The following is a 144,179-nucleotide window of genomic DNA, read 5'->3' as shown; positions in this document are numbered from 1 at the left end:
CCTCACCACCCTACCCCCTCCTTCGCCTCTAGCCCCTGGAGCTACTACTGATTTGCTTTCTGTCACTATAGTTTTGTCTTCTATAGAATTTCATGTAAATGCAACTACATAGTATATTACCTTTTGAACCTGGGTGCTTTCACTCAGCATAATGCCTTCAAGAGTCATCCAAGTTCTGTGTATTAATAGTTCTCTCCTTTTTATCTCTGAGTTGTATTTCACTGTATGGGCGGACCACGTTTGCTCATCCATCCCTCCCCATCCCCCAGCTGACTGACATTTGAGTTGTTTCCAGTTTCTGGCTACCATGAATCGAGTTACTAGCAACATTCGTGGACATATCTCAGTCAGAGTTCCTGCCAGTTTATGTTCAACAACCAGCTCTCTGGGGTGGGAGCAAGCCCTGATTCACAGCATTTGCTGGTTTCTGAGGTATAAATACTCCCCCCAGGGCAAATTGAAGCTTTCAATGTGCTACTACTGATTTTCATTTCCCTTGTCTAGTGAGAGATATGAGAGATCCGGTTCTCCACATCCCTGTCCACACTGGACATGCCAGTCTTTTCAATGTTAGCCTTCTCCACAGGGCGTGCAGCTCTATCTGCCTGTGGCCTCAGTTGGCATCCCCTTGGTGACTTACGGTGCTGCTCATCTTTTAATGTGCTTGTGAGCCTGGCCGGGGAAGTTTTTTTTTTTCTAAAGTTGGCTCCACACGTAGCATGGGATTTGAATACATGCCCCTCAGATCAAGAGTCATGCGCTCTACGTGCTGAGCCAGCCAGTCTTCCCTGGATGGATAAATTTTGAGGGGGGTGGGAGAAGGGCCTGTCTCTGGAGTGTTCTGGCGAAATGTCGTGGCGTGAAGGGCCACTGTAGTTTGCAAAAAGCTTTCCCATAGTTCACCTCATGGGGTTCTCAGCACAACCCCATTCCACCAGAGAGGGAAACTGAGGCTCTGGGGACTGAGTGACTTATTCAAGCCCTACTGTCTCTGAGTGGCTGAGCCCAGATTTGAACCTTGGTTTCTTTGCCCTCTGACTTCACTCTTTGTCCCTGTGAGTGTCATCTGCCCTCACCTTGTGTTGGGATCCAAGGAATCCCCCTACCCTGCATAATTCTGTGCAGGGTGTTGGGGGGCACAGTAGGAGCTAACCCAGGGGAACTGTCTTTGTCCTTAGCCTGTCCCAGCTAATTGGAGCTCAGCAACCTTCAAAGAACTGTTTTCTCAGTCTATGAATCATGCAGTTCTTGATTTCTGGGCTGTGAGTTCAAGCCCCACATGGGGTATAGAGATGACTTTGAAAAAAACAAAACAAAACAAAACAAAACTATTTTCTTGTAGCAGCCGGTTGCATGAGTCAGTAGAGCCTGCTGCTCTTGATCTTGGGGTCATGAACTCAAGCCCCAAACTGAGTTTAAAAGAAAAAAAAAAGTGTTGAAAAAGAAAAAGAGAACTATTTTCTTACCATGGTGGCTTTGACTTTGCCTAAAGACCCCCAGATACCTTGCTTCCGGTTGCCTTCAGTCATGTAATTAAAAAACCAGGATATTCTTCCTGAACACTCTGCTCACATTTGCTGCACCTTCTGTTTTCATCATGAAAATCCAGACAGAAATGGCTTATGTCCCTGTGGATGGTCACCTGCAGACTCAGATCCCCACCTTTGCTTGTCCAAGAGCTCTGATGGGAACAGTAGCTCTCTGCACATAGGAGGCACGCTTAAAGTACATTCCATAAATGAGTGGCATTTGTTAATGAACATGGGTTCTTTTCCTGAACTGTAATGAATTTAAAAGCCCAGGCAGAGGGGAGGGAGATTACATTTATCGAGTGGGTGTTTTACACTCCTTACCACAACTGTGTGAGACTGTGGTGATCACGCCCCCTTGTATGGAGGAAAAAAATGAGGCCTTCCAGGTTTAATAATTTGGCTAGGATGGGGTGCAACCAGGACTCGGACTGACTCCCAGTGCCGTGCTGACTGACTTCTGTTTGTTCCATGTGAGGAGAGGGAGTGCTGACATCCCCGGATGGGCTCTTTGGCCTCCAGTGGGCAGTGGGCAGCCTGAGAGCCTGAGCTCAGACAGTCCCTGATCCTGTCCTGCCGAATTCGCCAGTGAAGGGAGCAAAGACGCCAGTCACAAAACTGAATTTCAAACTGTCCTCTAGAGCTACGTCTCTAAATCCGGCGTCCGCCACACCCTCAGAGATCGTCACTCTGCTCCAGAGAATCAAGGCCCAGAGACCAAGACACAGACATTTCAGTCTATGCTGGCCTCAGGCCACACTCGGCAGCCATTTGCTGCCTCTGGCTTTGACAGGCCGAGGCCAACAGAGGCCTGAGTGTCAGTGTCCTAGTTCCCGGCCACACCTCTTGGGAGGGGGAGATGGTGGGCATCGTGGGGATGGTAGTGTTCCTCCATTAATGTCCAACTTCCTGAAAACCATTGAGACCCGTTTCATGTATGGACTCTTTTATTTGAGGCCTGGCTCAGGAGGAGCAGACAAGGGGAAACCAGCTACAGAAGAGCTTTTCACAGAAAAAAACCAGCAAAACTCCCACAGAGGAGGAGTCTAACAAGCCATAGAACCACCAGCTTCTGCCACAGGTGGACTAGGCCCTTACGGGGTGCTGACCTCAGAGGCCCAGGGAGCCCTTACTGCTTGTATCCCAAGAAACAGGCTAAGGTGGCATTTCGTGGTGTGGTGGTTTCTCCTGCCACACCTCGCACCTTTCCTCCTCCTGACCATCCAGGGGACCTGAGGGGTCCAGCTCTTGGCCAGAGGACAGATCTGAACTTGTGGCAGATGGGATTCTCTCATGAGAGAAACAGGTTCCAGCAAAGGTCTCCCCCCTCACCGCTGGTATGAGTCTGGTCTGGGGTGGGGTGCTGAAGCCGGATGGGTGGGCACCTGAGCAGCTCCACAGAGATCAGTTCCTGGCCTGGAAGGAATGGGGCTGAACTGGACCCAGCCCACATGGCCAGTCCCCACCAGGCCTTCCTGGGAGCCCTCAGCAAGAGTGAGCGGCAACAGCGGAACTTCAGGGCGCCAGGAGGAACCTATCATCTTTCTCTCTTGCCTCCACAGCCCATTCTGTGGGGGCTGGAGAAGAGGGCCAGGGAGACTGGCAGAAAGCCACCTGAGGCCGCTTTTCAACGAAACCATCCATGTATAAGATCGAGTTACTTGTATCAGCTATACAAGACTTTCAATCCACTTTGTAATCAAACAGGGCATCACTCTGGGCTGCTAGGAGCCTGACGTGACAGCCTATTTCCACCCACTTCACAGGTGGGGAAACTGAGGTACTGCGGAGCCGGAGAAGTCATCCACTTGAGCCAGCCCACACCACTGCAGAGGCCGGCGTGGGGCGAGACTCAGCCCGGGGCTGGGGTTGCTTCGGTGCCTGTGTGATCTTTCCAGCTCCCAGAGGCCCTTTTTACCTCAGTTGGGTCTACCAAGACTGGGGGAGGGGAGGGGCTGTATGCAAATACAAATATTTCATCATCCAAGCATGCCCATGGACTTGAGTTTGTGTCTGCCGAAGCTCAGTACCTTCTCTGGATCCCAGCCTAGACTGGCTGAAGAATTAGCTACGCACCACCCTCATTCTGCCTCCCGCCAAGTGGGCTTCCATTCTGGTAGGGGGCCCCCACCCTCCCTTGCTGCAGAACTCTGGGCCGGTCTCCTTCCTACACAGGCCTCAGATTCTGCATCTGTGAACACTGGGGCCATGCTGGTGCCTGGAGCCACTGTGCACTCCAGATAAGACAAAGGAAGGCAGCGAACTTTGCTAAATAGAAAATGCTAGCTCCCCCACCCCCCACCCCCAGAGGCAGTGGCCTGTCTTGGCCAGAGGCTAAAACTGTGAGATGGGAGCTTGTTGCCTCACTGGGAGGAGCCCCTTCCTGGTGGTGTGAAGAGGCCCTAGGAGGCCCCATGAAACAAAGGACGCTACTCAGATTGGAATTTGAGGTACCAATGGATCATCTGAGGGTATAAGTGTGTCCCAAATATTGCACAGGACATCCTCATAAAAAAAGTATTTTTACAGCACCCTACCCCTAGCCCCCTGCTGCCCACAGTGTCTGACAAGCTGTTTGGCCCCGGAGCTGTCAGCCTGGGTCCTCCAGGAGGCTCTGACTCTTTCAAGCCATCAGGTCTTGCTGCCTATGATGGCAACTCTCACTCTTGTCTCCATCTGCTCGACTCTGGCGCTCCTGCCCTTGGCTGTCCTGGGCGGTCCCTCCTTGGCCTCCATCCCACACACCCCACCACCCCGCAGGATGGCACGTGGCAACAGGACTAAGAATGCCGGGTGCTGAGAACTCAGGCCCACCCCCACGGGACCCGCCTGCACGGCATGAAGGCAAGACCCCTGAGGGTGAGGGGAGAGTGGGGGTTAGGCCCTCCCTGTGCCCCGTGATGTGAGGAACACAAGCCTGGGGCTCCAGGCCACAGCCCTTTCCACCCCTGCCCACCCAAAGGGCAGTTGGGAAATGAACCTGATTTGTGTTAAACACTGTCCCTCTGTACCAGGGAAGGGGAAGCAGGAACAGCCTGTCTGTGGCTGGGCTCCCAGGCTCCACCCACGTATGGCAGGAGAGCGAAGGGCTTCACCAGACCTATGTCACCCCGGGCCCAGCTGAGCAGCAGCACAGCGCAAGGGACCTCCCTCCACTGCCTTCCTGCTCCACAGAAGGAGCTGAGACCTGGCCAGGTGGGAACAAGTGTGGGGAATAAGGAGCCCTTGGCAGACAGGACAGCCATGAAGCCCCAGAGGGTCCCACAGGCCCCTTCCCACTCCTGGAAGCACTGAGTGTGGGAACAGAGAGGATTTTCCTCTCAGCCACGGAAAGCCAAGCTTCTGGGCTTGAGCCGAGCGCCCAGGAAACACAGCTGCCTTAGGGACAGGAGAGCAGGAGATGGAGACCCTCCTCCCCAGGAGGGTCATATTACCTGAGTGACAGAGAAGCCCTGGAAAGACGGGAAGGAATGGTGGCCATGGAGGTGCCAGGCCTACTCACGTCTGTGCTCCCCTGGAGGTGCCATCGGGCAAAATTTGTTTGGGGGCTTTGGATTTTGATTTTTTCCTTTCTCTCTCATTTTCTTTTCAAACTCATGTTGGTGCTTCCCTCATTACAGAAATAATCTTGAGAGTGCAGAGAGAGAGAAGACCAAGCAGACAACACAAACCTCCCCAAAAACCACTGACCACCACCCACTGTAGGCTTTCCCAGGCTTTTTGCCCATGCGCGTTTTGTTTTAATAAAATAAGCGCATTTTGTATATACTGTTTTGTATCTTTTCTCACTGAACTATCTTTGCTCATTTGGGAATATTGTATCCTCTGATAATGAATAACTGCAGTATTTCATCCCAGGCTTATTCCTTAATTTGTCAAGCCCGTCTTAAGGACATTTGTGCAATTCCCGATTCCCGGCTATAATACAAATTTAGATTTTTTGGGGGGGAGGGACGTATTTTGAGAAGTGGTATCTCTAGGTCAAAGAGTATACAAATGTTGGGGCGCCTGGGTGGCTCAGTGGGTTAAGCCGCTGCCTTCGGCTCAGGTCATGATCTCAGGGTGCTGGTATCGAGTCCCGCATCGGGCTCTCTGCTCAGCAGGGAGCCTGCTTCCCTGTCTCTCTCTCTCTCTCTGCCTACTTGTGATCTCTCTCTGTCAAATAAATAAATAAAATCTTAAAAAAAAAAAGAGTATACAAATGTAAAACATTAATTTTTAAAGTATTTTTATTTATTTATTATGATTATTATTTTTTAAAAGATATTTTCCTTATTTGGGAGAGACAGAGAGAGAGAGCATGGGCAGAGAGAGGGAGATGCAAACTCCCTGCTGAGGAGGGAGCCTGACATGAAACACTTTCCCAGGACCCTGAGATCACTACCTGAGCTGAAGGCAGATGCTTAACCCACTAAGCCACCCAGGCACCCTTACTGTGATTATTTGTTAAGTAAACTCCACTGCCAATGTGGGGTCCACTCCCCAGGAGTGGAGTGCTCCACCGACTGAGCCAGCCACATGCCCCAAATTTAAAACATTATTGGTTTATATTACAGACTCCACACGCAGGCATACGTGTCCTGTCGTAAATTGCAACAAGCAGGTGGTGTATGCAGTTGGCACTGGTCCTGGGCCCTCGGTGATCTGGACAGCAATCCCTGGACCCCTCAACATCCCTCCACACCCGCAACAGCACCCCACAGGCTATGACAAGGGGCAGGACTGAGGGGCTTGTTCCCTTGTCCTCAGTCCCCAGGACCATCGTCCTCCTTGCTCGGGGTCCTGGGACCCTGGGAGCGTAGCAGTTCAGACAATTCAGTATTGATGTTTGGGGATTCAGGATTGTGTGGCCACCATCTGGGCTAAGCTCCTCCTCCTTTTCCAGGGTTGGGATTCGGGGTATTTGGCCTCCCCGCCCCAGGGCAGCAACAGCCAAGGAGGGGCCAGCATGAAGGCAGGGGATGGGTGGTAAGGGTCTGGGCATTATCATGGTGTGGGGTCAGGACCTCGGAGTCACTGTCAAGACGGATCCCAAACCTCATGATTGTCAGTCTTCCTGCAGACACAAGAGGGGAGGCTGTTCGGCCTCTGGGCTCCATCCTTCCCTCCATCTGTTTGCATGGCTCCATTTTCAACCATAATCCTTAGGACTTCCAAGAATGATCTCCTTGAAGGAAAAGCTTCCAGGCTCTGATGCTAAGAAGAAACTTGGGAAAACTTGATGTGTACCCTCCCCTCACCCCCATTTACAGATGAGGACATTGGGACTGGGTGTTACGAGTGACTTGGCCGAGGTAACACCAGGTTAGTGACATGCTGTGATAGAAATAGATTCCAGATGCTGTCCCTCTACAGGTGTTTTGAAACCCCCACCTGCAGGAAGGTGTTAGCTCCAGAGCCCTTCAAATGGCCCCCTACTTCCCATCTGCCATGCCATGCCAGGCCTTCCAGGCTCCTCCTGAAGGTTTTGGGACTTGGTGGTGCCTATTCCTGTGCTCTGAGGGGCAGCTCTAACTGATGGACTCTCCTCCCGGGCAGCAGCCCCGAGAGACCCAGCCTTCGGCTTCAGCTTTGCCCATGCTAACTCACCTGCCCCAATGCCTCCTGACCCACCCCAGCTCCCCCATCCTTCAGGACCCACCTCAAAAAGCTGCCTCCTCCAGGAAGCCTTCCCTGACCCCCAGCTGGAAGTGCTGTCTCCCTCCTGCTGCCCTGGGGGGCCAGAGCACTCTCCTGAGGCTGGAAGAGGCCCCTCCTTCCAGGAGAAGTCTGGGTCTGGGGCCTGAAGCCTGTTCGGTGGGAGCCTTACTTGTCCGGGTGGGAAGAAGAGAAAGCCATGGTGGGTCGTGGAGGTTGGGAATTTTCCATGTGATTCTGTCAGCACTGAAGGGCCTTGGCATAAAGAGAGCAACTGCTGTGGCAGAAGGTGGGGGACGGACTGGAGTGGAGAGAGCAGGAGGGGAGGAACCAGCTGGAAATCTCTGGAAGGCCCCAGAGGATGCTGGCTGTGGGCAGGGGCGGAGGAAGCACCCAGGGCTTTGTGGAAGGAGGCCTTCCAGGACTGACCATACGGGTTCGGTGTCCGTGTGTCCCAGGCTGGACACAGTGTGGCTCTTCTGTGACTGGCAGTGGGTCCGAGGGCCAGGCAGCAGGACACTATAGGACAAGGGCCAGCGGTGGCTTAGACTACTCCAGTTCCAACCAGCCTGTGTCCTTGCCAGCTGGCCTCCTGCATGGCGCCCTATTTCCTGACCTACACTTGGGGGAGGACACGAGTTTAAGAGGCCGGATGGAGCAAAGGGGAAGAAGTGCAAGGGACCCCTTGGTGCCTGTAAGCTCATCCCAGTTCTCCTACAACCCTGTTTCCTTACCCGAGGTACCAGGGGACAGTAGGTGCACACCTTGCCGGACTGTGGCTAAGATAGTGACACCAGCCCCGGTATGTGGGGCATCAGCGCACACATAGTAGGGCTTCAAAAGCACAGTAACTGGCCCTCTGACTTCCAGGCACCAGTAGGGCCGGCTCTGGGACCTCTGTGTGGTCAACCTTGGGTGCTGCAGGGCACCCCAGGAAGGGCCTGCTGAATGATGACAGTGACCTGTCCCCAGGGACAGGAGGCCTTACACAGCCAGCATGCGGCCCCTCAGGGCCTAGCAGGAGGCAGGAGCAGCCTGCCCAGTGGTGGGGGTGGGGGAGCCGGAGCTGGGGTACCCAGGTCCCAGGTGTCGCAGTCCTGGCCTGGAGGTCTCAGTGTAACGAGGAGTCCTCACAGCAACTGCAATACTGCAGGACGTCCTGTGCAGGGGAGGGTGGTGAGAGCCAGGAGCAGGGGAGGGGCTGGGAGAACAGCAGGGAGGAACCCCACCCCTCACTGGAGTTGTCCTAGGGAAGTCCTGATCGGATCCCTGTGGGACGCCCTGCCTCTCAGCAGAGTCAAGGAAAGGCCCTGGGGTGTTTGGAAGCAGCAGTCCCCTCGGTCACCGAGTCACCTGATGAATGAGAGGAGCTGGGGGGCCGGGACACGCGGGCAGCAGCGGGGGCTGACTGTTTAGAGTTCAAGTTTATCTCTCTTTTCCACCGAGAGGACACAACCGCTGGTGTTAACTGCCCACCTGCTTCCAACGTTAGTTTGCTCCTCCAGGGTTCCATGAATGGCCCCTGGTGCCGGCAATAACCGAAATGGCTTTCGGCGTTGACAGAGGCTGAGAACGGAGCTCTGAGCTGGGCCCTGTCTTCGCCAGGTGGCTGCGGGGTCCCTCCCCGGCCGCCTGCCTCCCAAAATCAAGGGCTTGTGGTTGTCACCATGGAGCCAGGCAGGGACCTCCAACCTCAATGTGTTTTCCCCGCACAATTGTCCTTGAGGTGGGCACTCTTATCATTTCCTTTTAGTAGGGAGCTGCAATTCTGGGGGTCATTCTGGAAGGGCTCTCTGTCCAGGTTCTCCAAATACCAGCTTTTCCCTGCCTGCAGCCTCCAGCTGAAGAGAGCCTTGGCTCAGCTCAATCTGCCCCTGGGCCTCTCCTCCCTGAGCACCATCTTGGACCAGTTCTTTCTCTCTGTCTTCCTCTTCCTTCCTTCCTTTAAATTTTAAGTAGGCTCCACACCCAACATGGGGCTTGAACTCACAACCCTGAGACTAAGAGTCACATGCTCTACCAACTGAGCCCGCCAGGTGCCCCTGGACTCATTCTTTCACTGCACCAGCACGCATCTGTCTGTTGCCCCATGAGCCCCCAGGGATGAGGAGGTGGGCGGAGGGGAGGACTCCTTCCAACGTTCAGGAGCTCAGGGTCTAGAAGGCAAAAGGGGCACCCAGAAATTGCAGGATCTGGACTCCATCTCTCTGCCCTGCCCACCCCACCCCACCCCTGCCCCACTGCCGTTTCCCCTCTGCCTTCTCCATGTCTGCGCCAGCACCACCAGCTTTCAGAGGCGGATCAGGTTCTCTGAAGCACAACCAAGGCCGTCTAGAACTTTCAGAACAGGCTTTGTTAAACCACAGAGGAAGAAAACCTGAGGAGTTGAAGTAGCAACCAAACAAAGTAGAAATATCCGCTCCCACCTTCTCTCCTCCCTGAGCTGGTCTGTCTGCAGTCCCTTGGCATCAGTCGCCCAGCCCCACAGGGTGCCTAACTCCTATTATCAGGGTTCTTTCTTGCCTCTTCTTTGTAAAGGCTGGGGGAGTGGTTTGAATGGTGCCCCCCCTCCAGAAGATATGTGCTCGTCCTGATCCCCAGAACCTGTGAATGTTACCTTATTTGGAAAAGGGGTCTTTGCAGATGCAATCAAGTTAAGGATTTTGAGACAAGAAGATCATCCTGGATTATCCGGGTGGGTCCTAAATACAGTGACAAGTGTCCTTACAAGAGACACACAGAGGAGACAGACCCAGCCGAGGACGAGGCAGTGTAACAGGGCAGACAGGGATTGGAGCGACTTTGTACAAGCCGAGGAGCACCAAGGGTGGCTGGCAGCCACCGAGAGCCAGGAGAGAAGCATGGAAGAGTGTCTCCCCAGAACTCAGGAGTGAGCACTCAGCCCACAGCCTGATTAGGGGCTTCTTGCCCCACAGCTGACAGGATGGTTTTACATATATTTTTAAGATTTATTTATTTGAGAGAGAGAGTGGATGTGAGCTGGGGGGACCCAGTAGGGACCGAGGGAGAGGGAGAGAATCAGACTCCACACTGAGTGTGGAGCCTGACGTGGGGCTCGATCCCATGACCCTGAGATCAGGACCTAAGTTAAAATCAAGAGTCAGACGCTCAACCGACTGAGCCACCCAGTGTCCTCTGAGAGAATTGTTTTAAATGGTCCGCTTCTGGTCATCCGTTATGGCAACCTTGGGAAACAAATAGAGTTGGTGTTTTGAGGTGTTGCCTACAGACCTGACTTCTGCTAACACCACAGACTGTGGAGTTAACTGTTGCTCCAGGCAGACCCCCACCCGGAGGTTCAGATCCCTGGCCCCCCATGGCCTCGTGGAGACCTCCACTTGCCTGTCCCACCGGCGCCCTAAAGCCCCCATGCTAAAAAAAGCCCTAAGCTGCTCCTTCTCCCATCGTCCCCCTCTTCCGGAATGAGACACCTCACCCTCACCTGGGAGGCCTCCTTGTTCCCTGCTCAGTCAGTCGAGACCTCCCCCAACCCCACCTGCCTGTCTGGGACTGCACCCTTGTGCAGGGCGCTCTTGGTTCTCTTGGGAAAAACCACCCAGTGGCCTCCCCCTTTACACCAGCCCTTTCCAGTGAGCCCAGTGATACTGAAGGTTTGTGAAAACGTTGCCGCCCAGACACTTCTTTCTCACGCAAGTTACTGTGTCCAGTGGGAAGATGCCAGACGATTTCTGCTGGAGAGATAGGGCTCCTCCAGGGCCCCTCCCTGGCTCTGGGGGAACATGTTCCCATTGGGGGCCACAGTGGTCAGCCCATCCCAAATGAGGTTCTACAGGGGATCCGTCAAGTCTCTAGTCCCCTCATGTGTCACTCTAGCATCTTTATTTAATATCATTCTGAAAACGTCTCGTCACTTGTCCTGAAGGTTGGGATCCTCAGCACAATTGTCAGCATGCTCCCAGAAACTCTTTCCATGCTGTCTGAAGGTTCTGTGAGAATGGCCAGATGTCCCATGCGACATGAGACAGTGACCTGCTATGGACCAGACTCTCATCATCCCCTGTACAACTGACCTTAGTGGGATGGAGCATAGCAGGCAGGAGTCAGCAGATGAAACACCTCTATATGTAGAACTACATTAATTAATTAATTAATTAATTAATTAATAATTATTATTATTTTAAGTAGGCTCCACCCCTAACCTGGAGTCCATCACAGGACTTGAACTCATGACTCTGAGATCATGACCTGAGCTGAAAACAGAAGCAAGGTACGTGGGTCTCCTAAGTGGCTCAGTGGGTTAAGCATTTGCTTTTGGCTCAGGTCATGAGCCCAGGGTCCTGGGATTGAGCCCTGCATGGGGACTCTTGGCTCAGCGGGGAGTCTGCTTCTTCCTCTGCCTGCTGCTCTCCCTGCTTGTGTGCACGCGCGGGCAAAAAAAAAAGAGTTAAATGCTTAACTGACCGAGCCACCCAGGTGCCCTGAACCACATTTATTTCTGTATTTATGTATACATACAGAAACCCACAAGCTTTCCGACTTCACAGAGTTTTTTCTAGTTTCCCTCTTTACATGTTTGTACCTCCCTCACCAACAGTGAGAAGTCCAGCCCCTGTTAGTCTGAAAATATTGACTTATTTGATGAATCCCTATTATATATTACCAATCTCACATGGCAGCCCCTCCTCCCCCAAGGGCTGCCTCAATGGCACAAAAGTTCTCTCCCCTTTCCTGGGCTCCCACACTCCATTTGAGTCCACCCTCTCATGTGAGTGCCCTCCTACCATGCCTGGCCTCCGACACACCATAATAGGCGGGCCTCCCTTGGCGATGCCCACCTCACCCCTTTTGGGCTCTGACACCCAAGTGGGTGAAAGGACCCATTCCGTGGATGCCCTCCTTCCCCATTTCCTGCTCTGACACCCCAGGCCACGCCCCTCCTGCCCTGGTGCCCTCCTTACCTGACGCAGGCTCCCCACCTCGCCACAGCCTGCACGCCTACCTTGCTCGGCCCACTTCGGGGCCATTCTGGGAGGGGAAGGGAAAAGAAAGAGAGAGATCTCCACCTTACAATTCTTTGTTTTAAATTGTATTTAATATATCTGGAAGGTCATTCCACAGAAGGAGGTAGAGAAAGTCTTCATTTCTTTTATTGTTTTTAACAGCTGCAGAGGATCGCGTGCTGTAAATATATCACAGTTTATTCAGGGGCCATCTGGTTGCTTCTAATGTTTTGCTATTTCCAATAGTTGTCAGGCATATTTCTGAAGCACTTGGAAACGACCTAGTCTGGCATTTTAGAGACTGTGTACCCACAGCCCTGTCCTATATAAGCCACCAGATGCTCCTTTCAGGACATGCCCTGGATTTCAGAAAATCCTGGCCGTCAGTCTGTCAGCAGCCAACCGCACCAAGGACTGAAGCTTGAGCCGGACACTGCACCACAGACTGAAGCTGTGGCGTGTGAGGCCAGTGGCGTGTGAGGAGGTTTGGCGACAAACCTCGGGCTGGGGCTCTTCCTGTAGGAAGGAGACAGAGGATCCGATTGGAACCTCTGTTTTAGGAGTTATGATTTCCTTTAGCATAAAGGGAGGCAGGCCCCAAGGGCTCTGACTGTACCCAAATGGCTCTGAGATCAGTTCCCTCAGAGGAGTCTGGGGACCTGGAGTTCAGCTGATGGGGAGGCAACTGTCCCTCGTCAGGTCTCCCTGACATAAGGTCTGAAAGCAACCTTGAATGTGACTTTTGTAGCATATAAATTAAGGTTTCTTTTCTCAGTCATGTATTTATTTACTTACGTCACAAGTGTCAAATTCTAAATTAAAGATGTTTTATCACTGGGGCTCGTGCAAAGTGAATGAGTGTGCGTTTGTGCGTGTGTGTGTGTGTGTGAACGCCTCATGTTTACGTCCTGGCCAGACCCAAATGAATGACTATTTGAATGTGACTCTGAGCAGGGTGACAAGAGGCAGCGTGAGGAGGAGGAGACGCCCACCTGACAAGGACAGGGACATTCTCTGGTTGTCTTCCTTCCAGGAGGGGAACGAACTGACCGAGGATTTTGAACACACGGGTCCTCCAGCTTGCCAGAGCGGGCGGAGAAGCTGGCGTTGATGTTCCAGAACAGTGAGAAGAGGGATGTGGTCAGGGACTGCCTTGCCAGGCCGGTGCAAATTATTCATGGACAATAGAGGAGTCCGGTGGAAAGAACCCTGGGCCGGAGATAAGGGGGTTGGCGTGTGACCATGGATGAGGTCTGTTCAGCTTGAACTAGTGACTTAAACCCTGGGACGGTGCTGTACCCTGCCCTCTGCCCCTCACAGGAGTGGGTTACAAGGGGCAAACCTAGAGTGCCCGAAACTCTTCCTGCCCCAGGGCAGGGTACAAACAGAGAGACAGATGAACCTATTGCACCAAAGGCCTCAGGGTCCTGGTGAGGACACCTTCGTGTCCAGCCCAGCCCAGGAAAGGCACATGCTTGGGATCCAGGCAGCATCCTGGCCCTGGCCCTAGAGGGACCCCTCTGGGTGAGCGAGCAGCCAGGCCAGGGTGGGGGCCCCCCCCCGGCAGGAGCACAGGTCATTTTCCTTGCAAACACGAAATTCAAATGTGAGAAGGTATCAGTGCTCGGCCCGGCAGCTGGGCACAGAGGCTCTGAGGGGCAGGGTGCGGCATGACGCCAGAGCCCTAGACCCTAGTTCCTGCCGGTCGGAGCTCTCAGACCAGTGGGGGCTGGTGGTCCTCTCAGGCCAGTCTTGGCCTCTCCCCAGGGAGGTTGCTGAAACCAGGCCGGTTGCTGGGGCCTGGGCCAGGGTGAATGCGGGGCCCCAGCACCCTCCCCCGCCCTGCCCGGCCCCACTGGGACCCAGCTGGGGAGGCTGACATGGCCACAGCCAGCACATGCATTAGTAATGGCCACTGATCCCGCTGGCCCTGCGCCCTGTTTCCAGAGTGGGGCCGTAACCCGAGCCTGGGGGAGGGGGGCGCTACCCTGGAGACTCCCCCATGGGGTGCAGCCGTTGGACACCTCCCCTCTTCCTGGTCCTTAGTCTCTGCCTCAAATTGAAGAGAAATGCAAACACGTTCTCTCCTGACATCCCCGCATTCGGTTGTTCAGGTTGTGTCTTCTGTCAGAGGATCCCCCAGCAGGGGAGTGGTAGGGAGCTTCTAAGGACAGTTCACTTGGGGACACGGTCTTCCTGGGCTGGGCCTGTTTCCTCATCTGCAGGGAGCAGGTCTGTTCTGAGGCTCCCTCTGGCCCTGGCTTTCTGGGGCCCCAGGGCTTGGCCTCTGCCCTGATGGGACCTGTGGGGGGTGAGGGGGGACACGGCAGGGCCACAGTCAGAGGCTCAGGGTGTCGAAGAGCACCGGTGACCCAGCTTGTAGCCTCCTGAGTGCATGTTCTGGACCAAGCAGGCCCGAATGACTGTCATATTTGGGAAGAACAGGGCAGAGGACAGTGGGGGAGGGAGGCAGGGAGCACTGTTCACACCCCAACTATTCTCCTCAGGCCCAGGTGCTGGGAGAGAGGCCACAGGCAGCTCACCTCACCCTGGGACTCGAGGCAGCCAGAGGCTCTTCCATTTTCAAGGGCAGAAGTTCAGGCCCTGCCTCCCTCCTGGGCCGCCCCAGTCCCTTCACTCCCAAGGCAGCTCTGGGATGTCCCCGAGGAACTCAGGCTATGTCCTGGGGCCTGTGACCTATTTCCTGCGGCTGCCCTTGAATGGGAAGGTCCTGGCTGTCCTCAGTTGCCTCTCCTAGGAACCTTGTCATTCTCCCTGTGAGAGGGAAGGCATTGTTACCTCAACACACCTCACCCGGGAGAAAAAAGCCCTCCAGCGATCAGACCGTCAGCAGGAGAAGGACTGGCCTTTGTGGGTGAGCACCCCTCAGGTAGGGCACATTGGAGTTGGAGGAGCTCGAAGATACTGAGGAAGCGTGGGACTAAAGGGAAGAGGGGTCAGGCCATGCTCTGTAGGTGACCAGCCCTGTGACCACAAAGAAACGACGACCTTCAGGAAGGAGGATAGCTCAGGCCACTTCCTGCCCCCCCTCACCTCCATGGCCCTGAGCATGTCCCCAGATTGCTCTGAACAGACTCTGACACCTGGGCTCACGATGGATTTAGGCTACGATGCGAGCAGAGATGGGGTCTCAGGGGCTCGATGACCAGAGCCGTCTTCCCGGGCTGAGGTTTTCACTGGGGTGTAGAGTTTCCACCAGGTGCCCAAATTCTGGGCCCCGGGGGTCAGGGCCAGAGGCTCCTGCACCTGGCTGGCCTGTCCCCCACTGCTCACCTTGTCCCAGGCCTGCCCAGCACCACCACCCTGGGTCTGGTGAGGGAACTGGTATCCAGGGTGACAAGCACCCGATGGTGGGACTGAGACTCTGGACTGGGGCCAGGGCACAAGCTGCCTCTGAAGCTGCGGTCTCATCAGCCCCTCCCAGAGGGCCAGGCCCCCCAAGCAGAGCTGCTGGCCAGGCCTCAGGCCTCCTGGAAGCCAGCAGGACAGAGGATGTCAGGGAGAGCCTGACTCCACCCAGCCCAGCCTGGAGGCCAGTGAAGGAGGGCTCTCTCCCTGGAGGCTCAGGGCTCCCCAGCCCCTTGTCCCCAGGCAGTCAGTGTTTCCAGCATTGCTAACGCAGTCGCAGTCTCAGCTGAGAGGCAGTGGCTGAATAATTCAGCAGAGCTGGCATCTTGACTCCTACTGGGCGGCCAACTGCTGGCCCCGGAGCCCTCCACCTGGGCAGGCAGGCCGATTCCCTAGGACCCCCAGGCTTCTTCACACCCCAGAGCTTCTCACAATGGGCCCCCAACTCTTGCTTTCCCTCCAGCTGTGCCCCTGCCAGAGCCAGCCCCCCGACTTCCCCCGTCACCAAGGCTATCCCATTCCACCTGGTACAGAGACTCCTTGAATCCATCTGCCCCCCCTCTGACCTGGTCCAAGCCAAACCCCCTCTCCCAGATGACGGGGCAGCCCCTGGCCAGCTCCCTGCTTGCATGGTAACACCATTGGCTCTGCACAGGGCATATCGTCCCCGGCTTCAGGCCCACTTGTGGTCACCATGTCTCAGGATCGAGTCCCTGACCCCAGCCTCCCCTCACCCTGCAGGATGGGGAACGACACGCTTCCTCCTCCTCCTCCTCCTCCTCCTCCTCCTTCTTCCTCCTCCTCCTTCTTCCTCCTCCTCCTTCTTCTTTTTTTATTATGCATTTATCAGGTGTTCCATAGACATATATAGACATAGTAGATATGAAAAAGACTGGAACTTCTAGAACTTTGATACAATAAAGAATTGGTTAAATATAGCTCAGTACTATGCAATATGATGGAGCTCTTCAAAAGAACAAAGCAGCTCTCTATACACTGATGAGAATTATTACTAGGAAAAACAAAGCAAGATGTAGAGCAGCGTGTATAATTTGTTTCTATTTGTGTATAAAGAATATGCTACTTTATGCTTATATACACAGACCCATCTCTAGGAGGACACTCATGAGGTTATAAATAATGGCTGACCTCTGGGAAAGGAAACTGAGAAGGGAAAAGTAGGAAGCACAAAAGGATTTACCTTAAAATTTTAAATTACATTAATTTAAAAAATTATGACTATTTTTAATTTCAATTTTTATTTTTATCTTTTTAAAGATTTTATTTATTTATTTGACAGGCAGAGATCAAAAGTAGGCAGAGAGGTAGGCAGAGAGAGAGAGAGAGAGAGGAGGAAGCAGGTTCCCTGCTGAGCAGAGAGCCCGATGCGGGGCTCTATCCTAGGACCCTGGGATCATGACCTTAGCTGAAGGCAGAGGCTTTAACCCACTGAGCCACCCAGGCGCCCCTATGACTATTTTTTTTAATTTATGAATTATTTTAGAACAGTTTTAGGTTCATAGCAAAACTTAGGAGTTTGGGGGTGCCTGGGTGGCTCAGTCATTAAGCGTCTGCCTTCAGCTCAGGTCATGATCCCGGGGTCCTGAGATTGAGCCCCGCATTGGGCTCCCTGCTCCGTGGGAAGCCTGCTTCTCCCTCTCCCACTCCCCCTACTTGTGTTTCCTCTCTAGCTGTGTCTCTCTGTGTCAAATAAACAAAATCTTTAAATAAAACCCCAAAGCTGAGGGGTTGGTACAGAGATTTCCCATAAGGCCTCTGCCCCACATGCACAGCCCGCCTTGTAACCAACAACCCCAATGCAGAGTCAGACGCTTCACTGACTGAGTCACCCAGGCAGCCCTCCTTAGAGGGTTGCATTTGTTACAATGGTTGAACCTACATTGTCTGTCATGATCGCCCAAATGCATAGTTTATATTAGGGTTCACACTTGGTGGCGTGCATCCTATGGGTCTGAGCAAATATTTATTTGTCAGGGCATTCATCATACAGCAGCATACACAGTGTTTTCTTTGCCACAATCCTGGCACCACCTATTCACCCCTCCCCTCCACCACCTAGTTCAACCTCCGGCGAGCGCTGGTCTTTGTACTGTCTTCATAGTTTTCCTTTCCCAGAATGTCATATAGTTGGAATCAGACACTGTAGAGACGTTCACATTGGCTCTTTTCACTTAGCAATAATGCATTTAAGGGCATCTTTCTACGGCTTGATAGCTTGTTTCTTTTCAGGGCTGAACCATATCCCACTGCCTGGATATACCACAATGCGTTTACCCATCCCCCTCCTGAAGGACCTCTTGGTGGCTTCCGGGATTTGGCAGTTACAAAGAAAACTGCTATAAATATCAAAGTGCAGGGTTTTTTGTGAACTGAAGTTTTCAGCTCCTTTGTGTAAATAGCAAGGAGCACAACTGTTGGTAATTATATTAATTTTATATGATCTTTAAAAAAAAAGATTGTATTTATTTATTTGAGACAGAGCATAAGCAGGGGGAGAGGGAGAGAAACAGACTTCCTGCTGGGAGTGGAGCCTGACCTGGGCTCAATCCTAGAACCCTGGGATCATGAACTGAGCTGAAAGCAGAGGCTTTTTCTGTTGTTAGAAAGAGAGAAGGAGGGACAGAGAGAGAGACAGAGCAGAAGCAGGAGGAGCAGGGGGCAGAGGGAGAAGCAGGCTCCCCACTGAGCAGGGAGACCGATGCAGAACTCGATCCCAGGACCCTGAGATCATGACCTGAGCAAAAGGCAGAGGCTTAACCCACTGAGCCACCAAGCGCCCCAGATAAAGGCATTTTATAAAAGATTGTGTTAATAAAATCATTAAAATGTTTTTACGTTCCCAAACCTCCTGAATATGATCAGTTAAGCAGTTCCTAAAAATGAAAAAGTAACAGTTGTAATTGACATATTTGCTAAGTCTTTAATATATTTGATAACTTATATTCACTGAGTCTTGGGGCGCCTGGGTGGCTCAGTGGGTTAAACCTCTGCCTTTGGCTCAGGTCATGATCTCAGGGTCCTGGGATCAAGCCTCACATCTAGCTCTCTGCTCGGCAGGGAGTCTGCTTCCCCCTCTCTCTCTCTGCCTGCCTCTTTGCCTACTTGAGATCTATCAAATAAATAAATAAAATCTTTTTTTAAAGAAGTTGAAAAACAGGATTAAAATTATTCCTGACTTCTGTCCTAACAGCATAGCTATAAAAAATAATTGTAAAAAACCAGCCCACTCATCTCATCACGAGAGCTATTTTTGCTTATATTTTGTAACAACTTTTTTTTGACAATATAATTCCCATCCTAAAAACTTCACTCACTTTTGTAAAAAAAAAGAAAAGAAAAGTTTTATTGAGTTAAAATTAACATGTAAAATTGTGTAAGGTATCATTTTCTTTTCTTGTGATATCTTTGTCTGGTTTTGGTATCGTGATAATATTGGCTTCGCTGAATGAGTTGAGAAATGTTCCCTTCTTTACTAGTTTTTGGCAGGAATTTTAAAAATTGGTATTAACTTCCCTTTAAATGCTTCATATAATTCACCAGTGAAGCTGGTTGGACCTGAGCTTTACTTTGTGGGTGGTTTTAAAATTACCAGTTGAGGGGCACCTGGGAGGCTCAGTGGGTTGAGCCTCTGCCTTCAGCTTGGGTCCTGGTCTCAGGGTCCTGGGATCAAGCCCCACATCAGGTTCTCTGCTGGGCGGGGGGCCTGCTTCCCCCTCTCTCTCTGCCTACTTGTGATCTCTCTGTCAAATAAATAAATAAAATCTTTAAAAAAAAATTACCAGTTGAAGCACTTTGTTACAGGTCTATCCAGATGTTATATTTCTTCCTGGGCCAATGGTCCATGTCTTTCCAGGAATTTCTCTGCTTTATCCAGTTATTTAATTAGTGTTCGCAGTTTTCCCTTTGCATCATTTTTCTCTCAAGTCAATAGTAATGCCCCTCTTTCATTCCTGATTTTAGTAATTTGATTCTTCTCTCACTTTTGCTTAATCTAGCTAAAAGTGTGTCAAGTTTGTTGATCTTTTCAAAGAACCAACTTTTGGTGTGGGTGATTTTCTCCACTATTTATCTTTTTTTTTTTTTTTTAAGATTTTATTTATTTATTTGACAGAGAGAGAGAGCACAAGCAGGGGGAGGGGCAGAGGGAGAGGGAGAAGCAGGCTCCCAGTAGAGCAAGGGAAGTTGGATATGGGACTCCATCCCAGGACTCCCAGATCATGACCTGAGCCGAAGGCAGTGGCTTAACCAACTGAGTCACCCAGGCGCCCTCTAGTATTTTTCTATACTCTATGTCATTTATTCCTGCTTGAATCTTTATGATTTCCTTCCTTCTGTTTCCTTAGAGTTTAGCTTGTTTTCCCTTTTTCAGTGTCTTATGGTGGAAGCTTAGAATACTGGTTTGAGATCCTTCTTCCTTTTAAATATAGATATTTATAGCTATAATTTTTCCTCTGAGTACTGCTTTACAGCAGTCCATGAGTTCTGGCATGTTATACCTTCATGTTCAAATTCTTTCTTAAAGAATTTATGAATTTCCTTTGTGATATACTCTTTGATCCTTGGGTTATTTAACACAGACTTGCTTAATTTTCACATATTTGTCAATTTCCCGTTTCTGTCATTGATTTTAAAATTCACTATATTGTGATCGGAGGGCATACTTTGTACAATGTCAATCCTTTTAAGTTTATTAAGGCTGCTTTACGGCCTTGTCTGTGGGCTATCCTTAATAATGTTCCCGGTACATTTGAGTAGAGTATGTATTCCGCTGTTGTCGGCTGAGGGCTCTGCTGACGCCTGATGGCTCTAGTTTGTTTATAGGGTTGTTCTAGTCTTCTGCTTCCTTGTGGATTTTCTGCCTAGTGGTTCTATCCACTATTGGAAGCGGGGTCTTGAAGTCACCAACTGTCACTGTTGAATCATCTATTCTCTGCCTTCGATTCTGTCTTTTTTTCCCCTTCGTGTCTTCTGAAGGCTTAACCCTTTTATCATTACAAAATGTCCCCCATTATCTCTAGCAACATATTTTGTTTTAAAGTGTATTTTGTTTAAAAATAAGCAGGGGGCATCTGGGTGGCTCAGTTGGTTAAGCTGCTGCCTTCGGCTCAGGTCATGATACCAGGGTCCTGGGATCAAGTCCCACATAGGGCTCTCTGCTCAGCAGGGAGCCTGTTTCTTCCCCTCTCTCTCTCTGCCTGCCTCGCTGCCTGCTTGTGATCTTTGTCTGTCAAATAAATAAATAAAATCTTAAAAAAAAAAAAAAGCAGGCCCCCTGGGTGGCTCAGAGGTTAAGAATCAGCCTTCGGCTCAAGTCATCATCCCAGGGTCCTGGGATCGAGTCCCGCATCAGGCTCCCTGCTATTTGCCCCTGCTCTTTGTCCCTGCTCTTTGTGGAGCCTGCTTCTCCTTCTGCCTCTGCCTCTCTCTCTGTCTCTCATGAATAAATAACAAAATCTTAAAAAAAAAAAAAAGCAAAGGGAAAAAAAAAGAGAGAGAGAAACAAAGCAAGAATCAGACTCTTAACTACAGAGAACAAACTGATGGTTGGAGGCGGGGTGGAACAGGTGCTGTTGATCAAGGAGGGCACCTGTGAGGAGCACTGGGTGACACATGGGTTGGCGAGTCACTCCATTGTACACCTGACACTCATTTAACACTGTATGTTAACTAACTGGAATTTCTTTTTTTATTTTATTTTATTTTTATTTATTTGAGAGACAGAGACAGTGAGAGAGAGCATGAGAGGGGAGAAGGTCAGAGGGAGAAGCAGACTCCCTGTGGAGCCAAGAGCCCAATGTGGGATTCGATCCCAGAACTCCAGGATCATGACCTGAGCTAAAGGCAGTGGCTTAACCAACTGAGTCACCCAGGCACCCAACTAACTGAAATTTCAAAAAGAACTTAAAAACTGAAGTCTCTTCTGTTTGATGTTGATATAGCCACTCTAGTTTTCTTATAGTTGCTGTTTGCCTGAGCTATCTGTTGCCTTTATTTTCAACCTATTTGTATCTTTGAATCGTAAGTGTGTCTCCTGTGGCTAGCATATAGCTAGACTTTGTTCAGTTTATGTTTAAAAAAGAGACATTGAAGCTGCTCAGAAGCTCCGTGGGCGTGGGCGAGCTTGACAACCCGTGGCCTTCCCCACTTGTGATCTAACTGGGCTTTCACTGGGAAGCTCCCAGTGTTAGTGTCTTTCTTTAGGCCCTTCTTCTTGAGTTGGTTTGAGTGCTCATGGAGGAATGCTTGGATCCAATAAGCCTGGCTGCTGGATTTCTGGGAAGAGAAGAAGGAGTTGAGGTCACCACGTTCAGGTAGGTCTGTTAACTTTCATTTCGGCCCTGGTTTTCCCTGAGCTGTGCTTGTGACCCCCTGGCTTGCTCTTTCCCTTCACGCACTCTTCTGATCTGTCCAGTTGAAAGGGCCAGAGCCCTGGAGGGGACATGGGTGACAGAACTGGGGACGAGATCTCGGTGTCCAACACTTCCTAAACTTGCAACCCCTCCTCCTTTACAGCCTTGAATCACCCCCAGGATCAAAGGAACCTGGGGCCACCAGCCATGGTGGGGGTATGGTTCTGTAGTCGAAATTGGGTCGCTTTTTCATTTCCCTCCCTTCTGGCTTAGGAATGGGGTTTTGCTGAGAAGAGTTTCATTTTGTTGTTTTGTTTTGCGTTTAATCTATCACATCAGGTACTGCACCTGTTTCCCAGTCTCCAGCAATGCTATGTGTTCTTGTTTGTTGTTGTCTACTCTTCTTTCCCTTTGTTCTGGTGGTTATGGCTCCTGCCTCTTCTGTGACCATTTACTTCATTTTAGAGGTTTGGGTAGGAAGTAGGGTTCATGTGTAGAGCCACTTGGTCACCTTCATTGGAGGCCATCATCTTCTATATAAGGGTTTGGCTTAAACCTATTCTTTTTTTTCTGCATTTTTGGAATTCTGTCTTCTAAGGCTCAGGGTATGGCTATTACAGATTCTCAGCAGATCTGATAACCTCAGGCTGTAACTACCCCTTCTAGTTTCCTCTCCTGAATAATGGAGGTGCGTATTAGCTGGGACCCCTTATTTTAAATTTATTTTATTTTTTAAAAGACTTTATTTGCTTGTTATTTGAGGAGAGAGGGGGAGAGAGAGAGGGAGAGAAAGAGACACACTGAGAGATTGAGAGAACAAGTGTGGGGAGGGGCAGAGGAAGACACAGACTTCCTGTGCAGCAGGGAGCCCAAGGCAGGACTCGATCCCAGGACCATAGGATCCTGACCTGAGCTGAAGGCAGATGCTTGACTAACTGAGCCACCCATGTGCCCAGGGATTCTTGATTGCCAGTGACCGAAAGCCAGCATGATTTGGCTTTAGCAATAAAGGGGTATCATGTTCTCATCTGAAGGAAAAGTCCAGGGAGGAGGGTCTCAGGCAGGCTGTCCAGCCTAGCTCAGGCTCCCCTCCAGCAGCTCGGGAACCCCAGAGAGAAAAGGATCTCTTTATCAGTGGTCTCAGCAGAAGCTCTGAACTCAGAGCAGGACACCTGATGGGCCGGCAGGGTTGAAGGGGCCCACATTGCCGGGAGGGGGAAGAGGGAGTTAGCCTCCAAAACCCGCATGGAGGAGAGTGAGCGAGGAGGGATTGGTTCCCCCAAACAGCATGGCGGGACTGATCCCAGAAGAAGAAGGAACAGATGCTGGGCAGGCACCAGGAACAGGTGAGCGTGGCAGGGAGATCGCACCAGCCGCCCAGCCTTGCCATAAATGATGCCTGCAGCTCGAGTCCCGGAACCCTAAAACATTAGCTGTTGCTGCTGCTGTTATCATCGTCGTTATCAGCAGGGAAACCCTGTGGCTTGCCTTTTTATCCTGAAAAATGAATTCCTTGGCCAGGACCAGAAACAGGCTCAGAGCTGTAGATTCGCCCCGCCCCTGAGACACGCCCCTCGGTACAGCTGCCCAATCCTGCTCCCCTCGCCAGACAGGCGCCTAGTTTCCATACCAGGTCAAGTTCAGGTCCTGTTCATCTTTGTCTCCTGCAAGCCGGCTTCCTGAACATCTTGGCCTCACCCTTCATGTTGAAGGAACACACCTGAAACAATCTGCCACCTGTTTGTCTACACTTTTGGCATCACTGCGTGCAGGAGTGTGGGTGTCCTTGAATTCACACTGTGCTCAAAGAAACCATAAACTGCTTGGCACCTGGGCCTGGGTCTCAATGCCTTCATTTATTACCCCCCCCCCTTTTCCCCCCCAGGCTTATGATGCCAATCTGGACACACAGCAGGATCCAGTAAGTGTCAGGCCACTGAGAAATCTAGCTGGTACCATGCCCAGGAGGACAGGGCCCAGGCCCGTTGGAGGACAATCTCTGGCCCTTAGGAATTGAGCTCAGCTGTTAGCGACTAGCAGAGACTGCTCTGGGCTTCCCCAAAGCCAGTCACCACTGTCCCTTAACCATAGAACTCCAGTGTTAAAAATTCTAAAAAATTCTAAAGAACACCAATTTTTAAAATATAAATATCAGTGCTTTTACTTAATAGCAGGACTTTGAAGAAAGTTTTATAACCTATTCAAAAGTAGAGACAATGGCATCATGAACTCCCACGCACCCAACACTCGGCTTCAGCATGGACACACGGCTAACCTCGTTTCACTGATCACCACTCCTCCCACACTTGGGTTATTTTTTCCCCCTTGGATTAATTTGAAACAAGCACAGACTTCGTGTAATTTCATCCATAAATTCAGTATGTTAAGGTAGTCTTTGAACATGTGCACACATGCACACACACACATTACAAAATAAAACACAACAACCTTTATAACCCATAAAAAGCAATAATTCATGATAATTTCTTAATATCATCATATATCCATTCATTGTTCAAATTTCTCCCGTTGTCCCCTAATTTCTTAAGAGCTGACTTATTCCAACACCTTCTAAAAATATAAGATTCACATATTGCACGGGTAGAACCCCAATTTTATTCAAGGGGGCAATGCCTTCAGTACATTTCATTTCCCTACTTTTTGAACCAATGTGTAGCCACGACTCAGTTTGGCCAAGGAGCTGGAAGTCTAGAGGACTTCAAGAAGACTCCCGAAAAGGAGCTGTCACCTGGGAGAGGAACACCTTTTATTTTCCCCTCCTCTGTTCTTCTGGCTGCCTAGAACTCAGGATATGATTTCCAGAGCTCTAGCAGCTGTCTTGGACCATGAGGTGACCTTGCAAGGGGAAGCTCAAGCTAGGATGGCGGAGAGTAGGAACTGAATTTCCCACCCCACTGTTATTTCCAGCCTTTATTATTGAATCACTTAAGATTAGGTCCTTGTAATAAATAGAAGACAAAACAAAACATTTATTTATTTATTTATTTATTTATTTATTTATTGAGAGAGAAAGCGCACACACACATGTTGGGGGGAGCAGAGAGAGATCTCGGGGGAGCGGGAGAACCTCAAGCAGACTCCCCACTGAGCCCAGAGTCCAACGTGGTGCTGGATCTTATGACTCAAGATCATGACCAGCACCAAATTTAAGAGTCAGATGCTTAAGGACTGAGCCACTCAGGTGCCCCCAAAACCAACGTTTTAAAGCAGTGGCTTAAACATGATAGAAATTATTTTTCTCTCCTATAGAAGTCTGGTGATAAGCAGTCCAGGAGTGACGTAGAAGTTCCACAAAATCACAGACTATTAGACAGTTACACCTTGTCACTAATTACACCCCAAACTTAGAAGCTTAATACAATTGATTATCTGTTTTCATTTCTGAGGATCAGGAATCTGGGATTCCGGAGGCCAGAGCTGCAGTCATTGCTAGCTTGACTGGGGTCTGGAGGAGACGCTTGTTTAGTGGGAATCTGCAAGCTCCAAACAAACCAGCTGGCTCCCCCTAGAGAGAGGGGTCTGAGACCGCGGAGGGAGCAAGAAAGCGCACACACACGAAGCGGGAGCTACAGGCTTCCATCAGTGTCAGAACTGCACCCCCTTTTCCTTCCGTTTTCTGCCCCTGTGCTCCAGCACCCTCCCTCATTCCCTCTTGCCCGCCTGCTCTGGGGGCTGCCCCCGCAGGCTGTCCCATTGTCCCTCCTTGCCCAGCTCTCGTGATTCTAGAGAATGTCAAGTTCATGTCCACTTGTCTGCCTCGCTCTCCTTCTCCGAACCCGGGCTCCATACCTCTGACGCTTCACTTGGCCCCAAGCCACCATTCAACCTCCCTTCTCATTAGGGCCTCCAGGCCAGCCTGAACTCTACAGCTTCCCTGTAGAGGGGCTCCTCCGTCCCCTCTTCCCCGGCCCGGCGCACCCCCGCCACTTCTCTACCTGGGTTGCCCTCCTCCCTTCTGCCTTGATCCAATTCCTTCCCACCCAGCCGGGCCCTGGTGAAGCCCCCTCTTGCAGGAAGTCCCTCCTTGAGGTCTGTGATGCTTTCGTGACACGTAGTGCTCCTTGTCTGAAAGGTGGGTTGGGAAGCAGGGGGAAGCGGGATGAGCTGCTCTTGGGACTTTGCGGTGGGCTCGGAAGGGCGGCCGGCACCGAGCGAGTGAGAGCGTAGGCTCTGGCACCTCGGGGCTTAACTCCCTTCCCGCTCCGGGGGCTCTTCCCCTGCGTGATCCCACGGAAGAGGTCTACCGCCCTCTTCTCTGGTTCCCCAGCCCCTGCAGGGGGGCCCTGGCTCCCGCTGGGGTAATACCGAGAGGAAGGGAAGGTGAGACGTTCGCGGGGTGACCTTGCTCTGTCCGGGTTGCTCCCGATGCCGGGTCTCCGGAGTCTCTCAGCATCTCACGTTCCCCAAATCTTGTCGTACAGCCTCCCCGGAATTCTGGGGCCCCGCCCTGACCTTCCAACCCGCCCTTGCTGGCTTAAGCAACCACACGTGTCGCTGGCCACCAGGAGCCCGGCCCAAGAAGCAAGTCAGGCCGAGAGGCCGTGGCTCGTGGAGAGATGGGCGCGGAGGGTCAAGGCCGGGTGACTGCGGGCGGGGTCGCTTCCCCGGGCTCGGGGTTCGGTGGCCTTGCTGTTTTCTTTCCGGCGGCTGCCGGGCTCCGCGGGCGGGGCGGAGGGTCTCGGGCGGGAGGGACACCCCCACCCCCCAACCCGGGCCCTCGGGTCCAGCCCCACCGGGCTCCCAGGGCTCAGGGGCCGAGGGGCGGGGAGGGCAGGGACGGGAGCCCGCGGGCCGCGGCGCGAGGCCCGGGCGCCCCCTGGTGTCCGCGGCAGGGCGGGACCCGGGCCGCTCCGCCGCGCAAGATGGCCGGGGTGGGCCGCGCCTGTCCGCGCCGGCCTCTGCGCGCGTCCTCCGCCCAGCCCGCTCGGGGACGAGCCGCTCCGGCTCGTGGGTGGGCCACTTCCGTTTCCGCCCCCGACGGCCGGGATCCCGGGAGTGCGGGCGGCTGGGGCTGGGGGACGGTGGCCCCCCCAGCCCCGCAGCCGCGATGCATCCGACGCCCCGCGCCCCGCACGGGCCCGAGTGCGAGCTTCTGGGTTCTGTCCACATTCCCAGTAACTGTCGCTCTGGTGGTTTCTTTGCTTCTCCAAGATTCCTGCTGTACCTGGGGTCCTCCTGCGGGTAGCCAAGAGCCACCACCCATGGCCATCGAGCCCTTGAATGGTGGCAACCGAGGAACCGAATATTTTTATTTAATTGTAATTAAATTTAAAAACAAGCAGTGAATAATTTTTCTGTAACACACCTTTTGTCCTGTTAGGATGGCATGCCACTTTTAACGTTGAAAATGTAGTATCCAAATTGAGATGTGTTGGATAAAATCCATACTGGACTTCAGAGTTAGGACAGGAATAGAATGCTAAAGATTCATTTTTTAAATAGCAATCATACACTGAAATATTTTGGATCTGTTCAGGGAAAGAAAAACACATTTTACCTTGTTTTAAAAAAACATGGCTACTAGAAAGTTGTATAAATTACTTGTGTAGATGGCATTCTATTTCTGGGTTTGCTCTATGGTGTGGGGCAGGCTAAGTTGGAGTCTTATAGTTTGGCTCCACTGTAGGCCCCAGAAGTTGGTGACATGGTTTTATCAGTGAGCATGGGGATGTGTGTGGACAAAGACTGACCCTCAGGGACCAAGGCCATGGGAATGACCCCTTGACAGAAGTCAGAGAGTCAGGCTCACAGGTCAACCCAGAGGCATCTCTTAGGTGCCCCCAGATGTCAGGATAAGGCTCACACAACATGTGTTGGAGATGGGCATAAGGCTTGGCACAGCTGAACTCACAGAAAGAACCCTCACCCACAGCCTGAAGCCTTGGCCAGTGTTGGCTGTGCCACTTGCTACCTCTGCTCCTCTCTTGGTGCCTCACAAGGTAGTTAATGTGAAATGGGGTCAAGTCCAATTTTCCTTCCGGAGGAGCTCCCAGGACCAGTGGGAGTGAGGATCGTTAAGAGAAAGCCCTCTTCAGCCACTGCTGATGTCATCATTGTCTGAATTCTCTCCAGAGGAAGGCTTTCTGGAAGACTTTCACATGTGTTTGGAATGATTTGTTACCAGTACCTATTTCTTTTGAAATATTTAGAGCTGCATCTTTTAAAAGCTTCGTTCCACACATTTTAAATGCATATTAGTGGACTGGAGCAGGCCCCTGATTTACTGTTTATACAATGGCTGAAGCTTCTTGTTCTGCTCTTGGCGGGTAGGGGTCACAGGAAGTAAAGCTGAGACCCAAAGGTCAAACCCCACCGCTCAGCGCCTTCCCTCTTCTGGTTAATCATCAATGACAGGACACCCAGGAGGGCCCTTTTCTCTCTTAGGAAGCCCAAGTCTGTCCCTGCCAACGCTGACTGCTGACACCAGATCCTAGGAGCCAAGTCTGAGGCCTAAAGAGTTCGGAAGGACCCAGGTCCACAGACGTGTCCAGCCTTTACCAAAAAAAAAAAAAAAAAAAAAATATATATATATATATATATATACACACACACTCCCATACATACATATACATACATACAGGCATACACACATACACTCACACCCCCTCCCCCCCCCCAGAGGTAGAAGGGAAATATCCCCGTATTTTTAACCAAATATTCACTCCCTTGTCAGGGTAACTCTCCTGTTCCAAGACGTTCTGGGTGCACAAACCCTGTAGCATGAGGTGCGGGGCAACGGGGCTGACCCAAGGTGGATTGTCCTGGGTTCATCTGGGGATCTGGGTCTCTGAGAAGCCTCTGGCTTTCTCATAAATGAGGCTGCTTGGTCTATCAGGCAGCTCCAGGGCCTCTGCAGCGCCAGGGATTGTGGGGAGCCGTAAATACCCTCTTTGCCCTGGTTCCAGGTGGGGAGCAGGAAACACCAGGGTCTAGTGTCACAGGTGCTCATCCCCCGGGATAGAGAGCAGGCTTTAGAGATGGCAAGAGAATTTAAGGTGATAAAAGTTCTGGTATCCTCAAGTCTTTTCCAGGACAATTTAGCTCAGAGCCCTGGAGTCCCTTCCTGGGAAAGGGGTACCCTCCTGCCTCAGGCAGGCAGTGGAAAGCCCTCTGCCACCTGGGAAGCAGCTGGACTGAGGCTGAAGCAAGAGCGACACTGGGTTAGATTTCGGGGATGGGGTGGGGAGGAGGTCGTTCAAGCTCCAACGTGTGCCCTGAGGCTCCTCATGGTTTTTGTTTTTTGTTTTAAGATTCATTTATTTGACAGGCAGAGATCACAAGTAGGCAGAGAGGGGGGCAGAGAGAGAGGAAGGGAAGCAGGCTCCCTGCTGAGCAGAGAGCCAGAAGCAGGTCTGGATCCCAGGACCCTGAGATCATGACCTGAGTGGAAGGCAGAGGCTTAACCCACCAAGCCACCCAGGCTTTTAAAAGCAGCTGCCTCATGCGAGATCAGTAGGTTAGACTCCTAGGACCCACACATCTCTTAGTTCTTTCAGCTGGAAAACAGATGCTCTTACGTCCCGAAGCTGTTTGGGCCCCAAAACTCTATCAACACCTGCTCTTGAAACCTCAGTTTCACAGGCTACTGGAATAACCTCTCGGGACACTGTATCTCGTGATGCGGTTACTGTTTCAGAGACTGGAGTTTGGAGTCACAGAGCCTCAGAGTGAGAACCTACCAGCTGAGGGACCACATTTCAAAGATGAATCCAAGGCCAAGGTCTGCACAGAATCTGATGCATGTTTTGCTCTTGAGCACTGAGGGCAGCCCGGAGAGCCGTGGCTTGCCTGCCCCAGGAGAGCCTAAGTTGCTCATTCCCAGCAGAGCGCCACTCCCTAGGTGGCCTTACTCTCCCTCCCCCTGGTAGACACACAGCTGGGCCTAACAGAGAATCCATTAGGAGGAAGTGCGGAATAAAGTAAGGTTGGGAAAGTGAGTAAGGAGAAGAAAACAGTGGAAGAGAGTTTGGGGGAATGAAAGCATGTGACCAAGTTTTCCCTTTGTCCGAAGGGCCTTCTGGCAAAACCCCACACGTCCAGTAGACGGGCAACATCGCCACCTGGTGGCCATCGAGGGCACATGCTTTGGAAAGGAATGGAAGTGCTGAGCTCATCAATCCGCGCTACAGCAAAACCCACCCTCACCCTCCGGGGTGAGGCTGGCATCTGGCGCAGGGGGGCACCTGTTTAGGCAGACTGCCCCCCGCCGCCTGTGAACTCCGGGCCAAGTGAGTATCCTTCGCTCGGCATTAGCCGACAGGGTCTAGATCATTTGGGCTGACATGCAACATGGAAGCTGAACCCGCTGCCCCACAGGAAGGCAGGTGGGGACCTTCAGGCTACAGGACTTCACAGGCCTTCAAGGTGTGGACAAGCCTCCCGGCCACCAGCCTCGTTTACAGTCGGCAGTCACACCTGCCACTCCAGGTGCAGAGACAGGACTCTGGAAGTGGCGCTTCTTAGTTACCACTGTCTCTGGGTGACACTCCCTTCCCACACCCACCCAGTCATCTTCCTCTGTAAGGGCTTCGTGAACACAGAAACAAGCCAGAGTCTGCTGCTGAGAGGAGTCAGATGAACGAGGAGGGTGTTTGTTGTTGCTTTTAAGAAAGGGCTGAGTAATCACTGAGTCTATCATCTTATTGATCAAGGTCCAGCCATTTGCCAAGGTATATACACATTTTATTTAAAAAAGTTTACAGTTTTCATTATACACAACTATTAAGAGGTTATAGTCAGAGGAGGCATTTGTCCTGTTGACAGAAGTGCCCGCTAGATCATCACAATGCGAGGAGGAAGGTAGGAGGGAGGAGAGGGCAAGGAACAAATAAGCGATAAAAAGCTTGGATTTCAATTAAGGGCTGGTAAGTCCCTTTTCTCTCTTCAAGTATCACACAATATGTACCAAATACAATCAGTAAATAATGGCCATTTCTTCCCAAGCCCACAGCCAAGACGAGTATTTGCTGAAGTGAGAGTCCTGGCCCTTCCTCAGGTGTGTGGAGACCCTGCCCGCCCGACCAGGGTGAGCTCCCCCTTTCCCCAGGGGCCTCCACCCCAGTCCTTGATGGAACTGCCAAGGTGTTCAGTGGCCAAAGAAATTATGAACATGGATTCAGAAGTCCAAAGAAAACACAGGTCTTTGTGCCCAATCAGAAATAACTTTAGTCAAGAAGGCCGTGAACCCGGTTAGAAGTTGGTAAAAGAACTCTTGCTACCTCTTGTTAATGGCTTCCACTTTTTCTGATGGAGTCCCTAGAATGTAGAAGGGCCACACGCCGTTTAAAAATCGAACACCAGTTCCCAGAAACTTGGTGTCTAGAAACTTCACCCATGAAGGCTAGCAGAGGATCTGTCTTTCATGATTCTAGCCGCAACAGGAGGCCTAATGAAAAGCAAGTGTCAGGCCAACCCTTATCAGCTTCAGAGAGCATTTTGAGGAGGAAAAAATTCCTTCGAGGGGAGACACTCCTCAGGAGCTTAGCTCAGCCAGCTGGCAAGGAGAACAGCTTCTGAAGTAGGACGACGAGGTTAGGTACCGGAGAGACACATGGCAACTTCTGAAAACTACTAGTATAAAATGCTGGTTGAAACTGCACAGCCACCTCAAGGAGGGTGACAAGATCAAAGACAAAAGAGCACAATGCCAGCATCCAGCTTGGCTACCACCAAATGCAACCTGCCAGGCCCCAGTCCCGGGGCTGCCCGAGAGCAGCGGGCTGTGGGCTGCGGCTGCAGCCACCTCGCTTGTCGGTTTTGGCGAGAGCTGGAGCTCGGTATTTGGACAGGGGCAAAGGATGGCTTGCGCTGGTCAACCACAAGGTAAAACTTGGAAACTATGGGTATGCTAAGAAAGGGAGGGAAACTGCCAGAAGCATCTCTGACCTACCACCACCACCTTTAAAAGCAGTCACGTTCAGCCCCACTGAGGGGCTCTGGATGCTTTTCTGAGTGTTATGACGGGAAATCTGGGAAAGTTTCCAGAGCTGTCATACCCCCTCTTCTAGCCTTACTGTATCATCAACCACTGCTGGCCAGAGTCCTCTGATTCCCAGCCAGGCTTTCTTCCAGCTCCCTCTGTACCTAGAAGCACGGTCGTCTTCTCCTGGCTACCTCTCCCAGGTATAGGAAGGGACAAAAAGTTAGCATAAGGAGGATTCTGTTCAACTCATCAAAAGCCAGTTTCTCAGACTAGAGGGAAAGCCCCACATGGAGCCAGAGCATGCATGGGACCAAGGTTAGTGCCCAGAAAGGACAGATCTGCACGGAACCAGCAGGTACAGCGTGATCCGGGTAGCCAAAGCCATTCCAGGAGCTTCCTGCACTAACAGGGAAGCCTCAGTACACCTTCATCAGACAGACTTGGATGGACAGACACACACGCACACATGCTGCAGCCGCACTTGGGATCTGCTTCTTAACCCCTGTGACCTCCCCCGCCATGTCTTCATTCAGAATTTCTGCACCACCAGACTCCCAGTGCCAGAGCGTTCAATCCGCCGCGAGCCAATGTCTTTTTTGAGAAAAAGGTATTTAGTCGGGGAGCAGAGCTGTGGCTCACATACATTCCCCCAAACTTGGCTCTACGTGTTTTGTTTGTTTTGTCTTGTTTTTGACAAGATTAAAAGCAATTATTATCTGGACATTATTTTTTTGAAAGGTAATTAGAACACTATTGTTTATACAATATTGAAAAAATACAATTTTTATTGTTTGAACTCAAATCACCCACCCAGCACTTTTAAAGCCTACCCTAAGTCGCACCTACAATTTAAACGGTTATAGCACAAGCAAACTGCTAATTCAGCAGGTAAGCAGGTTAGACAGTGCCAGCAGAGACCCTCCCTCCCCCAAAGTAAGAGAAGACAACGCGCTAGAGAAGTTAAAGCACACCATTCCATGTTAAATAGTTAACACTACCCCTCCAACAAGCCACAAATGCTAGATAGATAAACTTGGTACGGTTAACTAACCACAGCCCTACGTAACTGCACTTTAAATTTTTTTTTTTTTAAAGAAAACCTTTTGCTTCATGCCCGTAATTAACATAAATTAAGAAAATTCTTTGTCTTTTAGGAAAATAATCATGCTAAAAGCAAGTTGTACTTTATATAGATTTTCAAAGAAAAGTATTGATTGTGCTTTTTGAATAAAAAAAGATAGGGTATCTTCCAACCTCACTGACTCCAATCTTGTGGAACAGATAGCACTTCTAAACTAAAAACACACACCAGAAAGAAAAACTCAATTATCCCAGTGGGACATTAAAAAATGGTCTTTAGAATGTTTTAGGATTGGCTAATTCTGCTACTGTCCTATTGGTTGTGGCAAAAAAGGGATACAGACTTGCTGTCTAAGGTTCTCCAAACTCAGCAGGCAACACTCAGATTCGAAAGAAACTCTGCCGGCAACCTGGACATATGGTGAGCTGAGTAAACATTTGATTAGCAGGCATTTTAAACTGTCTGATTTCCTCTTAACACATACAGGAGAGAATATGTTCTTCCTTCAAAACCTGTTCTACTGCATCATATTTCCGAACGCTTTCCTCTTATTCAGTCACACTCTGAAAAAAAGCAGTTTGTTTTTCCCATGTAGAGTCACTTTGGGTACAAGGACCTTTATTTGTTCCAATTATTACTCATTTTCAATTTAGAATGTGTGTTGGGTCTAAAATACCCATTTCCCACTCCCACAAGCAGATGATGACCAGGCTGCTGCCAAGAGCGGCAGCAGAAGGGAAAACAAAACCAAAACATGAAGGGGAGGGGAGTACTCGGGAGTCACAGCCACCAGACGGGTCTTCTTGCCGAGTCTAATGGTCCACTGAGCGGCTGTCCAAGGAGGAGGCCATCTCTTGGTAGGTGAAGATTATAGGTGAAGATTAAATTTGCAACCTAAGCACAATTCACACACACACACCATTTTAAAAATAAAGGCGGGAGAGCTGGGGGGGAGGAAAGGAAAGGGAAGGAAAAAAAAAAGCTCCAACCCAAACAAAAACACCCACAACCACCCTCCAACTTAAAGCTCTCAGTCCAGGGCAGCAGTCTCAAAGTGGCCTAGAGGACAAGGCGGCGACTCTGCAGGTGCTGGATGAGACAAAGCACCTTCCCGGTCACTCTACTCCTCCTGTCCTGTCCCCTCAGAAAGCTATGGATTACAAGCGCTACCCCAAGAAAAAGAATCCGGTTCAGAAAACACTTCCGAGAGGTTCTCCAAAGCAAAAACACTTGTGGCCGCAGGGCCTGCTAGTGAGTCGGGCAGGAATCTGCATATAAAAATGTACTTAAAATCCAGAGTCAGAAATTGTTTTATGTTTCAATACTCCAATTAGCTCCCTGTTCTCTACTGTTACTCCACAGAAGCGGGGCCACCTGGGAGTCCCAGGAAGGAGCGGCTCCGGCTCTGATGCGGCCGGCTCCTCGTGCTCCCACAGCAGGCCTGGTCCTCCCCCAGTTCCTCCCGTCCATTTTGAAAAAGCACTATTCTATCTTCACGTCCAAGAGCTGGATGGTTTGGTTTGTTTCTTTGGAACCATCAATAAAAGAAGCAACTTTTTTCCTGTTATTCTTACTCTCGTCTATCTATCGGAGCGGCTGTTTCTTTTGACAGTTGAGCAGCACACAGGCTGACTTGGCCGAGTGGACTTGTGAACGCATGCATTCAGACCGCATATTGCTACCAAAATGGAATGTGGGAATATGCTATGCACCTCAGATTGAGAAATGACCAAGAAATCAAGATCTAAAGGGTGATATATAATATATATATATCAATGCTATTATTCATAAAAACCTTGTTTAGTAATAAAAAAAATTGCTTTGTTTAAATATGAATATTATAGTCTGCTTCTCATGGTTAGGAAGTAATAGTCTTTCTGAAAAGCAGGTGCTTTTTCTACTACAACTCCATATCCTGGGCCTCATCTTCCGAAAAGTCAGACATAGAACTCTCCGACGAGCTGTCACCGGTGCCCTCCTCCTGCTCTTTCAGTGCCTCCTCTGTTGCGTATTTCTGGATGTACTCTGCACAGGGGGTGGGGAGGAAGAAAACACAGGGGCGGTGAGCAGGCAGGTCTGTGGTTGGGTGACCCCCAAAGCTGGCGCGGGGCCAGGGAAGTTCAGGCCTTCCTTACCTGCTAGGCTCTGGTCACTACAGCTAAGGGGAAACCCCACGGAGTATGTCTTTGGCGTTCGTGCATTCTGCCCCCTTCGTAAGAGAGGCGAAGCAAAGCATCTGACGTGCAGGGAAGAGACACAGACTGCACCTCTAGCCCCAAACTGCCCAGCGCCATCCCCTCCCAGGTGCCTGTGTCCGAGGCAGCCCACCGCCCCAGGCCTCGGCTGCGAAGCAGGGGAGAGCCGGCAGGTGTCCAGGACGGTGTCTGGTGTGAACTGGCCTCCAGTTAGGCTGCCAGGCCGCCCTCGCTCTTGCCTTGTTGGCTTCTCCGTATGGCCGAGCTCCTCCAAACCTGCACGACTGGGGACATTAGGACCGACTTTCTCCTTATCTCTGTGTTAAAAAAACTATTCACCTCCCAGGCAGAGCAGGACTGGTTATGATTCCACAGTAATTTATAAGGAAATCCCCCATCATTTTCAGACTTGCACTTACATAATTACAGTCAGCCCAAATCCATTATTTTAGGAACAGATTTTAGTCTAAACAGATCCTGCCTGTCAGGTTTCTGAAGCAGCTGGTGAAAACGGTCTCTCCATCCGCTCAGGAACGAGCTGCTATCTGGAGACACAGCGAGCCTGAGTGACTCCATCATCTACTACTCACCTGAATATGAGGCTGAAACAAAGTTTTAAGAACTGCTGAACAAACAACTTCTTCCTAAAAACTCTAAGCGCACGCTGATTTTCAGTAAATGGCCTACACACAGTATGAAGAGACAAGACGGGACCTACTGAGAGAGTCAGCAGGAGAGAAACACGCCCTCATTCCTTACGCCATGTTTCTCTCCTACAGAGTCACAGGCACCAAGCACAAGAGTGAGAGAAGGAAAATGGCCAAAGGAGCTGGCCAAGTTTGAATAATGGAACACAGGGGCCTAGCTAAGAGTATTTCTGATATATTTAAAGCCAGATGCAGGGCTCGATCCCAGAACCCTAAGATCATGACCCGAGCTGAAGGCATATCCTCAAATGACTGAGTCACCCAAGGGCCCCTAAAAGGTTTTTTTTTTTGTTTGTTTGTTTTTTTTTAAAAAGGAAAGAATATGTGACAGAGACTACATGTGGTCACATCTGGTCCTTTACAGAAAAAGTTTGCAGTCTTTGGACTTAAAACCCTACAAATTCATTACATGAAGTTTTAGGCAGAGATGAGACTTCAAAAGCTCCTGCTTAGGTAAGAACTCGCCTGAATTTACCTCTTAGAAATGTTTATCATAGTCTCAGAAAGGTTATTTTTACCCTCTAATCGGTCAGCTACTTCGCTGCATTTGTAGAAGAAGTTGCTGCACTTTGACATTTCTCACTGACATTGTAAGGTGATATTATTAGTCTTCTTGAGTATATTCGAGGAAATAAGTATGTTTTAAGTGCTTAGCATACTAGGACACGGCCTTTCAGGAGACAGAAAAATGAAGAGTAAGGTCATTCACGAGCAGGAGGCCCAGATGCAGATGAAAGGAGTCAGCTGCCGGGTGCGATCGGAGGGAAGCATGAAGGCAGGGCCTCTGGCCTCTCAGAGCTAGGCAGGCCGGCACAGCGGCACTGACCCGTGAAGGAATTCTCAGCTGTAGCACAGGACATGCCATTCCAGGTGAAAGGCACAGCCTCACCAAAAGCAGAGGGAAGGGGGAACCTGGGTGGCTCAGTGGGTTAAGCACCTGCCTTCAGTTCAGGTCAGGATCCCAGGGTCCAGGGATGGGAGCCCTGCGTCCAGCTCCTTGCTCAGAGGGGAGCCTACTTCTCCCTCTCCCTCTGCCTGCTGCTTCCCCTGCTTATGCGCTCTCAAAAAATCTTAAAAATAAAATAAAAAAAAGCACAAGAGAGGAGGACATGGCCAGGATGTCAAACACAAGACCAAGAACTACATTTGTATCTGAAGCAAATAAGGCAAAATGTACAGCAGGTCCTACTGTAGTTGGATGGTGAGTATATGGTTAAGTTATCCTCTGGGTTTTTTTTTTAGGTTGACACTTCTCCTATGGAAGGGAATACAGCTGAGTATCTGAAACTCATCCAGTGTGATGGTCACATATTGCTTCATTTAGGAGTGAAGGTGAAGATGGAGATCACACCCAGTGAGAGCAAGCCGGGAATGGCAGGCTAAGATGCGGAAACGTGAGTTCTTCAGACAGTTCCCTTGTGCTCCTCCTATAGGCAGCTCCTATCTACATGATAAAAAACGTCAACTAAATGTGAATGCTGACAAAAATCCATGCATGGTAAAAGTTACACATGCTGACCTGTGAGGCTAGACAGAGAACTGTCTCCTGGTAGCAGCCTGGGAGAGAGGTCCCATCTAGACATGTTTTTGGAAATCACCTACCTGGAGGGAATCACCTCAAGCAGTGAGGGGCGAATCAGCTCCCCAGGTGGTGAGGGGGGTGAGGGAGGGCTGAATGACCCGAGAGGCTTAAAGACAATGACCATGTCTGGGAATGGAGTGAGAAAGGTTTTCCGGAAGGGAAAGGGCAGAACACAAAAGCTGCAGAGAAGTCAGAGGAACAGGTCTTGAGCAGGCTGCACATGATTAGGGAGGCATGGGAGTCATAGATTATCAGAAGAGGAGGGAAAACGAACTGGCAGGGGTTTAGGGCAAGGAAGTGAGAAGTTTGAAAATGACAGGAAATCAAGAGCAGGACTCCTAAAGAGGTCCACAGGAGCAGACAAAAGCTTCTGAGCGGGAGATGCCTCCAACAGGCTGGGTGCAGAGGAGAACCTGTGGCGGGAGGCAGGGGAGAACTGGGAGGACAAGCCCCCTGGCTGTGGGCGGGGGCGGGGGGGCACGTTTAAGCCGTCAGGATGGTTCTTACAGTCCTGATTTTCATTACTCAGGAAGACAAAAATGATAGCCAACACTGACATTTCAGAAAGCAAAAATTCCCTAAGCTAGAGCCTGCCATTCTAAAATAAAAATGTAGATTGGATTCCTTCTGTAGCTGGTACTATAGCAGATATGTACTAAAACAGGAATAGTGCTACACTGCTGAGGCATAATGAATGTAAGAACTATAGAAATATCTCCACAGCGAGATGTCTGTGGGCTGCAGACACTGCTAAGGGATTCCTGTGTCCCAAGCTTAATACAGTCTCATAACAGAATTTCATCTGGTGGAAACGGACTGCTTTCTTTCCTCTTGAAATACATGTTTGGCTATAAAGATATTCTGCTACATAAATTAGGTATTAATTTCCAAGGACACCTGAAACCCAAGTAAATTAACTGGAGTAGATTTATTTATCTCAACAGAAGTACCGAACAGTACCCTACAGGAATCAGAGAAGAGCGAGAAAACCAAAGGGAAGCCTCAGATGCGCCTATCTCATGCCTGCACAGTTAACAGTGAAGACATATATATTCCAGGCTCTTGTAAATTATTTCTACTGCCACCTCTTGCAAACGGACCTCAGAGGGCCACACAACCAGCAGAAGCTGACAATCTTCAGGCAAGTCATGCTAACAATTAGGTAACAATGACCGCAATCTGGTAAGGAGAGCAGGCCTACTTTCATGGACTTTGAATTCCTTTCCTTTCTGGTGGAACTTGAAACCACTTTTGGTGGAACCACTTTTCACTATGAAGGTTCTCAAGCACACGGAGAGGTAAAAATGAATACCAGTAAACTGGTGTGAGGTTCCAGATGTTCTTTCAAAACCACAAGTTCATTTTAATGAACTTCATGTCCCATTAGCAGGTAACTTTCAGAGTGAGAAAGGAGTTTTCCAGATCGTAAAGGATGAGCAAATGAACGCTCCTACCACGAGCACGTTTCTACCTAGCACAGCACATTTCAAGTTTTACTAGAAAACGGGGCCCTAGGGCCAGCTCTCTGCAGCAGACAAGAAATGTGCCCAGATGTAAACTTTCCAAAGTGAAAGTCAGTCAGTATGGGGCCAGGAAAACAGCTGGATATTCTTAATTCAACAGGTAAAATGATACAATAAAAAAGAAGTATAAGGATAAATGTGGCATTTCCCAACTTCTAAAGTTAACAGCTTTCCTGACGGGCCAGGATGATACGGTCTGTAAACAGATGGGAGATTATGTCTTTCTTTTATTACTTCATTCTTGAGTCCCAATTTTCTAATTCTACAAGGCAAGAGGAAGCAAATGAAGGCCGCGGTTCTTCTGGACAGGGGTCCGTGGGGATTTCCACCACACCCGCCAAGGGCCCTCCCCCACTTTCTCATCTTTCCTTTTGCTCTTTCTCACTCCCTCTCATCTTCCTTGCTGGGACCTTCAGCCTTCCCAAGGTGTGGATGACCCCTTGGAACTACAGGGGCTAGTGAGTTCTGCTCCAGCCCAGAGACAGCGGTCTCTTTTAAGGCCTGAGAAAAATTATTAACTAAGAAAGGCATTTAATGATCTTAAAAGGCATTTAAAGCCCAATACATGTTAAGTTTTTCTGTACTAGGTTAAACTATTTGCTCTTTTACCTTTAATTTTCTGCTTGTATTCTTCTGGTCGGTGGAGGTACATTGCTGCAGCATCACCGTTGAGAGGATCTATGGGGTTGGGATAGGCCAACAACTGGGGCAGGAAGGACTCAAATATATTGGTAAGATCTGAAAAAACAAACAGAAATAAGTCATGCATGGAATAAAATTCACTTGAGTTCAGTAGTCAACACTGCTTATCTTCCAAAATAATCAGCCACGTGGACGTTTTCCATAACAGTGTGCTCTGTTACATGTGAGCTCTAGCACACAGGCTTTTCAGTACCAATTTTAAAACTTAAAATTTAATTTTGCTTTGAAGAATCAGATGAAGGTGTCTGATATTCACTTCCAAAGGCAATTGTCCCAATTCTAACTCACTCCATGTTCTAAACCAAGAATTCAGAAATATTACAGACATTAATTAAAATGCATGCCCCAAAACTCTACAGCACTGTACAGTTTTACAAAATGAGTAGTTATCTCTTAATATCACCTTTTTCTACAGCTTTGAAAATTCCCACTCTGGAAAGTATTCAAGCGCCAGATCTCAAAAGAAGTTTTATAGGCCTTGATGTTTAATTCAATTCTCATCCCCTTTAATGGAGGTAAACAGAACCAGTTTTTTGATTCTTCCGGCTAATGAAGGTAGGAACCTACAGAGGCCACTTAAAATCATAGATAATCATGAGACAGAGAAATACCAATTTACTGAATTTATTAATAATCATTTTAATACACACATATTAGCTCCCTTCTTGCCAGATGCAGCACAAGGTGCTGGGTATACAGCGGTAACATTTCACACATGGCAAAGGCAACAAGAACTTTGCAGCCACATAGTGCTTTATATAGGAAATGGGCCTTGCAAACCTGTAAAATAAACTACACATTCTCATCACTTCAGAGATGGGGTAACATCCGTTCCGTTTGGCCCTCAGTAGTCAACTGGGGAATCTTAGTGCCTCCAGCTCTCTGCCCTCCTTCAGTTACTCTATCATGTTTTATGTGGAAAAATTTGTTTCTGGGGGGAATGCTAAAGCACAGCAGCGTAAGAACCACTCCTAACATTTATTCTGCTCTTTTACTGTATTTTTTCCCCCTTTACAGGAGCACTCTGATGCAGTCTTCTAAGTGAATGTCTGCTCACGTCACATCACCGTGGTTCTCAGGGAGGCATGGTTTTGCTCCCTGGCAGACACCTTGCGATGTCTGGAGAGATTTTTGGTTGTCACACCTGGAGGGCGGAGGGGGAACGGGTGGTGTTAGCAGCCCTCCCGCAGAGAAGCAGGGACGCGGCTGAACACCCCCCAATGCACAGGACAGCCCTTTACAACAGATAATTATCTGGGCCAAAATTCAACAGTGCTGAGGTTAAGAAATCCTGGTCTAGGTAAAAGGGGTTGATAAACTTTTTCATAGAGGGCCAGAATAAATACTTTAGACCTTGTGGGCCACGTTTGGACTCTCTTTTAACAACTCAACACCTAGCTTTGCCACCATAGTACAATGGCACTCACAGATAATGGGAAAACAAAACCAGTGTGACTGTGTTCCAATCAAACTTTATATACAAAACCAGGCAAACGTGTGCCACCCTCTGCTTTAGAAAACCCCATGAGTAACAGCTCTTCCTCGTCAGTGTAAGGCTTCCCTAACGGTCAGGGTGTGCAGCTGGAGAATAAGTTGGAGCTGCACCGTTTAATGGAACTTTTCCGCATGATGAGAATGTTCTGCATCGGCACCGACCAATATGGCAGCTGCTGGCCATATGTGGCTATGGACACGCTCTGGATGGTGTGACTGTGTGTCTAAAATTTTCATTTTATTTAATTCTAACTTACATTTAAGTTAGTACACACGGCTAATAGATCCCATATTGGACAGCACAGGTCTAGACAGTAACATCACCTGTTCCCATGCACCAGGTGCAGACATAGAGGTTTACCTTAGGCATCAAGTAACAAGAGACTTGGTATTATTATTACATGGACTGGAGCTATTTCACCTTCCTAAGGCTAACTTCCCAAAGAACCATGTCATAGTAAGATTCCCTCGTGCCAGGAAATAAATGGAGAGATTCCTAATCAAAAAAGTAAAACAAAAATAATCCTCCAAGATAACCCCATCACCTGTAGTAAGATTTTCACTGACATTATACTTAAAAAAATTTTTAAAAAAGGAAGCAACATATTCAACAAACCAGTAATTATTCATGGTATAAAACCAATGAAAACTACTCAAAAGGCTAAAGAGTCAGAAAAAAACATGCTCTGATGTTGGGGGATGAAGTCCATAAAATGGTATGTTCTCTAGACTTGTAACTATGTACAATACATGTGCATAAGGATATTTAAAAAGTTATCTCAAGGCAATATGCTTGCGACTTCTCCTTTTCACACATCAAGTGACACTTTGCTTTTTTTTACCCTTTAAAAATAGCATTTTCCTATGAATATGTCCTTTCTACTTTTGCATATATTTGAAATATTTCAGTAAAACCAAAGTCTAAAAAAAAATCAAGGTAAATACATTCAGAAGGAAAAAAACAAGGATGTGGAAGTTTTACAAACTCAATTATGATCTGGGAGCAGGGAAGAGTTAACAAGACTGACACCAGCACTAACAACACTAACAGGAACGGGAGCAGCAACAGCCTGAATTTACAAAGCCCTCACTCCAAGCCAGACCTCCTTGAGTACTTTACGTGCACACTCAGTTTCACTACAGCCAATGACCATTACTATCTCCATTTTGCATATGGTGGAAACTGAGGCACAGAGAGGTTAGGTAACTGCGTTTCAATCCTGGGCTTATCCCCCATGCTGCCTCTGTGAGTAGATGAAATGAGCAGTGTCGAAACTTTCATGAAGGCACAAGCTACCCGCATCTTGGCATTAAAACTGCATATCTGGGGCGCCTGGGTGGCTCAGTGGGTTAAAGCCTCTGCCTTCAGCTCAGGTCACAATCCCAGGGTTCTGAGATCGAGCCCTGCATCGGGCTCTCTGCTCGGCCGGGAGCCTGCTTCCCTTCCTCTTTCTCTGCGTGCCTCTCTGCCTACTTGTGATCTCTATCAAATAAATTTTTTAAAAAGTCTAAAAAAATTAAAAAGAAAATTAAAACTGCATATTCTCACAGATGGCCACCCCAACCCCCACCCCATGCACAGTCTTCCCTACTCTCAAGTTCAAGGCCCACAGAATGATCTCTAAGCAGAGAATGTTAAGGGATTTCTGTGGCTCTGTCTGATACTTTGCAGAGGTCACGTGCTTACTTTCAAGGAGCTAAACCACAGAAAGCAGCCCACGGCCTCACAGACACCCACACATGGTGACCTGGGCATTCTCCTGTCATATCAGGGGCTACTCAGAAACATTAGCTGATGAATATTCCTATCAAACAACAAAAACCTTTAAAATACACATACACACACACACACACACACACACACACACACACACAGTAGGTTTTTTCTCTTTAAGTAATGTTCAGAAGTGCTTGAGGACTTGAGAAATACAGCAGATGACATGCTTTATAACTAGGTGTTTTCTGTGTTCCAAGAAGGGACTTTTGTACCTTTTCCCCACTACTTTTAAGTTTTTTAAGCTACCAGAAGTGACCCTGCCTAGGTATTTGTTCCCCAAAGTAAAGAACCCTCAATTATTAGTTCTACCTTCCTATGTTTGTCTTCCTGCATTAACACACTTCTGATCCATTTTACAGATGTGCTGAGTCATGCCTGTAAAACAGAGGAGCAGAAAATGTACACAGCCAGGTTCTGGGTGAAGAGGACAGCATTTGAAGACAAGGGTGCTGTGGCTATGGCCATTTTGTTTTTTATTTTTAGATTTTATTTATTTATTTGAAAGAGAGACAGAATGGGAGTGGTCGGCAAAGGGAGAGACAGACTCCATGCTGAACAGGGAGCCCAACATGGGGCTCGATCCCAGGACCCTGAGAACATGACCTGAGCCAAAGGCAGACCCTTAACTAAGCCAGCCAGGCAGGTGCCCTGACATGGCCATTTTAAAAACAGGTAACACTTGGGACACCTGGGTGGCTCAGTTGGTTAAGCAGCTGCCTTCGGCTCAGGGCATGATCCCAGCGTCCTGGGATCGAGTCCCACATCGGGCTCCTTGCTCGGCAGGGAGCCTGCTTCTCCCTCTGCCTCTGCCTGCCATTCTGTCTGCCTGTGCTCGCTCTCTCTGACAAATAAATAAAAAAAATCTTAATAAAAATAAAATAAAAACAGGTAACACAGCCCTGGGAGTGGCTAACAGAGTGATTACTAGTGAGAGGGTCCTCTCCAAGGAAACATCTCTCCAAAGTTACAGATAAAAATCTTCTTTCAAGATAAGTGTTGACAGAAGAAATCTAAACTGGGGTGCCTGGGTGGCTCACTCAGTTAAGCATCTGCTTTTGGCTTAGGTCATGATCTTGGGATCCTGGGATCGAGTCCCAAGTTAGGCTCCCCAGCCTCAGTGGGGAGTCTGCTTCTCCCTCTCACTGTGCTCCTTCCCCTGCTTGTGCTCTCTCTAATAAATAAATAAAAATGTTAAAAACAAGAAGGAGAAGAAGAAACCTAAACTGTAAACTGAAAGTGAAATGAAGATACTTACCTTTGGAAAAATCCATTATAAAATGAGGGGTTTTCCCCCCTAGAATTATTAATAATGGTAATAAAATATCAGCATCTCTCACTTTGTCTTTTTAAAAAATATTAATTGTCCATTTTTTGAAAGGGAGAGAAACCAGACACACAGAACACCCCAATCTCAAGATTACAGTCAGCTGGTGCCATTACTGGCTGCCTTAATTTCTAAAGGAAGTCCAAAGATCCCTGAGAAGTATGCTTTATGACAAGCAAACAGCTCTTACTTTTGCTTTGGACTAAATCAGCAACTTACAAAAATGCAGTCCATTAAGACGCGATTCTTCAGCCTGATCTTACAGTCTTAATATTAACAATATTACAACACTCATTCCTCAGTTTAGGCACTTAAACTAATAATTTATATTCATATTTAATTTTTAAAAACACCAAATCATACTGATCTCTCATCAAAGGCAGCACCATTTACCCCCTTCAGCCCAGAGCAGTGGTTCCTAGTTAGTCTAGATCCTCAATGTTTGTCCATCAAAATTACCTGTGGAGTTTTGCCAAACACTGCACACTGAGGCCTCATTACCTACACCATGGCCTCTGGCTCAGGACAGACTTGCATACGTGTGTGTGCGCAGCTGCACAGCCAGGAAATGCTACCTACCCTGCACACCCCTACCCGGAACAAACTGGAAGACAGCTACTGGCCTGCGGGTTCTCTGAAAAGGTTCAGGGCTCTGAACGAAGCTGCTCAGGCAGCTGTAGGGGCGCCACGCCCTGAGCCTTTCAGCGCCTTCCTGCACTCTGCTGTCACCCTCACTTCCTCCACGTGGAGGTACTCGAAATGGAAGGTAGAAGAAAGTGGATTCATTTTCAAGGGGCTTTAACAGGCTGCTCTGGAGTGTAAGAGGCAGCGAGAGAGATCATCTAACACACTGCAGACTTCGGGCAGAGCAAATTCCATTAGACTGAACTGTTTCCAGCAAAAGTGGTAAACAACAGATGGGAAACCTGGAAGACTGCAAGTCTAATCTCAGGCCTTCCACTGACTTGCTCTTTGACCTTGGGCAGGTCTCTTCCTCTCTGCATCTCAATTTCTTCATCTGCAAAAAAGAGAAGTATAATACTGCAGTTCCTTACATGGGAGAATTAACACATTACTAAAAAGGACTGTAAAGTAGGCTTCATATGTCATCAAAGGACTAGGCTCAAATATTAAAAAAAAAAAAAAAATCCACTTTTTTTTTTTTTTAAGATTTTATTTATTTATTTGACAGAGAACACAAGTAGGCAGACAGGCAGGCAGAGAGAGAGAGAGAGAAGCAGGCTCTGCACTGAGCAGAGAGCCCGATGCGGGGCTCGATCCCAGGACCCTGGAATCATGATCTGGGCTGAAGGCAGAGGCTTTAACCCGCTGAGCCACCCAGGCGCCCCAAAAATCCACTTTCTTAGAGTAGGAATTTCAGCTACCTGCATCCCTCAAAGAATACATGTTAATTAAAATGAGTCACAATGGAAAAAAAAATGCACCAATTCTTAAAGTAAAGCCACCCTACTCCAGGTGACTCACAAAAAGATGGTATATGGCTTAAAGGAAAAAACACGGGAGGGGATGAATCACAAATCATGTTTTATTCTGGGCTGTTTATAAACCACTGACCATATTATTTCTTCTTCCTCAATTTCCTGGGAGTGTTAGAATGAGAATTTTGGTAGAGCATGCTGCCACCTTTCAGGTTAAAGGCCTATGGATGCCCCGAGCTTGATGTGGCCCACCCTACCAGGCCCTGTCATTACCGTGCCAGCATTCACCACCAGAGACTTTAACTTGCATAATATTCATTTGTTTTGCAGACTTAACACCCAAAATGCTGTAACTTAGAAACCACCACCATCACACAGTAGTCATGGCTAGAGGCCACCTATCCCACTCCCCCAAATCCCCCAATGCCCTGGGTTCCTGCCTTTAAAAGCCAAACAAAGAACACACACTTGCACAGCAGTGTGGATTCTGTGGTGTTGGTAATGCAAGCAGGAATTTCATATACTCTTACTCTGGGAAGCTCATCATCTTACAATTTTACAGAAGTCTATGCTGATAACTACCAAATCTTTCTAACTGGTCCTTTTTATTTCTGGTCTTGTCAAATTTGACACACTTTTCTCCTGATATCTAGGTAGACTCCAACACCCTTGTCGCAGGCTCCCAACCTCTGGAAAGACTTTGATTAGGCTTTCTCCTTTATTCCATTACTCAGCTGGTTTTCCAGACTCACTACCTGTCCTAACAAAATGCCTCTAGTTCCTCTTCTGTGTTCCCTGGCACGTAGAGGGCCCAATGTACCATTCCATCTCAGACAGGGTCTGGCCTTCCAGGCTCCACACTCTTGCCTCTGTCATCAGAGGAAGCTTCCTTAAAACAATCACTCAGGTCATTTCCCATCAAAAGCAAGTTCCTCTTGTTTTCCTTCAAAACTCTTCATGTTCCAGAAGCATGCTATCCAAACAAACTTATAGTTCACTGGTCCCCTCCTGTCTGACAGAGAACCCCTGGCTTCTCAAGTCGAGATTCACTGCGCCAGCCACAACTCAAGGTATTATGTGTTCCGTAATTCAACAGGAAGCAGGGCTGAGAGGAAGGAAATTAAAGTCCTACTCAGGGGTGCTTGGGTGACTCAGTCATTAAGCACCTGCCTTCCGCTTGGGTCACAATCCCGGGGATCCTGAGGTTCTCTGCTCAGCGAGAAGCCTGCTTCTCTCTTTCCCACTCCCCTTGCTTGTGTTCCCTCTGGGTCTCTCTGTCAAGTAAATAAAATCTTCAAATAAATAAATTCTTTTTAAAAAATAAAAGTCCTACTCATAATTAGGGAAAATCACAAATTGTAGTCCTGTGGTCTAGAGCTAATGATTCTCTAGGACTTACACAGATCATCTCTGTCCATGGACTTTGGGCCATTATGGTTAAAGCTACTAGCTAAATAGTTGAGATCACTTGAGAATTAACCATGTTATCCATTGAGAAAAATAGGCAGCTGAACTTTCAAAACTCCACTGACTTTTGCTCATCTTATAAGCAACTTAATTAATCCGTCATGAAATGCTAAGCAAGTCATAAATTTATAATATGTATTCAAAATAAAATGAACTGTAAAATTCCACTTCATTCATTCAGCTTTTTTTCTTTTTGAGAGGGGGAGGAGTTACCTATTAGATGTACAAAAAACCCCATATGAATATATATGTAGTCAAATTTTTATAAGACTGAAACAGCAAATGAAATTTCCAGATTTCTAGTTATTTAATATATATATTTAAACAGTTAAATCTGTTTATATATATTTATATATAATATATATATTTAATATATAAATATATTATACAATAATATATAATATACAATTAATATATACATATCGATAATTATATATTATATACATATTAATAATTATATATTATAATTATAAAATATATTATAGATCATATATTATATATAAAATATATATATTATATAAATATATATATATTTAAACAGATTAAACAGTTAAATCTGTTAAAATATATTTAACAGGTGTTTACTTTTCCACTCTTTTACTAGCTCCTAAGAAGGTGGAATATTAATGGCTTTTAAAATTTCTGTTTATAGTCTGTGAACACTAAAAAAAGTGAAATTCTACCGTCACAAACAAGGAGTCAGAAACCTGTATTTCTTCAACCTGAAGAATGGCATTTCGTGCGACCAAGAAGGACTTGGTAAGCAGGGGCTCTAAAAGGTGAGAGACATCTTGAGGAAATCTTCAAAACAGCTGGTCAGGAGGAATGCCCACAGATAGGTAGGTGGACTTGCAAAAAGAAATGGCTTTGAAAACAAAAATCACATTCTCTAAACTAACTAACTTGAACACACTGTTCAATGAGAATAGCCTAATCCTATAGCTGCTTTGAGGGCACACACATGGTGAGCAGAAGCAGACCACCACAAAGACTTCCTGTGGTCCTGTGGCACAGAACCAGCTGGCCACAAGGCTTGCCACGCCATATTTAGTTACTGAAGGCTGACATGCCGCTAATGGAATAATGTATCAAGCCACTAATCAGCTGGGAGATAAATTCAAGAATGTATCCCATTACTTAACTGAGAGGGTCTTCTGTGTTTCTGTGTGGATAAAATATATGAGGTCTGAATTCATCAAATTTGTAAGTGTTCTCAGGTTAGTCCAAGGGGATCTTTCATTTTTTATAAGGAGGCTCTGTGCCCATTGTGGAGCCCAATGTGGGGCCTGAACTCACAACCCTTAGATCAAGACCTGAGCCAAGATCAACAGTCAAATGCTTAATCAGCTGAGACACCCAAGCACCCTCCATGAGGAACTTTTAAAGACAGAGTAGATCTTATGAAGAGGGTAATGCAAGCAAAAAAACGAAACACACCTCCCTCCTTGCACCAAAAAAAGGGGGGGGGGGAGTGCAATTAGTAGGAATTAGTAAACAAAGAATTTTTGCAATATAATTGATAAGATTTAATCTCACTAGAGTTTTAAGAATTTCAAGATAAACACAGGCATTTTTGTTGTATGTTGGAAAGGGCAAGGTCAAAGACATAGGACACTAAAACCTGGAGGAATACCAGATCTGTTCCGCTAAGGGCCAGATCACCAGGCCACCAACCAGAGGTGGTGTTGTTACAGAACACGTAACATTTTCAAGCACTCCACCAGACTTAAATTATCTCCCATCCACTACAGCTCCCTCCCCTGAAGCATGTAACCTGTAGAGGTCCGCAGAGCAAAATGACTGCTGCACAGAGATGAGTATAAAGAACACAGCCTCCTGTTTCCCAAAGCCATTTTCTTTGCTGTCTTGTTGGTCTCACACACCCCCGCCCCCTCGGATGCTCTTTAAAGGCCGTTGTCCTAATTCAGACCTGGTATGACCCTGCTCACCTCAGAAGACTGCCAGCTGAAACACAGTAACGGGATTTGTTATTAACTTTTCAGAAATAAGGGCAGTTAATGTACAATGAGCCAGTTGTACTCTTACAGTCATACTAAAACTCCTATTAAAGTTTTTTACTTACTAGACAATAATTTAGTTTGTCTTTAACATCAAAAAAGATACTTAACACAATTACAAGGTAAGTGGCCACACATGGCAAAGACTTCACCTGTACACAGTGATCAAAAGCAAATGGCAAGAAAACAAATGCACACCCTCACAACTGAGCCCTCGACCCACGGCCCCCAAGAAGGTAGAACAGCGCTGTGGCTGTCTTTCAAGGCCACAGCCTGGCTCATCTACACCACCATCACGAAACCCAGACCGCTCCGTGAGCCTCATGCTGACCACCAGTGAATGTGAATGTAGCTGTTTAACCTAGGACGACCCTGTTTTTCTGCGTACAGCTAATTAAACTCTTAGGCCAAACACCACATCTGAGTATCTCCAAGCAAACTAACAGAGCTGGCAGACTATGGAACTAGCTAAGTACTGTGGAGGCCATCAAATCCCAGACTGAGCAAGTTACCTTTATTTCCTACAGCTGACATTTCCCCCATAGTGCTGAGGAGAATCTGCTCCACCTGGCCTCTGTCTAGGAGAGCTGCAAGGACATCCAGCTGCTCCGAAGGCAGGATGATGTTTAGGATTCCAACATGCACAGCTCAATACTGAGTTCTCCAGCCTGTTCTCAGACGGAAGTTGTGGAAGTTGTTGGCCAATCAACCACCCATGTAGACAAACCCATGTATCTCCTGTCTGTGTAACTGCACTAAAATGGCTAGGAACACAGTTAGCAATCCCTAGTGCAACATAAAACACTATATGAAGACACAGTTACCTTCAGCCAGAGTTTTAATTGTTTGGAAAGATTCACAGGCTACCTGACTGAAAAGAGGAATCAAGTAAATATTTCCAACATGAGAAAGCTTAAATTCACTTGGCCCACAGTATAGTACTATTAAATAAATTTATGGTTTAAAATTTTCTAAATGCCTAGTGAAAGAAATTTTTATTTCTCGTCTAATTTTAATCTCAAAGTCCCTGAACCATTCCCTTTGTTGTAGTCAACTTCATTTTGTCTGTGACTGACTCCCCAGATGACTCTAGGGGAAGTAATTTCCCAAATGTTGATTTTTCTCACCAGCAAAGTAAGAGGAGTATCCAGTCCATTGGCTAGCAACCCTAAAGGTGAGAAAGAATAAAACTGTAAACTGCCCAATTTTATAAGAAAATTGTTTTTGACCTTACTTGTCCACAACTTCATCCACAAAATAAGTCATCTACCAAGTCAGTTGAAAAATGAGTAAAATTAAACAGGAGAGAAACACAATTTACAGGGGTGAAGGATGCATGGCCCAGAATGGTGGGAGAGAAATGAAAGGTGTACTGCAGTGGAAGTGTGAGAGCTTCCAGGAGTGTAAGGAGAAAAGCCGACTATGGATAAAATATATTTGGAAGTAAAAAGGGAAACTGGAAAATAGTAGGGACGCTTAAAAAGCTACCTGTGGCTTAATGAACTTTCCTTCCATCAAGCTTTAAAATTACAGTTGTTTCTAAACCAACATCCAGATCCCCTTGGCTGCATTTTAAGTTTTCCAGAGCTTTTATCATTGCTGTCTGGAAGAGCGGGAAGAGATGCGAAAAAAAGGAAGAAAAAGATGCTATCATACAGGAAATGAAAATAAATCAACTTTGGGGTAGCATCTGCTGCTTTCCTTTTAAGGTCACAACAGTAACAATATTAACTTTTTATTTAATAATTTCATATGATGACAAGCATCTTTACAAAATTAACCATATTACCCACTATAATTAGCTCTCTTGCAAGGCTAAATAATATAAAATTGAAAATTACTGGGTGATTACACCACAATCATACCAATTCTAAGCTTCTGAATAACAAACTACATGGACAATTGGCAAAAGAAAACAAAATGAGAATAGAAGCAATGAGTTGGGGGACTACAGGACTTAAAGCTGCCACAAACAGGGACACTGATTAATAGCAGGTTATGATAAGTACACATCTGAAGTTTCAACTGGGAATTGCTGCTACCTGAAAACTATGTACATCCATTGCGGAGTACATGCCTTGGGGCAAAGTTAATTGCAGGAAATTTCACAAGTAATTCCCTGCTTCTTACCATATTATATAGTAGAGGTGTTGAAACAAGTTTTGGTTGCCAGGCTAAGCCTTTTGGTTTTCAGTTGAGTATTTGTGTTAACATGCCAACTTTCTCCTATTAGTTGTTTTATATTAAATTCATTTTTTTTGTCCTCGGAACTAAGATTCTCCGAAGAATCACAGCAGGAAACTGAATGACTCCAATAAATTCACCAATTGTAGATTAACTTTCAATGCCAGAGGCTTTAGCAGTTCGCAGTAAAAATTCAGCTTCTAACTCAGGATCAGGGAAGTCTAAAAGAAACTTCAAGGTCACCTGTACCAACCATTTCTGTGTACTTTTATATCAATTATAATTACCTGTTCTAAAATTTTCCATGAACAAAAATGAATTTTCTTGAGTAGTTTGGGTTTGAACAAAGTGTCAGAACAGTTCTCCCATGCTGAGTAATATAGGGCTTGATCTCAAGACCCAGGGGTCAAGAGTTAGTGATCCCAGGCGGCCCGTGAGTGTGTTTTTGACACACTCTAATAATACTCCTTCTTGGGTTCCTGTACTTACCTACATGTTAGTCTTGTCCATGTTTATGTATTATGGAACACTGAATGGTAACTCATACACATGTAATAGGGAAAAGAAGTTCACTTCGACCAATGTGATTTAATCCTTGTTACTAAGTGCTTCACAAAGGAAAGCTTAACATTCTACAGATGTGATGAAATCTTAAGTCATATTGGGCTTCTGCTTTCAAGTTCTGTTCTGAACCTCATACAGCCAATGGAAGTAAAGTAAAATGGTACAACCACTTTGGAAAATAGTCTGTCAGTTCCTCAAATGGCTGACCAGAGAGTTACCATGTCACCCAACAATTCTGACCCTAGGCAGACATCCAAGAGAAATAAAAACGTTATGTCCACATACAAACTATTCAAAAAAGCCAGAAGGTAGAAACGACCCAACTGTCCATCATCTGACAAATGGATAAAAATGTGATAGCTGTAAAATGCAATATTATCTGGTCATACAAGGTATAAAGTACTGATTCACACTACAATGTGATCAATCTTGAAAACATGACATGAACTGGAAAAAAAAAAACAGGCACAAGAGACCATGTATTATATATTCCACCATTAAAAATTCCAGAATAGGCAAATCTATAAGGACAAAAAGTAGATCAGTCATTGCCTAGGGTTGGGGGTTTCGGGGGTGACAACTAAGGGATTTTTTTTTTTAATTTTATTTATTTGAGAGAGAGAGAGAGCACAAGAGGGGAGAAGGTCAGAGGGAAAAAGCAGGCTCCCCATGGAGCTGGGAGCCCGATGCGGGACATGATCCCGGGATTCCGGGATCATGACCTGAGCTGCTTCACCAACAGACCTGAGCCACCCAGGCGCCCCTAAGGGAATTTTTTTTTTTTAAGGTGAAGAAAATCTATGATGAAAATGTGGTAATGCTTGTATACAACTGAGTTTGCTTAAAAACTATCAAATTACATGCTTTAAATGAGTGAGTTTCAGGTGTGTAAGCTATAATTCAATAAGCTGTTATTTTAAAATATCTGTTTCTGAGATGTGAAGTACTTGAGAATCAGCAAATCTCTTCCACAAAGCTTTTCTGGTTAACAGTAAAAGAATTAGTTGAGTCCAGTTTATTTTACTGTAATTGGAACCAGCTCACAGTATTGTTATGTACATTTCTAAAATGTGAATGTAGTTTAAGAAAATAAATCATTACATCAGCTATTCCAGGCAGCCTACCATGAGACATTTTTACAAAAAACAATACAAAACAAAACCAAAAAAACCCCAAAATTTAAAAGGAACCCATTTAACTAACCTCAAAGTGTATGTTCTTTCTTGTTGCCTCATCTCCTTATAAGCTGTCGTATCCCTAAAATTCTCATGTTTAACAATATGAGGCATGATTAATCCAGTCACTAGCTCAACAAATATCTGAACCCTTATGTACACCATGCACTGTTTGGGCACTTGTATACCAGTGTGTACACATATACACACACACACAGTCCCTGCTCTTGTGGAGCTTACAATCTAGTAAGACAAACAATAAATGCTGGTTTTAAAGACAGATTTTTAAAACAGAGTGCTATGCTATGGAGAAATGCTGTTTTACATGCAGTATCTAGGCAAGAAGGCTTCTCTGAGAGATGTCTGAGGGGAGAAAAGAAGGAGCCCAGCCATACAAAGACTAGGGACGACAACTCCAGGCAGAGGAAATAATTTTTGAATGGGAGAACAGGAGAAAAAAGCAAAATAAAGAAGAAAAAAAAGGATTAACCGTGTGCTGCCGGTGACCAACCTTCTGCCATGAGTCTGATGCACCTAGTTACAGGCATGTCTGGCAAGGTAGCTTGCAGATTACGGCTGGAGTAAGATGTCTCCCCACTGTTCGGTAAGAAAGGTCACCTCTGGTTAAGCCCTGCCTACAGTGATCTCCTTGGACCTCTGGACAGCTGTTCATTATGTGCACCTCCCATTCTTTTTTTTTTTTTTAAAGATTTTATTTATTTATTTGACAGAGAGAGATCACAAGTAGACGGAGAGGCAGGCAGAGAGAGAGAGAGAGAGAGAGGGAAGCAGGGTCCCCGCTGAGCAGAGAGCCTGATACGGAACTCGATCCCAGGACCCTAAGATCATGACCTGAGCCAAAGGCAGTGGCCCAACCCACTGAGCCACCCAGGCGCCCCTGCATCTCCCATTCTTTCACCACACATGGGTACAAGGTGCTGTATAAGGAAGTGCTGGGACATACTGACCAATCACACATGCGCCCCAGTGACCCATGTGGCAGGAAATCATCTAGTGGCACAAAAAGGCATGAACAACACACACAGGTACAAAGCAAAAGTGGGCCACGAAAAAAGGGATATAAAATGCAGGAATGTGCAGAGATTGCCTGCAGCTGGAGCATCAGGGGAAGCCTCATGGAGAGGGGCATGAGAGCGAAGAGTCTGTGACACCTGAGAACTTGGACATGTGGGGGTATACAGATCCGTTTGTTGTACCCCTAATTAAGTATATTTCAAAACATTCTTAACTCTCCAAGTTACAAACTCAGGAAGAGAAGGCATGATTCTCCTTGTTTCTCTCTGTGATACTTAGCATTGTATCGCGATGTATCATGATTCATTGTAAGAAGAGATGTTGATTTTAGGATTGAGGCAAGGTTAAATTATTCTTTGTTTCATAATGAGATTTTGAGCTTCAAAACAGAAGACTCCCAAACTTCTTAATATACCATCTCACTTCACAGGGATATTCCTAGGAGTTTTTCCAAAATTCAAAGGTATTACAAGTGAACAGGTAGACAGTATGCTTCTGCACACACACACACACACACACACAATGTTTACATGTGTGTATTTGTAGTCTGCATTCGTACATCACTACACCTTAAGTGCAGAATCCCACAAGATTATTTTAAACTTCCACTGCTAAATCGAAGTTCGTACTTCAGAGAAAATTTTTTTTCACTCATAAAACTTTCCCATCCAGGCCCTCATCATCCCTTCCCATTCCCAACAAAACATCCTAAACCAGAGAAGAAATGCCAAACAACATTTTTTAGGCAGTGTCTCAACATCTCTAAAAAATATTCCATGGCCAAACTCACCATAGAGAGCTGTCCAAGTTTGATTAATTACATCTAGACACACAGTTCCTGACCTGAAACAGATGGAAAGAATGGCATTTTTTTAAAAAATCAGAAAGCTAGTCACATGTATCTGGCAACTAATTTTACTTATCAAGAAAAGTACCTTTAATAGATCATCAAAAAACAACACAAGACAAAAAAAAAAAAAAAGAAAAGAAAAGAGAAAGAAAAAGAAAAAGAAAGAATCCCAATTAGGGAAAGTACAATGAGGAGCAGAATATATACGAAATCTTAAGTGTTTCCTTACAGACTGAAAGGGAAAACCTGCAACTGCACAATGGAGAAACCAGACAACACCTTAAGCAGGTGCTGAGGATTCGCAGGGAGGACCCGGCAGAGGGTGAAGCAGACAACCCTGTGCACCTGCCCAGGACGTGGCACTTCAGGCCTAACGTGCATCCTCTGGCTCTAATGAGGAGGAAACCCCACACCACCCCAAACTGGGGGGCATTCTTTAAAATAACTGATCTATATTCTTTTAAAACATCAACTTTAAAAAAGCTGAGGAACTATTCCAGATTAAGTAGTTTAAAGAAACATGACAAGTAAATGCAATACATGGTCCTGGGCTGATGATCCTTCACTGACCGGGGGGCGGGGGCGGGTAGTGCCAAAAAAATACGTGGGGCTGAATGTGGCAGTAGATTTAGTAGTACGGGGCTGTATTCAATTCCTGCATCTGACTGTGCCATGGTGACTAACAAAGCATCCTTGTGGATCATGCCCTGGTGACGGACACAGAATATGTGCGGACAACGGGGCATGATGTATGTGCATGACCCGCTCAGAGCTCAGAATACCTCCTGTGTTATGTGTGTAACAGCAGAATTTAGTGCTGTGGAACAAAAAAATCATGTACTGCCAACAGCATCAGAAGTACACAACAGGAGGCACATTTTAAAGCATCACTAATAAAATATTAGAAGGAAAGAAAGGTATGTAAGAGTCATTAACTGAAATGAAACTAGAGCCATTCACGTTTGCTTTACTCTCAAGAACCCAGAAACACTTAGGGGCTGGAAACAGTACATTTATATACAGAAAACTGATCTGTGAATTGTGTCCACCCAAAGAGAACAGAGCCGTGGAGCAGGGCAAATGCTAGCTAGGTCTCACAGGGAATGAAGGGCCCATGCACGACAATGGAAAAACTAAGCAGCCCAACAGCAGGACGTGCACTAAGTGGTTTCGAGTATCAGAACCCTGGACTCCAATAGTGTAAGTGGCCACACAGTCCTCTCCGCTGATAAAATCCAAAAAGATAATTGAGAAAAAGATAATTTTTAATAATGGAGAGAGAGAGATGAACGCTAAAAAGAGCAGTTGCTGCTAAGATTTAAACATTTTTAAACAGTTACTTACGCTTCATCAATGTTGGGATGGAAAATTTTATTCATGAATCCTGTAAAAAGAGATGTTAATTAGCAGCAAAAAAGTGTCCAGAGAACAATTCGTTTTTAAGTATTTCAGTACTGGAAACAATTTCAGTATTGGAAAAAGTTGATGATACCCATACTGATTACTTTTATATGCTTGGTTACTGATAAGACAAAATATTCTTCTGATAGTGTCAATTACTTAAAGCACATCAGAGTTCTATTAAAAAAAATGAGCAAACTTTGAGAGCAATGCAGCTTCTTAAATACAGAATAATCATTGAGAGACTTTTCTGAGCTATGAAGGGTACCTGCCAAGAAAACGCGTAGCCCTAAATAGGCTGTAACTGGTGCCGATTCGTTTTATCAGAAAGAAAGCTACTCTGACTTCCCTCCCAAAGGTTTTATTGTTCAATCTCTAAATTTAGAGGTTTTGCATTTGAACTTCTCCTTCTGCTGCTCAGTTACTGGTATACTGCTGGGCTACACTGTGTGCGGAACATGAATGAAGCTGCTGAAACACTAAAGAAGCACCGCTTCCAAACCACTAAGGATTTCATAAGAATGGTGACCAAAATATTTCCTTTAACTTTAGTCTACTCATTCCAGGAAACCCAGTTTTTTGATTAAAATTGGGGCAACCAAGAAATGAGGCAAGGAGTTAAAAAAAAAAAAAAAATCTGTCAGATGGCTGTATCTGTCAGGGATTCAAATTTTTGGTTTATTCTAGAAAAACAAGGAGAGAATTTAACAAATTATGTATTTGTAATTTTTAAAAAAGATTTTATTTTTAAGTAATCTCCACACCCAGTGCAGTACTTGAACTCACAACCCTGAGATCAAGGGTCACATGCTCTACTATCTACTAGACTTTAACAAATATATTGACATTTAAGTTCCAAGGAGAAACTTATTTTTTCTCTAATTAAGAATCAGTGATTTGGGGGCGCCTGGGTGGCTCAGTGGGTTAAGCCTCTGCCTTCGGCTCAGGTCATGATCTCAGAGTCCTGGGATCGAGTCCCGCATCGGGCTCTCTGCTCAGCAGAGAGCCTGCTTCCCTCTCTCTCTCTGCCTGCCTCTCCATCTACTTGTGATTTCTCTCTGTCAAATAAATAAATAAAATCTTAAAAAAAAGAAAATTGGGGCAACCAAGAAATGAGGCAAGGGGTTTAAAAAAAAAAATCTGTCAGATGGTTGTATCTGTCAGGGATTCAAATTTTTGGTTTATTCTAGAAAAACAAGGAGAGAATTTAACAAATTATGTATTTGTAATTTTTAAAAAAGATTTTATTTTTAAGTAATCTCCACACCCAGTGCAGTACTTGAACTCACAACCCTGAGATCAAGGGTCACATGCTCTACTATCTACTAGACTTTAACAAATATATTGACATTTAAGTTCCAAGGAGAAACTTATTTTTTCTCTAATTAAGAATCAGTGATTTGGGAGCGCCTGGGTGGCTCAGTGAGTTAAAGCCTCTGCCTTCGGCTCAGGTCATGATCTCAGAGTCCTGGGATCAAGCCCTGCAGTGGGCTCTCTGCTCAGCAGGAAGCCTGCTTCCTCCTCTCTCTCTGCCTGCCTCTCTGCCTCCTTGTGATCTCTGTCAAATAAATAAATAAAATCTTTAAAAAAAAAAAAAAAAAGAATCAGTGATTTGGGGTGCCTGGGTGGGTCAGTGGGTTCAAGTCTCTGCCTTTGTCTCAGGTCATGATCCCAGGGTCCTGGGACTGAGCCCCTCATTGGGCTCTCTCCTCTGTGGGGAGCATGCTTCCTTCTCTCTCTGCCTGCTTGTGATCTCTAATAAATAAATAAAATCTCTGAAAAAAAATACCTTAAAAAAATCAGTGATTTAATCAGTTTATATATATGCAAATGACAATATGCTAAAGAAGAGGTCCACTGTCAAAGCTGTCATTTTATCATCCTCATCTGAGACTTCTTTATGCCATTTCACACTTCCAATAAATTGAAGTTCCCTACTACAGTTTGTCACTATGTCCCTCCCAATCCCACCCTCTTTCACCCATCCCCCCACCCCACCTCCCATTTCTTTTTCTTTCATTCAAAATATACTTGGTTAACACCTGTTTGTCTAGCACTGTGCTGGTTCAGGGCATCAAGGTAGTCAGGCAGCATACTTTGCCCAGGAGGTCACCACAGGGGTGGGACGGGACACAAGTCAGTAAGGACAGAGCACACAAAGAACTGACAAGAGTTGAGGGTATGAGAGGGAAAGAGGAAGGTACCAGGGAATACTGAAAAGGGGCATTGGAGGAGGGTCCTCAAGGACGAGTTTCAACAAAGGTCATCTCGGAAAAGAACTTCTCTAGACTCAGGAAACAGATACACAAAATCCTGGTTATGTATTTCAGTCTTTGCTTGCTCTAGTCACTCCAATACTAACTATGCTTCTAAATTTTGTTTTTTACTCTTTCATATTGAAATAGCTTGTTTTCTCTAATTCTCTTGAGAGCCCATGCAATGTTTAGATTACTCCGATGTAAAAAGAAATGACTTATATCCAATTACTATTTCGTATTAATTTTTCATTAAGGAAATAAGTTGCTTCCAAGTCTAGATTTAAGTACGTGTTTATTGAAGAGATTAAACTAAGCCAATATAAATGTTCATGTCTTAATGTTAAGAGGATAATAATTCTATATGAGCTTGGAAAAACACTAATAAATGTATCCATGAAGAACCATGAGGGTATTTGTCCCAGCATTATTTTAAATGCCAAGAACCAAATGCAATCCTATCAAAGGGACTGGACAGACTGTAGTACATCCATATGCTGGGAGTCCTATGGTAATGAACTAGCTAAGTATCAATTTGGATAGAACCATAGCTGAGGGGAGGAAAAAAAAAGTTGCAGAATAGTATTTGTAGCATGATACCATTTAGATACACTCCAACAAGGCAAGGCTACCTATCTCTATGATAACAAAAGTACAGAAAACTGTACGGACCAACATAAAACGAACTTACCAAAGTAATCAACTATTTCAGTGAGGGTGCAGGGTCAAGATCATGTGGGAACAGGGAACAGAATGGGAATGGTGATTAAAGATGAATCTATCTACAACACTATTTCTTTTAAAAAGAGGTAATGGGCTTGTATATTATTTGCTCTTTTTTTTTTTAAGTGTGCACATAGGTGGGACACTAGAAGCAAACATATACAACTTAACAGTGGTTAATTCTTCATGGTGGGAATACTGTCTCCATTATAGTTTTCAAATCGCATCACCACCCTGCTCCCCAATCCCATACCCAAAGTAGGATCACAGCAACGTCAAAAAAGCTAGAAGGAAACAACCAAGTGTCAATAATAGTCAACTTAGAGAGACTCCCTCATTAGTATTACTCTCCAGACTTTCCAAAATTTCTATATTGTGTCATTTTAATAGTTGGGGGAAAAAAAACCCTTTCAAGTTAAAAAAAAAATTACAAGCAGTAGCAAACATACTAAAGCAGACCCAATTATACATAGGTTATCTAATGCTGAACCATTTTAAGGAAAATCAACTATTTTATTTGATCTCAGATCTTACACGTTCTTGTTTAAGTAAATTCATTACCCCCCCCCCTACCAAATCAAAAAAGATCTTCAGGTTATAAGGCATGTGATCCTCCAGATCAGTTACAAATGGGAATCTACTGCTATTACAACTGTCAAGAAACTTCCAGATGAGTGGGAAACACTGGTGTTTAGCCACTAGATGGTTTAATTCAAGAGACTCATTCTATTATATGAAAAGTACTTTGGCTTGAGGACACAATTAAAAACTTAGAATTCGTTCTTGATGCTTAAATCCTGCTTCTGCTACATGGTTCATGAGTAACACCTAGGAAAGCAACCCCCCCAGTGCTACAATCCAAGAAGCCCCTGGAGAGCTCTTTATGAACAGAAGTACTCTGCTAGAAGGTGCCAGACAGGAATGCTGGGGTGGGGGCTGCAGTTGTAAATGGGATGGTCAGGGAGGGCCTCAGGGAGGAGGTGTCAATTCGAAGGAGGTAAGGGAGGAATCATTCAGTATCTAGGGGAAGAGCATCTAATACAACACTAACAGCCAAGTGCAAAATGCATCAGGACTTTGCTTGCTGTGTCTGAAGACCAGCAGAGAGACTGGTGAGGCTGAAGCAGTGAGTAAGGAGAAGCCAAGAAGCGAGGTCAGAGAGGTGATGAGCATTTGTGGGCCCTTTTAAGGGTACGGATTTTAAATCATTCTGAGGTGGGAAGCCAGAGACTTAGCTAAAACAGTGATAAATAAATCCCTTTTTAAAATTTTTGTTTCTAACAGAAGTCTTATCTCTAAAAAAACAAAACAAAACAAAACAGGTGAATAAGGAAACAGCTCAATCAGGTCACAGCACCTTAGTGCTGGGGACAGAACAAAGGTCTCGAGCAAAATGGAGTGGGCTGTCTCTCCCACAGTAAAAATGAAGTTTAAACAATCTGATGGTGCAGGGAACCCCAAAGGTGTTAAGAAAACAGCTAGGGTCAAAAGAGCTTTAAATGTTTACCAAAACAGTCTCTGAAAGATTAAGGTGCCTCCCTCCTGGTACAAGGTCTGGAGATTACATTTGGAATCAATAGAGTTTCCACACTGTTTTCAATTAAGTCAAGATTCTGGCTTGGCTGAATCCAAGAATACATAATAGTGCCAAAAAGGACTTAGTAAACATACTCTTAGTAATAAATGGGTTGGAGCCTAATCCCCAGTGCCCCTGCTAAGTATAAAACATCATCTGCGCTCTGAGACAGAGGGCAAACTCAGATGGGAAATAGGAAAGGATTCACAGGGACTTGAGTTCTGGTCCCAACCCTGCTATTAACTGCAAGGCCCTGGCTAGATCACTTCACTTCTGTGGGTCTAGGTCTTCACATGAAATAGCCAGACTGTATGATCTCCAAAATCTCCACTCTTCATTCCGTTAATAAAGGGACTATCAACTCTTAACAATCTAGGATTTAGTAACAATGGCCAGAGCTCTGGCAACAGAGGAGTTTAGAGAAAATGTCAATAGTTAAGTCCATAAAGGAAATGAATTCTGCAAGGCACATTTTTAGGTACAGAAATATTCTGGAGCATGTAATACAAGGCTAACAACATGCTAAAATACCACAAAGAGATACAAAATCCATGGACTACTCCAAAGTAGGTAGAAACAGAGTTTATAACCTTGCCTTGGAGGAACAAATTCAGCCAGACCGATTCTACCCAAAAAACAATCTCCAGACCACAATGATCTCTTCCTATACCAGGCCTTTTCAACTGTTAGAAAAACACCCAAAGCAAATAAACAGGAGTGTATCTCCTTTACCTTTGCTCTCAGACAAGCTGTGGAGAGCGTTTCTGGCAAAGCCACTCACATTCTAGATAACAATGGCAACAATGGCACTTCTGGACGAGAAGGGGAGGAGACAGAGAAAGAACAGGCTAGGAATTCAGAATTCAGAGAAGGAACATTCTCAGGACTGAGCGTGTTTGCCCTGGCACGTTTTCCTTCCTTTTGGCAATGCTATCACCACACTAATGAATACGTCTGCAGTAAGAGAATTTTCCCAACACTTGTTTCCATTCAACCAGGAACTATTTTGAAGATATTTTAAGAAAACATATTTTGAAAACTGCTTTTATGAAAACACGGTAAGTGGAAGTAGCAAGTCATTTTTAATCTACAAGATTTAAGATTTTATTCACCAGACATTTTCTAATCATATATATATTTCAGTGATTCGACCAGATACAATTCAGAACGCCTTCTAATCTTTTAGACAATTATTCTCTGGCATGACTTCAGGCACTTGTAAAAGGGAGGATGTTAGGAATAAAGGTTTAGCGAAACAGCTCACCACCTCACCCTCGGTCTTTCAGCAGAAGGGAATCAGGTCATTTATAACTCTGGAGGAGGAATTCAAATCGTACTTAGTTGAGGTTAAAAAAAAAAAACCACCAAAAAGACTACGTATCTTAAAAAGTAAAAGAACAGACTATTAAAACAGAAAAATATGCCATGCTTTTGCTTGTTATACTCCAATCTCAACTGTTCTGGAATAACGAATCTTTTGACCCACAGGCTAATAGGCAGAGAAAGTAAATGACATCAACATCGAGTCATGCTGAAAACTGGTTTTTATTTTAGCCTGTTTCTGTTGTCTAATCCCAGGAGGGGATCTGTACAGAGTTGTACACACTTTTGAGTACTTCTGATACTGGGGTCAATACGTAAATAAAAGTGGGAAAAATTCATCACCTCTTACTTGTGAGGATATTTTTAATGATCAAATTTGTGGACAATGAAATACCTACGTCCAGTTATCAATACAGAAATTTCCTTCAGAATAATCTTGTGAAATGAGAAGTCAAACAAGTGTCTCATGAAACACGGTAAATCCACCCTAAGGTAAGTAGGCAAACAGCAGCACCAAGGGCAAAAATGGTAGCTCTATCCCGGGGTAAAATGCGCTTGTACTGCAGATGGTTGAGGCAGTTGTGGCTGATGCAATTTAATTTTAAGTTTACGAATTCCTGTGAGAAAACAGTAAGTGAATATATTCAATTATTCTGATATTCCATCTTCATGATAGATGCCCACATAAAGTAGAGAATTCAAAAGCAAACTGATTAATTCTATTTTATAAAGTATATATAACTGTTCAAAATATATTTATTAAAGATTGCATCTTATCATCCCTACAGCAGTGTCTCAGACTACACCTTTTTTAAGAGTAATAATTCTAGCATGCAGGAGGTGACCAGGGTTGGGATGTTCCAGTGGGTGGGGATGCCGCCAGCTTTGGCAGCGACAGCCATCCTGCCAGCTTTGCGCATGAGCACACGCTCAGGGAGAGTTTCATCTTACCTCAGCAGCCAGGCCCAGCCCGTGGCAGCCTGCACCCGGGCAGAAGTCTCTTCAGAGAGCTGAGCCTTTCCGACTCAGGAGAGATGGACCTGGGCCGGTCTCTTCTTAGGTGAGGAACAGACCAAGGAGCTCACTGTCAATGCCCTGTGTCATGGGAACTTCTGACTGATCCTGTGTGTGTTCAGGAGATCTAAACTCAACAAGGGGTCCTCTTTTCTGTTTCTTCCTTTCTCTCTGACAATATGGAATCTGAGGAATGGGCTGGACGGATAAGAAAAGTTCATTTATAACTAAGAAAAGGTGAAGTGTTATCCTTCCACAGCCAAACCCTGCTACCAACCTAGCAGATTAAGACCTGCAGCCTTAAATCTACTCTCCTGTAGTTTCATCCTTAGAAGATTATAATCTCTTTCCTTTCTCCACAATTTATCTTTCACTCTCCTGATCATTCTTATTACCACAGTGTCTGAAATCAGGCAGTATTCATTCTCATGGTCAGAGCAGTAGAGAAACACACGGCCACTCTGAGTAAACAAAGTCATGGTTAAAAGATGAGGCTCCAGTCAGGCTGCTTGGGTTGTACTCTGTGAACCTCGGCCAAGAATTACTGAATCTCTTTGCCTTTTTCTTTCTCTTCCTTACTTCCTGAATCTCTTTGCCTTTTTCTTTCCCTCCCTTCCTTCCTTCCTTCCTTCCTTCCTTCCTTCCTTCCTTCCTTCCTTTCTTCATAAAGCTAGGTTAAATATTGGTATCTACACATCATAGGGCTATTATGAAGAGTCAATGAATCTACGTATAGCACCTGACCAGCAACCAGCCCACAGTAAGCACTCAAGTTTACTATCAGCTTCATGAGCTCAGGCAAGTAACTTCATCTCACTTTCCTTGTCCTAAGAATGAAAATATCTGCCCCTACCTCCTCGTCTCTGAATCCTTTAGCAACTGTCCAGAGCATTAGAGGCTGTGTTGATGACTGGATTTTGGGTTTCCCATAACCCCATCATGCAGGAAATAGCAAATATAGTTACTCTAACATTTACTACTAAAAAGACCATTCTAATTGCATTTGGGATGGGGTGAAATACTGGACTGGAAACCAGAAGTCAGATTCTGCAACTAGTTAGTATTGATTTATCTCTATCTTCTTGAGCCTCGTTTTTACTATCCCTAAAATGAGGCAAATGGGTGATATATGTGACATTCCTTCTAGCAATAAGGTTTTCACAACACCAGAAATATGAAACAAATCTTAAATTACAGTGAACAAGTTTTTCAAAGGGAACTAAGACATTACTCTTGTTTTTAGAAGAATCACAGTTTAACTAAAGATAGAGGAAGCCAAGAAGGATACACGTTTTCATTATGGTAACAATCCAAAAAAGGAGGAACGGAGCTAATGCCAAGAAGATGTCAAAATTAATAACCAGCTTAAAAGCTAGAGGTCACCTACTATAAGTAGGAACTAATCTAAAGAGCAAGTTAGGCAGAATTTTTATATAGCAAATGGGAAGATTATATAATAACGAATCGCCAAAGGCAGAATTAAAACTGATATAAGCCAGCTTCAAGAAGGAAATGGACAAATCTGATAGAAGCAAGCTTGTACAGAGGCAAGGCCCTCCTGGAGCAGAGGGGGAGGGGAGGAAAAGCTCACTACTATTTTTATTCTGGTAAGAGCAGAATGAAGGTGAATGAATTTAGATATTACAGACTGTTAACAGGGGTTTTTCCATTAATAGGGCCAATCTGACCACTAGGTTCTTCTATCACTTAGAACTTTAGCATCTGGCCCCCAAATCTGTCTCTCTGTCTGTCTCTATCTCTCATCATTTATAGAGACATTAGCTATCACCCATACAGACCACACTCCTCACCCTCTGTTGTCTCAGTCCCTGAAGCTTCCCCTCAGTGTCCCCTTCCTCTATCACATCTCATTCACACTGCCAGAACATACCCAAACTTCGTCATCTTACAGACAGCTTCACCTCCAAGATCACAGACACCTCTGGCCACCACAGTCTCCTATGAATGCGAATCCACTGACCCTCCCTTTTCTTCCCCGCCTACTAGCCCTCCTATCTTCACCCATCCTTGCTCAGTTTAAGATTTAAGAGCCATCAACATGATCGCTTTGTAACAACACTCTGCAAATCCTGTGCCCTCGCCCCTCCAAAACACCCATCTATAACAAGGAAACCCATCATTCATATCCGCTGTAGTTGGACTTGAAGGTGCCATTAAACACTCATTCATTCGCTTGTTCACGCCCTCACCTCAATATAGAGCAGGCAGTGTCTCAAACCCCGAGGAGGGAAGAAAGAATGTTAGTACAACAGAACCAGGGCCTGCTTTCATGGAGTTTGTATCTACTGGGCTGGCAGGGAGGAGACACACAGCATCTGCACCAACTTTTAAAAGTATGCTCAGTAACCTTCTGTGGGTTCAACATCACCAGTAATCTTCCTTTCTCCTTTCACTGATGGCCTGTTCCCCGTTCTCCAATGACTCAGGCATTTTACCGTTATTTTGCAAATCTTCTGTTCCCTTTGCTCCTCCATTTTCACTCTGACTTAAAAGCCCTGCCCGTTTTCTTTGAGAAATTGTGGGCCAATGGGCAGGATTCTTCATTTTTCCCATCAAAATCCTCCCAGCACACATGCTCGTTTTTCCTGCCTCAACTGTTCACTCAAATATTTAAGGTCTTGCAAAACACAAGTCCTCCATTTGTGTTCTGATCTTGTCCCTTCTAACATCTCAGAGGCACTGTAACTTCAAGCCCCCTCCTGATCCCCAGCATCACCAAGATTTCCCTCATTTTCTGGACAACTCCCTAGAGTAAGCACACAGGCATCCTTCAGAATCTCCCATTTCAGTAGTAAAACACAAACCTTCCTTTTATCTCCCCCAATTTTTGTGTTTTCCTTCATACAGCCAAACTTCTTCAAGACAATGTATTATAGACATCAGAGTTTCTCCATCTTGGCACCCTGATCCAAATCACCAGTATTTCTACTCTTCTCCCACAATAAGAGAGTGATCATTAACACCTGCTTAGAACCTTTCAATGATTTTTCCACTGCATTAAAAATAAAACTCAAGCCTTTCACCTGGTCCACAAAGCCCTACAGGACCTCACCCTACTTGCCACTTGGACCCTCTCTTTTACTCCACTGTTCACCCACCCTTCCACCTTTCTCGGGCATGCTAAGCTCCCATCTGCCCCAGGGCCTTTTCCCTCACAATTTCTTCTGCTTGGAATGCTCTCCTCCCTGGTACTGGAGGATCAGGGCTGGCTTATTTTTCCCTTTTCATTTAAACCTCAAGCTTAAATTTACTTTGTCAGAGAAGCCCTTGCTCAACACCTAATCTAAGGTAGCTATTATGTCAATTTTATCACATCAATTCTCTATAAAGCTATCAGGCATTTTAAATTTTTGCTTTTTCTTTTTTCCCCTCAAAGAATATAAGGATCAAGAGAACAATTTGTGGGCGCCTGGGTGGCTCAGTGGGTTAAGCCGCTGCCTTCAGCTCAGGTCATGATCTCAGGGTCCTGGGATCGAGTCCCGCATCGGGCTCTCTGCTCAGCAGGGAGCCTGCTTCCTCCTCTCTCTCTCTGCCTGCCTCTCTGCCTACTTGTGGTCTCTCTCTGTCAAATAAATAAAATCTTAAAAAAAAAAAAAAAAAAAAAAAAGAGAACAATTTGTTCACCTCTGTATCTCCAGCACCTAGAGTAATCCCCTGTATACAGATGGTAGCTAATAAATTTGTGGAGCTGATTAGAATAGCGTAAAGTGTATCCATATTCTGAGAAAGTAGGCTCTGCTTCAGCTGCCATCTATACTCTAAAACAAACAAGTAACTGCAAAATTTCACTTTCAGAACAGCAGTAAAAAGGGAGCTTTTAACAATGGCTTACATTCTCATAGCATCATCTAAAAAAACTGAAAAAGCAAAACAAAAAAACTTTAACGAAACCTTCCCACTAGAACCTTGTTTCTTTCTCTACTGGAATTCCAAAGATATAGATCACTACAAAGTAGCAATTATATAACTGAGACAGAAACTAAATTCAAAACCAAGGTCATGAAAGTAGAGAAATATAGAGGTGATCTGAATGGAATTTTGCTTCCTCAGTCTAAGAACTCATTCTACTTGTGGAAATATAATGGTCCAAATAAGCCTCTGCTAAATGACTAAGCCCAAACCCTATCAGAAACTACATATCCCACTCCAAATCCTGGTCCACCCCTGACAACACACTGAGGAGGTAACTATACAATGTTTCCATCTAGGAAAACACAAAGTAAAATGGTAAACATTCTAAACTCTATAGTTTGGTCATACCATAAAATTCCATTCCAAAAATATTGTGAGGTAATTTCTGGCCACAGTGAAACAAAAACTTAGAATGCTAGAGGCATCTGCTATTCTGACAATGAAAAAGGTTCTATCACTTTCCTTAACTGCTGGCACAAATACAACTAATAAGGTGCACTGAATATCACAATATCTTAATCAGAATATCTTCTAATTAAGAACCTCTGGCAGACTGGGAGACTTACAAGGGACTGTGACAGGTTATCTAATCTAGTTTCCTTGAAACAGGGAGATCTAAACCGTTCTATTTAGAGAAGAGCTGACCTAACCATAAAGGCCACTGGGAGAGCTCAGCATCGTTTTCCAGCTATTGTCACTGCCCATGACCTTTCCAATTGGTCTCCATTTACTCATACGGTTTGGCTAGCTCTTGCTATATGCCATTGGCAACAAATTCCACTGCAGAATGAGCATGGTATCCCCCCCTCTACCATTTTATCAACCATTAAGCAAACCATTAAGCAGTCCCTCCAGCACCTTGTTCTCAACTAATCATTCCTCTTACTCTGCTCTGGTATCACCAGATTTCAATCCAGACACACAATGCCTGCAGTCTGTTCCTGGGAGAGAGTCCTCCTTACTGCTAATGCAGAGATGTACACAGGCAGTATTTCAAAAGTTTGTTTCCAGGCTTGTCACCTGGATCTTACAACATAGTTTTCTATTTTTAGGAAGTATAAATGAGGGGTGCCTGGGTGGCTCAGTGGGTTAAAGCCTCTGCCTTCAGCTCAGGTCATGATCTCAGGGTCCTGGGATCAAGCCCCGCATGACAGGAAGGGAAGGAGGCTCTCTGCTCAGCAGGGAGCCTGCTTCCCTTCCAGTCTCTCTGCCTGCCTCTCTCTGCCTACTTGTGATCTCTGTTAAATAAATAAATAAAATCTTAAAAAAAAAAAAGCTTAAATGAAAAAAATAAAAGTGTTAAGTGGTGACAGAGTTCCCACACTAAGGGAAGGTTATGGTTATTACAAAAGATTCTAAAATACTCTGTACTTCTGAAAGAGGACATAAAATGACAAATTCTTAATTTTCTCTTGAATGCTTCTGTTTAAGTAGCTGTGGTGTGACGGAGACCACTACAGATCCTGAAGGCAGACTTCAAGGTATTTTCAAGACCTTTAGATGCTGAAAGCCTTAAATCTAGTACCTTATGTCTGTATTTTATTGGAAGACATAATCCCCCCTCCGGTCTTAGGTTTATCAAAAATATTATTATTTATTAGCTATGAACAAGGGCCTTTTCTGGTTCATCTGAAGAGAAAAATGGAGCGGGGGGGAGTGGGGAGACACAAGTGGAAGAGTTAGACAGAAAAGAGGACTGCCCCCAGCAGCAACCGAAGAGAAGGGACAAGAGGACAAGAAAGAAAAAAAAATGAAGTTACGTGTAAAGGTTTAAAGACAGTGCCCAAGATACAATAAACGAAACTGCAAGCAGAAAAACAAAGGAAAGAGAACAGTCTGTACCCTTACACACACACATCATTAAAACTAAAAGGAAAAAGGAAACTGGTGGGGAAACATGAGGGCCAGCAGGCTCTTAGCAAGCTACCAGGTGAGAATTCTGGCCAAGGATAAGCTTAATGGCCTTCTAGAACAAAGGACAGGAAAAGTATAGACCCAGACAAAGATGGAGAGGGACATTCAGAAGTTACACATCTGCCATATGTTAAAAACTATATCCTTCTATAATATAAAGGACCTTATTGTATTTAGAAATTACACAAAAAATGTTTTTAATCTCTTTAACACCCATGGATAACAGTATCAATGTTTTGGCATTCATACTTGGAATTTCATGGAAAAATTACAGTTACACTAGAGAAGATTACCATTTTTCTGTGTATTCCTTTATTTATTTATTTTTAAAAGATTACATTTATTTGTCAGAGAGAGAGAGAGAGCTCGAGCACAAGCAGGGGGAGCAGCAGGCAGAGGGAGAGGCAGGCTCTCCGCTGAGCAAGGAGTCTAATGAGGGACTGGATCCCAGGACTCTGGGATGATGACCTGACCTGAAGGCAGAGGCTTAATGGACTAAGCCACCCAGGCATCCCTATGTGTTCCTTTAAAGATGGTGTTTAAAACATTAGGAATGACTATAAGGCATTTTGCCCATTAATATATGCCATAATTTAACTACTTTATTATCTATTGGGCCACTTAGGTTGCTTCAAAGTTTTAAAAACAAGTTTTAAGAACAACACTGCAAATTGCACACTCTGATACATTAATCTTAGTGCACATCTCTGAATCGTAAGATAATTTATGCAAAAATCACTAAAAGGATATAAAATCTTTGTCAATCAACATATACTGCAAAGTCAGCTACATGACACTTGCCAATCTGACAAGTTCTGTATCTCCCACTTTTTAAAATACGCATTCTTTGGAATAGACATAAAACCGTTTTGTATCCTATGCTCATTGGTTACTTTTCCATTTTTATTCAAAACTGCTCCATTCCTCCTCTTCGTAGATGGGATCACTCAATTTATTTCACCCCCACACCAACTGCGAGTCTGTGTTTTCTCTGGAAAAAGCATTCTCTTAATAGACGAGCACCTGCTGGAAGCCATCTGGGGAAGGATGGCATACGGCAGTCTCTGGAGCAGCTTCTCTGCATGAAACAAAATCTTCACTGATGGGGGATGATGGGGAGTTCTGAGAGAGTATTATTTCTGAAGTCCTTATGCGCACCTTCACAATTCTGAAGCTTTTTTCTAAAACTATATTCTCAAAACACACGAAACAAAATCTTTCTTGTAAAAGCCTATCTCCTTCCATACACTCTCTTCCCTGACTGAGGTACTAACTCACACCTCCCCTAAACAGCAATGAAATGTTGTCACTAAAGCCCATGCATTATTTTATTTATGTGGGTCTTCTCTCCTAACTAGTGAGAGCCTTCTGTGACCTTCCTAATTATTAGAAGACTGCGATCTATCCCAAGTGACTAATACATTGGTCACCATCAAACATGCAGAGTTCACTTAATTCTAGCATCTCATTTTCTAGAAAAGGACACAACGGTCCAGATGAGTATCATTCTCTTGGTCAAGGAAAACCAGGGCCAGAAGCACTCTTTCCTGATCACCAGTCTACGGATCAAATGCACTCTCCCAACTCTACGTAGCTGGGGATGCCAGCAGCACTGGCATGCTAGGAAACTTTCTGGATGAAAAAGATAAAAATCTGAACTTTTTTTTTTTTTTAAGATTTTATGTATTTATTTGTCAGAGAGAGAGAGAGAGAAAGAGGACAGAAGCAGGTAGAGTAGCAGGCATAAAGAGAGGGAAGCAGGCTCCCTGCCAAACAGAGCCTGATGCAACGCTCGATCCCAGGACCCTGAGATCCTGACCCAAACCAAAGGCAGAGGCTTTATCCACTAAGCCACCCAGGTGCCACGAAAGTCTGAACTTTCGAATAAATCAGAACTTAAAGATTCAGATATGATTTATTTCAAAGCGGTCTCTCTGGAAAGCCATGCAAATATCTCAATGATGTTACAACTGATCAGAGAAGCTTTGTAATTTCTCTTTTGAAAGCGCCTTTAGGGCCAGTTCATAAGAAAATCATAATTCTTAAACTAAGGAAATTTCAGAATTGTGTATCATTTTACACCCCAACTGATGTCACTCAGTTTTTCCATTTATCTTATTCTGTGAAATTAAATGAACTTTAGCCATTTCAAAAACTTATATCCAGCTTCAAAGCATCAAGATGACTTCATAAACATTATCACTAATGATACTCCAAGAGAATATAACATTCCAGAAGGTCAGCTTAAGATGTCAGAAATAACGATGGCATTGAGAAACTTCATAACCTCTTTATATTCCTTCTGTAAAGTCTGTTTATATTCCTTCTCTTCCCAAAGAGATAGCTTTATTGCCATTTTGAGGGGGAAAAAACCCCAACTTGTATAATGATATAAATTGTTTTTAAAGGGTATTTTTAGTTAGGCAATCATGACCTACTGAAAATTCTCCAAAACTTATATAGAGGATACCCCAAAAGGTGAGCATGTCAAATAACATTGAGTATATACTGAAAAATGCCTAGCAAATTGTTTTAAAGTAAATACATCAGAATGTAAATGATAATACCCATTGAGGGACAGAATTATGAGACATTTTTAATTTTTCTTTATTTCTGGTCACCTGGATCTGCTTACATTCCTACTAAGACTATGGGGCGATTATAAAATAAATAAGTAGCAATCAAACATATATATACACACACATATTAATATTCCAAGATCTAAGCAGTAAGGAAGCTTCATCTAAATTTGCACATCTTAATATTTAAGAGCTCAAAAACCTGGCTCAGGAAGAAGGGTATGCCTAGATACTATAGAGGCAGAATTTTAAAAGAATCTAAGGTTGGGATTATCTAATCTCCTTGCCCTTCTATATATTTCTACAACTACCTATACAACTCAAAAAGGAAACCTTCCCTATTCTAAATGAGCCACTAGCTTTCAAAATGTTTAAAGCAAATTCAACAGTTATTATATTGTTGATGACCTGAAAATAGGTCACCCCCCCCAACTGATTATAACTCTCTTATGCAATGTTCCTTTGAAGGAAACAAGCACAGCTTGTACAAATATTTCAACTACTTCTACTTCCCTAAAAGAAGATGGTACACATCTGTAGGTATTTCTAAGTTCTGAAAGCACATACAAAGGCAAAAGAAAAATTATGAAGAAGTTAAATCAGCCTAGTCATTTGTCTCAAGCAATTTCATATTACATCATTAATTTAAAAGTACATGGGCATCTGCTGTGTCACTGGTGAATAAACAAACAATGCCTGAAGTTTAGACATGTTTACTTTGAAAGTTATGATGAAATAATTATCTGGAAAAATATGTTAAGATAAGGTTTGAGAAATAACTACATTTCTGCAGGATATGTAACTGCTTTTCTGTATAGTTCACTGTTAAACAGTTATATTGATTTCTTTCTGACTAGGAATTTAGGGCTCAAAACTATCAGCATACCAATTTTTAGTCTAAGCAAATGGACATATATGAAATATATCTGAATTTATATGGTTTATACATTCCGTTTGTAAAGACTTAAAAATCATACTACTCAAAGTTCAAATGCCTGTACAGAAAGAATGGATCATCAGGGGACAGGCGACCACAACGTGACAGAAAAGCACCCCCTCTTCATCCCCGGCCCAACCCAAGCTGAGTAACACCATTCCATCACCCTAGAATGGACTGGGAATGACTGCTGTCCCATCCCTACAGGCATTAAGTCAGATATATTTGGGGATTATCTCAAGCTCCCCTTCCTATTTCATCATCTGATAACCCTTCACCTCAGAGACCCTTGCAGCAAGGGGGAATTTCTAATTTAATTATTCAGAAAGTATCTTCTCCATTCCTGAGCTTAGAAAAATCATCCAAGGGACCTTAAAAGGAAATCACCAATTTATTCTTAAAATGAATGCTAAGAGCTCCCAGTGTTAAGAAGGAATCACAGGCGCTCTGTATTACTTTTACAGCACAAAGCTTGAAAGCAGTAGGGTAGCTGGAGAGTGGAGAAGAAGCTACTACATTTTGACTAAGAATTAGTCTACGATGATCCTACCTTTTCCACGTTACTTATCTTAGATAGAAATGTGGAGGGCTAGAATCAAAATGTAAAGCTGAGGATGACTTTGGTCCACCTCCTTAAAAAACCAAACCAAAACCAAACCCAAACAAACAAAACAAAAAGTCTTTTTGTTGGAAGGTGAGTGGGCTGTGTGGTGTCTAAAGTCCAAGAGGCCTGGCATGAGTTCCAAAGATAAGCCCATGGCAGTAGCAAGACATACCAACCCTGGCAATTCAGAACATGAGGTCCAATGTGACTAAGAATGAATATATTCCAATTTTATTTTTTATTCTTTCTTAAAATTGGTCAGTATTTTATAGTATTTCAAACTCATCTTTAAGTGAAAATTTTAAAAGCTGACTTAAGTTTGCTGAGTTACTACCATTCCACAATCTCAAAACCTTTAAAAAAAAAAAAAAAAGGTGTCAGCCTTTCATCAGCTATACCTCTATAGCATCTGATGCTAACAGACCTACATTGTCACTAAGTGCCTTAATGGGGGGGGGGGGGGGGATGGGTTATAGTAGTATGGCCAATTAGGGCAGAGAGAAGATGAAGGAGGAAAAAAAGGTACCTCTTTATACAATCCCACTGAGGCTCCTACTCTACTCTCTTCGGCTGTTCAGGGGGCTAAAAAGATGAGGAGCAGAGAGAGCAGAAAAGGGGAATTTCACTCCTAGGTACCCACAGCTGCAGTGAACAAAAGCAGAGGTGGCTCCAGATAGGATTCTTAATGACAGAATTAGAATAAACACTATGTAACATTAATTCTAGAATAAACACTATGCAATTAAAATGAGATTTAAGGTATGTTTATTATTTTACTGCTTAGCCTGAATAGACACTGGGCCTTAAGACTGTTTCATCTGACCCTGACAGAAAAATTTAGTTATAATCATTACAATCAGGCAAAGGTATATTTAATCATCTATCACACTGTGAAGTCCCACAAAAAGTCCCTGATTAACTGAATTTTTCCTTTTTAGGCTTTGGTGAAGTAACCATTTTTGGAATTATCTCTCACAAAATGCCGGATTTTTTTTTCCTTTTCTCTGTGCTTTCAAAACTCTCTAATGAGAAAAACTGAGTAGTTACATACCTATAGATGGAGATTTGAAAGGGTATTTATCAGGAAGATCCACTCTAACTTTCCATACTCCGCCTTCATATGGTGCTGAAATAAAAGTAAAAATGTTGAACATTAGAGCTGTGTCTCCACATTAAAAAATAAACCCAAGTTTAAGTGAAACATTAAATCCTAGCATCTTTTGAAAATCTTGCAGATTAATTAATTCCACATTAATTCATCAGCAGGTAGTCTATGTTCAGATTAAAATAACTTTTCTTTAAAAGATGTAGAGTTAGAAAATAAGATTTGTGGGGCGCCTGGGTGGCTCAGTGGTTTGGGCTGCTGCCTTCGGCTCGGGTCATGATCTCAGGGTCCTGGGATCGAGCCCCGCATCGGGCTCCCTGCTCCGCGGGAAGCCTGCTTCCCTCTCTCTCTCTCTCTCTCTCTCTCTCTGCCTGCCTCTCTGCCTACTTGTGATCTCTGTCTGTCAAATAAATAAATAAAATCTTTAAAAAAAAATAAATAAAAATAAAAAAAAAAGAAAATAAGATTTGTTTCTCCCCTACATTTACCTGATTTTTAAAGTATTAAACACTTAGTTCATAAGTAACAGCTTCCTATTTCAATCTTCCCTGTTGACCCACCCCTCATCAAAAACAAAAAACAGAAAAGGGGGGGGGAAACTTACCCAAAACCATCCATGAAAAAAACTAAACAATAGTATTCACAATTTCTGTTTTAAACTGTCATATAAAGTAACTATGGTAAAAGCAAAATTTTCTGACTGGTTCTAGAGTTTCATTAAATTTACTGTTCAAATACTACACCTACCTCCACTGATATTCTCATTACCTACTAAGGAATAGAGAAAAAGAGAAACTGAAAAAGAAGAACACATATATGAACACGTGTACTTACTTCCTTGTGGTCCATAAAACTTCACTACAAATTCATTGAGTCCTCCCAGGATCGTAACCTCATGCTTACTCTCAATGCTAAGGTGAAAAGTAAAGGAAAGTACACAGGCTTTGTATTACCTGGAAGAACTAAAGATGATATCCCCAAGATATGCTATGTAAAGTGTTACCGACATTTGATTTGAAACTGATAAAATATGAAATATACGTAGTCGTTCTGGTCATTTAGAAGGCAATACATACTCTTATGAAAAGAATGCAAATAAACTTCAGATTCAGACACTGGTGTTCAAATCCCAGGAGAGCCACGTACTGGATCTGTGGCCTACACAACATAATGTAAGCTCACTCCCCAAGATTTTATTATCTTTGTCAATCAGGAAAAACCACTTCATAGGATTTCTGTGAGGATCAAATGGGTTAAGTATGTAAAACACGGAAACTGCATTTTGTAGATAATATAAAGGAAATAAAGGCACTTAGTTTAGTTTTTCTCCCCTCTGCAGTCTCTCCTCGCTAATCTACCCCTAGTGAACCTTTAACATAAACTCCATTATTCCCTTTAGTCAAATTCAAAAACTTAGCAAAATACCAATTCTCCTAAACTCAAAATGCTATGCTCTTAAAGCTAGGGATTTACTTAAGCAAAGTCTCCACCCATTTTCCCCCTGGCTTAGAAGAATAATCAAATAATTGTGATGTCACCTTCCTACAGGTACTATTAAATGCAAAACAGCAGCAGAATCAATCAATAAATCTTATCTCTAGTATTTATTTCACCTACCCTTTCCCTCCCCTTCCAAACCTCTCTCCAGCTTAGGTTGGCCTCTAGCTTCTGGCATGTTCTAGGGCTCCAATCACAGGAGTACTTATGTGTTGTTCTCTTCCTCAGAAACTTATCTGCCCCTGAGACTCTTAGATGTTTAAGGTATTAAGATTCAACTCTAAAAACCAAACCAACCCGCATCAGTAGACCTGTTGTTTTCTATTTCTTCTTTGTGGTCTAAACAAATAATAACTCGGGGATTTTATGGGTGCCTGGGTGGCTCAGTGGGTTAAAGCCTCTGCCTTCGGCTCAGGTCATGATCTCAGGGTCCTGGGATCGAGTCCCACATCGGGCTCTCTGCTCAGCGGGGAGCCTATTTCCTCCTCTCTCTCTGCCTGCCTCTCTACCTACTTGTGATCTCTGTCTGTCAAATAAATAAATAAAATATTAAAAAAAAAATAACTCGGGGATTTTAGGTAATGAACTTTGGGGGGCCCCTCACAATGAAATTAAACAAGAAAACCCCAAACAACCACATATGGAAAAGGGGATCTCGAATGTCACAATGTAACTGAACAACAACAAGAAAACCCCAAACAACCCAATAAAGATAAACTGGTCTCACCGTTCTCCACGGCAGTGCAAATCACATTTTAATTACAAAAACTATTATACCAAAGGCAAAGAAACCAAAGAAATTTTAAAATGTTCTCTTACACAGAGAAAAACAGTATTTTTAAAGATATGAAATTACATATTTGGCTCTCCTATCCTCTGTCCTACAGGCCAAAGAACGGAGGGGCTGGGTGTAATTTGGCAAAGCCCTTCCTCAAAAGCCTTGAACAATCCCCACTAGAGATATTTAATAGGACAATTTAGTCTATACTAATTTGATCTCATTCTTTTCTAAATGAAAACTGTTTTAACAGCATGCACACTGAAAGGACTCAAATAGTATCCGCCCTGGAAAATACACTTTATTTCTCACTTGGTCAAATGACACAAACATGCATGCATTGGTGTACAAAACTCTTCTGGACCAGTCACCCTCTGACATGGCAAAATATTCCAAAGTATTAACCGGTTAAAATTTGTTTTAAAACAAACAAAAAGCACCTCGAGTTACAAGTTAAATCTAGTTACAATAGACAAAATTAAATATAAACAATAAAACCCTTGAAGAAAACAGACTTTTTAGAAAATCATCTTGGGGTGAAAAGACTTCCCTAAGAGTAACACCAAAGTCAGAAACCAGAGAGGAAAAGATTAGCAGATATAAGCGCACACGAACATTTAAAACATTTATATTGTAAATGACAAGATTAAAACTAGAAGAAAAAAATTATAGCATATGACCAAAAAATGTAGATTACAATATAAAAGGTTATTACAAAGCAGTAAGCAAAATTAAAGGGGCACCTGGGTGGTTCAGTCAGTTAAGTGTCTGACTCCTGATCACAGCGCAGGTCATGATCTCAGAATTTTGAGATGGAGCCCACGGGCTCAGAGTCTGGGCACGGAGCCTGTTTAAGACCCCCCCCCCTTCCCCTTCTCCCCGGTTCTTGCATGGGTGGTTCAGTGGTAGAATTCTCGCCTGCCCTTCTCCCTGGTTCTCTTTCTCTCCCTGCTTTGCTCCTCCCCCTGCCCCCTTGGGGGAAGAAAAAGAAGGAAAAGAAAAAAAGAAAAATTAGAAACCCCTTGACAGAGAAAGACCAGGACAGCCAAGAAAACTGAATGAGCAAAATTAAGTTTTAAAAAAGTTCAACTCTTTAGTTTAAAAATTAGACATTTTTCACTATGAAAATGAAAGGGCTAAAAAAAAAAAAAAGAAAGAAAAAAAATGAAAGGGCTGATGAAAACCTAGTGTTCAGTGGAGTATAAATTCACATTCTTGAGGATAAATTTAGCACTGTGTTCCAAAACTCAAAATAAATTTATTCTTTTATTCAAATTTCACTTTTATGAAGTTTATTTTTTAAAAAATAACCAGACACTGCTGGTGGGAGCGTGATACAGTTTCAACCACTTTGGAAAACTGTGGGCGTGTTAAGTACACATACATACACCCTATGCCCAAGAGCATTTCTCCCACTAGAGAGCCATATAGCGATGACCACCAACACAGAGGTTTCAGAATGCTCACAGCACGATTTGGAATATCCAAAATTTAGGTTACAACCCAAAGGCTTGTCAATAAAAAAGATAAACTATGATTGTCACCCAGCAGAATACTGCACAGCAATAAAAAATGAATTCCAACATTTGAGTCTCCCAGATATTACAGTGAAAGAAACCAGGTACCAAAGAGCACATGCAATGTGATTCCTTCGCTACACATTTCGAACAAGCTAAATGAATCAATGGTGTGAGGAATTAGGATAGTAGTCACTCTAGTGGGGACAGCAATCATTTCAAGTGGTTCAAGGGGGACTTCTCCGGTGCTGATTAAACATTTGTTCCACTTATCACTGAGCTACAAAGATTTGTGGACTTTTCATGTATATGCTACTGTTTAACAAAATGTTCACTAAAAAGACAAAAGTGTATCTGAAATGTGCAAATATGTTTACTGGAATATGTGACATTTAAAAATGGAAATTAAATATTTATTAAAAGGAACTGATTTAATGGGTTATTAGCGATTTTATACAACAGGCTGCCACTATATCCACTAGTGTTTACTGGTGCCTGCTCCATACCCACAGCTCCTCTAATGTACGTTTCTGCTCAACTTGAGATATCCAGAAATAGGTAACTGAATAAAGTAATACAGGTAAAGATATCCCCGTCATTAAACAAAACCAAATAAATTCACAAGGAAAATGAAAAGAACAGAGTAAGGTAGAGGATTCAGAGAGTTTATCAAAAGAAGTCATAAACTAATTCTATAACCTAAAAATCTATAGAAGCAACATTCCTCATTAGAACCAATCTGCTATGAATAGCATTGGTGGACAGCAATTACTCTTAATTAATCATTTAAAGTTATAAGTTATCCACATGGATGTCTTTTCCAGAAAACTTAAGATATTTCTATCCTTGACAGGTATGCAATAAATCTGGGTTTCTTCCATTTTGTGATCCGAGAGTCAGTCTATGCTTTTATCTACTTTCCAAAGAAATTCTCCTTTCCCAACAGTCATGTTAAAATGAGATTAGAAGTAATGCTCCAAACCTCCCCTTTCCCACGATCCCTGGTACAACCCTCCTGTCAGATATACTGGGTCTGTCTTTAATTACACATTATACTGTAAATTGAAGAATTCTTATAGTCCATTTTTGTTTGAAAACTAAAACTGAACTGAATGAAACCTTTAAAACTCCTACCAAGTTGGTAAAATGAAGAAGCTGTGCTAAATTTATAGTGCCTTAGAATGGTACAGACCACTGAATCAAATGGAAACAAAGAATTTAAGTTTAGTTGAAAGAAAACTGCATTAAAAATAAGCCATTTCATCACCACGAATGAATGATTTGCCCACAAAAAATATGCAATTACTTGACTGCTGTAACCATGTGTATTTATGGTAGAGGCCACGGGTTTCTTTCTCCTCTGTTGCAAACTCAAGGGCAAGGAAGGCAAATGAGAAGGCAGGTTACAATGACAAAAATAATTATCTATTTCTGAGACGTGCTGGTCAGGCTAGTAGGCTGGCGGGAACGCACTAGAAGGTTTCTTGATTCGCCTCTCAGTTACAAAGCTCGAACACAGAAAATACCCCTCAGATACTGTTCCGGTAAACATATGTCAAATAAACCCATGAAGCCACGTTTTACTCAACTATGATCTAAGTTATTCGCAAAATACTGCTTTTTACTTACTAAGCATTTCACTCTTCAGGACTCTCAGCATTTTCAGTATAATAATGATTAACATTCACGGGAACCCAAGCTCGTTTCACTTTTAAAATGCCAGCCACCCACCACCTTATTTTCCCTCAATGGCATTATGATTACACAATCTAATATTTAAAGGTTAATGCCAAACTGTCAAGAGATAACTGACATTCTTGGCAAAACGTGTCTATCGGGATTTTAGAAATGGCTTTTATATAGTTCTGGAATTTTCCAGAAAGAGCGCCAAGGGCTAAAAGCCTGTGCCACAGGATTGACGTTAACAGGTCAAAGACCTACAAATCAGACAGCATTGTTTCCTAAGTTGACTGATAATGAGCTTATAAAATAAATGAGGGCGGCCTCTCTGAGCTGTGTCCATCGAAGTAAGGGAATGATGGGGTGAAGAATGCGCTTCTGTGCAGAAGGTAGAAGCAATCTCTGTGGCTTTCTGTTCAGACCAGTCTGTTTCCAACCCTCCTTGAGATGAATCATACTACAAACATTGAAGACACTTGCCAACCTTTACTCACTACCTAGTATTCTTGATAAGAACGTGGCATGTCTATAAACCCATGAATGTGCAAAGTATCACGAAAATAATACTTCTGGGGTTACACTGTTGTTGTTGTTTTTTCCTAAAGATTTTATCAAATCTTATCAAATCAAATCCTAAAGATCTGACAGAAAGAGATGCAGCAAGAGCAGGAACACAGCAAGGGGAGTAGGAGAGGGAGAAGCAGGCTTCCCGTCAAGCAGGGAGCCCCATATGTGGGGCTTGATCCCAGGACTCCGGGATCATGGCCTGAGCTGAAGGTGGATGATTAATGACTGAGCCACCCAGGGGCCCCTGGGGTTATGTTTACAAGGAATACTTCTCCTTTAAAGACATACACTGAAATATTTACTAATTAAACTATAGGATGTCTACAATTTGCCTCAAGAGTTAGAAGAAAGGTATTGAAGAAATGGTGTAAGCCCTGAGGTGGGAATTCCTGAATGTGAATGAAGCCTGGGGGTTTATCACACTGTTCTTTTATGTTTGAAATTTTCCATTAAAGTTCTAAAAAAAAAAAAAAAAATTAAGAATGTAGTCAGTTATTGGAACTTCAACATTTAACAAGCCTAACAGTGTAGAACTAAGACGATGTATCTCTTTTTTATAGATTTATTTAGAGAGAGAAAGTAGGCACACACGGGGGAAGCAGAGGGAGAGAATCTCAGGCACACTTCCACTGAGTGTGGAGGGAGCCCCACGAAAGGCTTGACCCACAACCCATGAGATCATGACCTGAGCCAAACCCAAGACTTGGGACACCCAACTGAGCCACCCAGGCACCCCAATAATTATAATTTAAACAAAAGTACATCTGTTAAAAAACAACAACAACACACAAAAAAGTCATGTACAGTAACAGAAGCTCCTGGGTGACATTAAAGCTTAAATTTAAAAAAAAAAAAAAAAAGGTTTTGAAAGGTTTGTATTCTTTACATTAGTTGAAGGGAAGACTTTTATACCAAAGACAAATAATGAAAGCAGCAGAAATAAAAGCCATCGAGAAAACAATCATGGGGAAAAGGATGCAAGACAATAAGAGGGAAGGAAAAATCCTTCTACCAGCGATGAAATAAAAAAAAGTAGCTATTTTTATCATTCATCTCACTCTGGGCAGCAGTAATACAGGGTTGAGAGCAATCAGCACAACAACATACAGGTGTCAGTATCTCCTAAAGTCAAGCAATTTTATTACCTAATCCTCGACAAAATATTTTAAGCTTTCCACATGAAGTGATAGAAATCTGTTAAACTGAGCTACAGAGAATACAGTGTTAGCATCTCTTAAATCCACAAAGGATCACAGTCTTTATTCTATTAAAAGTTGGTTTACTAAATATTCTATAAACACTCACACACAAGAGCCATAAGGCAAACAAAAACTACTCTTTTTAAAAAGATTTTTATTTATTTGAGAGAGACAGAGCAAGAGAGAGAGCATGAGAAGGGGGAAGATCAGAGGGAGCAGCAGAATCACCCCCAACCCCTGACCCAGCACAGAGCCTCATGTGGGACTCAATCCTGGGACTCCAGGCAGTTGCTTAACCAAATGGGCCACCCAGGCGCCCAAAGAAAAACTACTCTTAAATGAGCCAGCCTCCAAGAGGCTTAAAGTTTAGCAAGAGAACATGAGATCTGTACATTAAAGAGTAAATGCAAAAGCAGTTTGCTACTAGGGAATAGATTTCTTTCAGTTTGTGGGTATAGAGATTTACACAGGCCTCGAACAGCACAGGAGGGATGCCTGGGTGGCTTAGTGGGTTAAGTGTCTGCCTAGATACAGCACAGCTAGAAGAAAGCTCCAGTGTTGCTAGGGATGCCCGGGTGGCTCAGTCGGTTAAGCGTCTGCCTTTGGCTCAGGTCATGATCCCAAGGCCCCAGGATCAAGCCTGACATGAGGCTCCCTGCTCAGCAGAAAGCCTGCTTCTCCCTCTGTCGCTTCCTCTGCTGTACTCTCTTTTTTCATGCACCCTGACAAATTAAAAAAAAAAAAAAAATCTTAAAAAAAATTTTAAAAAGACATCTCCAGTGTTGCTAGAATATCTCATTTTCATGAGAAACCAAAGAACTAGATTTCTAAGCCAGTATCTTAATTTCTTTATTTTATTTTATTTTTTTAAAAGATTTTATTTTTTTATTTGTCAGAGAGAGAGCGAGAGCGAGCACAGGCAGACAGAGTGGAAGGCAGATTCGGAGGGAGAGGGAGAAGCAGGCTCCCTGCAGAGCAAGGAGCCCGATGTGGGACTCGATCCCAGGATGCTAGGATCATGACCTGAGCCGAAGGCAGCTGCTTAACCAACCGAGCCACCCAGGCATCCCAGTATCTTAATTTCTAAATGCAAACAGAGCAACATGCTCCAAGGTCTCTCTCAGCAAAGCTTTCTTCTGGGACCATCCTACTTACAACCACATACTGCTACATTGTTACCAACTAATATACAATGTATTTTACTTTATCACTTGTCTCCTACTACTACAATGCAAGCTTCTAAAGGCAAGGATTGTTCATTGCTACATTCCTGGAGCTTAGAAGAGTACCCAACACACAGTAGGCACTCAATTAACTACATTAAATGAACACATGAATGAAGTTGCCAGACAGGCACAGCCTGGAACTGCCAGTCTGAGATCTAAGTATAGTTTTAGCTTTGTCAGACAGGGAAGGTGATACTATTAACAGCGAAGTGAAGCACAGGACAGAAGGAACAAGTTTTTTATGGAAGATGCTCAGTTCGGTTCTGAACACAGAAGCCATTTGAAGTATAAATGGATAAGCCAAGTGGCCATATACTATAAGCAGCTGGAAAACTGGTGATTTAGAAGGAGTCACCTCACAAATCACTTAACTCTCAGCTTGTTTCCCAATCTCTAAACAAGGGGAGGGGGCTGGGGAGAGATTAACTACCTCATTCACAGGGATGCTGAAGCTGAAACACCTACAAAGAAAGGTACCTGGCCCAGCATCTGACACAAAAAAAAAATGCAAAAAATTTTTTTAAACGTAAAAAATACACAAAACTGACTAAAATTAGTTTCCACAGGACTAAAATTTACTTAAGCAACAATTCTTTTAATATCTCAAAAACTGTTTTCTTCTACGTATTTGAGACTCCCCTCCACCCCTGACACACACACACACACACACACACACACACACACCTTTCCTGATGTTATTATGAATAATGGTTACTGTACAGCATCACAAAATACAATGATGCCACGAAGAACTAAAAGGGCACATGTTTATTTTCTGAGATAGAAACTTCCCATACTGTACACTAAAGGCATTGGCAGTTTCTTTTCCTTTATTATTATTTTTTAAAATCATCTCTACACCTAACATGGGGCTCGAACTCATGATGCCAAGATTAAGAGTCCCATGCTCCATCGACTGAGCCAGCCAGGTGCCAGGTGCCCCTCGCACAGTTGTTGTTGTTGTTGTTTAGCTAGATTTAAGAACTGTCACTGGGCTACCAACCTTTAAAAAGTTATCTGTAGGGACACCCGGGGGGCTCACTTGGTTACACATCCAACTCTTGGTTTTGGCTCAGGTCATGATCTCACAGGTTGTGAGGTCGAGTCCTGCTCGGTCCACTCAGTCAGGAATCTGCCTGGGGAGTCTCTCCCTCTGCCCCTCCCCCTGCTTGTGTTCTGTCAAGTGTGTTCTGTCAAGTAAGTTAAGATCTTTAAAAAAAAAAATCTTGAGGAAAAACAAAAGCTTTTCATGATGTTATAGCTTGATTCAAAGATAAAAAAACCCTACGTTAAAAACAAGCCATCTACTCAAAGAACCCCTTATAATCCTAAGGATGATAATAACATTATGGTTATTTACATAACCATCATTATTTTTAAAAGAGGCCAACTATGTAGTTGTTAACTGAAAACATCTGGGATTTGCCCTAAAGTACTTCAGAGAAGAAAAGATGTGTGGCAAAGTCCTGATAACTACAAAGTTTTAAGTGACAAAGATTCATTAAACTATCTTTGCAGGGGTGCCTGGATGGCTCAGTGGGTTGAGCCTCTGCCTTCAGCTCAGATTCCGGGTCCTGGGATAGAGTCCCTCTGCTCAGCAGGGAGCCTGTTCCCCCGACCCCGCCTGCCTCTCTGCCTACTTGTGATCTCTGTCAAATAAATAAATAAAATCTTAAAAAAAAAAAACTATCTTTGTGTACAGTAATAAAATAAAAACATAATAAAATTCACTTTAATTTCTAAAACTACACTCTGCTTCTATGAAAGGTGATACTGTCAAGGAACTAGTTTAAAATCTAACAGATTTAAGATATAGCTTTGAACTGCAGAGAAAAAATACTTAAAAGATTCCCAAGACCAAAGACACCCCAGAGACATAAAGTTCACAATGAAAACCTAAACAAATGATCTAGAAAAACTGTTTAAAAAGTTGGTTTGGGTGGGTGCATGTGGGTGGCTCAGTAGGTTAAGTGTCCAACTTTTTTTTTAAGATTTTATTTATTTGACATAGAGAGATCACAAGTAGGCAGAGAGGCAGGCAGAGAGAGAGGAGGAAGCAGGCTCCCTGCCGAGTAGAGAGCCTGATGAGGGATTTGATCCCAGGACCCTGAGATCATGACCTGAGCCAAAGGCAGAGGCTTAACACACTGAGCCACCCAGACGCCCATTAAGCATTCAACTCTTGACTTCAGCTCAGGTCATGATCTCAGTCATGAGATCGAGTCCTGCACTAGGTAGGCTCCATGCTGGTTGTGAAGCCCACTTAAGAGTCTGCCTATTCCTTTCCCTCTGCTCCTCCCCCACTCTCTTAAAAAAACAAAAATTCTTTAAGGGAAAAATTTTTTAAAGTAGACATATTAAAAGACAGTGGTACCTAATTACAACTTCCAGGTCCCCTATTCTCAGTATGGAGGCAGATGAAGCCACTGTCCACATGTCAAGAGAAGTAAACAGAAAGAACCCTGTCATTCCAGAGGCAGACTACCTAATCATAGTAGGCTGGAGAAGAAAAACAAATGAATCACAACCTTAAGAATGACAACAGCACCTGAACTTGAGAACTTTGAAGTCAAAGGCAACATATAATTTCCCCATAAATGATACAGAAACATGCAAACAGTCTGGTGGCCCTCTGCAAAATCCTAATGGAAACAAAACTTAAAATACATCTTATCTCCCCTTCTGGGCTGTATGCTTCTTTACCGTGCCATCCACAGTTTCAGGACAAGGTGCATCAGGAAGCAGCTTCTCAGTAAGCTAAATTTAATACAGTTTCATGGAATATCTATGCAGTGTATCTGGTTATCCATGCTTCCAGTGTTCTTCTCTAATAATCTTTGAAAACTTTAGTTCCTTTTGTTTTAAACATAGTAGACCAGTTTTCACCCTAACACTTGAGATGTAGACTGCAATATCACTCAATGAAAACAGTTAAGTTAAAGTGTTTTATAATCCCTACCCACAGACATTCTAATCAAGGCATATGTGAATCATTTACAGTAAGCAGTGGATTTTTTTTTTTTTTTTAAAGTAAGCTGTATGCCCAACATGGGGCTTGAACTCATTACCCTGAGATCAGGAGTCTCATACTTGGCTGACTGAGCCAGCCAGGCACCCCAGCAGTAACATTTTTAAAGGAAGTATTTTCTTTGCCACTCTCCAAGTAATATATATTACAACTGCGAAGTGCTATGTAAAAATCAATAAATACAAGCAGTGATACCCACTCTACAGATGAAAATTATGGTAAAGTGAAAAGCAATGGATCACAGAAAATGAGCAAGAGGAGATCTTAGATATGTGGTTATCCGTTTCTTTTTATAGTCATCTCAAAAGTCATGGAGCTGCTTACAGAGAGATCCTGGTTCATAACCTGGAGGACTCTCTTTCCTTTCCTTGTCCATACTGTCTAATTATGAGTTTGTGTCCCCAGACACTAAGAATTCCCCACAGTAATTTTGTAACATCAATAAACTCAAGAATTTCTTAAAGCAAATTCTTTAAAATTCAAATATAAATGCCTGTTAACGCAGAGGAAAGGAGAAAGAGAACACACATGCACATGCAAACCGTTAGTGTGCCCTTACAAATCATTGCTCTAAAGCTCCAGTCCTAAGTACCTCCTCATTCCTTAGTTTTTTTCCAGAACATGAAGGACCAACACCTGCTGTTTCCTTTACTACTTCAAGTTCATTAAGCATAGCAGATGTCAAATATGAACACCTTAACCTTGATTTCAGAAAAATTAAGCAAGGGGAAGAGAGCAGCACAGACTCAGGCTTTTTAAAGCAATACATGTGCAAAGGACTAAGTAACTGGTTCAAGTTCACTGTCATGATTTTATAGTGAATAGAGCAGAACTACAGACAAATACAGGGGACAGAGTGCTAAGTTAAAGCACAGTCTACCAGTGCCGAGAATGTGGCATTCCAAAACGTGGATTATGTCTGTATTCAACTGAGCCTAGTTTCTATTAACCATTTGGAAGATTCATCAGAGGTAGCAGCAATAATTATGTGTTGGGAGTTTATTTTTTATTTACTGATTTTTTTTTTTTTTTAAATAAAGACACACACACACACACACACACAGAGCACACAAGCAGGGGAAGCTGCAGCGGGAGAGGGAGAAGCAGGCTCCCCTGCTGAGCAGGGAACCCAATGCAGCACTAGATCCCAGGACCCTGGGATCATGACCTGAGCCGAAGGCAGACACTTAACTGTCTAGGCCACCCAGGTGCCCTATTTTTTATTTTTATTTTTTCATTATTTTTTGAAAAAGATTTTATTTATTTATTTGTCAGGGACAGAGACAGAGAGAGCGCACATAAGCAAGCAGAGTAGCGGGCAGAGGCAGAGAGGTAGGCTACCCACTGAGCAAGGAGCCCAATGCAGGACTCCATCCCAGGACCCTGGGATCATGACCTGAGCTGAAGGCAGCTGCTTAACTGGCTGAGCCACCCAAGTGTCCCTTATTTTTTAAAGATCTTACTGATTTATTTGCGGGGGGGGGGGGGTGGGGGGAGAGAAGCAGGCCCTGGCGAGCAGGGAGCCCAATGAGGGACTTGATCCCAGGACCCTGGAATCATGACCTGAGCTGAAGGCAGATGCTTAACTGACTGAGCCACCCATGTGCCCATGTTGGAAGTTTAATAAAGGCCAAAAAAATAAGGGGGGGGGGCAGATTAAAATGTAACCTAATGTAATACGGAAAACAGCAGTGTCTTCTTGATTGAAATTCTGCTAACAACTTTATGAAAGGGTAGTTAGTAGGCAAATATCCCTTTTGATATGTTCAAGTAGCTATTACAAGCTATATTTACATCTTCATGAGTAATTAGTATGGACCTTGGATGAGAACTTTCAGAAGAAGCTGGAATGTTGTTTTGTTTTTTTCAGAAAAGTCCACAGTGAAAATAAGCAAAAGAAACGTTAAAATAGAGTGGGGGAAAAATACTTTTTTAAAGTACCCTTTAAACATCCTACCATAAGAAAATAACCCCAAAATGATTAAATAAGCAGAAAACCCTGGAAAGCCAACAGCTGAGGAGTGAAAAAGGGACGCACACTAGGTGTGCAGTGCGATACGGCGAGCATGGCTGGAGCTGTGCTAAGCCTCATACAAGTGACAGGTGACAGCACCGAAAGAGGACGCTTTCTCGCCATGCCAGCAAGACTGCTCGCTCAAGACCCTTAGAAACAATTAACACGCAGTAAGAAACAGGCTGTCAGGTACAATCAGGAAGTATGCAAGTGATACACAGTGATAGGGAAGCTAGCCTAATAATTTCAAGTAGAAAGTCTGAGGTTTAAATACACATAAGCTGTAAGAAATAAAGACTGTATTGTCATGAGGTACAGGAAGGAAATGAAAAATCACGTTTCTCACAAGGAGTACTTCCTGAATAATTAAACAATGTGAAAAAGAAAAAAGGTGTTTTTGTTTGTTTTTGTTTTTTTAGCAAAAACCTAGACACACAGAACAGTGGGTGTATATATAGTAAGAAAATTTGGTACTGAAAAGGTGACAAAACTACTAGGTTTCCTTCTCTCATGTTTGTACCACAGGGTCAAATAGGACTGACAGTTTCAGATGCCACCAAGTGAGACAAACAGTTGGCTGATGCCATGACCACAGGTCAGAGTGCTGTTTGGAGAACACCTTTTGATAAGACTTAATAACCTCCGCTGGTGAATACAGAGTTTTAGGTTTTCTTCCTCAATTGTCTTTTAAATGTTGAGTGGGGCCTAAAGCAGCCTTCCCACCCCCTCACTCTAGAGTCTCACCACCCAGATGCCACCAGCTTACTGCACACAGAAGTGCTTACACACACACGCATTCACATCACAATACACACAGACACACAAGCATAAAGCGTTCTGTAAACACCTTTCTCCACCTTTATCACTACATACAGACCTAAGAGGCCCTCCCTCCGCCCCTTAATCAAAGAGTCATAACTTAAGCAGCCATCAGTGAACTGATAGTTCACTGTCTGTTTTTTGGGGGGTTTGTTTTGAAAGATTTTATTTATTTATTTGACAGACAGAGATCACAAGTAGGCAGAGAGGCAAAGAGAGAGAGAGAGAGAGGAGGAGGAGGAGAAAGCAGGCTCCCCAATGAGCAGAAAGCCCATTGCAGGGCTTGAACCCAGGACCCTGAGATCAGGACCTGAGCCAAAGGCAGAGGCTTAACCCACTGAGCCACCCAGGCACCCGTTTGTTTGTTTGGTTTTTCACACTATTGCAACGTCACAACGACCATCCCGATACATGCCTATTGCTCTACTTTTTCAAGTTTCTGTTTGCAATTTCCAGAAGCGGAACTTCTAAGTCAAAGGGATATATACCTAATTCTGCTAAATGTCCTTCAAAAAGATTGCATTCAGTTACTTTCTAATCACCATCTTAAAAGCCAACCTGTTTTCCTCACACCCTCACCAATACTGGTATTTAAGCCTTCACACTGAAACAAAGTTCATCTTTAAACAGTACTATAATTGGCATCTACACCGCCAATTGCTGTTCACCAATTCAACTGCAGTCCTGACTGGGTGCCCCAAGGGAAAATGATCTACTCCACTGACCTTCCTCCTTGCCTCTCTAACACAGCACCTGCATGTGAAGGTGGCCCTTTAGGATTCATAAACAAAAATGCACTAAGAGATGAAGCACCTTTCATTAGCTATTTCAAAGACAAGACTAGCCAATAAATCTCACTTAACCTATAAGACAGGTTTACTCCAGAACCTGGGCAGAGAACGGTGAAAAAAATGGAAGAGTTTATAGTCTGACATGACATCATCTGATTGGACGACAGGCACTGTATTTCACCTACCTCTCTAAATACGTAAAGTATTTGCACTTTTATATCTACGCCCCAAAGAGGATGTGAAGTTAACTTCTTGTTTCTTGGGTAGACCTAATGTTTTAAATAGCTCCTTATACCAAACTACTTTTGCTATATGACAGGATACAAAATAATACTCATGAAGATTTATACAGATTTACAGAGAATATCTTAACAACAGCTATTTAACATTTTATGAAATAATTCTGGTCTCCAAATTTACTAAAAGCTGCAGTTTACTTGACTACCTAAAAACAAGAGATCCTGCAGGAAATAATTCAGACATAAAATGGTACTTACCTTCCATGTATTTATTTATTTATATACTACTTGATTTTCTCATTACAAATGCTACCAACTGACCTTCTCATTATGGAGTATCACAACTTCCACCGTCCCCCACATTCCCTCTCCCTGTCCACGGAACACAGGTGCAGCACCACTGCTGGTCAAAATCCTATGCAGAGATTACACTCCTAATGACCATGTTAAGTATTATTCACTGCTGAGACACAGGCATACAGTATATGACCAAGTTTTTTCTTTTCAGTACTTTTCCTCCGAGGAAATAAGCACTGCCTCAAACTAAGCAAACAAGAAACCAATGTATCTATCATTAAACTGTCCCTCAACTCAGAACTGTCTCAACATGTTTAAACACATCAAGACGAGTATTTGTATTTGAATGTTTTCCCTTACAAATTTACCTTTCTCCCTCTTTGGCTTGGGCAGGTAGCATGCACACCACTACCTAAGCACATGCTGGCTGGAAGGCAAAGGAAAGGGACTCACAAAACATGCTAGCTGAAGGAAGCTAGAAAGGGATTAACCCTGACCGCAATGTGCTCAGGAGTAATTAATTTCCCTGTTAAAAAGGAACCACTAACAGCACTTAACAAAAAATATTCAACATCTGCACTATTGAGATGACGAAATCTACGACTGTAGAGTCACGTGTTGGAGACTGACAGGAACACCAACAAAGTCCTAAGGCCCAGCCACCTCTCTGCCACTTGGTTTCAGGGTTTCCCTAGAAACTCTAAAGAAGAGGGCTTTTTTCCAAGAACACAGACTTTGTAAGAATACAAGTTCAGGATTCTAGTGGTTGGAGGCATGTACTCATTAAAGTGAATCTCAGTTTGATCATTTCCTTGCTATTTGGTCTTGAGCAGGTCACTTAAATCTCTATACACCTTGTTTATCTCAATGTAAAAAAAGTACAGTAAACAGAAGATTAAGGAAAGGCTCAGTATTTGCTATTAGTAATAACCCAAAAACCGTATCTGCAGCTTTAGCAGGGGCCAGCTATCATTTTAGTCTGCCTTGGTTACTAACATATGAAACAAATTACATCTCTCAAATATTAAAGAGTTATATACATGAGTGACTTTTAACTTTAATATGCTCAGTTGTTTTTTTTTTTAAGGGGGGTGTGCAAAGGAAGAGGGACAGAGAGACTCTCAAGCAGGCTCCACCCCCAGCATGGAGCACAATGCAGGGCTCGATCCCACAACCCTGAGATCATGACCCAAACGAAAATCGAGAGTTGGATGCTTAAACGACTGAGCTACCCAGGCACCTCTGCTTAGATCCTTATTATACTGATGTTAGCAATTACTAACAAGGGAATTATTAACCTATAAATTGTTCCCAAAATGGCCTTCTTACTAACCTCTAAGCCAGTGAAGTCCCTTTCCAATTTTTTAAATTGCTACTTACCCTTCTTAGTCACAAATACTAAAGCTATCCCTGTTAGCACTCAAATGAGCTGAGTACTGTTCTAAGCCTTTTGTACTAACTCTGAACCCCCACATCAGCCAGGGAGACAAGTTATTATTACAAAGACAGATTCGTACCACATTCTTCCTCTCAGCCTTTCCAGTCACAATGGTCGTCTTCTTTCATTTCCTGAAACTCAACAAGCTCTCCTCCTCCTCCTCAGGGCCCTTGCAATGGGCTGCTACTTCTGGCTAGCTGACTTCCCTGTTTCTACAGATAGCTGGCTTCCTCTTATCCTTTACGGTGTCTCTCAAATGCCACTTCCTCAGATACCTTTCTGATCACCTGAAGTACACAGCCCAACCCACCCCTAGTTATTCTCGATCTGCAGCCTTTTCTGCGTAGGTCTTACAAGAAGTACCATTTTGTCTGTTTATATCCTCCTTCACCTCCGACAAAATTCAAGTTCCAAGAGGGCAGGAGCTTTATCTGATTTGTTCTTTGCTTGGATTACAATGGGCGCTTAGACTCAGGTCACAGTGGGGTCCTGGGACTGAGCCCTGCGTCCTGCATCTAGCAACCTGCTCAGCAGAGAGTCTGCTTCTCCTTCTCCCTGCTGTCCACACTCTAATAAAAGGATAGGATCTTTAAAAAAAAAAAAAAAGTTGCCCAGTGGAACTAAGGAGGCTTAACGAAGGTGCTCCTAACCTCAGAGAGTGGGAAGGGAGAGGTGTTTTCAGGAGGGAGCGATGCCAGTGGAACGGAGATTAATCCTTTGTTCTTACACGCCAACTACAGAAGTCTGCCCCAAACACGCGAAGATGACCCCCAAAGCTCAACTCAATACCAGTGCTAATAACTGAGAAGAAAAGCGTGCAAGCCACCCTGAGCCAAACTGAATGTATTTATGTATGAGAAGAAAAAGGTATCAACAGAAAGGGTCAGCCCTGTAAGCACTGAAAGAAAATTAGAGAAAAAGGTTGTCAGGGGCCACTGAAGAAACTGAGCAGGGGAGGAGGAGGAGTTTTTGTTCAAAGACAGTTTTCTGGTCACAAGGGATTTCTCCATTACAAGATGATGGCATCATCAGATTATGACAAGCCATTAAACATTTGATTCATCTCATTGTTTTTGGTCTGATTCCTTCTCAGATAACCTTCTAGTTATGGTATGGGCTGCTAGTGATGTCTGCCTATAAGGAGACAGCACCATGCCAGCATGCTGTAAATAATGTACAGGTTTTCCAATTTTACCTTTCAGACTCATGAGCTTGGTTCACCTCGGGCCAGGGACAGGGCTCTGCCCTTATTTCACCAATTATATACTTGGAGGTTGGCAGTCTCTCTCCCAACAAAGAAAGAGGTTAGCCTCATTTCAAACAAAAGAAAGATGCTTAGGAATTAAGAAAAACATCTGAGGTGGATCTGAAGGAGGTGGTGAAGGAAGAGGGCCAAGCCAAGGATAATTCTAGTATTTTAGAACTGAATCATTTGGGAATGCCAATACCATTCAGCAAGAGAGCAAGAACAATGAGAGGGACACAAAGACTATTTAGGACATGTTGAATCTGCAGCCTCCTAAGGACAGCTTAGTGGAGAAGTCCAGTAGCCATCTGGCCATCCAAGACTGGAACTCAAAAGAGAAGGAATTTTTAAATTTTGGAGACACCTGTATTAGGGAAATAGATGAAATCACCCAAGGAAAGTACATCAGCTAACAAGGGATGAAGACCAACTGTGGAACCTGAGCAAACCCCAGGATTAAAAGGACAGAGAAGAGGAACCTGCAGGGTAGTCTTATGAAACAAAGACCGGTATCTAGAATGATTTTACACTTGTTAGGTGGTGATTCAATGTCAGATTTCAACAACTCCATCTGCAATTTTTTGACAGAGAAAGTACAAGTTTTAAAACAAAAAAAATTTAAAGTTACTGAAAAAGACGTAATTTCTTTCAAATACCGTAATATGGCTTCCTGGGACAGGAAGGAAATCAATGAGAGACACCCTCCTGACTTCTTACCAGTACACTTCAAGAAGTGAAATAAAGCTTGTTGATAGAACACAGAATGTTCTTTTGGGACCTACTTTACATGTTTAAATCTTGCCAAGAGTTCAAAGTCCATGATGCTAACTACCTACCTTTGGATGAATTTCCAAGGCAGAGATAAAAGTTCCAATGTGTGTTTTAATGACTAACAATGGTTTTGAGAGACATTAACTACACACTTACACTCTAGAACAAGCCAAACCCTCATTTTCTAAGAGGTCTAGGATACGGCACAGTATTCTCCCCAACAGTGTCACTGGGTTTGTGACTCATTGAGCTGAAAATGAAAACTCTGTCATCAAGAGCTATGTATTTAACTGAGAGCAATGCCAAGTGCTAAAAATTGAACTGTACCACACTTCCTCTAACCTATCATAGTTGACGGTTCTGCTGGAGAAGACCAAAATACTCCACAAAAAACACCTGGGATTTCAATACAAGTTGCAGAGTTAAGTGCACACAGTGCGAGTATACAGAGGTGCCTGGGTGGCTCAGTTGGTTAAGCAGCTGCCTTTGGCTCAGGTCGTATCTCAGGGTCCTGGAACTGAGACCTGCTCAGCCGGGAGCCTGCTTCTGCCCCTTCCCCATTCCTGTGTGCACTCGCTCTGTCTTAAATAAATACATGAATTGGGACGCCTGGGTGGCTCAGTTGGTTAAGCTCCTGCCTTTGGCCTGAGTCATGATCCCAGCATCATCGAGTACCACACTGGGCTCCTTGCTCAGTAGGGAGTCTGCTTCTCCCTCTGCCTCTGCCCGCTATTCTGTGCCTGTGCTTGCTCTCTGACAAATAAATAAATAAGATCTTTAAAAAATAAATACATGAATAAAAACAGTGGTTAAGATAGATCTAAAGAGGATTACTAAAGACTGGATTGTGTAAGAAAATGGGGTGGGAACCAGACTTTTAAAGAAAGGCAAAACAGTCAAGATAAGAAGCAAAGTGAGGTAACGGGAGTATTGCAAGCAGGATAGAAATACGAACGAAGGCACAAATGCAGGAACCAGCTATCAGTATTTTTGGAATAAGGGATTCTTGTAGCCAGGCAATAGTAAGGCCAGAGAACCAGACCTACGATCGCAAAGAGCCAGGCACAAAGTTTTATACTTTATCCTATGGACAGTGTATAGTCAGGGATGGTTTTACACAGAGGTGGTGGTAGAAGATTTTAGAAATGTAAGATTTTGGAAAGATTAATCTGGCAACTGTGTGTAGAAGCGGTAATATCATGACTGTCGTAGGGGGATACAATGTCAAAACTCATCAAACTGCACACCTGAAACTGCTGAATTTTACTACACATAATTCATACAGCAGTAAGGCCAGTTTGAAAAAATCAACAACAAAGGGAAAAAACAGGGTTGAGTGTATTAAAAAATGCAAGCTGCCAACAAATATATAGGCTCTAAAATTCTGAACATTTGACAGCTGAGGTAAATTCAGCAGTGTGAAGCCAGCTGACTATGTTTTCTTTTTTTTTTTTAAGATTTTATTTATTTATTTGACAGACAGAGATCACAAGTAGGCAGAGAGGCAGGCAGAGAGAGAGGGGAAGGAGGCTCCCCGCTGAGCAGAGAGCGGGATGGGAGGCTCGATCCCAGGACCCTGAGCTCATGACCTAAGACCAAGGAAGAGGCCAACCCACTGAGCCACCCAGGTGCCCCCACTCTATGCATTTCTTCCCAAGTTCAGTGACATCACACCTTTTCTCTGAAACCAGCCATGGTGGAGTATTTACACTTCAGAAATCAGCAAATGCTACAAATCAATGCTTTATTCCCCCCAGGCAGTTGTGCAACATCCACAGCACACCACTGTGCCATTTCATACAAGGTCTAATATGAACATGGCACTGAACGAAGAGTACCTCAACATTTTCTTCTAATTCAAAATAATGACATAGTTTCGAAGCACCGTTTCTTAATTTCATCCTAAGCAGATGCTTACCAAAAAAGTATTAGGTTTAAGAGCCTAACATTTTATTAGACTGGGGAGCTAAAGCATGCCTATAAATTAAGACCGAAACCTTTGTGTGCATCTCTCAATCAAGGTTTTCTAGCTATTATGTGGTTCCCCGGGGACTAACACCAATGGATGATGATAATGCACAAAAAATTCCACCATTCACTCCATTATAGGAAAACGCTAATGGCATGGACCTATTATTGGAATATGCTTTCCTAGTTTAAACTAGTTGCATTTTAATAGAGCAAAGAGCATTTTCTAAAGAAACCCTGCCGTGAAAAGATGAACTTTTGTCTTAACAACTTTAGTTTCAAAAACTATTCACTTATAGATGCCTATTTCCCATCTCTGAAGCAAAATGGCTCACTTGTTATGTAGATTACTAAGCAATCACTTAACAATGAAGAGGTTTCTTCTTTAGAGGCTCCAGCTAACTATCTGCACAGGCTCAATCTCAAAACCAGCCAAGTATACATCTCAATATGACAGCAAATAACTGTTTGAACCTTTGCAATTTAACTTCAGAGAAATAAAAACATGCATCTCCTTCCTATTTCCCACCCCAGCTTCCAGAAGCCAACCTAGGGTTCAAGGCTGCTTCTAAGAGCTCTTAAGAAATCATAGTAGGCAGGTACACCCAGTGGTACAGTGTGCTGACCACTGAGGCATGTCCGATCCTGCGATTCCTTACTTAGTTAGCAGACTTGAGTTTGTTTCAGAAGTTAAGCCCATTACTTAATTCAGAATGTTAATTCCTTATGAATAAAAGCCAATTTAACTCACCTGTATCTGAAGTACACTATTTTACTTTGGAACACGAATTCCCCTCTATACCAAGTTTCTACTAGAAAATACAAATGCATTCGGGGTGGGTTCGTTTTTTTTTCCCCCAAAGATTTTATAATTAATTATTTGAGACAGAGCAAGATCAAGCGAGAGAGCACAAGCACGGGGAGCAGCAGGGGAAGAGCGAGGCTCCCCACTGAGCAGAGACTGATGTGGGGCTCGATCTCAGGACCCTAAGATCATGACATGAGCTGAAGGGAGAGGCCCAACCAGCTCAGCCACCCAGGCGTCCCTGCATTCAGGGCTCTAAACTGAGATGCAAACATCATCATGTGGCCTTCCCTGTACCTAAAACCCCTATCTTAGAAGAAGGAAATTAAGACGGACGTTAAGAATTTCGGAGCATAAGGAGCATGAAGAAATGTCGGGGTGTGGGGGAGCATCGACTGGAAATGTGAGAAGAAATACATAAGGATCACCAGGGTATTATCTCCTGCCCCACAGAGAACTGGGGGTGTGGGAGGGTGGTAAGAATTCATCAGACACACACACTTTGATGAAGCACGCCCGGAGTTCTGATCAACATTCCAAATGGAGAGCTGCAGCTTTAGGGAGGGGCTGCCAGGCCAGAAAGAACATACAAGGATCCGTTAAAGCCCCAGGCCTGTCCACTGAGCATTTTTTGGCACCATAAGCCCCAGTCCAAGGATCGTTTCCTTTCACCACTATCCTTAGGCTTTTTTAACTGCCCCAGAAGAGTAGAAATTAGAACCCCCCCCCCCCAAAAGAAAGAAAGACATACCTGTGGCCCTATTTCTTTACTAATGCTTACCATTCTTCAAAATGTCCAAGCTCTGATGTGTAATGTACGGTTTAAGAGCTGGGGACAAAGGTATAAAACACACAGGATCTACCCTCCAAGGAGCAGCTTAACAAGGGGGGCGTGAAGGAGCTGAAGCCACACACACAGAGCAAGTGTGATTATGAAGTGATTATGAAGTGAAACTGCTCATGGCCGAAACCAAGAATGCTACTGGAGCACACACGAGACAGGAAGAGGACCTACAGTAGATATGGAGATGGGTGTGGGAGTTCCAGGATGGCTCTGAGGACAATGCAAAGCTTGAGGTGAATACTGAAGAATAAAGGCAACTTAGCCAGAAGAAACAGGGCCCTGCAGAACCACCAGCCACTGTCCTGAGAGGCTGGTCACCTGCAGGGAGGGTGCAGCTCCCCATCTTGGGCCTTCACCATAGGAAGGCACTACCCCTCCCTCTCTATGAAAAGGACCCTCTATACCCAGGTTGGGCTTTAAACCACAGGCACTGAAGAGCAAGTAAGAGGCTTTAAGCAGGAAGTGGCAGGATCGGATGCACTAAAAACAGGATCAGTCTAGCAGCAAAATGAACAGTAGACTAAAAGGAGACAGAGACTAGCCACAGGGCGCCCTGAAGCTGAGATGATCTGTAACAGTCCAGGCAGAACAGAAGGGCCTGAATAAAGCAGTGGTGCTAGTGGTGGAGAGAAGAGGGGAGAGTAAAGATCCCAAGGAGGCAAAACACATAGAATAGGAGTTAAGGGGTCATTCAGGTTTCGCACTTGGGTAACAGATGAATGAAAACACACACACACACACACACGCGCACCCATAGTCTGACTTGGGAGGATGTAACATAGAAATCGGTATCACACACGTTAAAGTGTTCGGGACCAGTTAGGATACTTTTGGAGAGAAGTCTGAAAGACAGGAAGCTGTATCAACCTAGAGTTTGGGAAACAACTCATCTCAATCATTTTATCATAAAGCGGTTACCTGAAAAGAAGACTAAGGATGAAGCCTCTGGGAAAACCAACCTTTAATAAATCTACATCAACATACAGCTAGGACACTGCATTCAGACATTTTCCCCACTAATTCAAGACAGTGACGGGGATGCAAGGCACAGTCAGAAAGGCACCCTGGACTTTAGGGAAATGGGCTTCAGAAAAAAACCAAATAGTGATAGTCTATCCACAGAGGCTCTGAAAAGGAAGAATGCTCCGGAGGGAGGTGAGTGTCTCAGAAAAGGATCCCAGAGGTCAGTCTTGGGTGATCCTCATGAGGAAGAGAGATTGAGACCAAGGCAAGACTTTCCAGTGAAACAGAATGGAGTTAGGCCTTGATCTTTAGGCCATGGTCTATCAACTATGGCACTGTGGGTTTTTGTAAATTAAGCTGTTTTTTTGTGTTTGGTTTTTTTTTTTTTTTTTGAAGATTTTATTTATTTATTTGACAGAGAGAGACACAGTGAGAGAGGGAACATAAGCAGGGGGAGTAGGAGACAGAGAAGCAGGCTTCCGCTGAGTAGGGAGCCTGATGCAGGGCTTGATGCAGGACCCTGGGATCGTGACCAGAGCTGAAGGCAGATGCTTAATGACTGAGCCATCCAGGCGCCCCTGTAAATAAAGTTTTATTGTACCATGCCAAACCCATCCATTTATGTATTACTGAGAGCCGCTTCTGTGCTCCAACAGCTGAGTTGCAGAGTTGCAAAAAAGACCATAATGGCCCACAAAGCCTAAAATATTTACGATTTGGCCCTTTATATAGTGTTTTTGGCCCACCCCTCCTTTAATCAATAACCCCTGGGCAAAGCCCATCCCTAATTCCTACCTCAATTTCTTCATTTGAAACAAGAAGTACGCCAGCTCCCTGCTCAGCAGGGGAACCTGCTTCTCCCTCCCTCTCTGCCTCTTCCCTCCACCCATGTGCACTCTCTCTAATAAAATCTTTAATAAATAAATGCAACGAGAACTCAGAAGCCTCATGAAGACTGGTATTATCAAAGTCATTCATTTAAATTTATGTTCAACCCTTAAAAAATGATGTGGGAGGGGCACCTGGGTGACTCAGTGGCTTAAAGCCTCTGCCTTTGGCTCAGGTCACGATTCCAGGGTCCTGGGGTCAAGCCCAGCATCAGGCTCTCTGCTCAGCAGGGAGCCTGATTCCCTCCTCTCTCTGCCTGCTTCTCTGCCTACTTGTGATCTCCGTCTGTGAAATAAATAAATAAAATCTTTTTAAAAAATGTTGTGCAATACAACCATGTTTCTAATTAAAGTTAAGGTTTTAAAGTATATAAAAATTCACAACATATACTTTGAGGACACAGTATTTAAATTACAACTCAATTTACTGATTCCAATGACTACAAAATAAAGGGAACCCCAATCTTAACCTTAAATCCGATTCAGAATGTTATACCACACTCTACTCCAATAAGCACTCACCTCGTCAAAGACTTTGATAATAGAAGAGATGGATGGACCATAAAGCAGGTTAAATCACTCCCATCTCTACCACGACTGTCGTCATTTCTTGAACACCTACCATGTCCAGGTAACTACGCTGAGCCCCTAATGCCCGTCTGTCTCATTTAAAAGCCCTACAAGGAGGGCACACACACATTTCTACAGATGAGGAAACTGAGTCTTTGAGAAATTAAGAGCCTCATCTCGTATCACCCAGTAGAGTGAATGTGAGAACTGACAGCTGGTCCAGCCACAGTCAGAACCAACTGTGACCTAGAGCCTCTGTGCTCACCCTCAACTGCATACCTTATCTGTGTTACCTGCACTAAGGCAGAGAACATCCGCAGACACTACACGGATCCTGGAAACAACCAGGGACACGGTTATCTGTTTCTCTTCCTCCTCAGAACTCAGGGTAGGTCTTGAACTGGCTTTGCTATCACAGGAGCCAAGAAGGGGAAGCGTATCAGCTGTCCTAGTGGGCTCTGGCCTCAGAACCACCACCAGGTACAAGCACCTGCTGCCAGCAGACAATGTATTCTGGTTTCCAAAGCACATAGGAACTTTTTAAACAACGCTGTCTATAAATTGAGAGCAGCCAGCACCACAAATAAAAAGATCTTGGTAAATCAGATATTAGAGTAATGTGCTCTAAGAGGTAATATAATACACTGAGTCAGTGGAAAGAATACAGGCTTTCACTTCAACCTGACCCAGGTTTGAATTCTGTTTCCGCACCAGCCTATGGCAGTAACTTATCTTCTGGGAGCCCTCTCCCTTGGGGAAATAAGACCACCCTCCTTTCCACGAGGTCTGGGGAAGTATCAGCACTGCTGTGCACTAAGTAGGTTTAGAGTAGGATGGCCCAAGTTTATCACCCAGCCCTGCAACTTACTTGGCAATGAGACTGGGGCCTAAGCCTCAGGTTTCTCATCTGTAAAACAGGAAGAATGACAACAGGATCTGCATCTCAGGGTTACTGAGGACTGAGATCTCTGAAGTGCTGAAAGCACAGTGCCCGGCACACACAGTAAGCACCTGAAGAGGCTTATCATCAGTTTACCTTACAGACCGACTGACAATTCCACTTCCAGCCCTCCTGGAACTGACCTTCGGGGGAGCAGTATCTTTCCCTGAGGCTATGAAAGTAACTTTTATAGCTTTAAAGGGGTGGGAGAAACACATTTCAAAAAAAAAAAAAAAAGGATGGTTTGGTTCTATTCTGTTAAATGGTATGAAGTTTTCTTCATCTGCTGCCTCAAACTTCAAAATAAATAGTAAATAATACTACTGGTGCTTTCAGGCAGGCAATGTCCCTAACCTCCAAACAGAACAAGACTATTTTTTCCCACATATGGTTTTCAGAGCACCAGAAACAAACACTGGAAGGGCATCTGCTAAGCAGCAGAATTTTAACTCTTTGCAACAACCTACCACCTGTGGCCAAAGCCCAAGCCAACAGGCTAAGAGACCCAAACCCCAGTCTGCCTGTCTTTCAAAAGAACCCTCCAATCCCCAAAAGAGTAACCTTTGAGCCTCGCCCCCCACTTCCAAAGCCATAAATATACTGAGTTCCAGAGTTTTCTTTCAATTATAAGTTCTGGATTTAGAAACAGATCAAAGGCAATGCAAAGATTATCTATAATAATAATAATAATAAAAATTCCTTGTCCTTTGCCAGCCTAAATCCATCCAGCTAAAATGTGCCTTTTACACCAAGTTCAATTATTAACGTCATGACAGAAGACATTCATAGAGCCCTCTGACTCACAGAAGGTTTCCTCTGGTAAAAAGTTTTCAGTTTGTATTCCTGCACCTGTTAATTTTTCTTCAAATGACTTGATCTTTTCTTTTCTTTTTTTAAATAAGAGGCAAATAATTACATTTATTTCATCCAGGACTCTAAGACTCTAAACAAACTTTTAACGGGCACTATAACTGGCTTAACACAGAAGTTCTCTGCCATTAAACATATCCAGGTCAAGGGGGTTACAAGAAAAATAGGCAAACAGTCTTCTGCCACACAGCACTGGCTTTACCTACCACAGAAATTAACATGCTTAGCTTATATAGATCTTAACAGATTTGCTTTAAATTTCCCAGTCATTTGCTACGGAATCACAAGTGATAAAGTTCTGTGCTGCTCACTTTTTAGAAACCATTCATTCTCAAGTTTTAACAGAACGGTTTCTTTTCCCCCTAAAAAAAGAAAGCCCCACCAAAAATCAAATTCAGGACAAGAACCAGCCTCTCCAACACTGTTCAACAGTCTAGGTTAAGATTTGCAAGCCTTACTTTTGTTTTGAAAGCTAAGGAGAAGGAACATAGCTTTCATTCCTGGGGCAATGGAAATAGATGGAGGCTTCAAGGTTATACAGCGCACACAGAAAACATCCTGTCCACCTGCCTTGCATACTGCTTGCATGCTCACAGCTAATGGCCAAACCACCTGCAAAAGTCTCATTTGCTCAGTCCCACATGTTGCCCACAAATTCAAGATGATGCCCTTTCATTTTGTTTATTTTAGAAACAGTCACCTTGTATCCAACTGATCCGGCCCACTTTCTGCTGCCAAGATGTTAACATGTATTACATCTGCCAAAGGCAGGAAGTAAATACAACACAGGATAGACCCTTCATATCCCTAATTCCTTCCCCACCTGCTGAACTGTGTGTGTCGGAGGCTGGGTGGGTTACAGGAGATGACAAGGCTGAGAGAACCAACATTGGGGGGGTGGTTGGGCTTTTCTGAGAGGCAAGGGTACAGGCAGGAATGGGCAATACAAATTTGTCCAATTCTTTTAACCCCAGGCATGGTGCTCTCAGAAGCCTTCTCCCTGGATTAAGTCCTACACTAATAAAAAAAAAAAGTCTTTTAGAGATACCATGGAGGGATGTGGGTACCTTTTTGTTTTTTTAATTTATTTATTTGACACAGAGAAATAGAGTACAAGCAGGAGGAAGGGCAGAAGAGGAAGAAGTAGGCTCCCCACTGAGCAGAGCGTCTGATGCAGGGCTCGATCCCTGAGCTGAAGGCAGATGCTTAACTGACTAAGCCACCCAGCTACCCAGCCACCCCGGGTGTGGGTATTTTTAAAGCATCAAGGAAGTAGGAACAACTTCAACTCTGAAAGGTAAAGTTTAGAAGAGCTCTTTTTAAAAAATCTACTTGCATATGATTTTCCTAAATTAAAAATAACATCAGTCAACTGCGTGGCTCAGTTGGTTAAACATCAGCTTAGGTCATGATCTTGGGGTCCTGGGATCAAGCCCTGCATCTGGCTGGCTCCCTGCTCATCAGGGAGTCTGCTTCTCCCTCTCGCTCTGCCCTCACCCCACTCATGCTTGCTCACGCTCCCGCTAAGGAGCAAGTAAAATCTTAAAATAAATAAATAAAAATAATTTTACATATGTAATCTATATAAATATAATATATATATAATCTATGTAGTCCTCAATGTTGCCTCAGCATCTCAATGAACATACCATTTGAATACTCTCCTTAACAAACCTAAGTATAAGATTCATTACCAAGAGCTAAAACTATTTACTGTTCTGTGCTATACACGTAACATTTATTCTCTTAAGGCACTGAGAGTTTCAAAATCCTACAACTACCTCCAACCTAGTCTCTAATGCTTCTATTTAAATTATGTGCTGCTGGTCTCAACTTTCATGCCTTACAGACAGACAAATGCTTCTATTAAAAAGAACTGGCAGAAGGATGCCAGGCAAGCTCAGCTGGTAGACCATGCAACTCTTGATCTAACACAAGTGAGTTCAAGACCCACAGTGGGCAGAGATTACTTTTAAAAAGAAAAAACGGACTGGCAGCTCAGGAATGCCAAAAGCAGCAAGGACAGTTCATATCATCAACTACACACACACAGCTGATAAACAAGAAGCACTCAAACTTTTTGTAAGAATTTCGTACAACTATATTCACACTTCCTATGATATATCTAGCAAAGATCAAAAATACTTTCTATGATGGATAAGGTCCAAAACCACAAATCTTTAAAATTACCAAACCTACACACATCTATCCCAATTTGACAATAGACAAAATATTTTCTAATACGAAGACGACCATCTGCTGTCCCACCTCAGACCAAGCAGTGTAGATGAGAGCTAATACATCACAGGCTACAGGCTCCAACCATTTCTACTTTAGAAAGAAATGACCAACTCTAGTTTAAAAGAAAAGTATTATCTACTTGTTTCAAAAGGGCATATTAACTAAGAGCCAAACTAATGAACTTGAAACTGAAATAGAAACAAAAGACTGACTGAACATAATCTTTAAAATACCAAAATCCATACCTACATCTAAAAAAATAATTTCCTGTTAATACCTTGCTTAAAAGCTTCACCAAGGACTCCTCGTGCCTGCGGAAAAAAACTTCCTCAGCCTGCCCACACGTCTGCTTCTGCCCTGGCCTTTCCAATCCCAGGACTCTATGCACATTCAGTAACACTATTAAGTTCTTTGAATGATGTGGTTTTACAGCTCTATGCCTTTGCCTAGTTCCTTCCTCTCCATCGGTAATGTCCCCTCAACTTTGTGTGCTGTCTGAAAATGCCTACTCATCTTTCAGGACCAAGGTCAACTTTCATCTCTTGCAAGAGCCACTTTTCCAAGTGGGCTGCACATTACTCTCCCTCCTCTGTGTCCCTCTGCCACTCACAAATGGACAAAGTTCACCTCTCTGTCCTAGAACACAAGAGCCACGTCTTGCTTTTCTTGGTAGCATCTTTAATGCTTTGCAAGAGTCTGACAGAGAAAAGGCACTCAAAATAATCTGATTAGAAAACAGACTGAAAAAATGTTGGCATACCATTTCACATCCATCAGATTAGCAAATATTAGAAAGCCAGACAATTAAGTGTTGGTGTGGATATGAATAAACAGGTCTCAAAGAGATGTAGTGTTTTGGGTGCCTGGGTTGCTCAGTCGTTAAGCGTCTGTCTTCGGCTTGGGTCATGATCCCAGGGTCCTGGGACTGAGGCCCACTTCGAGCTCCATGCTTGGCAGGAAGCGTGCTTCTCCCTCTCCCACTCCCACTCCCCTTGCTTGTGTTCCCTCTGTCTCTGTCAAATAAAAAAAAATCTTCTGGAAAAAAAAAAACTATTTTTTGTTTTTTTTTGGTAAAACCACTTTAAAGAGTAATTTTTTTTCCCCTTAAAACTCTAGCAAAGCTGAAGATGTACACCATTAAGACTAGCAATTCTGCTTCAGGGTATCCACATTAGGTCATTGTTTCTCAAATGTGGGTCCCAATAAGCACTAAAAAGAGAGGATATATACATACCTCAAGGATGCATCTCTCACATTTTATGGCTAATTTTTTCAGCTAAATACTTTTAAAATTATCTTTGTAAAACTGTAGTTGGGCGCCTGGGTGGCTCAATCCTTAAGCATCTGCCTTCGGCTCAGGTCATGATTCCGGGGTCCTGGGATGGAGTCCCGCATCGGGCTCCCTGCTTGGCCGGGAGCCTGCTGCTTCCCCTGTTTGTGTCCTCTTTATCTCCCCCCACTTTCAAATAAATAAATAAAATATTTCAAAACTGTAGTTTCCAGGGGCGCCTGGGTGGCTCAGCGGGTTAAAGCCTCTGCCTTCGGCTCAGGTCATGATCCCAGGGTCCTGGGATCGAGCCCCACATCGGGCTCTCTGCTCACCAGGGAACCTGCTTTCTCCTCTCTCTCTGCCTGCCTGCCTGCCTGCCTACTTGTGATCTCTGTCAAATAAATAAATAAAATCTTTAAAAAAAAAAAAAAAAAAAGAGAGAGAGAGAGAAAGGAATTCCAGAAAGCAAAAAATGGGGAGTAGAATCAGAGAAGACTACACAGGGGGTTTTAATATACCTACAGGTCTTCTCTCTTTCTAAAATATTTCTGAAGCAGATATGGCAAAATGTTAAGATTTGACAAAAGTGAATAATGGATTCTCTTCTATTATCTTCAACCTATTTCCTCATAATATTTGTTGTGGTACTCAAAATATTTCACCATTTAAAAAATTTTTTAGGGATGCCTTGGTGGCTCAGTCATTAGTTTTAACGTCATGACCTGCCTTTGGCTCAGGTCATAATCTCAGGGTCCCCAGATCAAGTCCCACGTCAGGCTCCCTGCCATGCTCTCTCTCTCTCTCTTTCTTTATTAAATACATAAAATCTTTAAAAAATAATAAACTAAAAAAATATTTTTAAGGGGCGCCTGAGTGACTCCGTTGGTTAAACCACTGCCTTCAGCTCAGGTCATGATCCTGGAGCCCAGGATCGAGTCCTGCATTGGGCTCCCTGCTCAGTGGGGAGTCTGCTTCTCCATCCTACCCTCTCTCCTCTCATTCTCTCTCTCTCTCAAGTAAACAAAATCTTTAAAAAAAAATCTTTAATGAGGAAATACTAGAACACATCAAAAATAAAACAAAACTCCATCTTGAAAATGTCCTGGTGTCTACCATTCCAAATCAATACATAGTCCACGTTATTTTTTTCTTGAGCTAACGTTTGAGTGGTTGCATGTCAGACCTTCTGTAAAACCCTAGGTACACAATCTCACTTCACTGGCACAATGCCTTCTGTGTACTATTATTTTTCTATCAGGCTAACTACATCTCTGTCTTAGTCTTTAATCCTGAGGGTCCAATTATGCTCACCACTCCACATTTTCTGAGGGCAGAAAAAAGAATTAATCTATTTCTGAAATATTGTAATGTGGCTTCAAATCAACAGGGTTTCTTCTGTTGAACTCTGTGAATCCAAAGAATCTATTCCAAAGCTTCACCCAAATGAAATTTTACTAATGTACCATACACTTCACAGTTTGTGTAAAATTTATGTATATACAACAAAAGCTAATCTAGCCTCCACTCTAAAAAAAAAAAAAAAAAAAAAAATCAATGAACTGGGGCCACCTTAAATATATGCTATATAAATTGCTAATCTTTTTTTTTTTTTTTTAAGGGGGTTGCTATTGGGGCACATGGGTGGCTCAGCTAAACAACTGACTCGATTTCAGCTCTGGTCCTGATCTCAGGGTTGAGAGATCAAGCCCCACACCTTTGCTCCCAGGCTCACTGCTCAGTGGAGAAATCTGCTTGAGTGTCTCTCTCCCTCTACCCCTCCCCCACAGGCATGCCTGTGTATAGAGGTTCACGCGTTCTAATGATCTTCAGATAAAATGGACAGCTGTAACAGCCAATTTAAACTCTAAAAGCTTAGTTTATGAATCACCAGAATGTGTGGAAAAATATTTTCCCCACTAGGATAACATGAGTTTTAAAGCAATCATTTCGGCATTAACTTTGTCTTTCTAATATTGTTTAGAGTAAGAGTATATATGCTTTACTCTGAAAATGGATAAATTAACAATTTCATCACTTGAATATTTCCACTATGGAAAAAAATCACATGATACCAGCAAAATTATTGTTAATATCCTCTAATGTGATAATGGTACTGTGCTTGCAGAGGGAAAGTCCTGACTCTGAAGGGTTCTGCTAAAGTGTTTAAGCAGAAATATGGTATTTGCAACTTACCTGGAAAAGGCTCAACTAAAAATCTGTATGATAAAGCAAATGTAGTAAAATATTTATTGAGTCTACATGGTGGGAAGACAGTTATTCGTTTATTTTATTTTTTCCACTTTTATGTATCTCAGATTTTTCATAGTAAACTATAAAGAAAAATTTCCAGTCACTATCTGTTGAACAAAAAACTTAGTAATGCCAACATTATGCAATTCTATCTAAATTACCCTCATCAACCAACTTCCAGAAAATAAAGTTTTCTCTGCTTTTGTAGTTTTACTCATAATAATGTGGCAACTGAAAGAGAAAGTTCTGTAATCTGGGCAAGTTAAAGGCCTACCACTACATTTTAACCAGTAAATATTACCTGCCAGTAGCTCTGGCTTATTAATCCATAACTTAAAGTAGCCTGGCCAAACTTAAGACTCTTTTTATGTGATTTGAAGTTACGTAAGTAATTTAGAAAAATCATGAAACTGTTACCGATTTCCTCAAATAATAGCATTTCCAACTAATAAACCAACTTCAGTGAAAGGATCTGTAACTGGGACACCTGGGTGGCTCAGTCAGTTCAGCATATACCTTCACTGCAGGTCATGATCCCGAGGTCCTGGGATCCAGCCCTGCGTTTGGCTCCCACTCAGCAGGTAGTCTGCTTCCTTCTGCCTCTCCCCCACCATGCTCTCTCTTTCTCACTTGTGCTCTCTCTCAAATAAAATCTTTAAAAAGTATGGGCACCTCCGTGCTCAGACGGTTGAGCATCTGCCTTTGGCTTGGGTCATGATCCCGGGGTGCTGGGCTTCCTGCTCAGTGGGAAGCCTGCTTCTCCCTCTGCCTCTGTCTCTCATGAATAAAGAAAAAAAATAATAAAAATAATTAAAGAAAAAAATCTTTAAAAATTAATATAAATACATATATATGGACATCCTGGGATCACATCCCACATAGGGACCCTGCTTCTCCCTCTCCCCCCTGCTCCCTGCCCTCCTGTTCTTTCTTGCTCTGTCTCAAATTTTTTAAAATCTTAATTAATTAAAACATGGAAGCAACCTGAAATCTATTGTTCATTCATAACACCAGGAATCAGGGAACAAAGATGAAAGAGAAATCAGATCTTAAAATTATAGATTTTCAGAGAATTCTTTGTTTTTTAAAGATTTATTTATTTTTTTGAGAGGGAGAGCAGGGGGAGGGGTATAAGGAGAGGGGGAAGAAAAGAAGCAGACTCCCCACTAAGTGGGGAGACGTCGCATGTGGGGCTTGACCTCAAGACCCTGAGATCATGACCTGAGCTGAAATAAAGAGTCGGATGCTCAACTGCCGGAGCCCCGACTGAGCCCCCACCCAGGGCCCCGTTTCAGAGAATTTTAACAATGACCTTGTCCCACTTACTAAACCATACTACCCCCTCACGACATACCCTACATGAAAAACGGAACTGAAACATGACATGGGTGAACCACAAGTCCCCCTCTCCTAAAATATACAGGGAACAGATAACTCACCCCACCAGACAATATCAGAAGGCATTAACTTGGCAGTTCCCCATTAACAGATAAGGACTGTAACATCTTGCTTTAATTCCACCATCGGTAATAATGGTAACTGATTTATTCATAGTCGAAGTATGACTTAAACATGGTAAACAAAGCATTTGAATTCTCAAGTGAGCAGGTGATCAGTTAACACTGAATAGTGTTAGTTTTTTTTTTTTTTTTCAAGATTTTATTATTTGACAGAGAGAGAGAGAGGGAACACAAGCACAGAGATTGGGAGAGGGAGAAGCAGGCTTCCCACCAAGCAGGGAGCCCAATGTGCGGCTTGATCCCAGGAATCCTGGGATCATGATCTGAGCCAAAGGCAGATGTTTAACCAACTGAGCCATCCAGGCGCCCCTGAATAGTGTTTTAATAACTGTACTTTCATAATCCTTCAATTAATCCCACAGATCCATTTTTTAAAATTATACTTTACTTTTTTTAAAATTTCATTTATTTATTGGACAGAGGGAGAGAGATCACAAGTAGGCTGAGAGGCAGGCAGTAAAAGAGGTTTGAGAAGCAGGCTCCCTAATGAGCAGAGAGCCCGATGTGGGGCTCAATCCCAGGACCCTGAGATCACAAACCAAGACGAAGACAGAGGCTCAACCCATTGAGCCACCCAGGTGCCCCTCTTCTTTTTTTTTTTTTAATTTATTTGACAGACAGAGATCTCGAGTAGGAAGAGAGGCAGGCAGAGAGAGAAGGGGAAGCAAGCTCCCCAATGAGTGGAGAGCCTGATGTGGGGCTCGATCCCAGGACCCCGAGATCATGATCTGAGCTGAAGGCAGAGGCTTCAACCCACTGAGCCACCCAGGTGCCCCTCTTCTTTATTTTTTTAAAAAGATTTTTATTTGAGAGGGAGATATAGACAGAGGCAGAGAGAGTGGGGTGGGCGGGGGAATGGTGGGCAGAAGGAGACCACCAAGCACGGAGCCTGACATGGGACTTGATCTCACGACACAGATCATACCTGAGCCAAAACCAAGAGTCTGTTTCGCCTGACTGAGCCACCCAGGTGTCCCTCCAGGAATCTAGAAATGATTTCTAGAAATGAAAGTGCAACAACTGTTACTGGCCTAAGACAGAGGCTTTTCCTACTCAAACTTAACATTAACACAGGTTTCTAAACATGAAGCAAAATTTTATCTCAGGAAGTCAGAAATAAAGATGTTAAGGGCTTCTAAAAAGCCTGAGGAAAAAATGCAAACCAAGAAAGTCCTAAGTTGCATAACTTATTTTTACAATACGTATCTAGAGGGGAGCCTGGGTGGCTCAGTGGGTTAAAGCCTCTGCCTTCAGCTCAGGTCAGCTGAGGTCATGATCCCAGAGTCCTGGGATGGAGCCCCGAATTGGGCTCTCTGCTCAGCGGGGAGCCTGCTTCCTCCTCTCTCTCTGCCTGCCTCTCTGCCTACTTGTGATCTCTGTCAAATAAATAAAATCTTAAAAAAAGAACAAAAAAAACCCCACCCACAATATATATCTAGAAAAAGAAGATTCAAAGATTTAAAATATGTCATAAACCTATTTTCAATTCTCTATTCCCTAGAAGGCAATGCCAGGTATACACCCGGCTCTGAAGATCTTTCACATTTTACATTTATATATATACACACACAATGAAGTTATAGGCAAAGTGTGTGCAGATAAAAGTCATAGTATTCAAGTTGCAAAGACTTAGAATCACTTAAGCCAACTTCTTATTCGATATATAAGGATAGGGATGCCCAAGAAGTGAAAGGCACAAGGTCTCGCAGCACTGAGAGGAGAGTCAAGGGCAAGAACGCTGATGGTCTGTCAGGCAGTCTTCTTTCATACTGATATGCTGCCCCTCCTCCGCCAACCTCCCGAATTAGGTCCTAAGTCTGAAGATAAACTAGAAGTGAAAAGAGGCAAGTTACTGGTTTGTAATGCCCCAGAGTAAGTGATTTTATCATGTAAACCCAGTCCTCCCAAAGCAGAATCTAGAAGACATGGGATAAAAGCAAGAAATAAAATTTATAAACCAAAATTCAAGGCATGGGAAGCCAAACCTGAATCATAATACCCCCAAGTAAGAAAAAAAGAAAAAAAAAAAAAAGAAAGAAATACTCATTGTGGCAAACACTGGTTACCCAACAGTTTAGTTATTCTCCCCTCTTTTTTTCCTTTTATTTAGTAATTTCTACACCCAACATGGGGCTCAAACTCATGACCCTGAGATCAAGAGTTGAATGCTCTTCCAACTAAGTCAGCCAGGCACCCTTCCCCTTACTAATAAAAGTAATTTTATTAAGGGCAGTCAAAAAGTGACGTTTCCCAGTGTCTCTTGCAGTTAGGGTTGGTCAGCTGACATTTCTGGCCCAGCATGTTAAGTGCCATTTGTAGAGAGGGACACTCAAAAAAGCTTCTTAAAAGATGGCGGGGGGGGGGGGGGGAGCAATCTTAGCTAGTTATTGTAAGCTTGTCTTAATTACTCCTTTCTTCCTCCTCCTGCATATAACATTAATGTGATGGTAGGAGCAATCCCTTTAGGATAGTAAATATGGCTGGGTATTAAGAAACAGAAGGAATCTGAGTCCTCGACAACCTCAATCTTGCCCTTATCTGCTTACCTGCTTAACTCCACATTACAGATACACTATTTCAGATCTTTTACTAACAGCCAACTACAATTCCTCAGTTATTCACCAAGCAACTATGTACTAAATGCAGTCACATACATTATTTCATATACCAACAATCCTATCATGTGGTATTTTCTTCATTTTTTGCATGAAGAAACCAAATGCAGCTGCAAATCCAAACATATGACTAAAGCCTATGGTAATTCCACTTTATCTTACTTTTCTAATGCAGTATACCCGTGAAAGGTACACGCATTTCAAAATGTTAATCATTCTCATATAATGTGCCACAAACCCATACATTCTCTTCTATTAACACCATTAGAACTCTAGCCACCATGATCAGATTTCAATTTCTATGAGTTAATTCTTTTTCTTTTTAAGATTTTATTTATTTGAGTGGGGGGAGGGGACACAAGCAGGGGGAGTGGGAGAAGGAGAAGCAGGCTGCCTGCTGAGCAGGGAGCCTGATACAGGGCTCACTCCCAGGACCTTGGGATCATGACCTGAGCAGACAATGAACGACTGAGCCACCCAGATGCCCTCCTCCCCATGGGTAAATTCTTTACCAAGCATCCTCCTTTAGTTGACAGATCAGAAATCATACCTCCAGCAAAGTGTTTAAGGTGTGGTTCTACTGGTTCCAGTGTCTATTAGATCATAAAAGGCAAAAAAGGTCAGCCTATTTCTTATGTAACCCATATAATCTTGGTCACACATAATGGCTCTAGTACATACATACTTACAGTGACTAATTTACAACCTCTGATCTTCTAATTGAGTTAAGCCACCAAACACCTCACATCCCCACATGTGCCCTCTTGCTTATTTACCTATCTCTAGGACAGTCAGCTTCCTCCAGGAAGCCTTCTCTCAAATCTAATTGACTATGAACTTTTTCCAAAGTCCTACCTGCTTTTTAAATTTATTATTAAGGATGTTTACATTATTTACTTGTATAGTATCTTTATATCCCCCTGTTATGGTCCTTTTTATTTTTATACAGAATTAGAGGCATAAGGTTAATAATAGAAGCCAATAACTCATCTTTTAATAGACCTGAGAGAACAGAAATTGCTCTGAAGATACACAAATGAGCATCTGTTATCTCCCAGGTCCTCATAAGACCACACAGAATAAATATTAACAGTGCTCAGGTTCAGAGTAACAGAAGCCAAAAGTAAACTTAAAACTTCTTCAAGTTTCAGTGCAGTATTAGTAAATATTGAATTTTTTTAATTAAAAGAAACTTTTAAGGGCACCTGAGTGGCTCAGGTCATTATCTTAAAGTCATGGGATGGAGCCCACAGTGGGCTCCATGCTCAGTGGGGAGGCTGCTTGAGGATAAACTTCCTCTCCCTCTACCCCTCCCCCAGCTGTGCAAGCACGCACACACACAGTTGAAAATAAATCTTTAGGGCACCAGGGTGGCTCAGTTGGTTGGGCAATTGCCTTCGGCTCAGGTCATGATCCTGGAGTCCCAGGATCGAGTCCTACATTGGGCTTCCAGCTCTTTCGGGAGTCTGCTTCTCCCTCTGACCACCTCCGCTCACATGCGAGCTCTCTCTCTCTCAAATAAATAAAATCTTAAGAGAAAAAAAAAAAAAGAAAATATTTTAAAAGAAACTTTTTAAGTCTTTCAATTCTTCTACTGTTCATTTTTTAAAAAAATTTTTTTATTTGAGAAAGAGAGAGCAAGCATATGCACAAGCAAGGGGTGGGACAGAGGGAGAGGGGGAAGTGGACTCCCCACTGAGCAGGGAGCTGGGAGAGTGACTCAATCACAGAACCCTGAGATCATTACACCAACTTCCCTTCAATGGCTAAATATGTATTTACCCTGCTTATTGTAGAATTCAATTCAACCCGATCTGAATATTTTATTAAAGAATCTACTCTTGGGTGCCTGGATGACTCAGTCCATTAAGCAACTGCCTTTGGCTCAGGTCATGATCCCAGGGTTCTGGGATCGTGTCCCACATCAGGCCCCCTGCTCAGTAGGGAGTCCACCTCTCTCTCTCCCCTTCCCCCTGCTCATGTATGCTCTCTTTCTCAAATAAATTAAAAAATCTTTAAAAAAAAAAAAAGAAGAAGAAGAATCTACTCTTGGGGGCACCTGGGTGACTCAGTCAGTTCAGCATTCAAATCTTGATTTCAGCTCTGGTCTTCATCTCAGGGTTGTAGGACTAAGCCCTCAGTTGGGCTCCATGCTCAGCAAGGAAGTCTGCCTGAGATTCTTTCTCCCTCTCCCTCTGCCCCTTCCCCCGTCCATGCACATTTTAAAAATAAACAGACCTTTAAAAAAATCTACTCCTAATCATTTCTAGTTTTCTGAGGGTTGATGGAGGGAGGGGGAGGGAGATGGGCTAGATGGGGGATGGGTATTAAGGAGGGCACCTGTGGGGCACCTGGGTGGCTTAGCAGTGAAGTGTCTGCCTTTGACTCAGGTCATGATCCCAGAGTCCTGGGATCAAGCCCCACGTCAGGCTCCCTGCTTGGAAGGGAAGCCTACATCTCCCTCTCACACTCCCCATGCTTGTGTTCCCTCTCTCCCTGTCTGTCAAATAAATAAATCTTAAAAAAAATTTTTTTTCTTTTTTAAGAGGCGGCCACTTGTTATAATGAGCAAGAGATGAATCACTGAATTCTACTCCTGAAACCAGTATTACACTATAGGTCAACTAACTAGAATTTCAATAAAAATTAGGGGGGAAAAAAGGATCTACTATTTCGTGAACACTACGTATTAGATCCAAATAAAGATTGTCCTAGACTTTGTACAACATGACAATTTCTATTCCAACATACAACTGTTTCAAGTACATACTTTCAAGTACAAATGACATTCCTTAGAAAAACAGCTAGTTCAGATGGCAACTCAAAATCAGCTAAGCTGTTTCTTCTAGAAAACATCCCCATACTTTTAACATGCAAGAAAGTTTTTCCCATTTCATCACACAGAATATTAATAGACACAGAATTTACTAATTATCTTTACTCCTCATCACGACATGCTCAGATGAAACTGCCCTTAACTGTAGGTGTGTGTTGGTGAAGCATATGTCGACTATAACCAGTTTGGTGTGCTAAGGCATCAACAGTTTTATCCACCATTGGTTTTGTACCATCAGAGGAAATGTCAATGTAACAAAAAAGGCTAAAAAACAAAAAACATTAACGATGATAATTATGAAATAACTTTTGACCTTACAGTCCCCCTGAAAGTATCTCTAGGATCCCAAGGAGTCTGCAGGCAATACCTTGAAATCTATGATGAGAATTTATCAATAATCTGACACCTCATGCATACACAAAGAAAAAAAGTTGTATTTGTGTGTATATACAGTTTAAATATATCACTAAACCTCAAGTTTTGCATGTATGAGATTTTAAACATCTTGCTATTTTATTTTCCCATTTTGAGTAATAAAAAAAAGGCTACATGTAATTTTAATTAAAGGTGTGAGCGATTACAGCATCTTTTTTTTTTTTTTTAAGATCTAACTTATTTGAGAGAGATAGAGCACAAACAGGAGAGGCATGGGGGAGAGGGAGAAGCAGACTCCCTGCTGAGCTGGGAGCCCAATGCAATGCTCTATCCCAGGACTTGGAGATCAGGACCTGATCCAAAAGCAGACACTTCAATATCTGAGCCACCCAAGCACGCCACTTAACAACATTTCCTCAATAAAATTTTCTCCTTCCTCAGAGTATGGGTGAAAGGTAAAAAGAACAACAACAACAAAACCCAAAAAATAAACTCCGTCAGGTCCTGAGCAGGCAAAAAAAATGATAGTATCAAATCTTAAAGTTAGTAAAAGCTACCTTGAGAACCACTAATTTGTAAAGGGCAACGTGAGACGAAGTACAGATTATTAAAAAGCTTTATGATTTGAGGAGTTTAAGGTATTCTATTTTACAAAGTAACACAAGTTCCAACTGTTTCTTTCCCCAATCCACAATCCTAATAGCTTTTTTTGATTTTAAATAAAACCAGAAATCAAAGACTCTTAAAAGAGAACTCATCTGAAAGGGAGTATTATGATTATAAATGACTATAAAGTGGGGCACCCGGGTGGCTCAGTTGTTAAGTGTCTGCCTTTTGCTCCGGTCATGATCCCGGGGTCCTGGGACCGCACCCTTCTTTCAGGCTCCTTGCTCAGTGGGGAGTTTGCTTCTCCCTCTCCCTCTGCCTGCCCTCCCACCCTGCTTGTGTTCTCTCTCCCTGTCAAATAAATTAAATATTAAAATAAAACAAAGTAGGGGCCCCTGGGTGGCTCAGTGGGTTAAGCCTCTGCCTTCAGCTCAGGTCATGGTCTCGGGGTCCTGGGATTGAGCCCCACATCGGGCTCTCTGCTCAGCAGGGAGCCTGCTTCCCTTCCTCTCTCTCTCTGCCTTCCTCTCTGCCTACTTGTGATCTCTGTCAAATAAATAAATAAAATCTTTTAAAAATAATAAAATAAAATAAAACAAAGTATTAGCATTCTGGACAATTTTAGAATACAAACGCTCATATCACACATGGGAAAATGAGCAGTGACATGAAATGGCAAACGGCATCTGTATGTAAAGAACGGAAGTCATTGTTTGAAGAAAGTTTGCCTCTCCCCAGCATGACTTCTGTATACAGGTTTCTTGACTTTCCATACAGGTGCCAAAGTTTAATCTAAAACTGACCCAGGACTTGGCAAAAACCTATGGGATATCATGTATCAAAATTCACTTGACAGTGTTTTCTGAGCACCAGTTAAATGTATGCCAAGGGACAAAAGCTTGACAAACCCTCACTGGGTTCAGAAGGACCTCCCCTATGACATCAGCATTCAGCCAACCTCTGCAACCCAAGTTTTGTTTTAAGATTTATTTATTTGACAGACAAAGATCACAAGTAGGCAGAGAGGCAGGCAGAAAGAGGAGGAAGCAGGCTCCCCTCTGAGCAGAGAGCCTGATGTGGGCTCCATCCCAAGACCCTGGGATCATGACCTGAGCCGAAGGCAGAGGCTTTAGCCCACTGAACCACCCAGGCGCCCCCCAAGTTTTTAATCCATGAAAAATGGGCCATAATACCTCAAAGATGCTGTAAGAATAAAGTTTATTCTTACAGCATCTTTGAGGTATTATGGCCCATTGAGAAGCGGCACATTACAGATTAAGTATTAGGGGTCAAGAAAGGTAGAACAGAGGATAGAATGGACTAACAGTATAAAATGTTAACTACCAGCTACCAAGGAGTGTTTTTCTTTCTTTCTTTCTTTCTTTTTTAAAGTACAAAGGTGAATCTGAAAATATGAGGAACCATTAGAAAAATATTAGCTCTGTTCACTAAAAACAGCTCACCACGGTAAATGGATAAACTAAGTGTGGTCCATCCAAGCAATGCAGTATTACTTGGCACTAAAAAGAAATGAGCTATCAAACCATGAAATGTCGTAATAGAAGCTTAAATCCGTATTACTAAGTGAAAGAAGCCAATCTGAAGAGGCTACATCCTATGCGACTCCAACTACAGGACATTCTGGAAAAGGCAAACTATGAAGGCAATAAAAAGATAACTAGTTGCCAGGGGTTGGAGAAGAGGGGACTGAACAGGTCTGAGTACTGAGAATTTTTAGGGCAGTGAAAATATTGTGTAGGATACCATAATGATGGGATATATGTCCAGATACACAGATCTACTACACTAAGAATGAACTCTAATGCAACTACAGCCTTTGGGTAATTAACGATGTGTCAATGCAGATCCATCCGCTGTAACAAATGCCCCACTCCGGTGGGTGATGCCGATAATGGGGGAGGCTGTGCATGAGTGAGGCCAGAAGGATATGGGAAATTCTCTGTACCTTCTCAATTTTGCTATAAGCCTAAAAACTGCTCTTTAAAAATTGTCTTGTTTCTTTTCTTTTAAAGGACTTAAAGTGAGCAAAGAAAACAGAAGCACAAAAGAACCAGCTCAACATCCAGCACAGAGTTATCAAGCCAGTAAGATGGCTCTAAGTGTCACACAACTGACTCTTAGCGACTACATGACATCCAGGTGTTAGCATTATTTAAGGCCAGAGGTCTAAACGTGTTACCACTGGGGTTGCTAAACCAATAAACAGCTGGTTATAAACACTTCTGACCTATATACCACACAAAAGCCCAGGTGTCCCCATGAGTTGATACACAAATTCTGTACTATCGTCTATAATCTCGAAGAATGTATTTGTTACTACTACATGTAGAACTAGCAAGGTATTTACAACTAATATTCAATTCCTACATTTCTTCCTCGCTATTTTCAAGGAAGCTCCTAAGAGAGAAAATTTAGATTAACATTTTAGCCTAGAAACCAAATGGGTTTGGACAAATTTTAGTATCCATTATTTTTCCAGAGGTTGCTTACCTAACAGCCTCAACTGTAAATATACTCTGTTCAAGAAAACAATGTATTGGGGTCCCTTGGGTGGCTCAATCAGTTAAGCATCTGACTCTCGGTTTTGGCTCAGGTTGTGATCGCACAGTTGTGAGATCAAGCCCTGCGTCCCAGCATCCTGTCATCTGTGGGGATCCTGCTTCTCCCCCTCCCTCTGCCTGCTGCTCCCCCTGCATGCGCCTGCTCGCACTTTATCAAATAAATAAAAATCTTTAAAAAAAAAAATTGCATTTCTGGTTAAAACTGACAACTACAATTATGTCAAGATCTTCAGCGAAACTACAAACAGAACTGCTAAAAAAAATATATATGTATCAAAATCGTGAAAAATGAATTCCTTTTAGAATAAATTGTTTCTATGGACCAAAACAATGATTCTTTGCTCAAATTAGCAGCTAGTAAGAATATATTATTTTCTCTTGAGTTAATTATATAACTGGTTAATAACAAGAAGCCATGCAGAATGCAATAGCATTTTATCAGTACCCCACCCTAAAACTCTAATAAGACTATAGAATTCTTTCCCTTATGAAGCTTTTAAAACCTTTGTAGCTCACTCTTTAAGTTTATCTTCATTTTCACATATAAATGTTATTACAGATCTGAAAAGAGCCAAATGCAGAAAGTTAAATTTGCCATTTGCAAATTGCTAAACAAACATATCCAACAAATCTGTGTGCTCCCAGACCACATCCTCGTATTTACATCCCATTTTGTTTCCGTAAGGCCATACCAATTTATACTTCATTCAAAATCAAATGTGACTTCTGAACAAAAGCTAGTAATTCAGATTAATGCACTGATACATTATAATTAAGAGTCAAAAACAAGGAGCAGGAAGACAGCAGCAGAGCAGGAGGACCACAAGAAGTTCACCTCAGCCCACAAACACCTAAATACCCTCAGAAATTGACCTGAAGACTGACAGGACAAACTCTACAACTAAAGGGAGAGAAGAGGCAACATTGAAGGAGGAATCTAAATTAAAAAAAAAAAAAAAAATTTTAAGAACAAAACAAGGGGACAGGGATAGGGTGACTGGGTTATGGACACTGGGGAGGGTATGTATAAGCGTGATTATTCACAGCCCTGTACACCCAGGGCAAATAATACATTACATGTTAATAAAAAATAAAGTAAAATAAAATAAATAAAAACACTACCACCACAACACACACACACACACACACCCCAAAAAACAGAAACTCCTTCTGTGAGTAGAACCTAATTCCCCTTGGGTTCTTGAGTGTCAGCTACACTTAGTGACTATCTTCCAAACAATAGAATACTGAAGGAAAAAGTAACTTTACAGGAAAAACCTGTCAAGCATCACTAAAGCCCAGTGGATCAAAGTTAACATCACCTGTGATGTCGTAAGGACACAGGTGTGCCCCTCATACAGCCCATTTGTGATGAGAAGGGCACTTCACCTCTGTGGTATTCTTTCCAAAACCCCACAATGATTTTGGCCAATTTTAATATCTTTCTATTATTAGGTCTTATCATGGGGATGTGGGGGGGCAGTAAACAGAAATTGAAGAATACTCCAAAGAAACACCTGACCAGTACTCTGAGCAGTGAGCAACTGTCACAGACTAGAGATACTAGAGAGACATGGCCACTACATGTAATGTGGTATCCGGGATTCAATCCTGGAATCGGAAAGAACATTCTTGGGAAAACTGGTGAACTCTGAAGAAAGCCTGCTAACATACCAACCAACCACTGTTAGTTGCTCTTACCAATGTGTCTCTGTAATGTAACGTAACATAACACAGGGGGACTGGGGCGCCTGGGAAGCTCAGTGGTTAAGTGTCTGCCTTCGGCTCAGGTCATGATTCCAGGGTCCCTGGATCGAGCCTCACATCTGGCTCCCTGCTCAGCCGGAAGCCTGCGAGAGTCGTCTCCTGCTTGTGTTCCCTCTTGCACTGTCTCTCTGTCAAATAAAATCTTTAAAAATAAAAAGAGTACTAACAACATAGGCATAACTGGAACTGAAGTGAGGTACAGGAACTCTCCACACAATCTCTGCAAATTTTCTGTAAATCCAAAATTAAAAGCTTATCTAAAGAAAGGTAAAAAGCTATCCAACATTAAGGCAAAAACAGCAGAAAATGAGAAAGGCTGCTTATTTCCCAGGCCTTCACCTCAACTTCTAAAAAATTGAGCATCCAGAGGTGTCTGGCTGGCTCAATTGGTAGAGCATGCTTTTGACTCTTGATCTCAGGGTCGTGACCTCAGGCCCCACACTGGATGTGAAGCCTACTTAAAAAATAAAAAAATCCGGGATCCCTGGATGTCTCAGTCAGTTAAGCCACTGCCTTCAGCTCAGGTCATGATCCCAGAGTCCTGGGATTGAGTCCCGCATCCAGCTCCTTACTCAGTGAGGGGCCTGCTTCTCTCTCCCCATCTGCCTGCTTGTGCTCGCTTGCTCTCTCCCTCTGACAAATAAGTAAATGAAACCTTTTTAATAAACAAAAAATAAAAATAAAAAAATTTAAAAATAAATGAAATAAAATTAAAAAGCATCCTAAGTCTTTATACATGCTTGGCTGTCTTAAGACTAATAACTGAAATTACAGTACCATGGAGTAAAACTGATCCATTTTAGGCACCCAGAGTTTAAGCATCAATGAAAATGTCAGCAACTGGGATACCTGGCAGGCTCAGTCTGTAGTGCATGAGTCTCAGGGTCATAAGTTTGAGCCCCATGTTGGATGTAGGGATTACTGAACAAAAAAAAAGTTAGCAACTAAATTTTCTACAAGATCTTCAAAATACCTAGGGAGTATTAAAAGACGTGACAGTAAAATATTAAGTACTGAACTGTTTTAAACTGACAGGATCCTATCCTGGCTCTGGACATATCCTTTTACTCACATGTATTCCATTCCCTAAATTTACCTTTTAAAAACCGAAATATGATTTAGGTAACTAAATACAAAGTTCTGAAAGGAACAGCATGGTGTCATTCTATGCTGATAAAAATTACCTAAGTCAGGCACCATTACATGGCTTATATTACTTTTTTTTTTTAATTATTGACAGGTCAGGGCACTTGGGTGGCTCAGTCATTAAGCATCTGCCTTCGGCTCAAGTCATGATCCCAGGGTCCTAGGATCAAGTCCCACATCGGGTTCCCTGCTCCGCAGGAAGCCTGCTTCTCCCTTCTTGTATTCCAAAGGCAGCAGCTTAACAGACTGAGCCAGCCACCCAGTTGTCGCTAGGCTAAACTGTTTTATTTGATTCTATTTTTCATGTAACAAATGTTGACTACTAAATAGTAAAACTGATTTTTAAGTCAGGAATGAAAAACAGAGTCATTATTTCAACTTTGACTTCTATTTTTGGTATCAATAATGAAAACAAAGTTACCAGAGTTTACTCTCCTAATCTGAAGCAGTATAGCCAGGAATTAGTATTTCTCAAACTATTACTTAAAGCCACAAAAGGCAGGGAGGGGGGGGGGCTCAGTTGGCTAAGCATCTGCCTTCAGCGTAGGTCCTGATCCCAGTGTTCTGGGACTGAGTTCCACATTAGGCTCCCTGCTCAGCAGGGTGTCTGCCTCTCCCTCTTCCTGTACCTCTCCCCACTGCTCGCAAGCACATGCGTTCGCACTTGCTCTCTAATAAATAAATAAAATCTTAAGTATTTTCGGGGGTGCCTGGGTGGCTCAGTGGGTTAAAGCCTCTGCCTTCAGATCATGATCCCAGGGTCCTGGGATCAAGCCCCACATAGGGCTCTCTGCTCAGCAGGGAGCCTGCTTCCTCCTCTTTCTCCACCTCCTCTCTGCCTACCTTGTGATCTGTCAATAAATAAAATCTTTAAAAAAATAATAATAAATAATAAAAATAAATCTTAAGTATTTTTTTAAAGCCACAAAGAACACTGCCTAGAAATAATACAATTAATCTCAACTCAAAAAGCCCTTATAATCCGAAAGCAACCATTGCTTTCTAATACTATTATTCTCATTCCAGGTTTTTTCCAAGTAGAAAAACATGCTAAAACCTATGTAAGTATATTATCTACTAAAATTTAACTTTAAATAATAACAAAAATGTCATCTGAACTTCATCAGAGCTGACAAAACACTGTAAGAATGACATTTAAGAAATAAAACAGCCAGACCTGACAGACTAAAATCCTTATGTTTTATCCAATTCATTCAAATGAATAATAAGCCCCAATTTAAAAGCATACAAATTTTACACTAATTTCTGATTCTATAAAAAAACAATTTCTAATTCTAATGCCCATTAAGCAAATGGAAAGGTAAGACACATACGTATCTATGTCAATTAAGATAATCCAGTACAGGGTGCCTGGGTGGCTCAGTTGGTTGGGCAACTGACTTTGGCTCAGGTCAGGATCCTGGAGTCCTGGGATGGAGTCCCACATCAGGCTCCCTGCTCAGCGGAGAGTCTGCTTCTCCCCCTGACCTCTCTCCTCTCATGCTATCTCTCTCTCATATAAGTAAATAAAATCTTTAAAAAAAAAAGCAGAATCTATTTAAAAAAGAAAAACCATAATCCAGTACAAAGTCTTGTGCCTACATACCAAGTCAGCCCCCAAAGTGGACAGTAAGCACAAGTAAACATGTTATTTCATTAGTCACTCTTTGAATTACAAGATGCAAAGGGGCTAGAATTTAATCTTGGGAATAAGCGCCCATAGGAGTAAGGGACTGTTCCCATTTACCCCGCCTTAAGAACGTAAGAGGATGCTGGATGAGAAAGACCTGAAGACTTCCTACCTTGAGGACTTACAAAAAGAGAGCAGAGTCAGCAGTTTCTGAACCTCAGAAACACTGGCCAGATTATATAAAACTAGCTTAGAAACACTAAATTCTTCAGATGCAAAAAAAAGACTAGGACCTTTAAAATGTAAGAACACAAAATTTATGTCATGTTCCATCGTGTCTGACTTCACTAAACAGAGCTAAGGCAGATCTAAGGCACAACCTATTTTTATTCAGAGCACACATAGCAAAGTTGTAAACTACTATATATTTTTAGCATAAGTTCTAGTTTGATAAATAATTGCTGAACCTCACAAAGGAACTAGGCCAAGTATACTCTGATTTCCAAACTCCTAGGGAAAAAAAAAAATATCTGGCTTCACTGCTACTTCTGGTTAAGACTGAAGGTAAGATACCATAAAGGATCTGGAAAGACCTTCTCTTCAAAGGTTTATTTGTGTACTTTTCTGCCCGTGTATTTAACTTGTGCTCGATTTCTACAAATTAGTCAAAGTATAAATTAGGAATACCAACAGAAAAAGGAAACAGACATACAAATGGAAATATAGGAAAGGAAATGATAGTCTTGATGAGCTACCAACAATCTTCTGACCTATCATGGTTTATCAGTTATAAAACTCAGCTAAATTTCAAAGGAAACACATTAATTATTCAAAGATAGAATGAATCTGGTACACCTAACTATTCTAACCCAAGAGCCTATAGAACGACAACACAGAAGTGTTCTCAAGTATGTAAGTGATTCAATACAGGTATATTCAAATATATGTCATTTGATCATCAAAGACAGCATTCAAGACCTGCCTTTCTTAACTGCCAGGAGAAATGGGCAGCAATCCAGACAAGCAAACTAAAGAACACATTCAAAGGTCTACTTCCTCTCTTTATTCCACCCATAAAACACATCTGACTTAAAAGTATTTTGTTTTTGTTTTTGTTTCTAATCTCTAAGGATACAAATGAATAAAGGGGCAAGAAACATTTTTTTCTCCCTTTACTCATTATGAAGATGGTGGCTGTAGCAAATTGAATGAAATTAGTTGATAAAATTAACGGATGTTAATAATGTCAAATTCTGTTGCCAAGACTGGTGATTTCTGTTATCAAACATGTACCATGTTCTACATTTTAATGTATACTTTGACTATATCAATGTGACTATAGTTTTTAACCCCAAATCTCCAAGATCTACATCATGGGGGATGATTTCATTATAAAAGCCTTAGTCTAAATCAGCAGTATGACCAAGTACTAATCCACAGTTGTGGGACTATATATATATATATATATATATATATAGGCCATATAAAAGTGACTGTTAATGGAAAAAAAAAAAAGTAAATCGTTTCTTTCCTTTGGAGTGAAACAAAAAGGGTTATGTAGTTTCAGGCTGTGCTGCCAAGGAGACTTACTAATTTATATGCAGATTTACATAAATAAGATTAGCAAAAGCATACTGAACATTCAGTTGTCTGTAACATCATAAAAATATAACCAACTATATTATACCCAGTGATCTCTGTTATGAACACAATTCTAACTGAATCACCTTCCTATAGGTAACCACAATGGAAAGGTTTATCCAAATTTTTGAATTTTTAAATTATTAATCAACCTTTCTGAAACTATGCAACATAAAATCAACTGATTAAAGAGCAGTACCCAGATAACCAGTTATACTGGGACCACTAGGACAAAATAACTAAATTTATTTTCACTAAGCTGAGTAGTAACCCATCTGCTTCTGAGGTAACACGAACCAGGCACACTCTGTATCTGCTTTTCTATTTATATTACCTCAACTAAGATTTTATAATCCAAGAAACCTTGAAAAGTGTACATGATAAAAACATAATACATGGAAAAATAAAGGTTTTGCTTAATGTTAAACAGAAAACTTATAATTTACAATATCAATAACAATTTCACACATAGGGATATATCTTACTTTTATACACCTCCCTAAAGTGTCTGTAAGTTAGAGACCAAAAAGTTGAACGTAAGACCTAAGATTCCATCTCCCCCGCCAAAAAAAAAGATTGCATTCGCAACCAATTAAGCAATATTCTAAATCCCTAAATATGGTCCCTCCAAGTGTACCTGTGGTGGGCCCAGAGACAGACCCACCAGCTCTGTCTGTCTTTCATCCTCCAGCCAAGCCTCCCCTCTTCACACAGGTTTCCTACTCCTAACTTCTCTCCAGGGCCAGACCAAAAAATCAGCAGTACCTATATAAAAAACCACCTACCTTTAAACACCCTAGATGCCTAAAAAGCAGGGGAAGGCAAGAAGGTTCCTTCATCCGCATACAGCTGCCCTGTGGGGCTTTCCACCACCTGGCTCTTGAGGATTTGGGTCCTGCCAGGCATAGCAGCTTGCACAAGCACCAGCCTGCAAACCACCAGACACCCTTTGCAAGCATCTGGTGAGGTACAGAGAAGAAACTACAATAGAATCTACACATAAAAATATTAACAGTTCTTCTAAACCAGGATACCTCCAACCCACCTGAGAATCACTAATGTAACAACAATCTCTCCAAAGTACACACTGACTTTTCTGTTTTTCTATATTGCACTTTAATTACATTTTGGCACTCTGAAAATAACACTTTTTTTTTTTTTTAAGATTTTTATTTATTTGACAGACAGAGATCACAAGTAGGCAGAGAGACAGGCAGAGAGAGAGAGGGAAGCAGGCTCCCTGCTGAGCAGAGAGCCTGATGCGGGGCTCGATCCCAGGACCCTGGGATCATGTCCTGAGCCGAAGACAGAGGCCTTAACCCACTGAGCCACCCAGGCACCCCTGAAAATAACACTCTTAATAAACATGCCTAAAGCATCATCCTTGTGTTTGATGATTGAACCAAAGTCTCCCCACCAAATAAAAACGTCACTGACTACAATCTGAAACCCCTCCTAAAACCAGGAGTTTGTCTTTTTTCTTGTCAGCCAAGTTAAAAGTTCCAGCTGCCAGTAATTTGTTAACTGTTAAAGCAACCTGCATGCATACACCTACACATAAATTCAAATGTCTGTCATGTACATGTATAAGAATGCGACAATACCAACTACTACAATGTCTTTTTTTCTTACAGCAATGTCTATCAACCCAAGAATAACTTACACCGAATGCCAAAAAGTAAAAAAGTAAACAAACAAATAATCAAAAAAATCCTATTTTGTTAAAAATTAACTTTAAAAAATTTTCAGGAAAACATTACAGAAGCATATAATCTGTTTGGTTCTGCAAAAGGGGCCATTGGTTCCTGAATTTAGTCCACATGAAAACTGAAGATACTATTAAGACCTGAACAGAGTCCTACATCAATATTTGTAAACAGCTGTAAATGTAACTGGAGGTGCTAAGTAAAACTAACATGTTAAAAAAAAAAAAAAAAAAAACAGCAACAAAAAAACCCCCTTAGCAATATTTTACAAAAAAAGGGAACCATCAACGAAATGTGTGTTTATCTTTTCAGAAAAGGATAGTCCTAACAAATGAAAAAATGAAAGTTATTTGTGACCATAATTCCTGAACTACCATGTCAAAGGGCCACAAAGCAAAAAATATTTTACAATAAAAATTTAATTCACTAATTTTGAATAAAGAGAGAGAAAGTTACAAAACTAGTTTCAACAGATTAGAAATCAGTGCTCTATAATGTTATTTAATGGGATTCCTTTAAAATACAGAACAGGGGCGCCTGGGTGGCTCAGTGGGTTAAAGCCTCTGCCTTCAGTTCAGGTCATGATCTCAGGGTCCTTGGGATCGAGCCCGCATCAGGCTCTCTGCTCGGCAGGGAGCCTGCTTCTTTTTTTTTTTTTCTTTTTTTTAAAAGATTTTATTTATTTATTTGACAGATAGCGACCACAAGCAGGCAGAGAGGCAGGCAGAGAGAGAGGAGGAAGCAGGCTCCCTGCCGAGCAGAGAGCCCGATGCGGGGCTTGATCCCAAGACCCTGGGATCATGACCTGAGCCGAAAGCAGAAGGGAGCCTGCTTCTTCCCTCTCTCTCTGCCTGCCTCTCTGCCTACTTGCGATCTCTCTCTCTCAAATAAATAAATAAAATATTAAAAAAAAATAAAAATAAAAAAATTAAATAAAATACAGAACAAAAATAGTTTAATGTCACAATTTAATTGTGTGTGAAATACAATCATCAGTCAAATTAAATTCAGGATACCTGTTAAGAAGTTGAGCTTATACCTACTCCACGATTTAGCTATTCCACTGATATGTATTTACACTAATGAAAACATCCATCCAAGCAGCTTCATTTGTAATAGCTCCAAATTAGAAATAACCCAAACACCCATAAAGAATAAATGCATAGTGATTTACCTATACAATGTCAGACTACATCAGCAGTAAAAATAACATGGTGAACCTCAAAATCTGATGAAAGAATTCACATAAAAGTACATACTGTATAATTACATTTATGTAAAATTTCAGAAAATGCAAATAATCTACAGTGACAGAAATCAATGGTTGTGTGGATAGGCTTCATGGGTGGTATTTATGTCAAAACTTATCTAATTTATCATTTTATAGTTATGTCAATTATACCTCAGTTTAAAAAAAAATCCAGATACCAGAACTAGTGCTATAGCTCTTGCCAGTCAGAGCTCATTACAAATGTGATATATTTAACCTACCAACTCACAGTAGGCACTCTGAGAAGTACAAAAGCGTCCTTAATTTAAGGATCACCGTTCTCTCTCTCTCTCTCTCTCTCTCACACACACAGCTTAAAACAAAGAGATCAGAACTCATTTGTCATCACTATGACAGGCTGATTGCTTCACTGCTGAAATCACACCAACTAAAACACCACAGAACAAAATGAGAGCACACTGAGTGTGGGGCCCCACAATTTTTAATTAAGTATTTTAATTCAACGGTTACTTTCTTTGATGCAGAAGACAGAAAAAAGAAATTAAATGTTTTAATCCATATGGTTATTTTCTTTGATCTAGTAGGTAATGAAATAACCCAAAACACAAGAAAAGCCGTTTGCACAAGATGTTAATTTCAATCTTATCACAGAAATAGTGGTGAAGAATTAAATCAATGGCAAGGGCATGAAATGACCTATTACATGACCTCTTCGTTATGTTTCATACTTTTAATCAGGAAAATAAGCTGCAAGGAGAAATAAGCAAAACAGGGTACATACAGTATGATCAACAGGTTGAAAATAATATATGGGGTGTAGGAGACTGATAAGAAAAAACACTATAATGTTAGTATTTGAGGACAGTAGTTCTTGAACTGCAGTCCCTGGACCAACACTATCAGTATCAACTGGGAACCTGCAAGAAATACAAGTTCTCTAGACCCACTGAATCAAGACAACTCCAGAGCTAGTACCCCAGCAACCTGTTTTAACAAACCCCCCAAGTAATTAAGATCACACTAAAGTTTGAGAACCACTGTTTAAAGGACAGAATTATGGGTGACTGTTTTCTTTCCCTTTTTGTAACCTATACTTTGCTCAATTATCTTACTACTTATGTAATCCAATTAAGTTTTTTCATTAAAGTATTTTACTAAAAGGTATACTATGGGTCTATAGTCAAGAAGCTATTATACCATAAGCACTTTTACGAGTCTGAACTGCATGCCTAAAAATGCAATGATTCTTGGAATCCTCAACTATTAAGAGTGAACAAGGGGTGTATGGGTGCCTCAAGTCATGATTTCAGGGCTCTGGGATTGGCCTCCTGTCCAGCTCCCTGCTCAGGGAGTAAGTAGACTGCTTCTCCCTCTCCCACTCCCTCTGCCTGGGCTCTCTGGTTCTCTCTCAAATAAATAAAATCTTAAAAAAAAAAAAAAAGTAAACATACTAATTTCATATATATTTGTGTGTATATATATATACACACACACACACAAATCCATATGTACACACACATCTAAAGCAGGTCAAGGTGCTACGGAAATTGCACAACACTAGGAAACCAACCATCCAGGTTTTTCTAACACATGCACACAAACAAACAGGGTTAAGTGACTTTTATGGATCACATTTGCAAAAGATTTTTTCCCCTAAAAGATGAATTTTTAGGCTTGTGTATAATTTACTAGACCTGCACTGCAGGACTCTCCTGTTCTGAAGCTGTGAATGCTTACTCATGTAGGTTCCTGCTCAACAAAGTATCAGCACATTATATTTGTCACCAAAATCTAGGCAGAAAAGACAAATTCAGAACACTGAGAGTTGCCAAAGCTTTAACTTCTAGCTTGAAGACCATAAAACGGTTCCACCTCCTGTCTTATCATCTCACAAAAACAGAGGCTACAGGAAATAAAAGCAAAACACAGGTTCTCTCAATTGACACTGGAGCTAGTTAAAAGATCACAGAATTGTCTACACTTTGAGGACAAATTAAAGAGTAACAAAGACTACTGATTTGGGTATAGAATAACTACTCATTACCAACAAAATACCAAAGTTGATGTGAAAGACAAACAGCTATGTTTTTGTTTCCATTTTTTAACATCCATCTTTAAAATACTAGGAATACAGATCCCCGTAAATCCGTCCCATGGCATAAAATTCACTTTTTAACCTTTCTACTCCTTCAAAAGTCAATTCTGAAAGTAAATACAAGTTATTCAAAAAGCTGCTACATAGAGAGTTGACCTACTATAAACAGCTTCTTCTTTGATTTTTTTTTTAATTGTTTAACTAGTTACATAAGCATCATGACCACCCACTCTGAAATTTTTCACTACTAAAGCCCCAGCACCAAGCCTGGCATAAAGAAGGTGCTCAAATGTTTTATGGGGATGAATTTCTTATTGAAAACTTCTGAAACCCTAAGGCAGACACCCAGGATTCTCTAAGACTTCACTAACACAGTAAATGAATTTAGTAGAAGTCAATGCCCCTTTCTAGCACTCTTCAAGCTTTTGCAGGGAAAATTTACATTTCTACCATACTTTCTGAATCCCTGCGTGAGTCATGGAAGTACATTTAAAGTGGCAGCATACCCTATTTTAAGTTACTGCAACTCCCTCTGGAAAAGGGAATCTTTGAAAACTTAGTATTACAAAGTTCCAAAATCTCACCAATAACAAATACAGCATATGACAAGTCCCCATTATTATCAGGTTCACTTTTCTGATTTAACCTTTAACATTTATTTCTTGTAATCTAAAATCGGGTTTTCCTCTTTCTACCCCTTGCAAATATACTTGATCCTGTAACACTACTCACAAGGCCTCCCCAGCCCCTACTTCTTTTGTATATAAACACACTCTGGTCACACACTCCCATCAGCTGTTTGGTAGCTCCACCCCTCCTCCTTTTCCGGGTAGTAACAGAGCAGCCAATGAGCTGTGAGGAGCTGTGCCTGAGGCCTTTTGCCTGCATACGCTTTTCCAAAACAAGCAGCTCCAGCCTTCAGCAGGGGCCACTGGTTCGCAGATAAAAGGATCACCAGGCTGTGCAACAGGGTGAGACGAGTAACCCCCACCAACAAGGAAACCCGTGTAATCTGAGCTGTTTGTTCCTCCACCAGGGAGAATTTAAACCGATATTCCTTTAGGGCAAATCACGCTTTAAGGTCACCAGAGTCCCAGTTCTCAGACAATCAAAATAATCAGAGATGGAAACCTCAACGCTTGCCAGGCTGGGGACGGCACAGTATAACCTGACTTTGAAAACAAATGGCCACACCATTCACAACCATTCCACAGGATTTGGGTAAACCAAGTTTTTTGACTGGGACACATTTCCTACAGGGCCCAAAAGTCAGTACATTAGTCTCCAGGCTCCTGGATAGGTTTGCACAACCCTCAGCAAAGGATCAGAACAGAAACAATGAATGAGTCAGAGTTTCAGAACATAATCGCCCAGCAGATTATTAAGTGCATCGGTGCAAAACACTCACTCCCTGCATAACTTGAGAGTCAGCTCTCCTCCTACCAACCCGTCACAAAAGAAATATCACCGACTCCCAACAACCACCACAGACAGTGTCTCCAAAAGAACCTAGCGAGCTGGTGGAAAGCAATGGCCAATTAGTTACACATCCCCTTCTTTCCCTACCCCCACACCGCTACTTTCCTACTATATAGGTTCCCTGCCAAGCTGTAAATCGCGGTGGCATAATTACACTCAGGAGACATCCAAAAATGGGCTGAAACAGGAGACTGCAATGAAACCAGCTATCGGCCTCCAAACCAAAGAAATCATCAAGGGGCACTGAGGGGCAAAAAGCAAGTACATTCCTTCAGACCTTCTCTACTTCCTCTCCACCATCTTTCATTTTCAACCCCCGGCCCTTTCACACAATTGTACTAATTTTAATAGTGGGCTGCAAAATTTTTCCTTCAATTTTTTGTTAAATATACCTTGCTCAAAAATTATTGGCTCCATTTGGGCCTACTAATATGAATTCAACAGAGAAAAGAGGCCACAAAACCTCCCATCCCCACAACACACATGCACACACAAAAGGAAATACAAAAATTTTAACTTCCAAACTACGTGAGACCAGAAAATAACCAACACGAAACAAAAATAACCTCTGGCTTTTGAGTCCTGAGACTGTTGCCCTCCTTTCTCAGAAATCTATGATTTTAAAGGGCCGCTGCTTTCTTTTGTCAGAGAGGAGGAAGGTGGGGAAAGAACAGAAGGCCAATGCATCTTTGCCTTTCTTCATATTCTACTAAAAATAAGCTATGAAATAAGCCACTTAGGGGAAGAAAAAAGAGAAAGACACCCTGCTGTTCTTTGTCTGTTTTCCTCTCCCTCTCCACCCCCCACACCCCGACTCCTAAATGCGGTAATCATTCTAGATGCCACAACTACTAAATGAACAAAAGGCAGTGTATGGAAAAGGCATCAGGTCAAGTTAGGCCTCACCCTTTATCCTCAAGCTTCTAAAAATATATATGTATATAATTTGAGACTCTGACATTGATCAAAAACAGCTGGAATTCTCTCTCTACCTCCATCCCAATTAAGCATTAGGTAGAAATTTGCATTAGGTGCGACAGTAACTCTCAATTCTGGATAAAAATAACTCAGATTCTGCCACCATGTCATTTCCTAGTTTCTAAACAAAAATAAAACCCAAAACTGCTTTGTGTAAAATGTACACACAACCATAGTTACAAGTTTTCCTGCAACCTTATGGAAAGCCAACATTACTGGCATCATTCACACATTTACAAAACTCAATCACAGTCACAAACAGCTCGTAAGAATCAATTTCACTTGTGCCTAGACATATTTGGAACATGTATTTTATTATTTGCTCCTCTCTGTAATGCCCCCTCCCACCTCCCAAAAACTCTAAACTTCAAACCCTAAAACTTAGAAGTCAGCTAGAAGTTTTCCTGAGGAGAAAAACACCTTATTCCTGAAAAGAGAAAAAAAAAATCTCTTGCCCAGGCAACTTCCCTCCCATCCCCCACTTCCAAACCAAATACAAAAACTACTTTTTTAAAACTTCAAAGAATTCCTAACTGAGTATTTAACAATCATCATCAACCTCTAAAAGAAGAAAAACGTCCTATCAAAAACAGTACCAAATAAAAGGAAGAAAGAAGGAATTCACCTGAAGAATCTAGCCAAACAACTTGAGTTATATAAACAAAACCCTGCAACAGGGGGAAATGGTGGGGGGATGGGGGTGAGGGAGAAAGAGAAGCAGGAGACAGGACTTTTTAACTGCGTTTCACACACCACCACTCCCCATCCCCGGTTCCCCTTCTCCCCAGGGATTAGCTGTTCAGAACACTGGGCTCATTTCCTCTCCCACCCTCACCCCCCCCCCCAAAGCTCTAAATTACCCCTCAAAAAATTTGCTAGATTTGTCACAGGAACCTTCGCGAATTTCTCGAGCTGGTCATGAAATAATCAGTCTGGACTCCAACCAAAACCACGGCCTGAAGGGCTCTTATCAGTTACAGCTTTCCCACTGCTACCTCCTGAGTACATAAAGTTGGGGTGGGGGTGGAAATAAAGGGTGTCACTTGGTAAAATCAGGGCAGTTATTCCCCAAGAACCTTACCCTCATTGAGGGAGTTTGCTTAACTGGCCAGTATAGGGGCTATTTTGTGAAGGAGAGATCCTCTTTCTCTCCCTCCCCCAGCTGTCATATCCACAATATGGAGGGTGGCTTGCTAGAGGGCCTGGGGGTCCTCACCACATCCAACTATGGGTGGGACAAGCTTTGTCAGTGAAAAACAAAACAAAACAAAACAAAAAACAAACAAACAAACAAAACAAACAAACAAACAAAAAAACGGTAGGGTTCTTTTAGGCACCAGAAAGCTTAACAAGAGTCTCTGATTTAAAACACTCAGAGCTCTTTATTACAATAAGGGGCACGGAGCAGACTACTCTTCCTAATATAGAAAGGAATTAGGGATAAAGGAGGTCACTTGAGTTACCCCAGTTCAAGAAGCATAGTGAATGGAGGGAATGGAGGCATCTCAAGAAAGGAAGAAAGGCTTCACTCTCTGGAATTTCTATCAGGAGTCCCTAAATTCAGAGCGAGGGAACAGGAGAGACCCTGAGGTGGGCACGGTGGTCAAGAGAGGTGGATGGTCCTGCAAAAAAAAAAAAAAAAAAAAGCCGTCTTGGGAATCCAAACGTCGTGGAGGAAAGTCGCAGGCAATGAGGGTGCAGAAGAGGGAGGAACAACGCACATTTCGGGGTGCTGCAGATAAAGGGGGAGCTGAAAAGGCTCTAGGCTCCTGGGAGGTGCCAAGGAGCCGCCGTAGGCACTGGGGGGAGGGAGGAGAGAAAGGGAGCCTCGGACAGTGGCCGGGAGTGCCCCAGGGCCCCTGGCTCGGTTTCAAGGGTGCCCTGGGCATCCTCACACCGCCCCCACTCACAGCCCGAATCCCCCCTCCACGAAGGATACAGCTTGACCACGTCCGTGTCCATCCGCCTCTTGCCCGGACTGGGGGATGACATGGTGTCGCCGCTGCCTCCCCGTCGCCTGCGCCGCCGCCTCTCTCCTTTCCTCCGCCCGTCTATCACGGGCCCCGGGCCCCGGCTCTGAGGAGCCCGCGGCCGCGCCGGCTCCTCGGGGGAGGTGGCAACACCCCCGCGGTCCTGTCCGGTCCCGTCAGCCGCCGCCGCCGCCCCCCGCACGGGGGAACACCGGGCACTGTCCGGCCGAGTGGGGGTGGGGACCCCGCGGCGCCCGGCTCGGGCTGCCCCTCTCCGGCTGTGGGTTCCTCCGCGGCCTGGCCCCGGCGCTACTCTGCGCCGCGCGTCGCTCCCTCCTGCCTGCTCTAGCTCGCTCGTCTGCTCGCCCGCTCACCCTCTCGCCGACTCCCTAGCAGCCTCCACGACAAGCGGACGACTCCTGCTCAGTCGGCCTCTCTACCCCAGCCTCGCTCTGGGCGCCGTGACGTCACCTCTGTGACGTCATCGGCGGGGCGGGCCCAGCTGGCGAAAGGGGTGGGGCGCCGCGGCCGCGGCGTGGCCTTTCCCGGGTGGTTCTGGGAAATGTAGTTCCTCTTTCTCTGGCCCTCACAGCACTGTGCCCCCTCCCCCAACTCCCTCCGCACACTTAATCGCTCAACTGCCAGTGTCGTTATCATCATCATAAACGATAATAGTAAATAATGGCAATATTACATTTGTGTGTTTGGGGGTAATGAACCACCTTCTCATATACACTGTGAAAAAGTCTGTTTATTTGATTTGAGGTGGCAATTACTAGGATAGGCACCAAAATGAGAAAATTCCCACAAGAGCGGGTTCCCTGCACCCTGCACCCTCCTTGGATGGAGAGAATCTGTTTGCAGCGATTGTAGACTATAGCAAGGTTTCCTCAGAGCTTGCAAACCAGGGTTCATCACCCTCCATATAGAGAGGCCCACTATTTCAAGGATTAGACTTGAGGCAGCAAGTTGGCAAGACCAGAAATAATTTGGTAAGAGCATCCTTACCCCACAGAGTATGAGGTAATTTCACAAAGTGAATGACTGATAGAAGCAGAAACACCCCAAATATGCTGTAGTTCAAAGGACAAAGATTGTTCTGTCCTCCACACTCCTGTACCAATGCTATATACTCCATCATTAATTCCATAAACATTTATTGAGCACCTACTGTGTGTGAATCACTCTGCTGGACATGAGGATATCATGGTGAACTAAGACCTTAAATTTACACAGCCCTTTTAATATGGTCTGTGGATCTAAAGTGTCAGCACCACCTGGGAACTTGTTAAAAATGCAGGCCAGAGCTTCACCACAGACCTACTGCATTAGAATCTGCAGTTTAACAAGGTCCTGGGGTGGTTCTTATGTGCAGTGAAGTTTGAGAGTCACTGCTCTACAAAGCACTCCATAAGAAGTGGTATGGGACGCAGGAGTCGACCAGGCAAAGGGCACAGGAAAGAGTGATCTAGGCATCTCCTGATGTTTATATCACATTTTTGCTGTCAAAATTTTTTATCTGTTTCCTCTTTCCTATGAATACACTTGTGCTTTGTCAGACCATGTGCTGTGAGATGGGTCCCTTTATATTAACCCCCACCTGCCTCGACACACACGCACACACACCTGGGGCAGCAGCAATCAACTAAAATTGAGCATTCTTTTTTTTTTTTTAAGGATTTTTATTTATTTATTTGACAGAGAGAGATCACAAGTAGACAGAGAGGCAGGCAGAGAGAGAGAGAGAGAGAAGCAGGATCCCCACTGAGCAGAGAACCCGATGTGGGACTCAATCCCAGGACCCTGAGATCATGACCTGAGCCGAAGGCAGCGGCTTAACCCACTGAGCCACCCAGGTGCCCCAAAATTGAGCATTCTTTACTCCTACCATTCCATCCCCCCAAAGGACTAGTCATTTATGCCTGTGTTTAATATACATAAACTAAAATTTGCCATTTCAGCCATTTTAAGTACACAATTCAGTGTATTAAATACATTTACAATGTTGTACAACCATCACTACTCTCCCTTTCAAGAACCTTTTCATCATCCCAAGCAGAAACTCCATACCCGTTAGACAATAATTCCTCAATCGTTCTCCACCTGTTCCCCAAGTCCCTGATAACCTCTACTCCACTCTATGAAAAAGACGATTTTTAAAAAATATTTTATGTATTTATTTGACAGAGAGATCACAAGTAGGCAGAGAGGCAGGCAGAGTGAGAAGGAAGCAGGCTCCCCACTGAGCAGAGAACCTAATGCAGGGCTCGATACCAGGACCCTGAGATCATGACCCAAGCCTAAGGCAGAGGCTTAACCCACTGAGCCATCCAGGTGCCCCTATGAAAAAGGTTACTTTAACTGCTCCTAAAAGGGTACATTGGTCTTTCCTACTGCACATAGCAATTCTGTCAGAAGGAAGACTCGAGGAGATTTCTAAACCCTTTTATGTGACCACTTTGTTCAAGGGAGATCAGGATGGAGCAAAAAATTGTTCTTGACTGTCTCCTCTAGGCTCTCCAGGCTCCTGTTGCTATTACCTCCTCTCCCAGCACTGCTCCTCACTCTCCTTCACCTGAGTAACCCCCATTCGAGTGTTAAGACAATGATGCTCAACCTTCGGTGTGCTTCAGAATCATCTGGGGAGCTTGTTAAGTTCACAAAGGTCCAGGGACCCTGCCACTGGGGATTTTGATTCAGAAGGTCTGGGGCAAGGCTTGGATGTCCACGTCTTTAACAAATTCCCCAGATGATTCTGATGCAGGTCAAAATTTGAGAACCACAGTCTGAAGATGCCAATAGGCCTCAACACTTTCCAAATGCCTGCCTGACCTCTCCAGGTGAGTCTTGTGTTTCCATAATATCCTGTGCAAATAAGGATGTTTCCTCCCCACCTGAGAGCAAGATGGCAGGCTCAGAGGACCCAAAGGTGTTTCCAGAACAGAAAGAACAGTTCAAGGATGGGTCTCGAGAAAAAAGGGAATAGGGAGGATCTAGAAACGATCCCTGGTGGGCTTTAATTTTTACAGATGCTATGCTGCTGGGATCTAAGCTCTAAGCGAAAATAACCAGACAGGTGTTTAGAGAAACTTGTTCCAGACAACACTGGAGAAGGTGGGGCTGTTCTACCTAGAAATGCAATGGAGATTTAGCCCTCTGAGACGTCACTGAAAAGCAATCACCTAGAGAAGAGTTATTGTCTAGAAAGGATCTTAGCTCTGGGTTACTCGGGACAAACCTGCCCTTCCCCAGCCCTTAATTATGCCTCAGCTAATTGCAGATATCCTCCCAGAGCCTCAGTGTTCTCATCTGTAAAATGTGGCCCATAATGCCCTACCCACTTGAGTGGGTTGATGGAATAAATGGAAAGGATGAATGTGAAAGCCCCTCGTAAACTATAAATTGCTCTTCACAAAGGTAACATGAAGTGTTGATTACAAGATGCAATCTATTATTGGTGGTGGTATTATTATTTTATTATTAATCTCAAACTCCCATTTACCCACTCCTTATGCACGCTCTATCATTTAAGGAGAAAGGTCTTCAGGTGGGGTTTCTGTATTTTTTTTTTTTTAAGATGTCATAGTGTCAATTCTTTCTCTTTGTGGTTAAAGTATGTTCACATTTTTATGACACGTCTGTTCTCTCTGGGCACTTTGCCATTTGCTCCTTCATAAATTCATTTCCTCTAATCTGACTTGGTCCCCTCTCCTCCACTGCAAGCCCTCGCCTCCCCTTCCCAGAGCCTCAGGAGATTCCTGAATCTGCCCTTGACCTAGGTTCAAAAGGTGACTTCAAAGTGCCAAATGACAGTCTTTCTTTGACTTCTTTTTTTTTTTTTTTTTTTTGGCTTACAAAACCTGGAGCTCCTCTTGAACAATTTTAAGTTTGAGCCCACTTTTTTTTTTTTTTAACTCACCTTTTTTATCCAATGTTTTAGCCATTCAGAAGGTCAATAATTTACTCTAAGACAACACTGGAGCCTGGGAGTGTCTGTTTATATGTGTGCACACACATGGCAATGTGCTGGAATGAACCATGTTTTTCCTTATCAGGTACAACCAGGGTGCTGTGAGGGAACAGCTGTCCAGTCGGCCTGAGTCACCAGTGTTGCAATCTGGGAAATGTATTCGGGCCTGTTTATCTCTCCCCAGGGCAGGGCCAGGCTTGACCAATGGAGCCTCCCATCTCAGGAGCTGCTTCCCAAAGGCAAGCATACAAGTTGGGAGAGAATATAATGCTTTGGGCAAGACACTAAGAGGGAGCAAGAGGAAAGCCATCATTTGATGGAGTGAGTGGAAGACCCCTGCCCAAACAGCCTAAATAGCCTAAAAGCCACCCTCCCTCTGAAGGTACCTGTTTAACACAAGAGCTCTAGAGCCAAAATGAATTTATCACCATCCCCACCAAAGGCCAAGATCCCTCAAATAAGGCCTCCTGATTCTATTTGACCATTTCTATCAGGGAAATAGGTTCCTTTTCTTTCTTTCTTTTTTTTTTCTTTTTCTTTTTTTTTTTTAAGATTTTTATTTATTTATTTGACAGAAAGAGACACAGTGAGAGAAGGAACACAAGCAGAAGGAGTGGGAGAGGGAGAAGCAGGCTTCCCGCCGAGCAGGGAGCCAATGCAGGGCTCAAGCCCAGGACCCTGGGATCATGACCAGATCCAAAGACAGACACTTCACAACCGAGCCACCCAGGTGCCCTGAAATAGGTTCGTTTGGAGCTCTCACTCTCAGCATCTGAGATCACAAGTCCAGACCGCTCTAGAAGCCAAATAACAGCAGTTTCCTTGCTGTTATGGAAATAAAGACTGAAAAGAACACCTCAAGGGGCGCTTGACTGGCTCAGTCTCTTGATCTCAGGATTGTGAGTTCGAGCCCCATACTGGTGTAGAGACTACTTAAGAAGAAGAAAAGAAAGAAATGTAATCATTTCAAGCCATCTCTGTGTAACCCTGTTACAATCTGTCCCCACAGAGGCAGTAAGGGGAGCTCAGAAACATGCAGGTCAGACCAGCAAGGACAGAAAGATTTCATCTCCCACCCAGGTTGTTTTGCTTGCTACCTGTCCTCCTTGGACAAACAGGAAGCCCTCCCCCCCCCCCCCACCAAAGCAGCATGATTCAGAGAGAGCATGGAACTTAGAGAAAGACAACCCTTTCCAGTCATTTGGGCAAGGAACCTAACCTTTGTGTTTCAGTCTACTCATCTGTAAAAGGGGATGAGAGTACTCTCATATCCTTGCCTGGATCAAATAGAGGAGATGTTGCATCCTCCGAAGTGCCAGTCATATATAAAATATTATCATGCCCCTCCCCCATACATACACACAAACACCCACACACCCCAGTGCCAAGGCTCAAGGAGGGAGCAAGATTGGAAATGATCCACGGCTCCATGGGGGTGGGGGAGCACTCACCTGGGCCAGCTGCCCTGCGGGGAGCCTTTGTTTTGCCCTGTATAGCCTCCTGCCCTTCCTTAACTCCCTGATCTGGAAGTGCTGGAGGCCCCAGACTCAGCCCTAGTCTCTGTTCTTCTTTATCCACATTTAATCCCTGGAGGACCTCATCCAGTCTCAGTTTAAATTTCCAAGCATGATCTGACTCCCCAGTGTACATTTTTTTCTTTAAGATTTTATTTATTTATTTGACAGAGAGAGATCACAAGTAGGCAGAGAGGCAGGCAGAGAGAGAGAGGGGAGAAAGCAGGCTCCCTGCTGAGCAGAGAGCCCGATGCGGGACTCGATCCCAGGACCCTGAGATCATGACCCGAGCCGAAGGCAGCGGCTTAACCCACTGAGCCACCCAGGCGCCCTGTACGTTTTTTTCTTTGAGATTTTATTTATTTATTTGACAGACAGAGATCACAAGTAGGCAGAGAGGCAGAGAGAGGGGGAAGCAGGCTCCCTGCTGAGTGGAGAATCTAATGCGGGGCTCTATCCGAGGACCCTGAGATGATGAGCTGAGCCGAAGGCAGAGGCTTAACTCACTGAGCCACCCAGGTGCCCCCCAGTGTATGTTTCTGATTGGAGCCTTGCCCCTGAACTCCAGACACATATACACAGTCACCTCTTTGCTACCTGCTCAAGTCCCAGAATAAACTTCTGATACCATCCCCACCTCTTTCTCATATAGTTTTCCCTAGTCCATAAATGGCAGACATTAAGTTGAAATATAAGAAACTGTCATTTCTGAAGTTAAGAATAGTCAAATATTGGCTACTTCATTTGGTTCAACCTAATGCATCCTGCCAGTTGCTCAGGTCAGATTTGGGGCTACCATTCCTGACCCCTCTCTTTCTCTAACACCCTACATCCAATCTACCTGGAAATCCTGTTGGCTTTACTATGAAATATATCCAGAATCTTTTTCCCACCATCTCTACCAAGCCATCATCATTACTATAATCGTTTCCCAGCTGACCTCCTCTCTTCAACCTCCAAATTCATTCATATAGAAGCCAGTGATCCTTTTAAACCACAAATCAGTTCTTGTCTTCTCACTTCCGTTTCACTCTATGTCAAAGACAAAGCCATCACAGGCTTCCCAGGCCTTACAGGGGCTGCCCCTACCCTTTTCCTTCACTTCTGTCTAGCCACAAGGGCGTTCTTGCTGTTCCTCAAACACGCCCCACATGTTCCTGCCCCAGAGCCTTTGCACTTGCCACTCTTCCAATCAAAAACAGTCTCCACTTAGATAAATACCTGGTTAACTGCCTCGTCACCTTTGGGTCTCTACAGAAATGTCACCTTCTCTACAGAGCATTCCCTGAGTACTGCAGTCCCAACTCCATCCCAGTACCATTTCTCCTTCTCTGTTTAGCTCTTCTCCCGAGGACTTACCACATGCCACATACTGTAGTTTACTTAGCTCTCTGTGTATCTTCTCTCCCCACCGGAATATAAGCTCTGTGAAGACAAGGATTTGCACTTACTGCTTGTGGCCAACGCCTACAAGAGCATGTGGTACACAGTAAATGTTCAAATACTGAATGTATAAAAGGAAAAAGGGAAGGCTCTAGCTGAGAAGGCAACAAAACATTAACAGCTTAGAGCAGTTCATTAAAAGCTCACGAAGTTAGTTCCTTTTTTTTTTTTTTTAGATTTTATTTATTTATTCGAGAAAAAGAGAAAACAGATGAGGGGGAGGGGCAGAGGAGAGGGAGTAGCAGGTTCCCCTCTCAGCAGCAAGCCCGATGCGGGGCTTGATCCCAAGACCCTGAGATCTTGACTTGAGCCAAAGGTAGGCAATTGACCAACTGAGACACCCAGGTACCCCACAAGTTAGTTTTTCCTAATGGTCTCTGAAGAGTGTCAGGAAACACTATATACTGAGCACCTCCTCTGTGCCAGGCATGTTACTTAGGACCCAACAACCTGGCAGGACTGATATTATTTGCCTATGAAACACCTCAGGCTCCAGGAAGTTATGTAATTTGCCTAAGGTCACTTAGCCAGTAAATGTCAGCATCAGGATTCAAGTCCATGTCCTCAGTTTCAAAGCCCATGCCATTTGTAGTCAGCTGTGCCACCCTGTTAGTGAATTCAAATGAAAAATGTAATTTGTTGACACTGAATTCATTCCTTTGAAGGCCCAACCCAAATTCCACCTCCTTTCTGACCAGAAGACTTCCAGGCTAAATGAATAAATTAACTAACTAACTAACTTCCAGGCCATTCTAAACCAAATGAATGTTCCTCTGAAAAGAAAAAGTCTCCAGTGTTCCCCATTTCAGCAGATAGCACTACTATTCAACTGTCCTGTTCCTCACCCTCACACCAGTCCATGAGCAAACTCCCCGAGCTCACCTCCACGTGTCTGCCAAACCCAACTCCTTCTCTTTGTGTCCATCCCCTCATCTGAAGTACCACCCTCCCTGCAATAAATCAATTTATTGGCCACTCTTAGCCCCCATGACCCTCATCCTCACATCCCAATCTGTTCTCCACCCAGGAGCCAGACAGCTGGTGTTTTTTTTTGTTTGTTTGTTTGTTTTTAATATTTTATTTATTTATTTGACAGAGAGAAAGAGAGACCACAAGTAGTCAGAGAAGCAGGCAGAGGGGGAGGAAGAAGTAGGCTCCCCACTGAGCAGAGAGCCCCTAAGGGGCTCCATCCCAGGACCCTGCGGTCATGACCTGAGCGGAAGGCAGAGGCTTAATCCACTGAGCCACCCAGGCGCCCCCAGACAGGTGTTTTAAAATTAAATTCCTCCCGGGGCGCTTAGGCCGTGATCCTGGAGTCCTGGGATTGAGCCCCACATTGGGCTCCTTGATCCTCAGGGGAGCCTGCTTCTCCCTCTTCTTCTGCTGCTCCTTTCTGTCTGCTTGTGTTCTCTCTCTGTCTCTTTCAAATAAATAAATAAAGTCTTTTAAAAAATAAAATAAAATATAATTCCTCCCAAGTCACTCCCCACTCCCTGAAGTCCTTCCGGGGGTCATCCTGAAACTCAGAATAAACTGAAGTCTATGGCCTCAGAGATGCCGTGTAATCTCAGTTTAGGTTCCATTCTCAACCTCATTTCCTACCTCCCCCATATCCCCTCAGACATTCTAGTTGCTTGAATTCCTGAACACACCAAGCTCATTTCCACTTCAGGACCTCTGACCTGCTATGACATTTCCTGGAATCCTCTTCCCCTACATCCTCAGGGCCAGCTCCCTCCTTTCTACACTGGGGTCTTTATTCAGATGTCCTGTCTTCAAAAAGCCCTTTCCTGACCACCTGCCTTAAAAGGTATACCCCTTACTTTTATCTCCTTCCTTCGCTTTAGTTTTTTGGTAATCTTTTCAAATTTGCATTTTGGAAATGTTCAAAGATGCTGAAGATTTGAGGGAATAATGCAATGGTCACCCAAATACCCACCATCCAGATTCAACAACTGTTCACATTGGTTATATTTGCTTTATCTGCCTACAGGCATGTGTGTGTAAAATGTGTCTTCTTTTTTTTTTCCCCCCTAAACCTTCTGCAGGTAACTTTTAGATACTATGACACTTTGGGCCTATATACTTCAATGTGCATACCCTACAAATAAGGACATTTTCCTTGATAACCATATCATTATCACACATAAGAAAATGAGCAATGATTCCCTAACACCATCTAGTTTCCAGTCCATAATCAGAGTTTTTTTTTAATAAATCTCTTTTTTACTGAAGTGAAGTTGACATACAGTATTCTTTTTTTTTTTTTAAGATATCATTTATTTATTTGACCGAGATCACACGTAGGCAGAGAGGCAGGCACAGAGAGAGAAGGGGAAGCAGGCTGCCCGCTTAGCGGAGAGCCTGATGCAGGACTCATCCCAGGACCCTGGGATCATGACCTGAGCCAAAGGCAGAGGCTTAACCCACTGAGCCACGACATACAGTATTCTATTAGTTTCACGTATGCAACATAGTGATTCATTTGCTCACCATGGCAAAGGTAATGACCATCTGATAACCCGAGGTTCTGCATTGTCCCTCCTATGTCAGTTCTTCTTTTTGAGCTGGAATCCTTGAAGAGTCATATATTTTTGTTTCATATCTCTTTAGTCAGAGGATAGTTGGGGAATTATATTTTACATTTACAGCTCTTTTGGGTCTCAGCCCTCCTCCATCCCCTCCCTCATCCTTACTCCCTTCTCTGTGCTATGTATACAATAGGCAGTTAATAAATGACTGATAATGACTAACTGAAAAGCCCTACTCCTCCATACAAAAGTTTGTACGTACATGTTCATAAGCAGCAATACTCTTAATACCAAGAAGCGGAAACAACCCAAATGTCCATCACCTGATAAATGGATGAACAAAATGTGGTCTGTCCATACAATGGAATATGGAATATTATTCAGCCCTAAAACCGATGAATGAGATGAAAATGAAACACTGCTGCACACTCCAGTGTGGACGAGTCTTGAAGATATTTTGCAAAGAGAAGCCAGTCACAAGGGACCTCATATTGTGTGATTCCTTTTATACCAAATGTCTAGAACAGGCCTATCTGTAGAGAAAGAAAATACACTGATAGTTAGTTGCCTAGGGCTGGGGAGAATAAAAAGAATGGAAGGTGACTGCCAGGGAGTGCAAGCGTTTCTTTTTGAGGAGATGAAAACTTTCTGAAATTGATTGTGGTGATAATTGCACAATTCTGTGACTGTATTAAAAACCATTAAATTGGGACACCTGGGTGACTCAGTCGGTTAAGACTCTGCCTTTGGCTCAGGTCATCATCCCAGGGTCCTGGGATAAGTCCTGCATCAGACTCCCTGTTCAGTGGGAACCCTGCTTCTCCCTCTGCCTGCTGCTCCCCTGCTTGTGCTCTCTCTCTCCATTTCTGAGAAATAAATAAATAAAATAAAATAAAATAAAAACCACCATTAAATTATACACTTCGAGTGAATTGTATGGTATGTGAATTAGCTCAATGGAGGTATTACTTCGGGGCATCTGGGTGGCTCTGTCAGTTAAGCATCTTACTTTTTTTTTTTTTTTTTTTTTTTTTTTTATCAGAGAGAGAGCGAGCAAGAGCGAGCACAGGCAGACAGAGTGGAAGGCAGAGTCAGAGGGAGAAGCAGCCGATGCGGGACTTGATCCCAGCTGCTTAACCAACTGAGCCACCCAGGCGTCCCAGATCTTACTCTTGATTTCAGCTCAGATCATGGTCTCAGGGTCATGGGATTGAGCCCAGCGTCAGGCTCTGCCCTTGGCATGGGGTCTGCTGGGGATTCTCTCCCTCTTCCTCTGCCCCACCCCCTGCTCACGCTCCCTCTCTGCCTCTCAAAATGCATAAATAAAATCTAAAAAAGTAAATAAGGGTATTACTTAAAAACAAAAACAAAACAAATCAGTCCTGCCTCCTCTGGACTCTCCTTCCTTTTGAACATGGCAGAGGTATGGCGGATTGGAGAAATGGAAGCTTCACCTGCTATGGTGGAAGGGTCCTTTATCTTCTAGTCTGTTGACTGAGAAGAACTTCAACTTTTCT

General features: G+C 43.6%; 1 protein-coding gene and 1 long non-coding RNA gene across 3 annotated transcripts; both read right to left on the bottom strand.

Moving 5' to 3' along the window:
- Positions 1 to 30,569: 30,569 nt before the first annotated feature.
- Positions 30,570 to 133,681, bottom strand: UBE2H (ubiquitin conjugating enzyme E2 H). Of its 2 annotated transcripts, XM_082694048.1 has the most exons (7): positions 133,174 to 133,681; positions 75,147 to 75,223; positions 74,259 to 74,333; positions 56,293 to 56,332; positions 54,889 to 54,941; positions 39,529 to 39,657; positions 30,570 to 34,937 (listed from the first exon to the last, which is right to left on the bottom strand). In XM_082694048.1, exons 1-7 carry the CDS (start codon positions 133,224 to 133,226, stop codon positions 34,813 to 34,815), a joined length of 552 nt encoding a protein of 183 aa, XP_082550174.1. In that variant the 5' UTR covers positions 133,227 to 133,681; the 3' UTR covers positions 30,570 to 34,812. The 2 variants fall into 2 exon arrangements, with proteins under 2 accessions (XP_082550174.1, XP_082550175.1); XM_082694049.1 differs by lacking the exons at positions 54,889 to 54,941; positions 56,293 to 56,332 and having other exon boundaries at positions 133,174 to 133,673.
- Positions 129,432 to 133,167, bottom strand: LOC309845742. The gene is made up of 2 exons (XR_014301488.1): positions 132,956 to 133,167; positions 129,432 to 132,856 (listed from the first exon to the last, which is right to left on the bottom strand). It is a non-coding gene; the product is annotated as an uncharacterized lncRNA (long non-coding RNA).
- Positions 133,682 to 144,179: the final 10,498 nt, after the last annotated feature.

Source organism: Mustela nivalis, assembly GCF_964662115.1.
Source record: "Mustela nivalis genome assembly, chromosome: 12".
Lineage (NCBI taxonomy): Eukaryota > Metazoa > Chordata > Mammalia > Carnivora > Mustelidae > Mustela > Mustela nivalis.
The sequence above is the reverse complement of the archived record's forward strand: the minus strand, read 5'-3'. Positions and strand labels throughout refer to the sequence as shown.

Bases quoted from the DNA above. Each gene is read 5' to 3' on its own strand.
- UBE2H (XM_082694048.1), bottom strand. From the start codon at position 133,226: ATGTCATCCCCCAGTCCGGGCAAGAGGCGGATGGACACGGACGTGGTC. The intron at 56,333-74,258 runs GTATGTAACTAC...CTCTTTTTACAG, and splicing joins TTTCAAATCTCCATCTATAG to GATTCATGAATAAAATTTTC. The intron at 39,658-54,888 runs GTGAGTTTGGCC...TTGTTTTTTCAG, and splicing joins AACTTGGACAGCTCTCTATG to ATCTTACCAATATATTTGAG.